This window comes from Crocodylus siamensis, chromosome 7, assembly GCF_052110815.1.
Source record: "Crocodylus siamensis isolate JL-2025a chromosome 7, ASM5211081v1, whole genome shotgun sequence".
Classification (NCBI taxonomy): domain Eukaryota; kingdom Metazoa; phylum Chordata; order Crocodylia; family Crocodylidae; genus Crocodylus; species Crocodylus siamensis.
In genome coordinates this window covers 30944869-31089047 of record NC_143401.1, presented here as the reverse complement: position 1 = coordinate 31089047, position 144179 = coordinate 30944869, and the positions used below count along the sequence as shown (strand labels likewise).

The 144179-nt window shown below is 43.5% G+C and overlaps 2 protein-coding genes and 1 pseudogene across 4 annotated transcripts; 2 read left to right on the top strand and 1 right to left on the bottom strand.

The window, feature by feature from the left end:
• The first annotated feature begins 39202 nt into the window (after positions 1-39202).
• Positions 39203-40591, top strand: LOC149859652 (uncharacterized; annotated as a pseudogene).
• Positions 40592-76368: 35777 nt separating this feature from the next.
• On the bottom strand, positions 76369-84228 carry RPS24 (ribosomal protein S24). Of its 2 annotated transcripts, XM_090057173.1 has the most exons (7): positions 84118-84228; positions 83369-83434; positions 81687-81896; positions 81124-81234; positions 80230-80247; positions 76891-76914; positions 76369-76579 (listed from the first exon to the last, which is right to left on the bottom strand). In XM_090057173.1, exons 1-5 carry the CDS (start codon positions 84118-84120, stop codon positions 80242-80244), a joined length of 396 nt encoding a protein of 131 aa, XP_089913299.1. In that variant the 5' UTR covers positions 84121-84228; the 3' UTR covers positions 76369-76579; positions 76891-76914; positions 80230-80241. The 2 variants fall into 2 exon arrangements, with proteins under 2 accessions (XP_089913299.1, XP_089913300.1); XM_090057174.1 differs by lacking the exon at positions 80230-80247 and having other exon boundaries at positions 84118-84224.
• Positions 84229-86038: 1810 nt separating this feature from the next.
• Positions 86039-143549, top strand: POLR3A (RNA polymerase III subunit A). Of its 2 annotated transcripts, none has more exons than XM_090057341.1 (31): positions 86039-86176; positions 86672-86807; positions 88170-88307; positions 88909-89080; positions 91044-91198; positions 93156-93395; positions 96869-97031; positions 97820-97956; positions 98764-98867; positions 99532-99673; positions 100240-100380; positions 101330-101399; positions 102324-102451; positions 105635-105773; positions 107662-107826; positions 108064-108236; positions 112836-112947; positions 114663-114781; positions 115554-115691; positions 118217-118387; positions 119154-119267; positions 122765-122851; positions 122948-123030; positions 131737-131907; positions 132207-132300; positions 132427-132519; positions 133117-133281; positions 134251-134415; positions 134716-134847; positions 136655-136787; positions 139866-143549. In XM_090057341.1, exons 1-31 carry the CDS (start codon positions 86133-86135, stop codon positions 140012-140014), a joined length of 4173 nt encoding a protein of 1390 aa, XP_089913467.1. In that variant the 5' UTR covers positions 86039-86132; the 3' UTR covers positions 140015-143549. The 2 variants fall into 2 exon arrangements, with proteins under 2 accessions (XP_089913467.1, XP_089913468.1); XM_090057342.1 differs by having other exon boundaries at positions 86057-86195.
• Positions 143550-144179: the final 630 nt, after the last annotated feature.

Genomic DNA, 144179 nt, shown 5'->3' with positions numbered 1-144179 from the left:
ACTAATAGCTAACCTAAATCTGCTCTGTTACAGGTTAAGTCCATTGCTCCTAATCTTATCCCTGGTAGGCATAAACTCATCCCTATCTACTTTATAACAACCTTTTTTGTATTGAAAACAGATTAGTTCCTGCCTCCCTCAGTATTCTCTTCTCCAGACTAAATAATCCTAACTATTCCAACCTTTTCTCATACATCATTCTCTCTGGACCTCTGTTTTTTATTGCTCGTCTTTAGCTTCGCTCCAGTTTTTCCATATTTCTTAGAGTGTAGTGCCCAAAACCGGACACAGTTCTCAAGGTGAGCCTTTACCAGCATCAAATAGAGTTAAATAATGATTTATCTCGGCTTTTATATGACACTCCTGTTAAAACATCCCAAAGTGCCATTAGTCATTTTTGCAATAATGTTACAATGTTGACTCATTCAACAAGAGAAGGAGGAAAATATCAGATAAAAAACATAATATTTAATGGCGGGGAATAAACACTCTCCTTTTTCATAGAGAGACCTTTATAATAAAAGAAACATTAAAAAGCTTTCAAAACCTTTTAAAATCAAGCATGACTGGCTGTCACATTCTCAGCCTGTATGTGGGTATACACTGTTCTCCTACTGAGTTACCTGCAGGCAGATACCAGAACCCTGTACAGAGATGAAAAATTAGTTCTACTGACTACTACTGATGTCAAAGCTGCTGAGTCCTGCAAACTCCAGTGTAAGTAGGGGTCAAGGAAAGTAAGGATATTCTAGATTCTGCTGAACTTTATGTTTTGTAACAAGTTAACATTAAAGCCAAGCCAAGAGTAAATCTAAGTTGTATTCAGTACCTGTTATGTTCAATTCACTATTTAGCAGCAAGGGAAACACAAATAACCACATTTCTAAATGAATATAAAATGTGGTAACATTTTTCTTAAGCCATAACACTTGGAATGAGTATTAATTTTATAGAATAAATGTTAACTTATAATAGAAACACTTTCTAGTTAGTAGCACTTTTCCTTTGCATGACTCATGAAACAAACTAATTATTGCTTTGGAATAACCACATCCCTGTCAGAGGTCTTCTCCTCTTCCTCCTCCTGAACAGCGTTGCATCTTTATCAGCAAATCTTAATGTCTGCTTACTAAATCAATTCAGTGCCAGTCAAATGTTATTAACATCACTTGCATTATTTTCCTAAATTCATATTGAGTCTACCTCAGGATCCTCTGTCCTGCATAGCTTAATAAGCTACAGCCTTGAATACCTAAGTCTAAACCAGGTGTGTGCAAAATGTGGCCCACAAGCCCCATCCAGACAGCCAACCGATTGGATTCAGCCCAGGTGCAGTTGTCCACCAAATTATTGTATCTGGTATTCTGCATGAGGTTGAGCCCAACCTGCTCCTGCCCAGAGCAACTTGCCCCACATTCCTGCCCATGCCCACCCCCAGCCAGCATACACAGTTTCCCGGCTGAGCTGCTTCTAGTGCAGGTGCAGCTGCTGGGGTACTGCTCAGCTCCCCCTACCTCCAGAAGCTCCTCCTTCTCCTGCCCCTGCTGTGCCACTCCAGGCAGCAGGTAGTGCAGGGAAGTGGCAGCAGTCATGGGGATGCATGCCAGGCAACATATGCCCAGCCAGGTGCCAGGTGGCTCCTGCCCCAGTGTGTAGGATTCTAGCCACCCACCAGTGGATGCTTATCATGCCAGGTAGGGCAGAGTGGGTGGAACACAGCTGGGAGCTGGAGCCCTGCACACTGGAGCAGGAGCTGCCCAGCTGCAGCTTCCCCACTGCCCGGCTGGCAGTGTGGTGCCCAGCATGGGTTCCCACACCTTCTACCCTTCCCCACGCTACCAGCTGCCCAGAGCAGTACAGCAGGAGTAGGAGGAAGAGGAGAAGGTGCTGGAGGCAGGGAGAGCTAAGCAGTATTCAGGTAGCTGCAGCCACACTGGGAGCAACCCTTCCAGGAAGCTGTGCATGCTGGCAGGGGCTAAGGCTATTGGCAGGTGCAGACAGAGCTCAGTGCCATGTAGAGCTCTACGGAAGTAGCCATGGACTGGATAGGAGCTGGGAACACATCCCATTCCCCCACACAATGCACAAGAGTAAGACTTTATTTTGAGCTATTGTGCAATTGGCTCTATATACCCTACTCAGAAACATATAAATCAGGACAAAAATTATTTTTTTTAAATAAAACTGAAATATGTTACAGTAATGGTTGATCTTTAATATATGATTTTATTTTTATCTAAAATTTTCTTTAAATGGCATCTTCTGAAATATTGTGTGCAGCCCTCCACAGTTTACCAATACTCATTAAGTGGCACGCCAACCGAAATAATTGCCTACCCCTAGTCTAGACATAAATTCAGGACTGACAACAATAATCATATTGGATATTTGTTGAATTAGTTGTTTTCAGTAACTATCAACACATAATACTGGGGCATAGCAGTATAAATTCTAAGTGACAATGGATCCAGACCATGCCAGGACAAGAAATGCAAAACCTGCCAACACATCTCCACTGATCCCACAATAAGCACATCCCACAACAGAACCATCACCATTCCTAGATCTTACATGTGTACCTCCAGAAATATTATTCATCTCATCCAGTGCACCAAATGTCCTGATGGAAAATATGAATGAGAAACCAAACAATAACTGTGCACCAGAATGAATTCACACTGAAAATCTATCAAAGACAAGAATATCTAACTGCCTGTGGGGGCACAATTCTCACAGGACAATCAGTCCCTCTCCAATCTCTCAGTTCTAATCCTCAAAGGGAATTTACGAAACACCTTCCGTAGACAAGCCTACAAACTTCACTTCATAAATCTACTTGTGACAGAACACACTTTAGGGTCTCTGTCACTTTAAGGGCTGGAGCAGGGAGCTGCCAGGTAACTAATGAAAGCAGCCATTTTGGGAGAGCTCTGTTAAAAAGCAGAGCATTTTTTAAATCAGCTAGCTGGGGATAACATTGCCTGGTGGAGCTCCTACTCCAGGAATATCTCGGAGGTAAAGGTGAGACTATGGGGAAGAAGGAGGCCTCAGTGGTCCAGGGCATGACCTAAAACTGCATCCTGCTGGAGTTGGGTGGCCTGGTGGGGCTCCTGGTGGTGTGGGAACCCCCAGGAAATACCAGGCCAGTTACCACCCATCTCAACCCACGGGCCAGGTAAACTTATTGAGAAGCACCTATGGGGTGTTGGACCCTGGAGGTGGGCCAGGAACACTCAAAGAGGAACACCTGAGCCCAAGGGGGTGCAGGACCCTGGACCCTGAGAGTGGCAGGGCAGAGTAGTGAGCCAGTTAAGCCAGTTAAGCTGAGAGGGGAGTGGATGAGTCCCAAGGGGGTGTTTGACCCTGGGCCCCAGCAGGAGGGGTGGAGTGTTAGCCTAAGGAGACAGGAGTAAGGAATGCCCTGGCAAGGGGCTAGGGCCAGGAGAGCCTGGAGTGGGTGAATCAGTGGTCACTGCCCAGATGAGGGTCACAGAGGACCCAAAAGGCTGGGCCAAGGCTGAATGAAGAGAGTAAGTAGAGGAATCGGCAGTCACCGCCCAGATCAGGGTCATGGGAAGCCCAAATGGCTGGGCCAGGGCTGTCCAAAGTCTGAGTAGACAAGCCTGAGGATCACTTCAGAGTAGAGCAGTGTGAGTATGGCCTGAATAGGCAGCATGTAAGAGGCCCTTGTGAGAGTGGGGTGGAGTGTGTGAAGCCCTTGTAAGAGGTGGGCAGTAAGAGAGAGGCCTTAGTAGGGTGATATGTGAGCAGCCTTACAAGTGACTATGTTCAACCCAGCTGTAAGCTGGAGCTGTTTATGTTTACAGCTTGACATCAATGAGGCATGGGACACATGTAGGGATGGTAGGAGCATGTACTGATTGCCTGTGGTTATTTGGGGCATACAAAGGGAAGCCTCCCACCTATTTGACATCATAATCATTTACAAACAAGGCATGGCAGATGAGTAAGGCAGGCTGGTTGCCCAGGGACAAGGACAGGGCCATAATAGTATCAGTCCTGGAAGGTGCCCTTGTCATACTGCTCGATACAAAAAATCATGGACTCAATATAGACATTGGTTTTATGACCCATTACAACCTGCCTGACATCTGAGTCACCAAATACCTGCCTGACTTGACCTCTTGCATTCTTCATTTCCCCCACCTTTTATCCCCTCCCTTCCTTTTCTTCCACTATCTTACTAATTTCCAGATATTTCCTTTTTTCACAGACAGCCTCTTTTCTACCTTGTATTACTAACACTGTAGTGTCTCCCTTACTCACCTCTGGCTTTCCTTCCTTTTCCCCCCGCCCTCCCCTGCTGTACCTTTTGTTTTCCTAATTTCTACCTATTTATATTCTCAATGACATTCTATCACACTTTTAGCTTCTCCCATTCCTTGGAGTCTAAGAACAGCAGAGACTCCCTATGCCTGAAGAAGGGTGATTGCACCCAAAAGCTTGCTAAGAACTTTTTTCCAGTTTCTCAGTTGGTTTAATAAAAGATATCATATCTACTCAAAGAACCTTGCCTGCCAAGTGATAAGAGAAACTCTCTTCTCTCTTGGCTACTTAGCAGAAAAGATTGCTCCCTGAAACTAGATAAAATATGCCATAGGATCCATTTTAGTTGCTAAGTTTTGTGGGGGGGGGGGGGTTGGTTTTGTGGGGGTTTTGTAATACTTAGTTTGCCTTTTTGTCTTTGTTTTGATCATTTTATTTTATAAAACAAATTCAACATCCTTTACATAGATAAAAATGAAATGAGGAATACATATTTTTAGTCCGGCTCTATTTCTCTCCCCTTGTAGGTTTATTACAGATTTTTTTTTACTTCAACTGTAGTAAGTCTCTCATGGAGATGGGCATTACAGAAAATACAGAAACAGCATTCTAAAAATCTATTTTAAGGGTCTTTTTCTTTTTTTTTCAGTTTTATCTAATTTTGTTCATTCCACCTTACTAGCTTTAAACTGCAATCTGGGACACACTAATAGTAAATGTCAAAAACAGTGACAGAAGAGGCCAGTGGGCAAGACAAATACCACACACCCTGTGATTTTTACAATGTATCCACAACTACTGCTACTCTCTCTAAACTTTAAAGCTATTCATGTTTCTAGCCTTTTCTGTGGCAGACAGCCTTCACAATGTACTTTTTTGACCTGTTAATGTATCAGTAGAATTAATTCCCCAGCAGCACTTCTAAACTAAAAATAAAAAGATGGGAGAAAACCTGTCAGCTCTGCAGTCTCACCCTGGGATCCAAAAGCCAATAAAGATCCTAAAATCGAATTCTGCTTCTTTCCACCTGAGCACACCTTCAGTGACACCTAGATAGCTATACTGGCTGCAATGTGGCTATTCAGGCATGATGGAACTTAGCCAACAATTCTGGGACTGTTCATGAGCAGGAATCTAATCCTGCTCTCTCTCTCCCATTCACCCCTCTCTGCATCTGTTCCACTTTGAAGTCATCCTTCTTGAATGTGGTCTGAGTGCCTGGGAGGCTGGGTGAGCCCAGGGCAAGAGGTGCTGCAAGTATAGGGGCCAATTGAGAGACCAAGTGAACCCCAGAGAGAGATGGGCTGTGTTGGTAGGCTTTATGGGAGGCTCCAGGTGATCCCGGAGAAGGAGAGATCTATACAGGGCCCCGAGAAGGCAGGCAAAAGAGGGCTGACAACATGGAATTTCAACAGAGGACTGGCCCATGGAATTTCAACTGGCCTGTGCGGGGGCAGAGCTTGAGGCCAAAAGGGTGAAATAGACCACAGCTGAGACTGCCAGAGCTGGGAGAGCCTGCAGCTCTCAACTGGTCTGAGGTGGGGCCAGAGCCTAGGAGAAGATGAAGGCACAGGTAGGGCCACAGCCGAGAGAAAGGGGTCAATGAGTGTGTGGCCCAGGATGAAGATGACAGGTGCAAGCCTATCTGAGCAGGAGGACTCAAGGAAAAGCATCCAAGAGAGCTGAGGCCAGGGGGTCTGGAGGGCTAGCTGGGGCCAGATGGCCCAGAGGTCAACAGCTCAGGTAGGGGGAGGGGGAGCTCAAGGGGGGAGCCCAGAGAGGGCCCAGGAGCAAGACAAGGAAAGCCAGAGATTAATCCTGAGTAAGACCTGAAACTGAACCCTACTCATGGGGCTGCCTGTGGTGGGGCAGCCTTCATGAAATGCCATGCAGGGGCCACCCCAAGGAAAGGTGAGTATGGGGTGTCAGAGTCTCAGCTCCCTTTGCCTTGTGGGTTACCCCATGGAGGGGGAAAGCTAGAGAAGCACACCCTAACAGAAAATCACCGGCAAAGGAGGATCAGGATCATGGGGGTCTAGGGACCCAGAGAAGGGCCAAGGAAGACGAAGGCCACATGGGTCCAGAGGCCCAGTGAGGGGCCTAGGAATAGTGTAGTGGGACCAGAAGGGTCCAGCAGCTCAGTGAGGGGCCTGGGAATAGTGATGCTCAGCGAAAGGCCTGAGAATATGGTAGAGGTACCAGAAGTGTCCAGCAGCCTAGCAAGGAGCCAGGAATAGAGTGCAGCCCAGCAAAGAGGCTGGGATTGCAGGACAAGATGGGGTCAAGGGTCTGGAGAGCGGCTGGGAAAGTGGAGGGCCAAAAGGGTCCAGGATGAGACATGAAATGGGCTGGCAGCCCAGAGAGGGGCTGGGAGAGAGACCAAGGGGCCTGGTAGCCCAGGGAGTGATTGTGTGAGACAAGGGATCTGAAGGCCCAGAGAGGAGCAAGTGATAGAAGATCTGTGACGATGCCATCTGCGAGGCATGGGGCATGGTTTAGGGAAGGTATGGAGCCATGCAATTGGCTTCTGAGGCCTTGGCCACAAACCTGTAATAAGACCAGGGCAGCCTCCCGCATTCTTTAAACAACAAACATCAAGGTGTGGCAAGAGAGAGCTGATTATGATCAGACTGCCCATAGACCAGGGTATCCCAAAATTTTGGTGGGGTACACTGTGTCATCTAATATGTCCTAGAATTGCACCTTCCTTTTCTATAGCCACATCACACCAATGGCTCATTGTCATCCTGTGATGGACACCTGGATATTTTTTCCCTCTGTCAGTCCCAAATGATGAACCCCAGCTTGTAGCAGAAATTCTTGCATTAGGCCCTACATGCCTGAACTTACTACTGTCAAACTTCATCCCTATTTTCCCAGTCTCCAGTCATCAAGTTCTTTTTCTAATCCTCTGTATTGGCAATGCCTCCAATTTCACATCATCAGACATTTCAATTGGCGCACACTTAGATTTTGTGCCCATCATTGAATAACATCATTTGCAGGACAAACCTCTAGAGAGATCTAATAATAACTTCCCTTTAGCTTAACAGTTTACCTTTCACTGAAACCTGTTGTCTTCACCCCTTTAGCCAGGTTGGACTTCTCTGGCAGTACCTATTGTACCCACTGTATGAGCAGTACTCATCATGCTATTTAGTTCAAGTAATAATTTTCCAAATTTCTATATGACATGGTTTTCTGAAATCCATATAGAGCTACTGTATTTCTTTGTACAGAAAATCCAAGAAAGCTATCCAGTTATATTGGCACAATCTACCGTGGTAAACCCATGTTGTTTTTTATCCTATTTTCCATTTACTCCAACTCTTCAGTTATTTTTCATGCCATTTTTCCTAGACCCTTCATAGTCAAAGAAGAGGTTATCACCCAAGACACCTTTTCTCCTTTCTTAAATGTAGATACTACACTTGATTTTTTCCATCCATACAATGCCATCCCTAATTTGATAAAATAATTAAAAGTCCTTGATCCTGACTTTCAATTTCAAGTGATAGTTCTTACAGTTTCCCCTCAAATGCAGCTAAGTGACGATACATTATTTTAAATATATATATAAGAGTTAGTTGAGCAACAAGTCAAGAGACTAATGTATCAAGTTTGGCACATAACATATTGCAATATCCCATCAGTGGGTAAATAAATACCCATTTAAAAGAGTAAAATCATGCCATGACTTACATAGTACAATCTCGCTGCTTTCTGCAGGATGCCAAATGGTGTAATTTAGAGCAGAATGGAATCCTGAAGGGTGAACTTACACTGTATTATTGAAGTGAGGGGGAAGTTCAGCAAGATGAGGAGAGATCTCTAGGGACTGACAGGCTCACTGGCTGACAACTTAAAACAATCTCAGGTGCAACTAAAGGAGCTGACTCATTACAATTATTATTATTATTATTATTATTATTATTAGCATGTACTATATTAGCTTCCAAGTTCCTACATCCTGTGTGCATCCAGTTATTTACAAATAAAAGAAATGCAAGATCAGGTCATTAATGTGGTACCCTGTGTACTTTCTTTCTGAAAAAAAAATATGTGAGCTAGACAGAGAGATAGAATCAAAAAGATCAGATAAGGCTTTCTAATGCCAAGAACTAGAACATGTGGTGAGACAGCAAGCAACCTTTGCCCTCTGGCAGCATAGCATTCACATCCTGTGTCTTCCCTAAACCTTCAGAAGCATTGGGAATAAAGTCTATCAAGCTTGTAGAAGGCAGGCAGGGAGATCATAGTTTCTAAATGAACAGCAGGCAATTCTGGGATTTGGCTACATAAATCAATATGAAGTGGATCCCCATGACTAAGCTAGTCAAGCAAGGTACAGACTAAGAAAAGATTAAGTGATTCAGTGCAAAGCTTTTACAAAGTGCTTAATGAAAAGAGCAAGAAGCCGGATTCTTTCTAGCAATTGAAATGTCATTTTAGGTGCTATTTTTTTTCCTTTTTACAACTAATTTATCTTTAAAAATCCTATCATCTTCCAACCTACAAGACAGAGGAACTGTTTTCTGTCAGACAGCACCAGCAGCTCAGAACTCGGTTCCACCAGAATGGCTGAATGATGGCAAGACATGATCAGCTCTAAGATATCTAAGGTTCGGGGACATTTTATGAACATCTGTTTGCCAATTAACTGTCTAATAAAAATATATTACAATGAGCTAATTTCTCTCCTTAGTCACTCCTATTCAAACATTTACTTCAATGGTGCAGTTTTTAATAGGAACATTAATTGGGGATGTCCAGTCCTGAAAGGTGTTAAGAACCAATAGTACTCATTAATTTAAGATCTGAAATAAATAACAAAACTTTCTGAAGTGCCTTAGAAACCGAAGAGTCCATTGATTTTTTTTTTTTCATGGCATTTTAGGCTTGTAAGGGTATGAAAAAGTTACACTGGTAGATCAGGGGTGTGCAACAGCTGTTACACTGTAATTGTTACATGTGTATGATCTTGTAGCCATTCTCTCTCTCTCTCTCTCTCTCTCTCTCTCTCTCTCTCCCCTGGTCTCAGAGGCCAGGCCTCAAGGACCTACTGTTGTTTACACATTTGTGCCTAAATAACTAAAGCTATGAATTACTGTGTGCCTTAACTACAGCCTTCCATCTCCTGTCTTGAGCAATCTCCTTCCATCTTTTCTTCACCTCTCTCTTGCAAATCTGTTTTTATGTTATAGTCCTTTTATTGCCTTTGTCTACCTTGAGCTCTGCTATTCTCTACCAGCTGCCTCACATGTCTAAAATCTGCCTCATGTCTTTTCCCATTGGTTCTTGCAATAGGCCCTGCCCATTTCATTCTCTGCGCTCAAGACATCAGGTCTTTTGCAAAGGTCCACAAGCTCTTGATTATGTCTTCTCCTCCATGCTCTATTTCATTGTACTGCACCAAATTAGTGAGCTTAATTAAGCCACTCACCCCAGCTTTGACCCTGGAGGGAGCAAACTCAAGACTGAAGCAGTTTTACTACATTTTTATCACTACAAGCTCATGGGCAGGGAAGAGTTGTTATAGTAAAATAACTGCTGAGCAGTTCTGGCAGTAGCTTTCTCACCTGCTCTTGAAGCCACTACATGAGTCTGTTGGTCAATATCGGAAGAGTTAGGACTAAAGTCATGTAAGCACTTCTGTAAATTTTGCAAGAGTAAAAAACACAGCTTTTGGAATTGACCAAAAATTATAGTCTGGGTACTGGAGAAATCCAAGGATCTGGCCACGGAGGTTGTTACATCTGAGTCGAAGGAGATTAGGGCAGGTGACCTTATTGTACAGATTCCACACAATAAATAAAGCAATCTGTTTTTGCTCTAATTTAGGTAAATTGATTCACCCCCTTACTGTGGGCTCACAGATATTTTAAATGTCTATCTCTGCTAGCTGGCATGAGGAAATGTAATTAAATTACCACAAAACCTTTATGTAGGCCAGCCACAAATTGGAATGCAAACACATAGTAATTCATAGCTTTAGTTATTTAGGCACAAATGTGTATACAGTGCTGTCTTGGGATTAGGAGTGTCCTACTTCAGATAAAAATAAGTTTTTGTTGCTGTTGTTTTATTATTGACTAACCTTAAACATAAATGGGACATTCCTGGATCCAAGTACAGGCATGCAAACCACATATGTAAATTAAAACAACATTTAGCATTTTTAATGTCAGTATGCATACAGCCCAACCCTACATCCTTTTTGTATCTATCTGAGCATTTGTTAGTAAGATCTCTGGCTCATGTCTGGGTGCTTAATTGAGGGGAAAAGATCAGTTTCACAGTAAATCAATGACAGTTACAATATTTAAAGACAAGTAATTTTGACAAGACTTCATAGGTGATAGCAGAGGACCTTTGTCAGGACCCTCATCTCCTGGCTCCTAACATTATTTGCTTAATATCATCCAACAGTGAGAATTAGGGCCAGCTTTCCAAAAGTCTACTCCTCTCCTGCCTCAGATCAGGATTGTTGTTTTTCTAAGGCATAAAATATCAAATGGCTGATAGTGCAAAATGCATAAATGGTGACAGAGAGACAGTAAGGTGGAACTAGGAGGAAGAAATAAAGTATCTCCCAGGATAGAGATTCCCTAGCTTCTCTGGATAGCCTGTGCCAACACCTAACCATCCTCATAGTGAGAAAGTTCTTCCTAATATCCAATCTAAATTTCCCCTGCTGCAATTTAAGACCACTGCTCCTTACCCTGCCCCTGTGGCCAAAAAGAACAGTCTATCTCCATCCTCCAGATAACCACCCTTCAAGTATTTGACAACTATTATCAAATCATCCCTCAGTTTTCTCTTCTCCAGACTATATAAATCCCAGTTCTTTCAGCCTTTCTTAATAAGTCATGTTTCCCAGACTTCTAATCATTTTCCTGGCTTTCTGCTAGACTCTAATTTGTCCACAACTTGCTTGAAGTGTGGGGCCTAAAACTGGAGACATTACTCCAGGTGAGGCATCATCAGTGCTAAGCAGAGAAGAATTACTTCCCTTGACTTGAAAATAACACTCTTATTAATACAGCCCAGCATGCCATTGGTTTTTTAGCAACAAGAGCTCAGGGCCTTCTTTGCAGTACTGCAGCCTAACCAGTCATTCCATGTTCTGTATTTGAGGATACAATTATTCCATCCCAGGTAAATGATTTTGCACTTGTCCTTATTGAATTTCAGACCATTTCTGCAGTTTATCAAAACTATTCTGAATCCTAAGCCTAGCCTCCAGAGAGCCTGCAGTTCTACCCACCTTGGTATCAACTAAATATTTTTTCATACCATGCTTTCTGTGAGTTTAAGTCAGGGGCGGGCAATTATTTGGGCCCAACAGCTGTTTTGTAAGCTGTCACAGGCCAGATCAGCCCAACTACAACAACTCACCAAAACTCCCTATGTGGGATAGGGCCCCAGACATCAGTATTCAGGAGTGGGAAGGGCAGGTAAAACTGGGATCACAGGGCAGAGTCACAGGGTGGTGACAGCACAGGGTTAAGGCCAGGTCAGAACCATGATCCGCAGTTGACATGCCCCTGCAACGGGCCTGAGTTCTGCAGACAGGGGCATGCAGGGAGCAGATTGCAGCTCTGCCCCTCCCCAACCTGTGCTGTCACCACCCCACAGTCCCAGCCCTGAACCTTGATGCAGCTCCCCACCCTCCCGTGCACCCTGCCCACGTGACTCCTGGAAGGCCATGGGCCAGGATCTTGGGGCAGTGACAGCATGGGGCCAGGGCAGAGCTGGAAGCTGCTGCCAAGCCTCACTGGGGGCTACAGCACCCACGAGGAGGAGGGGAGGGCTTTGAGCCCTACAAAGGAGACTCAGAAGGAACTTAACCTCCCTTCCCCCTCTCCTCACCTGTCCCCTCCTCCAGCCCAGGACACACAGCCCACAGGCAGGGGAGGGACCCAGCGGTGACTCCATGCCCTGCCACTTGCAGCAGCCAGGACTGAGCCAGGGCTGGGAGAGGTGGGCAGTCTTGGGGCAGCCCCCATCCCCACCAGCTTGGCATGGGGTAGAGCAGCACTGGAGCAGTGGCAATGACAGGAGCCCTGGTGAGGGTGCTGGGCCTGGGACCATGGTCCCAGCCCCAGCCTCAGCCCCAGAAGTAGCACTCTCACCAGAGCTCATGCCTCTGCCACTGCCCCCACACCACTCTGTTCTGTGCCACTCCAGCCCATGCTGAGCAAGTGGGGCTGGAGGCTGCTGCCACTGCACAGGCATCCTGGGGCAAGCTGCAGGCTGGCATAGGACAGGGGTGCCCCAGTGCCACCCAGTGGGGCCAACACACTCACAGTGGGCTGGGCAAAATTGCTCAGGGGCTGGATCTGGGCCACAGGCTATATTTTGCCCAGCCCTGGTTTAAACACACCACAGTAAATCTTATATTTAGATTTTCAGCATCTTCATGGAGGCAACTAAAGGTTCCTGCAAGGTATTTTATCTATCTAGGTACTTATAAATCTTTATTACCATATTATTAGGCTATCTCCCTATAATTAATTAACATATTTTCTCGCATCCCCCAAATAAGACATATACCTTGTTTTTGGGAAGGCAGAATGAAGATTTTTTTTCCAGAGTTAAAAGAAAGAATTAGCTGAGCAGGGACAGAGCCTAATCTTCCACTTACTTACCTTCTGCTCATTTTTCTACTTAAACAAAAGCTGAATTCCTAGCTGCTACTAAAAACTGGTCTCCATGGGTAGATCTACAATTATGAAAAAAGCTAAAAGCTGGAATCAAAGCTGGAGCATGAATCAAAGTAGGGTGCTTCTGTTCCAGGCAGAAAGTTAACTTCCCTGCTTTAGATATGAACCCCAATTTTGGAGGACTGATTTTTGGCAAAAAGGTGCATGTGATATGTGAGTATATTTGCTATTTTCATAAAACTCTATGTAACAGGGGAATATTATAATAGGATTTTGCACCACTAGATTAAGAGCCTGAATTTCAGAGATGCTAAGCACTTCTGCAACACAGATTTTGGCAGCACTGGGTATTCTGAGGCTCACATCTTATTAACAACAAAAAAGTGGTTATTAAAATTTAATTTAGAGGCCCATAGAGTGAGTAGGTGCTGTCAAAACTCTGCTCTGGAACATCTTAGTTATTGAAAGTATCAGATGTCTTATGCAAATGTTGTTATAATGGTGGACACATGCAAGGAACAAGGGGTATAAAAGCAGAAGATTTCATGTGAAGGGTATGACACAGACGCTGGCATGCATGAAACTAAGGACCTGAAATAAAAGAAATGTCTATGTTACCTTACATTGCTTTGCTGTTTACTTAAAAATAAACAAAAGTTAGGTGTAGGATCTGGAATTATGCAGTTTCTGTGCTCATTAATGCAGGTCTAAGAACCCCACCTCAGGCTCTTAGTGAATCTGATGATTCACTAAGACCCTGAACTCACAGACCCCAGGTAAATATACTCCAATCTTTCTATTCCCCTTGAAGTTAATTGCAACTCCTGCTGACTTCAGCTGTACAGGAGCACGCCTCACATCCTTACAAGTCATTTACACTGAGAGTTTAGTGGACTATGCGCCACAGTCCATAACTAGCTATCTTAGCCAGAAGAATCAATAATGCAATTAATGATTTAACTCCTAGTTTCTGCTACACTTGATTTTTTGGTTTGGCTTCCATTTCCACTGTACAGCTTGGAAAACACAACAAAATTGTCTAGACATTGGCACAACCACCTCACATTATGTGGTAAGAATTAGAATGACTTCATTGTCAAGCAAATTCATACCTTTGTTAACAAGTGCCTTCTTGTTGAGAGAATGACTGCAACAATCAACAGCCAAGTCACCATCAGTGGGTGTCACTGAAGACTCTAAAGCAGCAAGAAATGAATGCAAATGAAGGGAGATAAGCAAAAATTAAGAGAATCAGGTAGTTCTGCAGCCACCACACAAGATCCTACAGCTCTATCTTGGTATTAATTGTCATTCAATTCCCCATAGCGTTCTAAAACCTAGATGATCAGATAATAAGAGGTTGAGTGGTATGCATAACATCAAGCTGATTAAATTTGTTTACTGATAATTCTTTCAGGTTCCCATGAATATCATGTAATTTTCAAGGTTTATTTCAAACAGATTTTGTGTAATGTATTATTGACAACATCCTCATGGACCATTTCTACAATGTCATTCAGGATAATTATTTCACAACAGATTTTCAGAGTCCCTGATTCCTGTTGGGATTTGCTTTTGCATAAATTACAGAGCAGAATATTTAATCAGTGTCCCCATCAGAACCCTATGGCTTATTTTTAGGAATAAAGAATAAGAAAATGGGAGAGGTGGGGGGAAGAGTACAGAATATTTGTATGATTACAGCATGAATATATCTTTCTCAGCTATGTTTTCTAAAGTGCAACAGAGCTGAATGCTACCCTGCAGCATCTTTTCCTTCTTCTTTCTTTCTTTTTTTCAGAAATAAACAGAGGCATTAATCTTTTGACTGCATTAAATTAAATATTAATGTTAACGGATCACATAATGTCGAGTTAAAAAACGATTAACATTTAAACTGCATTTTCTCTCTGATTGTTCCAGAAATGAGTTAGTACCTTCTAACTAATAATGCCAAAACAATAGTGAATCTGATAATTAGGACTATAGGAAAGATGTTACACACACACACACACACACACACACACAAAGATAAAGCTGCCCAACACCTTGTTCTCTTAACAGAGTCAAATCTTTAGTCTTCATGACATTCATGTGCATTTCCATACAACCCTCCCACCCGCCCAAAAGTCTAAGACTCAGAACTCTGTATTGTACACGCTGTTTACAAAGGATAATTAAGCAGGCAGATCAATATGGTGCAGGGATTTGGCAGTATTAATATATCAAGGGTAAAACCATATGGATTCATTTATTTAATAGATTGCATGTGGCTCACTATTGTCAGCTCAAAAAGTGTAGCATGCCAAGGGTAAAACTACTGATTTGATTAAACTTGGATTTTCTTGAAGAGGACAATATAAAGCATCTATTATACTATATGTATGAGTATACAACTCTTTTGTCAGAGCAAGATCAGAGCTTTAGGTCCCTAAAACGCTGGCCAAAGAAAGAAAAAGAGCTACACAGCTGCAGTCCTTCCAAGAAATATCTATGTCTGGAGCAAGTGCAATGGCCAGATTCTGCTCAGTTAAATCAATACAATTCTGGAGAAATTTCATTAAAGTCAGTGGTATTTCACTGATAAAAAGGAGCATAAACTAAAAGAAAATTCACCCCAAACTATCAGGTGTGCTGCAAGAGTTTATATGGCAACTGTATTATATAGGGGGTATTTAGCAGGCAAGGGTCTTTGAGTAGATGTGATATCTTCTATTAGATCAACTAAGCAGCTGGGGAAAAGTTCATAGCAAGCTTTCAGCTGCAGTCACCCTTCTTAGGGAGTCTCTGCTGTTCTAAGACTCCAAGAAATAGGAGGTATTTTGCACTTGTCTCCAATAACCAAGCTCCGTTTGTTAGCATACCAGACTCTAGACTCCCTGAGCCCATTCCTAAATTTCTGTGTGGAGTTAAATATGGAGCCTTCAGGCCTCATGCTCTTAAGCAACGGTGTGGAAGGCCCAGTACTGCACCCACAAGCCCACCCACTAGGATCAGGTAGACAGAAAACCTGACCCTACAGCTCCAGATGGATAGAACTGAGAGTCCCAGCCTGCCTTCCACTGCAGGAGCTCAATGGGACTGGAGTTAATGAGTTCCAGTGGGACAGGAGATTGGCTCTGGGCCCTCTACCTGCAGCCAATGGCAGTGCTAGAGAGGAGCCAAGTGCTGAGAGCACACACAAGACACAACCACTGGAGAACACAGCAAACATTACAGCACTGACTGCACTGAAGTCCAACCACTGCAAGTAGCAGGAAGGGGCTTGAGCTCCAAAGAATATTTCTTAAGAGTATTTAGACAGCTAACTCCATTAAAAATCAGTAGGAATTAGGCACATAAACCCTTTGACAATCTAGACCTAAGAGACTAGAGCCAAAGGTCAGTGTATCTTATGCAAAGTCAGCATCCAAATATTTAGAACAGTTCTAAGCACTAAAATCTCAGCACACTGTACTAGACCAGAGGCTAAATGCATGCCTTCTTGTAAGAGCATCTGAATAGTCTCTTGTACTACCTGAGGTTTGTCCTTTGCCCAGGTAATGTCATTGATATATTTCCCCACCAGTGGCATTTATGTCTCAGATTAATTCCTGCCTCCCCAAACACTCTGGAAGAGGTTTGCACCTCAGTGTGAAGCCTGGGTTGAAACTTGAGGACCACATCATAAACTGGAATGCCCTCACCTTCCTTGCTGCTAGCGTTAAAGTCCTATGGCACTTCTATGCCAATACCACAATGGCAGGATAGTGCCTGGAATCTGCATCTTTCCTCATCCTTCCCTGCAGTGTAGCGTATGCATATTCTAAATAATGCTTGTCAAAATATCAAGAGGTAGCAATATTCAGTAAGCACTAATAGCAAGTAAAATGCATGGGCTTGCATTCAGCTTTTTCTTTCTCTACAGATAAATAATCATTCAGAAATAGAAACCACCAGCACCGCTGTGGCTTAAGTGAATTTAGCCCTAATGGAAACTGCCAAGAAACCAGAAACCTTTCTGTCTAGAGTCTCTCCAGAAAATAGAGTTTAGCAATCTTTCCAGTAACAGATTCTTGCCTAGTTTGCTTGCTGGAACTCTCTCTTGCATGACCAAAAGAGCCATCCAGAAAACTTGTTTCTGCTATGCGATTTGCTGACAGCCATGATTCTCTTTGGCCTGAACATTGGCTTTATATCCCTAGATCATAAAAAAGCCTCTGAATGGCTCAATCACAACTTCTTATTACAGACTCTAGAAGCCTTTGGCTTTGGTCCCTTCTTCTCTTCAAACATTCAGTTCCTGTACTGGGACTTTCCTAGCTTCCTGAAGGTGAATAGAACACTAGGTGCCCTGTTCTCAGCATGCAGGGGCATCCAGCAGGGGCATCCAGCAGGGCCTCTGGAATGCTTTACACCCTAACCAATGAGCCACTGCTCCATGTATTGTAGCACCACCTGGCATGCCTGGCCCTCCCACGTCCCACAGCCCTCACCAGTGGCCCCACAGTTAAGATGAGAGTGTGCGCTGACGATGTGATTGTTTCTGTGAGCAGTGGCAGTGATGTGGGTTTGGGAACTGAAGGAATATGCTGACAGAACAGAACATGGACAGTATGCCGACAAGAGGAAAAGAAATCAGCAGTACCCAGAAATGAAGAGCAGAAAGAGGAGAAAAAGAATACAAAAAGAGGAATTTCAGAGCAGTAAAGGGTCCCTAAGGGGGGAACCTGAGGCCACCTTGAATAGAGGTCACACCATCAGCCTGTCTCACCCATCAATCTCTTTCCTCCCCTAATAAGATCCAAGTCATGGCAGGAAAGAACCAGAGGAATGGACGGTATCCCACTAACCCAATAACAGTCTGGTTACATACCATCAAACTGATCCACCTCCTTGACTCAGTCTGGTCCAGCTAGCTCTCAGCAAAAGCCCTAACTGATCATCTTGGCCTGCACTCTGTCCTCTTGGTTGAAGTAAAAGCTGCCCTCCCAGTAGATGCTCTTGCTGACTGGAGGACCACCTCTGCACATGACAAGCCCTCCCTGATGGTAGTTTGCAGTTTGTACTTTCCCCATTGCTGCCTATTTCTCCAGCTGTGGGCAAGGATGGCAGTGGTGGGCTCGGTATCCTGCTGCCCCTCCCTATACCCAATGAGAACAGCAGTGGGGTCTGGTTTGCAATCCTGTCTGGAAAGGCACTGTACACAAGATGTGGTGGGACAGTAGGGGGCGCTCCTGCATTGAGCCACCCACCTCACCGCACCCAACCAAAAACCCTGCTTCGAGTGCCTCCCCCATGGTGCCTATGTCTGGCCGATACCCACAAGCCTGAGGTAACTGCTACCACCACCCGGGGTCTGGTCTTTGTCTTGACTGTGTGCCCCCTGGGGTACATAGGCCTTGCAGACCTTGTGGGTGCTCAACCCAACATGGGATTTTGGGGTGCTTCAGTAGCCTGAAGCATCCAAAGATAACATCAGATACTGGAGGAAAATAAAAAGCCTAGCCCCAATTCACTAGCCATTCAAAGGGAGCAAAAGGCCTGCTTCTCTACTCTCTCCCTAGTACCACAGCCAGGTACGCTGTAACTTGATACCTCTATTGATCAGAGGGCAGGGGTAATACGAAAAAATTAGAAATACACTTTGAGCAAACAGAAGTAATTTGAGCCTTTGCCGATATTCAGTTTCATAGTTTCATAGTGGTTATGGCTGGAAGGGACCCAAACAGATCATCAGGTCTGACCCCCTGCCCCAGGCAGGAACAAATGCTGGGGTCATAACACCCCAGTGAAATATCTGTCCAGCCTCCTCTTGAAGACCCTCAAGGTAGGAGAGCGCACCACCTCCCTTGGGAGTCCATTCCAGAGCCTGGTAGGCCTAACTGCCCCCCCCTTTGATTTTCATGGGGATTGTCACACTTTGGGCTTGGAGGATCATCTCCTTAAGGAACAACCACTCTTCTTGGACTCCCAACTCCCCTCCCCTCCAGGACCTCAGTGCCTGTCCCACCTATACAGCCAATAGCCCTTGATGTTTACCACCCAGACGTGTGTTGGATCCCACCAAGTTTCAGTGAGCCACACTATGTCTGGGTTTGCGTTAGCTAGTAGGAGGGAAAGTTCCCCTGCTTGTTTCCCATACTGTAAGCATTAGTGTAGAGGCATTTATGGCCTCTTAGTGTGTATGTGCCTCCCCCACAATCCCTGGATTGTCCAGGCTCCTGTCTCTTACCTGGATATTTCTTGTGCTCATTGCCTGACTTGACTGGGCTATTCTTGAGGGTGTCTCTTGGTTTGGTGTTCTGTGGCTCCCTTGGTCCTCCTCCTCCCCCGACATGCCTAGTTTAAATCCCACAAGAGGAGATCAGCCAACCTGGAAGAGAACACACGCTTACCTTTGGGGGAGAGGTGAAGCCCATCCCACCTGAGCTTGTCTCTCATCCTAAAGTGAGAGTCATGGTCCAGAAAGCCGTAGCCCACAAGGAGACACCATTCCTGAAGCAGCAAGTTGACATCCCAGATGTCAAGGACTTTTGCCTTACTGCTCATTTTCCCCACCCTGCGCTGGATAGTAAATTCCAGCAGGTGATGATCACTGTCACCCAGGTGGTTGAGTACCCTCAGACCCCTCGCCAGGTCATCTGTGGTCCTGTATTCCAGCTAGGAACCTATGTCAGTGGTCAGACCTAGCTGAGTGCTCCTCCCAGGAAATATCTGGGTGGTTTAGGTCACCCATGACAACCACATCCCTTGCCTTCACAGCCTTTATGAGCTGACCCAAGAATTCCAGGTCCAGCCTGTCCCCCTGGTGAGGTAGTCTGTAGTAGATGCCCACTATCAAGTCCCTTTCCCCATGACCCTCTTGCAGTCTTACCCAGAGTAACTCAGTTTGCCCCTCCTCTGACCCCATCTTGACCATTAAGGATGTGTAGTTCTCTTTGACATAGAGCACTACACCCCACCACCCTTTTGCCCTGCTCTGTCTTGCCTTTCCAGCCTGTAGCCCTTGAAGTCGGGAATTGGCCAAGGTCATTGCAGGACCCCTGGCATGGCTTTACGAGCACTCATGGTGCCCTGGTGTGGTGCTGGAGGACTGGAAGAGGGCCAACATGGTTCCCATCTTCAAAAAGGGGAAAAAGGAGGACCCGGGAAACTATAGGCCAGTTAGTCTTACCTCAATCCTAGGCAACCTGTTCAAGAAAATTATTCTGGCACACATCCACAAGGGACCTGCAGGGGACTGCATGCTTAGGGGCAACCAATACGGGTTCATCAGTGGCAGGTCCTGTCAGACCAACCTGGTGGCCTTTTACGATCAGATCACCAAATCATTAGATGCAGGGGTAGCAGTGGACATAGTCTTCCTGGACTTCCAGAAGGCTTTTGACACTGTCTCTCACCCCGTTCTAATTAAGAAACTGGGGGACTGTCATGTCGACGCCCACACAGTCAAATGGGTTGCCAACTGGCTGGAGGGCTGCACCCAGAGAGTGGTAGTGGATGGGTCCTACTCAACCTGAAAGGACGTGGGCAGTGGGGTTCCGCAGGGCTCGGTCCTCAGGCCCGCACTGTTCAACATCTTCATCGGTGATTGGGCGAGGGGGTAAAAAGCACCCTGTTCAAATTTGCTGATGACACTAAGATGTGGGGGGATGTGGGCACACTAGAAGGAAGCAACAGGCTACAATCGGACCTAGACAGGTTACAAGGGTGGGCGGATGAGAATAGGATGGGATTCAACACAGACAAGTACAAAGTGATATACCTGGGGAGGAACAACCGGCACCATACCTACAGGTTGGGGAACTCCACTCTTGTCAGCACAGAGGCGGAAAAGGATCTTGGAGTCATCATTGACTCCAAGATGAACATGGGCCGGCAGTGTGGAGAGGCAGTCAGGAAGGCCAACCATACCTTGTCATGCATCCACAGATGCATCCTGAGCAGGTCCAAAGAGGTGATCCTCCCCCTCTATGCAGCACTGCTCAGGCCGCAGTTGGAGTACTGCGTCCAATTCTGGGTGCTGCACTTCAAGAGGGTTGTGGACAGCACGGAGAGGGTCCAGAGGGGGGCCACTCACATGATCAGGGGACAGCAGGGCAGGCCCTATGAGGAGAGGCTACGGGACCTGAACCTGTTCAGCCTCCAAAAGAGAAGGCTGAGGGGGGATTTAGTGGCCTGTTATAAACTAGTCAGTGGGGATCAGCAGGCACTGGGGGAGTCCCTGTTCCCCCGAACACTGCCAGGAGTGACCAGGAATAACAGTCACAAGCTGGCAGAGGGTAGATTTAGGCTTGATATCAGGAGGCACTACTTTACGGTCAGGGCAGCTAGGATCTGGAACCAACTTCCAAGAGAAGTGGTGCAGGCTCCTACCCTGGGGGTTTTCAAGAGGAGGTTAGACAAACACCTTGCTGGGGTCGTTTGACCCCAGTAGTCTTTCCTGCCATGGCAGGGGGTCGGACTAAATGATCTACCCAGGTCCCTTCTGACCCTAGAAACTATGAAACTATGTCCATTGCCCAGTTGTGGGTAGAATCCCACTAGGTTTCTGTGAGCCCCACTAGGTCTGGGTTTTTGCTAGCTAGCAGGAGGGCAAGTTCCTTCTGCTTATTCCCCATGCTTTGAGCATTTGTGTAGAGGCATTTGAGGCCTCCTGTAAGTGCACATGCTGCCCCCTTGTTCTTAAGCCTGCCTTGGCCCCTGTCACTTACTACCTGCACACATCCCCTGGCTTGATGGCGAAGTGTCCTCATGATCCTCTGTGTCCCCACCTCCTGGCAATATTGGATTCAATGATCCTATTAAACGCAACTGCCTATACATATTTGTAGATTTCTGGCTAGTTTCCAGGTCATTACTTACAGAGAATCATGCAAGCTGGAGCCTAAAGGTGCATTGCTTGTGGCTTTTCAAAAATGCCCACCAGAGGAACAGAGAGCACTCCCCTCCCCCTATGAATTTTACCTGCCTTGGTCACAAAGAAACCCAGGAACTACAGAATAGCAGAGAAAGGGGGAGTTCTCCACACACAGTCAGTCAAAATTACTTTGATGCTTGCCCTGAAACAACTTGGTAGCAACATTTAGTGGCAGCAGCACAAGAGTAAACCCAACCAGCCTAATGCACCCTGTTCAAGCTTCCCATCACCAAGGAAAGTAGCAACCTCCTGTAGTGGCTGCTGCACTTTTGTCTGCCATTTAGACCTGATGGTGCCAACCACCTGCCTTTTCTGCAAGGAGGAAGCAGAGGAGAGATTCTCTTCCATGACTTCCTGGACTTCTCCCAGCTGCTGTCACTCTTTGCTGACCTCAGCACCTTCTTTGGCATACTAGACTTGAACTTCTCTGAGACTGTGTGCATCTTTCTCTCCTGCTGTGAGTGGCCAAGCAGAACATGAACTGCCTGGCCAATTTCCTGCTGGGCCAGGCCAAGACAGTGACTGAAAAGCCATAGAAACTGGCTTACAGGGTCCAACTTCAACGTTGCCTTTCAACAATTCTGCTTCCTGGTCTGGGCACATGTCACATTTAAATTTAGACAGTTCACCTTGCAACAAGATGTGGACCAGTTTGTGTCATGCTGAGCCAGGAAGGGCACTCTGGAAGGTGTAAAACAGACAGCTAATCCTATATGTGTAGCCCTGTGAAGGGTATTGTAAGGGAGGGAGTTCCAGTCTCTGGTGTTATATTGTTTTATTGCTGACTGTAACAAGGAGCCACCATCTCCTCTTACTCTAAGGAGAGATGAAGCTTGCTGTGTGGCCCAACTAGAAAACAGAACATATGGCCAGAAACAACAGGGTAAGAGCTACCACTTGGGGAGGGACTGTTCTGGAGCTAGCCTCCCTGCAGCAAGCAGTCAAGGGGCAGATCTCCAGAACTAAGGTCCATGTTAGAAAGCCTAACTTGGCTGAGGGCTGGGGCAGTAAAAGCAGACTGGCCCAGGGTCAGCAACCCAAAAGACTGGAGGAACTAGGCTGAGACCAGGAGGACTAAGGCCACAGCAGTGAGACTGAAGCCATAACAGGCTTAAGCCAAAAGGGCTAAAGCCTAATAAAGAAGGGACCAAGGGAGAAGAGAGCCTTGCTAAGTTCAGGAGATAGGCAGGCTAGGTGGGTTTGTTAACAGACAGAGTCAGTTGGCCCAGTGGATGGCCTTAAAGGAACATCTGTGAGGCATGGGCATGTCTACAGGGAAAGATGCCAGCCATGAATAGTCCATCAGGTGACTGGTGCTCTGATGCACTGACAGGGCCAGAAGGGCCACAACTTTGTACCTGAGGAGGAGGACTGGGGTCAGCTGGATATGGAAGGGGCTCACTGACCAAAATGAATTGGGACTTGTTCTGGGACCTGGGGGGAGCCTCCCTCTAATACTGAAAATAATTCCATCAAGGCATGGCAGACAAAGGGAAGAAAAGGAGGTACCACAAGGGGCTGGAGTGGGGCAGGAGTCAAGTGGCCACCAGGGAGTGTCATGGCCACCCCTGGGGTCAGGTCCCATCACACTGACAAGCATTTCATGCTTAGCCCCTGAGAAGGCTACACATTTTCGCACTTTATGTTCTTACGGAGGTGGGGGGCAGGGTTAATAATAAAGGTTTAAAGCAGGCTTGTCCAACATACGGCCCGGAGGCTGCCATGCGGCCCTCCAAGCTGTTTTCTGAGGCCCAAGGTGCTGCGACGGGAAACGACGTACTTTTGTTTTGGGGGGTGATATGATACCGCTTCCTATGAGGTCTTTGAATGTGGCTCGCTGGCCCACTGGGTGATAAAAAGTTCATGATCCGGCCCCACATTCAAAAAGGTTGGACACCCCTGGTTTAAAGAGTCAAGATAAAGTGTCTCTCTCTCTCCCTCTCTTTCTCTCTCTCCTTTCTTAATTACAGTGGATTTGAGTTTGCAGCAAATCCATGTATATGGAGTTTTATATATATGGTATGTATATATGGCATTTCAGTATATGGTATGACAGTGGAACTGAGCTGTTTTTTCCTGATGACAGCCTAGTACTAGATCAGTTTCATACCATCTTGCCTAGAAAATAGAAATCATCTTCTAATAGCTGTCCCCCTAAACACATGCAGAAGGCTAAGAAGTGCCAATTGTAATGTAGCCTTAGTATTAGTTTGCTTTGTTTTTATATTTACCCAACTGCTGAAAACAAAGTGTACATGCAAAATTAAAATAAAAAGGTCAGTAGATGCACCCACCAGCATCTAACACATGACACTGGAATTGTTAGGGAAAGGGCATAATATAAGGGTGGGTGGCAGGAGAAGTCCTATTGTGCTTATCAGTGTAAACAGGGATGCTTGTATTGGAACTCTGGAGGTGATTTCACTGCAGTACATTCATTCATTCACCAGATGCAGGCTTAAGCAAAGGAGCCAATGAGAGCCATTTATTCACAACAATTATAAATTCTTATTACATGCTTTGAATGGAGCCACAAGCATTAGAAGTGGTAAAGACTTCTGTACGTATGAAGGAGACAATATGGGTAAGCTACCTCTACAAGTCAGTACTGCTCCTGTCTTTATGCAAAGCTAAGCAAGTGCAAAGTACTAGCTCTCTCTCCCCCACTTAGAAAAAAGCTGCCTGCTTTCTTGGGCAGCTACTCCAGTAATCTAGTTGCACCTGCACCAAGCTTTCTAACTAAGCTGTGCAGAAATTGCTTTTCCCCCAGAGTCACTGTTTTCACTGGTGCCTATCTCAAAGTCTGAGAGAAGTGACTAGAGCTAGTCAAAAGCTGGGGGAGCATACTTTTCCCCAGCAATTTCATTATTCCATGTTTTTTTAACCAGCCTCAGGGGTGCTGTATTAGTAGTTATAATAATAAAAGTCCCCTACATAAAAAGGAAGAAAATATCCAGTTGGCAGGTCAGATCCTCAACTGAAATAAAGTTGTGAATATCTATTGACTTCAGTGGAGTTATGCTTCGATATAGCAGCTGAGGATGTAGCCCAGCAACTCTCATTCTGTCCTGTAAAACAAAACTATCTTTATACTTTCAAGAGAGCTTGGACAGACAAGGCTCTGGTCTAACTACAGAATCACATAAATGGAATAGGTCATCTGATTTTGAACCACACTCCTAGTGAGGGTTTGGTTCTATTAAATGTGTTCCCTTGTGATTTATGCATCTATTGTTAAAAGGACTCTGCCTTTCCAGGCAGGATACAATTCCATAGTCTAGTAATAAACCCCTGAATATGATTTCTTCCCTACTATTCTGATCTGAGTACTGTGAGATGATCTCTGGTTGAGGAATTCAGTAGAATATTTAACCTGGTCCATTCATTTTCATATGCAAACACATACACTGCCTCACATACTTTTCAGTGATTTTAGTGCTCATGAACCTGAGAGGCCAGTATATTGGCTTCATGCTGACAAAGAGCCCCCTCCATTTATATTCTGCAGAAAAGGTAGAAGAACCAAATTCCAGGAAAACAGAGCCATGCAGAGGGAGAAGGCACTTATGCGGTCGGTCCCTCTCACATGCATCACTCTAACACTGTATGAGAGCTCTGCTATTTGTGAGTGGAGCAGACAGAGCCAGGGGAAGGGAAAAAGAGTCAGAAGAGCTGCTTAATGCAGTATGTAATCCCTCTCTGGACAAGGGAATACAGTGTCAAAAACATCATCATCATAATATACTGCAGCCTTGAGCATTGGTATCTTCCCCTTGCACAGCTCTCAGATGCCATCTAGGGCTCCAGTCACAGGACTGTCAGGTACCAGTCAACTGGGATTGGGCCTGGGGCAGCTGAAGGGCTCCATGCATTATCTAAGATCTGCAAGATCTATCTTAGAAAATACAACATCTACACATAATTTACAAGCACTATTTGCAACCCAGCCAAGCTGTGCATCCTAAGGGAGCACTTGCATGGACCAGCAGCTGTAAATAGACCTCTGCCTCTCAATATATGCATCTCATCCACATACTTTTTCATGGTAAAAGGGAGCATACAACTCATAATACAAGCAGAAGCTGGGCAACTTTCCCCTAGGTATACACACACAAACACCCAGACACTGCCAGATGTAGCCACATATGTTTTCTCAAGAGTTTAAACACAAACCAAAGGATGGTGCATAGATAGGGACTTGTGTCCCTATATTTACCAAAAGAAAAAAATGTGCGTGACAAGTAAGTTCTTTGACATGCAAGAGACCATACTACAGTGTCTGTTATATGTGATAAAGCTCATGTGGGGTAAAGGTCATGAGTAAATTAAATGGGAAGTAAGCATTAGTGGATAGAAAGCAGTGATCAATCTTCATCACTTCTCTCCAAAAAGGAGAGACTTTTAAAATCAGAAGCTTTTGATGGTTGGGGCTGGCTGGCTCGTGCGTTTCATTTGTATTGTTAAGAGCTATTAAAACTCATTATTCCATTTTTTCCCCACCCCAGTGGCTAGGACATTGTTTGCTAAGAGCAATGTCATCTTGCTCATCCTTCATTTTAATCAGCAGAGAATAGTTTTACAGTTGTAATTTACAGCGGGTGGAAAGAAGGAGCGAATCAAAGAGCTGAGGAAAATCCTGAGACATTGAAGAAATTCAATAATGGTGCAGCTGCAGATCAATGAACTCAGCTCCTGTCTCTGTCAAATAACAAGGTACATTGTGCATCATGTAACAACACAGTAGCAGAGGGACAGTCAAATCTCTTTAGCACTAGGATGGAGAAGAGAGTGGCATATGGTAATTTTAAAAAGTCATTAGACAAATAAGAATAAATATTTCAAATGCCTTCCAGGAAATTAAACAAAAGTGGCAACTGACATTCAGGTCACTTAAAAAACAAACAAAAAAATAGTAATAGAATAATATTTAATGGTATCCCGAAACAGCTCGGAATTGATCATTTACATTGCAACATTACATGAATAACAAGAACCCCATAATTCCAACTGACCTAAATATAATCTCATCTGCTTATAAACTTGCTTTCCCTTCTGTCTCATGAATAATCACTTGCTTTATCTCAGATTTTGGAATAAAATTTGGGTCTGCTGATTAAAACAGATCCCATTCTGGATGTTAATGATATCAGAGAGAGGGGCACATTATCTGGTGTTAACATCATAGCTTCTTTGAAAACATGACTTTTTACACTGTCTGACGATCTAGGATATTTGTTATGACACTGCAATTAGGGAATCAGGTTGTCTATTAAAAATGTGATTGAACACGTAAGGACCTGATCCAAAGCCTATTGAAGCCAATAACAATGTCCAGATCAGTGGTTGTTAACTTTTTTAGGCTCCAGGCACCCCTTCTTTACTGTTGTGAACTGAGCAGCACCTCATTTCAAAAACTATTTATTACAGTGCTTACCTCCTTGTACAGCAGCCAGGGTATAGGGCATGTCAGGGGAAGAGGGGGATCAAGGATGAGCCTGTATTTACTTCCTCACATAGAACCTGTTCAGTGGTGGGGAGGGAGGAGTAGTGGCTGGACAAGGATGAGCCTGCAATTATCTCTTTGTACCCTATGGCACCCTTCAAAGGATCTCATCACAACCCAGGGTGCCGCAGGACCCCACTTGAGAATTACTGGTTCAGGTGGTGGCTGCAGCTTGCCCTGCCCTGGCCATTCTAGAGCTTGCCCTTTGCACCTGCTCCTGCTTGCACGCTCGAAGCATGGAAACATGCCAGCAAGGCCACTGCTAGGTCATTCCCATTGGCCTCTCTCAAGGACATCTGAGACTAAGGTCTCAAGACGGCTGCAGAGAGCACTCTGAAAGAGCCTCACCAGAGCATTTCCAGATTTGGAACCTGTAGGAGGAAGCAGATGGATGGGGTATGTCCAAGGTTTAGCCAGAAGACAACAAAGTAAAAAAAACAATTGGGAGAACAAAATTGTTAGAACAAATCATGGGTATGAGTGTGTTGTGATGGAGATCTTCATGGAATCAGATCCACTCGAAGTAAGGCCACAGAATAAGCTATCATAATCAAGTGTCTATTTGCTGAAAGCCACATGAACTCCTCTGAAGAAAGTAAGACAGATTTTAGCTTAAAAATCAGGCAATTGTGCCCATATTCACAGGGCCATGAAGTATCTTTCTAAAGGTATTATAAAGCCCCACCCAATATTGCAGCTCTTTATAAATGATCAATAATTATAATAATGCCTCTGACTAGAATATGATAAACAAGAAATTGGAAACAATAGGATAGTAGTTGGCATTAGAAAAGCAATATTTAAGAATTGCTATACACAAGAAAGTCTGTCTCCATAGTGCATTCAAGCCTTGATAATCCCAAAAAGAAAGCAAGAAACAAACAATGCAAATACTTTAGAAATAATATGGAAGGAAAATAATCAGGATCCCCAGTGAGAAGAGTGCAAACTATTGCACTGGTTTTTTCCTCAGAATCCTTGCCTCACTCTGTGGATGGGCAACATTAAAAACACCTATTACGTGTTTTAACATGCTAGACAATGTATCTTGCCCCATAGGAAACAGCTACTTTTAGCAATGGAAATTACCCACCACACCCAAGGTGTAAATTTCTGCTTTTGACACCAGCTCCTTAAGGGTAACATTTTCAAAAGCATCTGAATAACTTCTGACCACATTTTCTAAATACCTCCGATCCTATTTATGTCCCTAAATAGGGGCTGCATTTTCAAAAGTGCTCAGTATCCAACAGTACCTTTTATGAGGCTTACAGGTGGACTTCCAAAGAGTTCAGCACTCAGCATGACCTCAGCATGCTCTAGTCCTCGGGAACTAAAGTCCCTTTCAAACATCAGTCCCTTTCAAACTAGGCTACTCTCCATGGTGATTTTGGCACTTTTCAAACTGTTATTTAGGAAGTCTTGAAAATTTAACATACTCTCCTTCCTCTCATAACTTCATTGGTTAAATGTCAGCTGGAGAAACTTCCTGCTTGAATAAGAGATCACAACATACAAATGCCTAACTGTTATCAGACGGAAAATTCACCATTCACTGAAAAGCAGAATCTCTCTTTCTCCAACCCTGTCATATATATTAAGACAGCATTTCTAAGATCTCAAGGCCAAGCATTTGAAAGTTTGGAAAAGCAAACATTACAGTAGCCCACTTTTACTTATGCATTATGATTCAAGCTGCTTCCCTACTTTCTAAAAAAACATATTTTTTTGTCACAAAATGTTATTTGATCAGAACCAAAAAACTCTCAGTTTCAGTTCACTTACAATGAAACACACAAAGATTTCTACTTGGTTTCCTGTCAGCTTGTTGTGTGGCCTACAGAAGAGCCTGGGCTTTCAGGGGTGACAGCTCCAATGGACCCACACTATGCAGACTGCTATAGTTCCAGCCTCTATACAGTACAGGATCTAGCTACCCAAGATGCCCTGGGACCTTTGAGGCTCTCTGCTCTGCAATGGGAGGCTGCCCCCATTCGGAGCTGGGGGGGTAGCCATTTTGCTTTAGAAGAATTAAGTTATTGGAACTTCTCTCCTGCAGGAATTTTGAAAACCCTAGTTGTTTTTATTCTAAATCCAAGTAAAACTTTTGAAAATTCAGAATTTGCCAAAGAACAGAAATCCCGAGTTTCAACCAGCTTCAATTATGATAGTCTGTAATTACCTAATTGCACACAATTATCCATCCCAGAACACTTGCATCATGCAGTTTCAAAGGTAAATGCTGCACGATGAATGAGTGGCTATTCAGCATTTTGTTTTTTTCTCATTGCTTAATGCAAGGACATAGGAATCATCCATTGCACACCTGGCAAAACCCTACTATGAAGATAGATGATTTCCTTATGGTCTTTTTGTGGCACCCACCATTATAGTATTTGAGTGTTTCACAAACATTAAGTTCCCTTCACGGTACTCATTTGAGGAGACGTGTTATCAATTTACAGATTGGAAACTGAAAAGCAGATAATTGAAGGTTAAAAGTGCACACTAATTTGGGGTCTTATAATGGGCCCCTTAGCATATTATTTCATAGACATTTCATAGACATTAGGGCTGGAAGGGACCTTGGAAGATCATCGAGTCCAGCCCCCCGCCCAAAGGGCAGGAAGGTCATAGGATCCCAGCAAGATAAGCATCCAATTTACTCTTGAAGGTGTTCAATGTAGGTGCTTGAACAACCTCCGATGGCAGGCTGTTCCAGACCTTGGGGGCTCAGACAGTAAAGAAATTCTTCCTTATGTCCAGCCTGAAATGGTCTTGCAGGAGTTTATGAACATTCAACCTCATCATCCCTTGAGGCGCTCTGGTGAACAAACTTTCCCTCAGACACTGGTGGTCACCCTGATAAACTTATAGGTGGCCATCAGATCACTCCTGAGCCTGCGCTTTTCCAGGCTAAAGAGCCCCATGGCTCTCAGCCGCTTATCATAAAGTCTGTTTTCCTGACCTCTGATCATGCACATGGCTCTTCTCTGGACTATCTCAAGCTTCTCCACATCCTTTTTGAATTGTGGAGCCCAAAACTGGATGCAGTACTCCAGCTGCGGCCTCACCAAGGCCGAGTTCAAGGGGAGAATGACGTCCCAGGATTTGCTTGAGAAGCATCTATGGATGCAAGCCAGCGTTCTGGTCACTTTACTAGCCACCGCATTGCATTGCAGGCTCATGTTCATCTTGTGGTCAATGATGACCCCCAAGTCTCTTTCTTCCATAGTGCTCGCCAGCGTAGCACTGCCAAGCCTATAAGGATGCTGCAGGTTTTTCTTCCCAAGGTGGAGACCCTTGCATTTTTCAGTGTTAAACACCATCAGGTTCTTGTCCGCCCTTTTGCCGAGCCTGTCCAGGTCAGCCTGGATCACCCACCTGTCTTCTGGTGTGGATGCTTTGCCCCAAAGTTTGGTGTCATCGGCGAACTTGGCCAGTCCGTTTCTGACTCCAATGTCCACATCATTAATGAAAATGTTGAACAATATGGGTCCAAGGACAAAGCCTTGGGGAACCCCACTGGTCACAGAACACCATGATGAATGACTTCCATCTATTGCTACCCTCTGGGTCCGACCACAGAACCAATTTCCCAGCCAGTGAATCGTGGTGGACCCAAGGCCACAATTGGCCAGTTTCGCCAAGGGGTAATCATGGGATACCAGATTGAAGGCTTTTTTGAAGTCAAGATATATGACATCAATCTCTTCTCCCTTGTCCAGGTGATAGGTCACCTGGTTGTAGAAGGAAATGAGATTGGTCAAGCAAGACCTACCCGCAACACACCCGTGCTGGCTATCCCTTAGGATGTTGGCATCAGCCAGTCCATTAAGGATGGCCTCTTTAATAAACTTTTCTGAAATCTTCCCTGGGTGGATAGGCCTATAGTTAGCAGGATCCACTTTCCTCCCTTTCTTGAAGATCAGCACCACATTGGCCTTCTTCCAGTCTTCAGGCACTACACCAGAGCACCAGGAGTTTTCAAAGATCCTTGCCAGAGGCTGGGCTATGATGCTCACCAGCTCCTTGAGTACCCTGGGGTGTAGATTGTCGGGGCCAGCTGACTTGAAGGTATCCAGCTTCTCAAGGAGTTCCTTCACGAGGTCAGCATTAATGGAGAGCAGGGTATCTCCCTCATCTGGATCTCCCTGTCCTGTAGCAGGCATGGGCATACCATGGGACTGATGAAAGACTGATACAAAGTACCCATTTAATAGGTTGGCTTTTTCCTGGGCGTCAGTTGTCAGTTGCCCCATCTGGTTTAGCAGGGGTCCAATGTTGCCCTTGCCTTTCCTCCAGCTCACCACACATCTGAAAAAGGACTTTTTATTGTCCTTGATAATGGAAGCTAGTTGGAGTTCAGCTGCAGCCTTGGCTGTCCTGGTTTGCTCCCTGCAGGACCGGACCAGTGCAGAATAAAACTCCTTGGAGGTGAATCCCATCCTCCATCCTTTGTAGGCCTTTCTTTTTAGCCTCAGGAGGTCTGCTCGGTCCCTGGAGAGCCAGGGGGGCTGCTGTGTCCTCTTGCTGCCTTTCCCCCAAGATGGAATAGACTTAGCTTGTGCATTGAGGATCGCTCCCTTGAGGAACAACCACTCTTCTTGAACTCCCCTCTCCCTGGGGTCATGGTCCCTTAGTGCCTCACTGACAAGACTCCTGAGCTTGTTAAAAGTTGGCTTTCCTGAAGTCAAGGACTTGCGTGTTGCTGACTGACTTGCCAGCTTTACAGCGGCTTTACAGCAGCTTTACGTTGTAAAGCTGGCAAGCTTTATTGAAGAGGAGAAAGATAAAGAGCCATGGGCAACTGGTGCCACCTTAGTCAGGGGGGGCACATGCCCCCCCAATGACCAGTCAGTGACTGGCGGTGGGGGGAAAGAGTTCCTCCTATGGCCAATCTCACCAACTGGGAGGGGAGCACTGGCAGTTCCGCCTGCCCCCTCTGCCCACCTAAGCGGGGAGCACACCTAAGCAGGGAGCACGGCCTGTCAGGGGGTGCACCAGCACTCTCAGGGGGTGCACATGCACCTCTGTGCACCCCCTATGCATTGCCACTGCAAAGAGCAACCAGCTGTCTCCAGGGCCTGGGATAGACTGTTAGGAACAGAGAGACCTTCAAGAAAAATGGCTGCTGATCCCAGGTATGGAAAGCACAATCAGGGCTGTGACTAACAGGCCTGTGGGGGGAAGTCAGGTGACCCAGGGAAATGTGGCTACAGGCTTCAGAAGGCCATGACCACTGCTTGGACCTCAGACTGGCTATGACCTACCAAGGCAAAGAAACTCCAGATCACAGGAGGACTGAAAGAAGATCAACAGTATGAGGCTCAAAGTTAACTTCCTGTTGCTATATGTTTATTTGTTATCTCTGTGGTGTGATAGACCCAGGTTGGAGGTCAATTTTAGTTTGAAAGCAGCTAGCCTATACCTATGTTTAAGTTTACAGCTGGAGGACTGGAAGCAGCTGTAAGGGAGGCTTAAAGGCCACAGGGAGAGCTTGGAGTGGCACCACCACTGTTTCCAACAGATAAGACTGTAAACTGGAGATCAAAGCCTACTACTAAAAAGACTGAATAAGCAACTTCAGAGCCCAAGAGGGTGAGAAAAGGGATGAGGCGCAGGAGATGAGCCCTTAACACAATTAGGGAAGTGGGGCTGGAGCCCTAATGATAGGGAGACTGTGTGGCCAGAGTAGGAAGACCACTTTGGGCCTCTGAGAGCAGCCTCCCCCACTCTACTGGTACATCAGGGTATGGCAGGTAAGACATCAGGGTAGAGAGGCCAGAGTAGACAGGTTCAAGACAGCCACTATGGGGGACAGCTGCTCTCAGGGCCTGTCCTGCTACAATATTCAATCTTGAGACACCTTGGACCTGATTTTTTCAGGACATTTAGCCTTATATAGTACTTTATATATACACAAGCATAGTGCTTCTGGACTTCATTGACAAATATGAGTTTTGCAATTCAGGCCCTAGGGGAGCAGTTTTCAAACTGCGGGGCATGCCCCCCTAGGGGAAGGCATGAAGGAACATGGGAAGGGTACAGTATAGGAGAGTATGGACAAGATGCTTGCAAGGAGCTGGTGCTGCTGCAACCTCACTGGGGGATGTGGGGGTGGGAAGCCCCAGGCAGGCTCTGCCAGTGGGCTACTGAGCCTCCAGGAGCCCAGTGTGGTGGGCACACAACCTGGAGCCACAATAAAGCTGAGGCAGGAGGTACTAGAGCCACAGCAGGTGGAGCCCACCTTGCCAAACTGAACTGAACCTAGCCAAGCCATGAAGGCCACCAGGATGAGAGGTGCCCTGTGCCTGGCTGCCCTGATCCTCTGGAGTGAGGGGACAGTGGGCCAGGGGTGGCATTGGGGCGGGTGTGTGAACAAAACTGTAGGTCAAAGGGGGTCTCTGCTTAAAAGGTTTGAAAACCGCTGCCCTAGGACTGAGTTTAGGCACCCACAAAAGGATGATCACACAGTTAGTGACCTTAATATGCATAGGCACATGAACACCAAAGAAAGATAGCACAGGCCACCTTAATTCTGTTATTTCTTAACTTTTAATATCATAGCTTTGCAACCCTAATAATGTTTTATTGATCTCAGGTTTGTAAATAAATAAATAAATTATATCATTACCACCCACCACCCACACAGGATGATAGCAGGCCTGAAACATTTATATGCATTGCAGAGTGCCCTGTCACTTGAGCTAATGTTCTCACCCATAAGAGTGCCAGTGAGATGTGCAGATATTTGCTGATTGCAGAAGAATGGCCAGACTCAGGAATCATGGGACACTCTCCAAGACTCTGAAGTGAAATGTACTCCAGGGTACACAGATTCTATGGCCTATTCCCTTATGCTTGACCCTTCTTTTCCAAGGCTCCCAAACTCTACCCTATCCCAGGTTGCTGATGGAAGATCCCTGGCTCCTTGCTATCCACATGTTCTATTCTCCAGACATGATAGGGATTATAGGTGAGATTGGTAAAGCTCCCCTTGCTTCTCAGGATTTAGAGGGGGCTCTCTTCAGGATTTTTTTAGGTTACAGCTGGTGGCTTCCCAGACTACAACAAAGGTTCTAGAGTGGAGGGATGGGGCAAGTAACACTCCAAAAGCTAGGGCTTATTTAAGAGAGATTGGCCTCTCCAAGCAAAGATAATACTTAAGGCTAGTAGGGGTCTGTCACAGAGCACATAGGTGCCCTGCTCCTAGGAAGAGTAGAAACTGCTAGGGAAAGAGCCCTAGCAGTAAGCAAGGCGCCCAGCTGTGGGTTGCCAGGGTAACTGGTCAGGTGACCGGAAGGGGCAGGGCCTGGCTCCTATATAACTCCCAGGCTGAAGCCAGACAGGCAGTTCCCTCCTGGCTGCCAGGGGGGAAGGAGCTCTGCTGCACTGAGCAAAGAGGAGAGGCCAGACTGCAGGTACGCCCTGAGATTGGGGGAAGATGGAGCAACTCTGGTGTGGCAGGAAGAATGATATTGTTGCTGATTGGCAGAGATTTATGTTATAGCCTAAGGGCTTGAGTTTTCTGTTTACAACTGGTGGTTTGGGTGAGGCTATTAGGTGTTGGAGGAGGCCTCATAGGAGACCCACAGTGGTGTGAGAACCCCAGCACCAAAAAGTGGGGCAGTGAGAAGAGCCCCAGAGAAGGGGGCAGTGTGAGAAGACCCCCGAGCAAAAGGGGCAGCAATTGCCAAGCCCCAGAGGGCACAGAGAGAGACAAGATTGCTGCAGAGAGCCTGAGTGCCAGAGGATGCAGAGAGAGAGACAAGGGCTGAGGCTAAGACCAAAGGATGTCTGGTACATCAATGAGGGTTGGGGCATGGTAAAGAGGTGGCTGGAGCCACACATAGCCCATAAGGCTGGGGTACCCAGAGCCCCATTATAGAAACAAGACTTGGGTAGCAGGAGAACTGTGTCCAAGAGGATGAGAGGCAGCGTCCCTTTTTATATACAAAAGATCAAGGCATGGCGGGTGAGAACAAGGGTGCTTTGAGGCAAACGTGGCACGGTAGGGGTCTCTAGGGGAGATCATGACCACCTTTAGGACCCCACTCCATGACAAATGATGCATTGGCCAGGAAGCTGGCCATGCATGGGGAGGAACCTTGTGTCCCTAATTAGGGAGACGAACCTTAGGGCTAGAACAGATACAGTGAAGTGCAAGGCAGTGAGACCAGGACTCTGGGAAATGAGCTGAGAGTAGAGGTTAGGCTGCTGTTAGAAATCATAGAAAGGAAGACGTTGGGTCTGGCCTAGGACAGAAGGAGAACTATGGCAGAAATGATGACTCCAGAGGGCAGGTGGCAAGAAGCCTTCACCTTCGAGGTGAAGACGAGGGTAGAGGAATATCGGACTGCCTGACCAAGCAACACCCACAAGTACAGCCCAGCCTAGACCAACGAGCGAAACATATACACAAGTAAGCGACAGGGGCCAGGGAAATGCTGTGATTAGGAGGTCAGTACACACATCCACAGGAGGCCTCAAATGCCTGTACACAAATGCTCGTAGTATGGGAAACAAGCAGGAGGAACTCACCCTCCTGCTAGCTGACACCAACCCAGACATTGTGGGGATCACGGAAACGTGGTGGGACTCAACCCATGACTGGGCAGTGAATGTTAAGGGCTATAGGCTGTACAGGAGAGAAAGGATAGGAAGGCAAGGTGGGGGCGTGGTACTCTACATTAAGGAGGAATACCCATCCTCATCAATTAACAAAGAATCACAGGAAGGGCACTCTGAAGTGCTTTGGGTTAGAATACAAGGTAGTCAAAGGGAAAGAGACTTAACAGTGGGGGTCTACTACAGACCTCCCAACCAAGGGGAAGAGCTCGACCAGGAATTCTTAGGTCAGTTCACGGAGGTAGTGAAGTCTAAGGATGTGGTAGTCATGGGGGACCTGAACTTCCCGGACATCTGCTGGGAAGAACAGTCAGTCAGAACTGACCGCTCATGTAGGTTCTTAGCCAGAATGCAGGACCTCCATCTAACCCAGGAAGTGTACAGCCCCATCAGGGGAGACCCCTTGTTGGACCTGGTACTGGCCACGGGAGATGACCTGGTGAGGAGGCTGTGGATGCTCAGCCACCTGGGCGACAGTGATCATGACCTCCTAGAATTCACCATCCAGTGCAAGGTGGAAAAGGCCTGCAGTAAGGCAGCAGCCCTAGATTTCAGGAGGGCAAACTTCACTGAGCTAAGGAGAATAGTCAGGGAAGCACTGAGGTCCCAGAGGGGAGGGGAGCCAGGTGTCCAAGGAGAGTGGTCACTCCTTAAGGAGATGATCCTCCAAGCCCAAAGGGAGGTAATCCCAATGCGGATCAAAGGGAGCAGGAGGACACACAAGCCTCCATGGCTCACCGAAAGCGTCCAGGAATGTCTCCTTGTTAAAAGGGAGGCGTACACCCAATGGAAACAAGGGGACATCACCAGGGATGACTATACTGCAGTTGCTCGGGGATGTAGGGGGGCAGTCATGAAGGCCAAGGCAGAGATGGAATTGGGACTAGCTTCCCAGATTAAGGACAATAAGAAGTCCTTCTTTAAATACATAGGGGGTAAAAAGAAGGTTCCGGGTAATGTGAGGCCCCTGCAGGACACATTAGGAAATTTGGTCATCCCACAAGACGACAAAGCCAACATGTTTAAAGATTTCTTTGCCTCCATTTTCCTAGGCAGGGACCGGAACAATCACCTCCCTGCTGGGCCCCCCTCAGGCCCCAGGAGAGGCACACCTAAGCCAAGGTTTAGTGAGGAACTAGTTGGGGAACTTCTGGAGGGACTGGATGTATTCAAGTCAGCCAGTCCAGACAATCTCCACCCTAGAGTACTAAAGGACTTGGCTGAGGTCATTGCAGGACCCCGGCACGACTTTATGAGCACTCGAGGTGCTCTGGTGTGGTGCCAGAGGACTGGAAGAGGGCCAATGTGGTTCCCTTCTTTAAAAAGGGGAATAAGGAGGACCCGGGAAAGTATAGGCCAGTTAGTCTTACCTCGATCCTAGGCAAGCTGTTTGAGAAAATTATTCTGGCACAAATCCACAAGGGGCCTGCAGGAGAGGTCATGCTTAGGGGCAACCAACATGGGTTCATTAGTGGCAGGTCCTGTCAGACCAACCTGGTGGCCTTCTATGATCAGATCACCAAATCATTAGATGCAGGGGTAGCAGTGGACATAGTCTTCCTGGACTTTCAGAAGGCCTTCAACACTGTCTCTCACCCTGTTCCCATTAAGAAACTGGGGGACTGTGGTGTCAACACCCACACAGTCAATTGGGTCGCCAACTGGCTGGAGAGCTGGACCCAGAAAGTGGTGGTGGATGGATTCTTTTCAACCTGGAGGGATGTGGGCTGTGGGTTTCCACAGGGCTCAGTCCTCGGGCCTGCACTGTTCAACATCTTCATCAGTGACTTGGACGAGGGGGTAAAAAGCACCCTGTTCAAATTTGCTGATGACACTAAGATGTGGGGGGGATGTGGGCATGCTAGAAGGGAGGAATAGGCTCCAATTGGACCTAGACAGGCTACAGGGGTTGACAGATGAGAATAGGATGGGATTCAACACCAACAAGTGCAAAGTGATGCACCTGTGGAGGAACAACCAGCACCATACCTACAGACTGGGGAACTCCCTTCTTGTCAGTACAGAGGCGGAAAAGGATCTTGGAGTCATCATTGACTTCAAGATGAACATGGGCCGGCAGTGTGGGGATGCAGTCAGGAAAGCCAACCGCACCTTGTCATGCATCCACAGATGCATCTCGAGCAGGTCCAAGGAGGTGATACTCCCCCTCTATCAGACATTGGTCAGGCCGCAGTTGGAGTACTGTGTCCAGTTCTGGGTGTCGTACTTCAAGAGGGATGTGAGGGTCCAACTTGGAGAGGGTCCAGAGGAGGGCCACTCGCATGATCAGGGGCAGCAGGGCAGACCCTACAAGGAGAGGATAAGGGACCTGAACTTGTTCAGCCTCCAAAAGAGAAGGCTGAGGAGGGATATGGTGGCCTGTTATAAACTAGTCAGGGGGATCAGCAGGCATTGGGGGTGTCCCTGTTCCCTCGAGCACTGCCAGGAGTGACCAGGAATAATGGTCACAAGCTGGCAGAGGGTAGATTTAGGCTTGATATCAGGAGGCACTACTTTACGGTCAGGGTGGCTAGGATCTGGAACCAACTTTCAAGAGAAGTGGTGCAGGCTCCTACCCTGGGGGTTTTCAAGAGGAGGTTAGATGAACACCTTGCTGGGGTCATTTGACCCCAGTACGCTTTCCTGCCATGGCAGGGGGTCGGACTAGATGATCTACCCAGGTCCCTTCCGACCCTAGAAACTATGAAACTATGTCCACTGCCCAGTTGTGGGTAGAATCCCACTAGGTTTATGTGAGCCCCACTAGGTCAGGGCGGCTAGGATCTGGAACCAACTTCCAAGAGAAGTGGTGCTGGCTCCTACCCTGGGGGTCTTTAAGAGGAGGTTAACACCTTGCTGGGGTTGTTTGACCCCAGTACTCTTTCCTGCCATGGCAGGGGGTCAGACTAGATGATCTACTCAGGTCCCTTCTGACCCTAGAAACTATGAAACTATCTGGCAGTTACGGGTCTATGAGGTGGAGGAAAAGGCCGCGCATCTGGAGCTCAGTTGGAAATGATGAAGGGACAAAAGGAGCAAGCTGAGGTGAAAGTGACCACTTTAGAGCTGCGAGTACAATCTGGGAAGAAAGAAGGCGGGTCTAAGAAGATCAAGCACCTGATTGCAGCGGAGGCAGAGAAGATTTGAGCGCTGGAATGGCTCATGGCAGATGAGGCCAAGAAGAGCAGACAGGAGGAAGAGAAGTAGCAAGAGATGCAGAAAGAAATGACCAAATGGAGAAGTAAGTCCCCTGAACCTGGTATGGCCCAGAACGTAGAACAAAAAGAGGTAATGCAAAAGCTGGAAATATCAAAGAGCCTCATAGGGGTCCTGCAGAAAGAAATTCATAGCCAGGTAGACCAGATAGAAGATCTGCAAGAGGACCTGGAGAGCTGGCGAAAGCAATGCTTACGAGCCAAACACTGGGTCAAAGAGCTGTGAGAAGAGCTAAGGGAGAGCTGTACCCAGGCTGAAGAGACAGGGAAAATTGTAGCAAAAGAAATGGGGAAAGTGAAAGAATACATGATGAGTCATGAGGCATTACAAGAGCAGAAGCAGTCCCTCGAAACAGGGGTAAGAACTAGAACCGAGGAGTGTGCAGAATTACGGGCTCAGTGGGAAAAATGGAAGAAGGAAAAGGACCAAATGGGAGAAGAGATACAGTCCCTGAAGACCCAGTTAGAAAAGGGCACAGCTAGGGAAACCACGTTGCAGGCAGAGATCGAGTGACAACTGTTACAGGCCGCTAAACCCCAGAAAGAGAGACTGATCACAATAGGCCTGCAATTGGAGGAATATGCATCCAGGGCTAACGTGGATGGCCAGGAGCATTTTCAAGGGCTGGAAGCCTTGAAAGGGTTTTTGATGGAGACTGGGAGATTGATAGAGAAGGCACGGCTCATATGCCTAAAGGTCCAGGAAGATCAAGAACCACCCAAGAGTACTGGGTTAGGAAGCTCCAGGAATGGGAGGGGAGTAGAGCAGCAGGAAAAGAATACAATGACAGAGAGACCTCCCAAAATAGAGTCTCCAACAATGGGGGAAGAAAGTGTCCCCGCAGTTATCCAGTACCTGGAACAAAAATGGAGTCACTGGCTAAACCAGTATGTAGAAGGGATGAACTGCTTGGGAGAAAAATTAGATAAGTTTGCCAGCAGATATGATGCAGGGATATTAACAATGCCAAAACAGGTACAGCAGAGGGAAGTAGATAAGGGAAATTTGGCAGCTGTGCAGGAAAGTGAAGAGTTCAGGCTGAGCAGCAAGAACAGTGGTCCAAGCTACCAGAGCCACACCCAAAAAGGGCAACATCCCAGACTAAAGGGCCAGAGACCCAAGATGGCCCAAGCCCCGATATGTAGTAGATCAGGTTTCAAAGGGAAGAAAGCAGCAGAAGCCCTAGGTAAAAGAGAGGCCCAAGGTCCCAAAATGCAGAGAAGGGTCCAAACCCCCAGAGAAGCTAGGGGAGAAATAGAAGTATGCTCCAAGCTCCACCCTGAAGACAAGCTACCAAGCCCTGCACAGAAACAAAAGCCATGCCGGATCCAGACAGCAGACAAAGCTAAGGAGACAGGAGGTCCCTCCACACCAAAGGTAATCTGATTGAAGAAAGAACAAATGGGGGGAAGGAGGCCATGTGTATGTTAGCAACCTCCCAGGGCATGTCAGATGGTGGACCCTGAGAAAATTAGTTGAAGCCAGAGTCGGGGGAGTAGCCTTTGTGAAGGTACATACAGGGCCTGGCAGAAGACCCACTGACCAGGGAAAAATAGACTTCTAGAGGGAAGAACATGCCCAGCGAGCACTTAGGGTGCAGTGGGAGCTTTCGGGAAGGCTCAGGGACTGGCTGAAAGCCAGAGGAAGAAGGGACATGTTGCAAGTGCCCCAAAGAAGAGGAGGTCTGGGGCACTTGAGGAGACAAGGGGAAAAGGTACCCCAAGTAGGAGGAAATGCTCCAAGGAAGAGGGAGGAGGCTTCCTCTTCATGTTAAGGGGGTGGTAGAAAGAGAAAAGGGGCCTGGGGTGCATCCTACCAAAGGCTGGCTAATGTGGGGGGACTACCTGTGGCGGGTAACTACCGGTAAATCCCACATGGTGTGCCCTTGGGTAAAAGGCGAGTAGAAGGCTCCTGAAAACCTCCACCTCCTGTATCTGGGTTGCCAGGTGCCTGGAGAAATCCTGAGAGAGAGAGAAGCCCCAGATGGATGCAACACCTGGCAAGAAAGAAGAGTGAGTCTGGATCTTAAGGGGAGGAGGTGTGTCGCAGAGCACATAGGTGCCCTGCTCCTAGGAAGAGTGGAAACTGCTAGGGAAAGAGCCCTAGCAGTAAGCAAGGAGCCCAGCTGTGGGTTGCCAGGGTAACCGGTCAGCTGACCAGAAGGGGCAGGGCCTGGCTCCTATATAACTCCCAGGCTGAAGCCAGACGAGCAGTTCCCTCCTGGCTGCTGGGGGGGAAGGAGCTCTGCTGCACTGAACAAAGAGGAGAGGCCAGACTGAAGGTATGGCCTGGGACTGGGGGAAGATGGAGCAACTCTGGTGTGGCAGGAAGAATGATATTGTTGCTGATTGGCAGAGATTTATGTTATAGTCTAAGGGTTTGAGTTTTCTGTTTACTGTTTACAACTGGTGGTTTGGGTGAGGCTATAAGGAGTTGGAGGAGGCCTCATAGGGGACCCACAGTGGCATGAGAAGCCCTGCCCCTCTGGAGCAGAGGTGGCAGCGTGAGAAGCCCCGCCCCCCCTGAGCAGAAGGGACAGTGATTGCTGAGCACCAGAGGGCGTAGAGAGAGACAAGGGCTTCGGCTAAGACCAAACAACGTCCGGTACATCAGCGAGGCTTGGGGAATGGTAAAGTGGTGGTTGAAGCCACACATAGCCCATAAAGCTGGGGTTCCTGGAACCCCATTATAGAAACAAGACTCAGTAGCAGGAGAACTGTGTCCAAGAGGATGAGAGGCAGCCTTCCCTTTTATATACAAAAGATCAAGACATGGCGGGTCAGAACAAGGGTGCTTAGAGGCAAACGTGGTATGGTAGGGGGTGCTAGGGGAGATCATGGCCACCTCTAGGACCCCACCCCATGACAGGGTCTCCTCATCTAACATTATAGTTAGGTCTATTAGACCCCCTGACAGTTCTGTTCTAGAGCTAGAGCTGGGGCTAAGTGGTTGGGAGTGGGAGGGGGGGACAACAGGAAAGAAACTCCCACACACTAGAGTTAGTGTAACAGAAGTCTGTATTCCTTCAGGCAACATTATAGCTGGTAACCCTCCTGGCTTTGGTTTCATCTGGGAATATTAGAGCTTTCCTGGCAGATTTGCCTTATAGGGTTCTGGCTGGGGTTAATAAGGCATGATATATACAAAGGGTATCGCTGTCCAGGTTACCATTTTAGCTGGGGCCAAGAGGGCTCTTGAGATAGGGTTAGAAGATATATACTGGATTATAATTCAAATTGTGTCCACTCTTAGATCTCACTTCAAGTTCATCTTGTATAAAAGCCTGTTTGATGTGATCCACACCTCTTGCCAATTCATTTTTACTAAGCCTTTTCAACTACACAGCAGTTACTTTGGACAAGAGCTTATGCTGCTTTCTCTTACCACAGGGGCAGGCAAAATACAGCCCAAGGGCCGGATCAAACCTGCCAGGTCATTCTACCTAGCCTGCAGGGCCCCTAAAAAATTTAGAAAATTAATATTAATCTTCTCTTGGCTGCCAGATGACAGGTGCCGGGGCAGTAGGACCCAGCAACCCAGCAGCAAGACCATCCTGGCCCCACCCCCATTTCCCCCAACTGAAAGTCTCTGCCTACCAGAGGCTTCTGGCCTGGGCCCCTGGAACTGTTCCCACCCTCCCTCCATCAGAGGGAAACTCAAATAAGAGTGGTGGGGAGGCAAAGGAGGTGATTGCCCAAGTCCTCAGGGCTGGGCCAGCTCCTGCTGAGTCCTGCAGTCAAGGCCATGCAGCCAGGAGCCATATGATGCAGGAGTAGCAGCAAGTGGCCTTGCAGGAGTGCAGCAGCAGCTAGGCAGGAGTGTGGGGCCCACATGAGTGTCCCAGGGCCAGTGGGGCACAGAGTCAGGTGGCAGGAGTGTGCAACCTGGGCCAACTCTCTCTGGAGCCAAGCTGGGCTCGTCAGCAGGGAGAGGGGGGAGCCAGCCTAGCTCCATAGAGTCCCTGCCAGCCCAGACCCCATGCTCCTGCCACCCCACTTTGGGCACTGCCAGTGCTGGCCCTGGGACCCTGGCACAGGCCCAGTGATCCCACCCAGCTATTCACTCTGGCATGCCTGCTCCCTGCTCCTTCCCCTGCACTTGCTGCTGCTTTTAACCTCTTCCCTGTCACTCGCTGCTATCCAGCACCACGTGGCTCCCAGCTGCATCGCCACACCATGGAAGCACAGGGCCTGCGCCACTACAACAGGGGCCAGGAGCAGATGCGGGTGGGGGAGGGGAGTGTGCATGTGCGCTCATCCATACAATGTTGTAGGGAAGGAGGGAGGAGACAGAAAGAGCAATAAGGGAGGGACTGTGTGTGTGTGTGTGTGTGTGTGTGTGTTCATAGGTCGAGTCCCACATGCACATGCCACCATACACATGTACCCAAACCTCCATGCACACACATGCTCCCTCACCCCACATCCACACCCCCACACCTATCCACCCCCCACAAATCCTCCGCAGACACACCCACACCCTCCCCTACACACTCATAGTCACAGCACCCCACAGACCTTTACCCACCCCACCATACCCCCTCGATATACAAGGATAAGACTTCATTTTAAGCTATTGTGCAATCACCTCTATGTATACTACACAAACGCATGTAAATCAAGACAAAAATATTTTTTGAAATCAAATTAATGGATGTTGTAAATGTTATATTTTTAGAATATAATTTGGTATTTTTCTGGTATCAAGGTGGCAAAACCCCTTGCTGAAAGGAGTACTTCTGGAGGGTAAGGGGAGGGTCTTCTGGTGCCAAAGGTCAGGGATTAGGGGGAGGGACCTATGAAAGGGCAGGGCTACCCATGTGGCCCTCGACAGCTTGCCAAAACTCAGTAAGTGGCCCTCCAACCAAAATAATTGCCTGTGTGGCAGAGCCCCTTTGGTGCCTGCCACTTTAAAAGCTAAGACCAAGCAGCAAAGCAACCTGCAGGTGGCTGCACTACCCAGTCAGGAGTCAAATGGCCAGCAGGGGACTGACTGATTGGGAAAGAGGACTCAACTGCTAGCAATAGGAGCAGGCCTGAGCAGGGGAGCCATCAGTTTGCTGCAAGCAGCTGGAAGGGGAACATAGCCTAGCTGGAGCTGCTGCCCATGTAACATTTTGGAGGTACAGGGCAGAAACTATGGGCAGGAGGTTCCTGGTCCTAGAGCATGACTTAAAACTACACCCTGCTAGGAATGAATGGTGTGGGGGGCTGCCTGTTGTGGGATGGTCCACAGGAAACCAGTTGCCTCCCTGTGAAAGTTGAGTGTAGAGCACCTTATACCCCAGCCCCCACAACCTGGTGGGTAACCCAGTAGTAGGGACAAGCCCGGAGATGTACCTGGCCCGCTTCACCTGAACCTCATGGGGTGTAAGACCCCCAAGGTCCCAGTGAAGGGAGACTGAGTGGTGACCCCAGTGAGAAGGTGGAAGAGTGGCTCCAGTGAAGTTGGGGAGTGTTGGCCCCAGTGAGGGGGCATACAGGGCATGGTAGGCTGCACACAGTAGGGTTTGCAATAGCGGTCTGAAGGGCTGTATGGAAGGGTACATAGCAGGGTCCATGGAGGTGGGCCTGAAGGGTTGCACGGGGTATGCAAAGTAGGGTCTGTGACCTGAAGGGCTGTGCACAGGCCATCCCCATGAGTCAGAGGTCCTAGTGAGAGGGCATCAGTGGGAGGCCCTTATATGTGGGCATGAGTTGAAGCCCCAGGGAGGGGCAAAGTGCCCAAGGTAAGTCTATGGACCCCTGAGGCTAAGTCTCGGCCAGAGGCCAAGTGCAGCTCAGCACTAGAGCCAGGAGCACTGGGCAATAGTTTAATTAGTGGGAAGTTTAATTATTCTGGGTGCCATCTGTGAAGCATAGGACATGTTGTAAGGAAGGCTGGAGCTGTGTATAATGTCCTAGGCACCAGGACATGTAATGGGCAGCCTCCCATATTTGTATATCCATTTCATAACAGCCAGATGTGGCAGAAGAGACAGAGCAGACTGCCCTAGACAGGTGGGCAGGCCAGCTTTGTGCCCGGCCTTGGGACATCCCCCTGTCACAACCTGCCCCTGATTTACCAGGATAACTCGCAAATGACTTAACAAGCAAAGATACAGCTGTCTATAGCCAAGGTGTGCAAGAACGGATTCACCGTCTATGAACATATTACTGTGGTTGCTCTGCTAGCCAAGTACTGGTGGAGGAAGTCTCCTACATCAGGAGGGTCCTATATATAGGAAGGTATAGCTAAGTTTGGGTTTGTTTGGGATTTTTTTTGGCCTTTTTGCATCATCATGGGAAGAATCAAAACCTTGGAATTCAATAGTTCTCCCACTCTGGCCCATGCAGCCCTTAGAACAGGGTGTTGCTGAAAGGATGAAAGTGATTAAGAGGAAATACTTGTATAGCAGACATTCCCTGCCACATGGCAGCCCAGAGGTTCAATACTACCCCACTGAATTTGGAGGGCACAAAGGTGAGTTGGGGAAGGAAGCATAGCCCAGTGGTCAAGGCAATGAAATGACAGGTAGCCTGGATGCTATGCTCACTTGTACCAATAGCTTGTTTTGTCCAAAGCAAATCATTTCTCTGCTTGCTGTCTCCATTTACCCTTCCAAGATTTGTCTAAAAAAATCCAGGAATTCTATCTTTCTTGTTTAGACTGCAACATCACTGGAGCAGGGGCTGTCCCATTACATGTCTGTGTAGTACTTAACACAAGGCAGTCCAAATCACAGTTCTGGAACTGTGCCAGGTAAGAGAAATACCAGTCTGTTGCCTGGGTCTGTATCTCTAGGTCTATGCTGTTCAGAAAGTGTGCTATATATTAGGGCCAGAGTCTTAACTATAAGAACTAGGAGACGCTAGAGTTTTTTGTATGTTGGTGAACTGCAAGTATGCTAATGGGTAAAACATTTCTCATACCTGTATCTTCAAATGAAAATGAAGCACACCAATAAAATGTATCTGATCAATAACCCCCTGCCTTAATTTTATCTTTTTTTATAAGATTTCTTGAGCATTTCCTAATCACTTGTTTGATCTAGTATGTAAAACAAGGAGTCCCTTGTAAGCATTCTGTAGCTGGTTGCTTGCCACTGCCTATTTTCAGGGAGGGCGGTGGGGGGAGGGGAAGGTAGAGGGAGAAAGGGAAATGTTGTACAGGAAAAAAAATACTAGCAAATGAAGGAGCACTAGAAGGTAGGACAGGGATAATACTTATGTCATCCAGATAATAAAAGCAACTCAGCAGGTTCTGCCCTTCTAGTACCACCTCCCGTCACAGGGAACATGATAGATAAATGCAATAATGCAAAATAATAATATAGATGCTGGCTTCCCAGCCCATGGCCAACAGAAAAAAACAAAAAGGGAATGAGCACTGAACGATGGGTTTAAATTCTCTCTTTTATGAGAATTTTTATTGCATCTCCTCATCCTGAAATCTCAGTGCTCTTGAACAGTCCTGCAAGAGATTTTTTGCTTGCTTATCCTTACCGGGTTTTCCCCTGCATTCCTCTTGAAATAATTTATTTTCCTAATGCTCCCACAGGACCTGCTTCTGCAAAGACTCTCTCATGTGAGCAGATTCAGTAGGACTAATATGAATAAAGGTTTGCACAAACAGTCCTTGGCTACTGAAGGAAGGAGAGCCATGTTAGTCTGCAATCAGGCAGAAGGGCAGGGTAGATATGCACCTTATAGACTAACTAAATAAGATATATATGGAGCACAAGCTTTCCTGAATGTGAGTTTACTTGAGGAAGGAGAGAATGTCATGGGGGAGAGCAGGATAAGCTAATTGGCATGGCCTAGCATTAAAGAAATCTCAATTCAAGACCCAGGTTTCTTGCATGACTTGCATTGATTAATTTTCTATGTCTCTTTTTCCCCATCTGTAAAATGGGGATAAATGGTTACTTTCCATGCCTCACTAGATTGTTGTGAAAATAGAAATAAATTCATATTTGTGGTCACTTAATGACTACACTTCAGCCTAACATGAATGACGCATGCCCTCGGCAGCTGGAGGTGTGGTGAGCAGCAACTGCCTGCAGGTACCACCAGCAGTGTTAGCAGCACCTTTTTGTAAGGGAAGCACCACCACACTCAGAGGGTGCATGTGCACCCGCAGGCATTCCCTATGTATTGCCCCTGGGAACAAATATTCAAAAGCCTGAACCTGAATTAATTTAGTCTTTGCAGGTTAGTCTAACCTGCAATGCTTGAACTGATTTGGAGGAGGATAGAGGTTCTCTTTGCATTCCAGAAATGCAGGGATATGCCTGCAGTGGCTTAAGCTAGAAGTTGTTGGGGTGGGGGGGAGTGTAAAGCAGCCTTCCCTTCACTTCATAGTGCTAAGCTGAGGAGGGGCATGGCCAGGCCCCCACAGGATGCTCTGATTAGCCCAGCAGGGAACTGATAACACTGTTTATCACCCCATTAAGAAAACCACAGAGGGACATTACTAGCTACCTGTTGATTTTGCCGTTGTCACAGCATGGACTGGAGCCAGCATGTGGTCTGCTAGCTAATACACAGATACCTCTCAGACAGGCAGAGGGGAGGGGGGAATTCCTGCTTAGCAGGGCGTGGTAAGGGGGAGTGTGAGGAGCAACCTACAAGTCTCTGACAGAGCTGCAGCCAGGGAGCAGAGGGGAGGGGCCAGGCCTGCTGTGGAGCAGAGAGCCCCACCCAGCCGAGCGAGCATGCTGGGATGTCTGGTTTATCTTAAAGCAGCAAAGAGTCTGGGACAGACATTGCATAAACCAGCTTGAGTCAAATCAGTTAAGTCTGATACTACATTCAACCAGGTTTATCTCAAACTGATTTCAGCCATTTTCAAACTGGTTTATGTGCACTGAACACCTGTTCTGTTACAGGTTTAAACCAGCTTCTGAGCACTTAAACTGGTTTATGTGTAATGTCTATCCCTAGCCCCAAAGGCTATATAAATACCCATATAGGATTAGTTAAACATTCCAGTTATACAAGTGTTCTAATTAGTAAGGCTCAAGAATTAACAAGTTTCTTTTGCTAAGAATATGGGGTAATTTAGTGTTATACTTCTCATGTAGGAAGTGAGGAATGGGGAAAGCAGAGAGATTGATAAACACAGCAGCTTTCAAACCTTTTCCCCTCCCCTGATCTCATACTCACAGCAGGGAATGGGAGGCAAAATAGATTCTGCTAGATAAATACAACTGGATTTCAAATTGCTGATGTGGTTCTTTTTCACAGAGTTCACAGAGGCTGTGTTGGTACCACTGGCTGCAGCCATTCAAGCTCAACTGCCCAGTGGGACTAATTACTGCTTTTATAGTAAAACATGCAAGGAAATGTATCTCCCTATCTCCATATAGCCAAGTTTACTGAAGGATAACCTACTACATTACACAGATTAATACTCCAGTGAGTAAATTAATCCTCAGAATTTCACTCACTACTTGTGGCTTATAAATTTTAATTGGCTCTAAACTGCCACATGAATTTATGTGAATGTATATTGATGCAGTGGAAAAGATCAGAAATTACTGTATCAACACTTGAAGCTTCAAGATAAGATAACAGCATATGTTGGGACCAATTTATGTACACACATAAATGTTTGCAAAGTGGAATTCAAACTTGTTTCAAAGTTGAACTACCACAGATTTACATACAATTCAGTAGACAAAAAGGGAAGAAGCAACATGGGGGGGAACAAAAAAAGCAAAACCCTATATAGGGACACTTGCCTGCCTGTACACTAATGCCAGGAGCCTGGGCAACAAGCAGGAGGAGCTCATCCTCCTGCTCAGTGCAAAGAATTATGACGTCATTGGGATAATGGAGACCCAGTGGAACTCCACCCATGACTGGACCACGGGTATAGAGGGCTATACCCTGTACAGGAGGGATCGTGTTGACAAAAGGGGCGGGGTTGTAGCTCTCTATGTGAAGGAAAGCTACATGTCCCTGCAAGCTGATGTTGGCGACCAGCATGGACAGCTAGAGACCCTCTGGGTAAAAATTCGTGGGGAATACGGCACAGGGGACACAATGGTGGGAGTCTACTACAGACATCCCACTCAAAGTCCCGAGCTTAACCAGGAGTTCGCCCAGGAACTGACTGAGGCCGCTTGCTCCAGGACCTTGGTTGTCATGGGTGACTTCAATTACCCGGACATCTCGTGGGAAGATCACTCAGCTAAATCTGAGCGGGCGCAAAGCTTTCTCTCGTGCGTGGATGACCTCTACCTGACTCAAGAAGTCTATGGGCCAACGAGAGGCAAAGCGCTGCTTGACCTGGTACTGGCTACGGGGGACGACCTAATCGGCGACCTAGTGATTGATGGGAAGTTGGGTGACAGCGACCACGAGCTGATCACCTTCACCATCCGCCGTAAAGCTGGCAAGTCAGTCAGCAGCACAGAAGTCCTTGACTTCAGAAAAGCTGACTTTGACAAGCTCAAGAGGCTTGTCGGGCAGGCCCTTGGGGACCATGACCCCAGGGAGATGGGAGTTCAAGAAGAGTGGTTGCTTCTCAAGGAAGCGATCCTCAATGCACAAGCTAAATCTATTCCAACACGGAGGAAAGGCAGCAAGAAGGCACAGCAGCCCTCCTGGCTCTCCAGGGACCTAGTGGACCTCCTGCGGCTAAAAAGGAAAGCCTACAAAGGATGGAGGATGGGATTCGCCTCCAAGGACGATTATTCTGCACTGGTCCGGGCCTGCAGGGAGCAAACCAGGAAAGCCAAGGCTGCAACTGAACTCCAACTAGTTTCAAGCATCAAGGACAACAAAAAGTCCTTTTTCAGATATGTGGGGAGCCAGAGGAAAAGCAAGGGCAACGTTGGACCCCTGCTAAACCAGATGGGGCAACTGACAACTGACGACCAGGAAAAAGCCAACCTATTAAATAGGTATTTTGTGTCAGTCTTTCATCAGTCCCTTGGGACGCCCATGCCTGCTATGGGACAGGGAGATTCAGGTGATGGGGATCGCCTACCCTCCATAAATGCTGACCTCGTGAAGGAACATCTTGAGAAGCTGGATACTTTCAAGTCAGCCGGCCCTGACAATCTGCACCCCAGGGTACTCAAGGAGCTGGTGAGCGTCATAGCCCAGCCCCTGGCATGGATCTTGGAAAACTCCTGGTGCTCTGGTGTAGTGTCCGAAGACTGGAAGAAGGCCAATGTGGTGCCGATCTTCAAGAAAGGGAGGAGAGTGGATCCGGCTAACTACAGGCCCATTAGCCTGACTTCTATCCTGGGGAAGATCTTAGAAAAGTTTATTAAGGAGGCCATCCTTGATGGACTGGCCCAGGCTAACATCCTAAGGGATAGCCAGCACAGGTTTGTTGCGGGTAGGTCTTGTTTGACCAATCTCATTTCCTTCTATGACCAGGTGACCTATCACCTGGACAAGGGGGAAGAGATTGATGTCATATATCCTGACTTCAAAAAAGCTTTTGATCTGGTATCCCATGATCACCTCTTGGCCAAAGTGCCCAGTTGTGGCCTTGGCTCCACCACGATCCGCTGGCTGGGAAATTGGCTCCGTCGTCGGACCCAGAGGGTTGTAATTGATGGCAGTCACTCATCGTGGTGCCCTGTGACCAGTGGGGTCCCTCAAGGCTCTGTCCTTGGACCCATACTGTTCAACATCTTCATTAATGATGTGGACATTGGAGTCAGGAGTGGACTGGCCAAGTTCACCGATGACACCAAACTTTGGGGCAAAGCATCCACGCCAGAAGATAGGCGGGTGATCCAGGCTGACCTGGACAAGCTCAGCAAATGGGCAGACGAGAACCTGATGGTGTTTAACACTGAAAAATGCAAGGGTCTCCACCTTGGGAGGAAAAACCTGCAGCATCTTTATAGGCTCGGCAGTGCTACGTTGGATAGCACTACAGAAGAAAGAGACTTGGGGGTCATCATTGACCACAAGATGAACATGAGCCTGCAATGCGATGCTGCGGCTAATAAAGTGACCAAAACGCTGGCTTGCATCCATAGATGCTTCTCGAGCAAATCCCGGGACGTCATTCTCCCCTTGTACTCGGCCTTGGTGAGGCCGCAGCTGGAGTACTGCGTCCAGTTTTGGGCTCCACAATTCAAAAAGGATGTGGAGAAGCTTGAGAGAGTCCAGAGGAGAGCCACACACATGATCAGAGGTCAGGAAAACAGATCTTACGATGACAGGCTGAGAGACATGGGACACTTTTTAGCCTGGAAAAGCGCAGGCTCAGGGGCGATCTGATGGCCACCTATAAGTTTATCAGGGTGACCACCAGGATCTGGGGGAACGTTTGTTCACCAGAGCGCCCCAAGGGATGACGAGGTCGAACAGTCACAAAGTCCTGCAAGACCGCTTCAGGCTGGACATAAGGAAGAATTTCTTTACTGTCCGAGCCCCCAAGGTCTGGAACAGTCTGCCAGCGGAGGTGGTTCAAGGACCTACATTGAACACCTTCAAGAGTAAATTGGATGCTTCTCTTGCTGGGATCCTATGACCCCAGCTGACTTCCTGCCCTTTGGGCAGGGGGCTGGACTCGATGATCTCCCGAGGTCCCTTCCAGCCCTAATGTCTATGAAATCTATATTTGGAAAACAAAACATTTTCTCTTTGTTAAAAAGACAGCTCCCAAGCTAACGTATGAAGTAGTGTCTCTGCTCAGCTGAACTGTCCTTTTCTTGATCACAACTGACCTATACAATCAACTTATTAATCAAAATCATCTTCTGATATATTGAAGTGTAGGTACAGCATTCCCATTGATAGACAACAGGACTTGCTTGTAACTTACTTTGACAGCTGTCCCCTGTGACATGAGTTTCTTTATGCAGTTTACATAACAATGAGGCATCACATCTGTCAAGGACTTGTTGATTTGATCTTTCCACATTCACAGACTATAAAGCCAAATTTTCAGAGGTATTTGGGGGCTAATGATACAAATAAGAATTTTTTTAAAAATTGTTAGAAGAATGGGAGTATCTAGTCTTTTTGGACACTTCTGGAAATCTCAATAGACACCTATGTGTATCTTTAGACAGCTGAATACATCTTAAAAACTGGCTATCAGTGTCAAGTCCACCCTCTCCTATTAAAAATTGTTTGGAAGGACCTCATTTATTGGAAGTTTAATCTTCCAGTGACAAATCAAGACAAGGCTCTCTCTTTGAAATTAAACACAGGAAAAAAAAACGAGACAATACCCTCAGAATATTTGAACAGCTCCTATTTTTCATAATCAATTGTTAGTATTGAAGCCTATCAATGACTATTGGGAAGTGAACACAAATAACTATTTCATTGTTAACCATTTTAAAGCATCCACCATGGTTTTTAAATACAGTAATGGAAGCCAAGGTAATGGATTAGTTGCTCATGAGAGATCAAGGACCACAAACTCCACCAAGGAAAAAAGCCCCCTGAATCAGGTAATATGAAAGAAGCAATGCATGCCTTCTGTAGTGCTCAGAGACTCAACTTCTTCCTGACAGCTAGGAACCAAAAAGTCTCCTCTGGCTTCTAGGGGTATCAGGAACCAAACTAAATTGTTGTCAAAATAGATAATTTGTGAGTTAGTGGACTTATATGATAAGGTCATGTTTAACAAATACCTCCATTTCCATACTAGAAATTATAGATGAATTTCTAAGCTGCCCAAAAATCACCACGGCTCTAACAGTCAATCTGGGATCACCATCTATCATCACTAGTAGGAGAAGTACTGAAGGCTAAAATTATGCCCCAAGTTGTAGAATCCTGTGTCTTCAATTTATGCCCTCAGTGACAGCCCTACCATTAAGTCAGTTATACGGAGCTCACACACCCCACAATCTAAAGGCCGCTAGGTTTGACGGACATGCATAAAGGTAACATCTGGCCTCCTGAACCTTTATTATTGGAGAAGATATATGAGATGGACAGGATTCAGGGTTATAAAAGAAAGTCTTTGTTTGTGCAGTGGAAATCAGTGTAACATAATGAATAGGGAATCAGAAAAGACCACTTTTATAAAGTCACTTTTTAGGGCAAGATTTCAGTACATTTTTCAGCATATTCCCTTCACCATATGGAAGCACTCATTGCATGTTGTCCTCTGTTTGTGGGTCTCTTATACCACAGCATAGAGACTACTTTTCACCCCCCTTTAACTGGTTATATTTCAGTCAGACATTTTCTTATACTTTACAGACTTTTTGTTTTCCTTCTGTCTATGAATTTCTAGTCTCTGGATAGCAGTTAAGCTGCTGAACCTGAAGAATGTAATTTTTCTCATAAGCATTCCTATATTTCCTACTATATTTTCCTGTATTATATTTATCCATGTTTGACTTGAGGTATCATTTTTCACAAGATTCCCAGTCCAAATTCAGTTATGTCAGTTAAACATTCAAGCCTCTGTTGCCTGATGCAGACTGAACAGAACTTTTAGAGGCTTATCCACTGCCACTGACATTTATGGACTTGTACATTGTTCTGAGACTGAAAGCACCTCTCACACCTGCGCTAGATGCAAAGAGAGCAAAAAATCCCCAATATAAGTGAGCATAGAATATTTCTAATAAACTTCTAAATTTGGTGTCCAATAAATTAGAGCCAGCTGGCTGGGTTTGTATAAGCAGTAGCCACAGCTAGGTTGAGATGGAAAGCCTTGATGTTAGGCTTAATGTAAGCCAAGCTGCCAGAATATGACTCATTGGGGACTTGACACCTGCCAGCAAAAATCTTCCATTTCATTGTGTCCCGTGCATCTGAATACTGAGTAAATGGGTTATTTCAGAAGGAAGTTAAACTACTTGAAATGTAATGACACACACACACATGCACAACTTTATTTACATTAAAGGTGGCAAGTAATGTGCCTTGTACTTAAAGAAGAAGGTGATGAAGTTTATTCTGGTCCTTCATTCCAGTCTTTGACCAGCCCCTGAGGAAGCTTGGTTTCCTACTGAATTATAAGTATTGCTAACAATTGAACAAAGGTAGTAGAGTAAATGTAGTCTGAGCACAGACTGAAACCAGCATTCCACATCACTCTGCGAGCTTGAACAATCTCTTAACCACTCCTTTTCTCCCCATCTCTGAAGCACAGACAGCAATACTCTCTTACTTATGGCACAGGATTATTTTCAATAATTCATATTTATAAAGAGCTTCGTATTTAAGAAAGGCCTTGGAAATTCTTCACTGTGGGCAAGTCTACATGAGACAATTAATGAGGAGTAGGCTAATTGGCTCCACAGTAACCATCTCAGCATCTACCTGTGCTGGGTTATTAGCCTGAAGTAAACTAAAACTCAGCAGCAGGGTAGTACTTGTAAACAGAAGGACTATCCTGTAGCAGAGTTTTGTTCTCCACAACAATGCACATGTAGACCCTGACAGAACTGGCTGGAGCACAAGGGTGCTTCAGTGTGGGGAGCTGCCTGTTGGCTAGCCCCACACTGGAGCACCCTCGTGCCCCAGCCAGCCCCTCCACAGCATGTTAACTGTTGGCTGCCTACAGGAACAGGGAGGCTCAGGAACTGCACCACATAACAGAGAGCCTGGGGCTCCCTGTTACTTCAAGATAAAAGCAGCCCAGCCAGGGAGCTCTGCAGGCTAGGCAGGGGACAGCAGCTGCTAACAAAGCCCAGACAGTCACATGACCAGATGTTGGCAGGGCCCTGGAGTTTAAGCGCCCAAGGCTGAGGCTGGCTTGGAGCGAGTGTTTTCCTGGCCACCACAGGGGAAGGAGGCCTTGCCCAGGGGAGCCACCCAGGGATGCTCAGCAGTTATTGAACCCAGATTGGGAATAGAGAAAATGTGCAGCTACATGGGCCAGGGGCCTGATGACTGGAAGGAACTAATGAAGCTAGTGCCCCAAAGACAGGTCTGATTCAGTGGGCCTAGGCTAGAAGGCCTTGTGAGATTAAAAGGGAAGAGACCAAGGAGGTCAAAGCCCCAACAGAGGGAATGACATAATGGTAACACCTGCAAGGCATGGGGCATGGTGAGGGAAGGATTTGGAGTCACACAATTAACCATTAAGGTTTTGGGTGCCCTGCCAGGCACAGCTGATTACAGAGGCCCAGCCAGGAGCCTGGGACCAGTGGGATTTAGGCCTAGAAAAGGCCTGTGAGCAGCTTCTCTATATATTATAAATATCAAGGCATTGCAGAAAAACAGGAAGGCACCCCAAGACATGGTTGCAGAGCCACCAGGGGGCATCATGGCCACCCCTGGGACCCTAACATGTTACATACCACCATCAATGTCCAGGAGGACATGAGCTGAGATCTGAAGGAGAATAGCTAAGACTTGCACCTAACTGTAATTGCACCAAGAAGTCTGTGGATTTCCCATTGGCGTGTCTGTTAATGTTTGGTGTTACCCACCAAGTCTCTAAATCAGTGGCTTCCAACCTTGGGGCATGACCCAAATCAGGATCACTGGGGGGTGTCCACCCCTTGCTTCACCCCTCCTGCCTGTGGGGCTCTCCTGCACACAGTCTGCACGGCTCTTGCTGCTGCTGCCCCCCACTATCCCAGCCCAGCCCAGGTTCTGCTGGTGCCTCTAGGCATAAGTGAGTCAATGGCAGGGGCAGAGATCATGACCCAGATTTAGGTCACAGCAAAAAAAAGATTGAGAACCACTGCTCTAAATAAACCAGGGGTATCTAACTCATTTGGCTCCATAGGCCAGATGCCAGGCACAGGTCTAGTTCATGGTTTGGATCAAACCCACAGACCAGATAAGTATGTATGTAGTGCATACCTTGGATCAACTCTACCTGTTACACACAGTGTATGTGCCACTGCCAGCCCATGAACCATGTATAGCACATACCAGACCAGCTCAGCACACCACACACACAGTGCAGGGCTGAGACTGGCATGTGTTGCATGAAACAACCAGTGCCAGTCCAGAACCCACAGGCAGCACTATGGGTTGGGTGATAGGGTTCTGGGGGCTGGATCTTTGACAACCCTGCATTAAGCTGATCTTGCTTCTGGTTGGGGGTTGCCATTCTTGGCTGGCATTCACCTCTCTGCAGGGAGGTGACTGGGAAATTACTCTTGTAAAAGGATTCTGGATTTTCTGACTAATAGGATAGAGATAGTGCCCTTTTAGGAAGACCCGCTGGTATGAGGGGCTTTGATAAAGCATAGTAAGGGGCAACCTTTTAAGCAGGCATGCTCCCTGCACTCTCCCTGAGCACCATTCTGATCCCCTTCCTCTGTCTAACCTACTGCTGTGCCTTCTGCTTCCTACCCTATCTGCCACAGAGCTGCCTGTCCCCTCTCTGATCTGTAACATGACACACACAAAGGCTTCCTGGGCAATTTGGGTTATGCATGACACAGCTTTGCCATCCCAATATAGCAGATCCATAGGAGTTTGTCATTTTTCTCCCAGAAACCAGTGGGTCAAAATTTCAAAAACAAAATTTTCTTTAGAACATTATGGACTTGTGATATGGGGTAGTTGGACCTAGCACGTTACATATTGGCACATCAACTAGTTAGCCAGTAAATATTAAAGGACCTATTCATTTATTAAATTAATTGAGGTAATACAGTCCTGACATTAAAATATGAGAAATTAAAGCTGTATGCAAATAAAACAGCTGTAATTACTTTCAGATAAATATTTTCAGGTTGAATAAAGCTAGAGAATTTTACTTGAGAGGGGCAGAAAGATTTCCTTTGCACAGGAGTAATAATCTATATAGCCACAGAGAATTTAAATACATGATTGAGATATGCAGCATACCATGTTCATTACAGAACTGCAGTGGCTGCTGCAGAGTTAAGGCTACAACTGAGTTTCCATTAGAAATCCATGGCCTTAAACCCACAAATAAAGGTAGCTTCTAAACTGGCATGTTAGATCTGGGGGGTTTCAATGGTCATTTTGTACCAAATTTGAAATGTATGCAACAAAGGGTACTCAAGTAAGTGTATCCTTAAAAAGAGAGGAAGGAAGAACTTAGTAGAATTCTGAGCCTATGTTGCTATTTTCTAGCAAACAGGAAAGAAAAACCCGAAGAAGATGATGAAGATAAATTTGAGCATAGGACCTGGAATCACATTTGGTCAAATTTTTAAAAGATTTACCTAAAGAACCTTGTCTGCCTAGTTTTTAAATTGGTGTCAGAGTAGTTTGTTAGCTCCCAACTTAAAATAGGTGTCAGACGCCTGCTGGAGACACCAGTTTTCATTTTGAAAACATTGTGCGACCCTTTTGTTGTAGAAATAAGCCTCAAAAGCTTTATCAATTCCAAAAAAAATTCCCAGAGCTAATAACAGGTTTTTAATATGTGGATATGGATCTGTGCTGAGTATTCTGTTCCATAGTTAACTGATACTTGGGCTAGGTTGAGAGCTGGCATAGACTAGCCCAGTGGTTCCCAATCTTTTTTTGCTACGACCCACTGCTGGGAGCAGAGTGTGGCAGCAGCGGTGGCCCAGGGGTGGGGTCATTTGTGTCACACCTGAGGTTGGGAACCGCTGGACTAGCCTATAGCACTGGGGAACTGTAATTACTCCTAGATACCTTTTTTCCTTCCTTCATTTTACCAGGAAAGAATCTTACCTGTGTGTGTAATCTCTCTGCTTCACAAGGGCACAGACGTGTAAATTATAATATGAGCAGCTAACAATAAATCATGTCCTTGTGGAAATCTAGATTTGGTATCCCTGGCTCTACCTAGAGTCAAAACATTAATATGGGAAATAGGAAAGTGCTTCAGAATTTGTGGAACTATTCCTGTTCTCACTGTGAAGGATATATGGGGTCTGTGGAGGACTGCTGTTCTTTCTAGCAGTATTTTAGCCTTCCCTAACCCTAGTGAAGGAGTCTCCAGGGGCAGAAGCCCTCCATAATGCCCTACTTCTGCATGAAACCACCATATATACTCTCTTTAATAAAGTTATACTGCTAGGCATTTTCTGCCTAGAATCACCAAATGGGGACTCCATTTATCATAATGCTTTTTTCTTTGAATAGTACCGAAGTTACCGAAGAAAATATTTCTTTCATTGTCTTCAAACCACTCAGAAATCATTAAAAATCTGCATTCTCAGTTCAAAAAAAGACCTGAGAGCCATTTTCATGGAGGCTCCATTATAAAAGCAGCAACTTTCCTATGGTGCTAGTTACTTGCACTCTTCCACTAATGTGAATTATGAGACATGAACCCAAGTGATAGAAACCCCATCACTTACTCTTATCTAAGGGATATCTACTAATTTGATATGAAAGTGTAAAAATGTTTTGAAAAATAGATCTCGGCACAATTTACTGCAGATGCCCTTCAAGCCTCTTCCAGTAAAATCATTTATCAAATATGTGAGAACATGTCAGAGTGAGGATTTCTCAGCCTTATCCTAAATTGCATTTTATATATGGATTAATGAATGAAGTAATAAATCAAGAAAGACTGCTCTGCTCTGATTGCTCTCAGTTCATCATATGCAACTTCTTTTTTAATGTCCTACCTGCAAAGCAGGGAGAAAGAGGGCAAGGAGATGATGGAACTAGAGAGAAACAGATTTCCTCTTCTTATTGATTCAGTCTACTATTACTTGCTCTTTTGGATGAACTCACACCAAGCTGTCCATTGGATAGCACTCCTGGGAGAATAAGCTTACCTCTCCTCTGTTTTCATGCAAATCAGTATTGAGAAAAGGCTTCAGGGATGTTCTTGGCATATCCACTAGCTATAGCCTGCCTTTAAGAAGGGGCGAAAGTATTAAATGGCATTGGCCGTGTTTGGCCATAAAGTATAGAAATGCATTTTTAAAACTGAGGTAATTTCTTGCCCCCACTTTAATCAGTTTTTCTAGTAGCTCCAGGAGATAGCTACCATGTCAACAGTCCTGCTCGATATGAGAAAATTGTACGGAGTTAACTATTAGTCAGGCTAAGACAAGTTGTTAAAAGATCCTCTAAAATCAATATGAGGTGTCCATGCTTGAGGGTTGCAACTCTGTAACTAAACTGGTTTCTTACCAGATACATTTAATGGTACAGCTATACTATTTACACCAGACTAGGATGTATGTGTCCTGGAGATGAAAAGGGCAGAATTAGCTTTTCTAGTTTAGAGTAAAGATGAATCTTGGCAGGTGGTAAGTAACCAGACTCTCTATTACAGTCTTTGAGAAGGTTCTTAAAGCAAACCTTGTGAGTATGGCTTGCAGAATCTGTCTGGAGTTATTTTCTTCCAGGTATTACAGTATCTTTGGGAAGGAATGAAATAGCATGGAGGAATCTCTGACTCACAGAAGTAAAGAAATATGTGATTGCTGCAGTAATCGCTAGTGGCCTGAACAAACTTCAGTATTCTGCTTCTAGAAAATCCCCCATGCCCACCCCAAAGCATTGGCTTGCTTTTATTTTCTCTTTATTCCTCATTTGCATTCTCTCTTTTATCCATACAAGTTCAGTGTTTCGACAGGTTGTCATCAGCATCATTCCTATCCTGAGGGCAAGTACCATGATGTACAATTGTTCTCCACAGCCCCTTTCATCTTTCCGATATAGAGTTAAGCAAGGAACAGAAATATTTTACTGTTTTAACATGCAAACCGCTGTAGAGAGGGTATATAGCACATTTTAGCATTCAAAAGGGTGGAGGCCACATTAATATGACAAACATGGAAGAGTCAGGAGAGAGAGGTAGGTTGAGATGACATGAAGTGCAGGAGAGTGGATTTTAAATTGGTCCTGAAACAGTCTCTGTTAGCACTGATGTCATGAATTCAGAGAGTGTTTGCTTACCACAGCAAGTGTTTGTTTTCTCCTTAGGGACAGTTTGTGTTTGTTTGTTATATCTGGCAAAGAGAAAGGTGAGGAAGAAAGAACTTCTGTGTTTTAAAGCACAAGAACAAAATAAAAAACAGCCCTTTTAGAAGTCTTTTTCTCATGTCTGGAGATTAGCTTGCTCTTTATAATTAATATCCAAAGCCAATTATTGCAGTGAAACAGAAAAAATGAAGAGAGAGAAGACAGAGCGAAACAATAGAAATGAGACCCAAATTCTGAAGTCCTAACTCAGTACAAATCCTATCTGAGTAAGGACTTCAAGAAACTGAGGCTGACCCAAAGCATATAAGTCACTGGAAGGACTCCAAGGGACTTCAAAAGGTTTTGGCCTTGATCCACAAATACTTGGAAAAGAGACTCTTGGAAATACATAAGCCTATGATTCCAAACCGTGTATGGCAGCTGAATGGATATAATAAATTTTGCAGCTATTAGTCTACCTATGTATGTTCTTAGGTTCCATAGTGGTACTTACTTGCCTTGTCCATGCTACAATGTCTTATGAGCATTTTGTTTTCATTATATTGGAGGCCACCCATTTTCTTTTTGTAAAATGAATATGTGACATCTGTAAAATCTTACTTCACCAGGCAATTGCTATGGACTACTACCACAAAAGAAAATAATATCTCTATTAGGCATGGAATGAAAAAGGCAAAAATCAAATGGGAAAAAGAAGGTGAAAGCAACAGCAGCAGGTCTTGAGTTACCCACCCAAGTTCTACGTGACAGCAGCCTGAGTGGTATAATGCAGAAGTTTGATAGGCATTGGTGTGGGATGACTCATGAGTAGAACTGGTCAAAATGTTTCAGTAAAACCTTTTAGAAGATAGAAAGCCTTTCTTAAAAAAAGAAGAACCACCTCTACCCCCTCAAAAAGTTTTCCATGGAACACTTTCATTTAAAGACTTGCCTTATGGGAAAAGTCAAACAGATTTTTTTTCTATTTTTCAGTCTTAATCAATAAGTTCACTGCTTTTATGTTAGCTTCACCTGCCCTTTCTTTAGCTCTCCACCCTTTTTATCCTTTTTTTCTCTTTTGCCTTTGAAAAAGGGTATCAGGTACAGATTACATCACAGTATCACCAGTGCAACAGCTGGTTCAATAGATCACTAGATACTTCCCACAAGCCAAGCCACCAAATAAGGTAGGATTGGCAACAACTGGCCCACAGAACTTTCAGTCCGACTGCTCCGGCTGCCACTTCTCTTTACCACCTGCTTGCTGCATGGCGTAGGAAAGCTCTCCACAGCTGCCTGTACCACGCAGCCAAGGGGAGGGGGAAGCTTTACTTGCTCTGGGAAGCTGGTAGAAATGGCAGCAGCAGCAGCAACAAAGTTGGATGCACTTGCCCACTTTGGACCCAAGTCTGGTTGACCCAACCTGCCACTGCAAAACCTTGCTGACTGCTACAATAAGGGACTGTATTTTTCCCAGAGTGATACAGTTGGGCCAAAACCCCTGTGGCCTTTGCTCTCCTTTGTGCTTCTCAACAATATTTGCAACAAGCTACACATTTGACCCACCTCCTTTCAGCTTAATCTATGCAGCACTTGCACCTGTGCTGCCTTCCAAAGCCAACTTGAGAAAGTCTGCATAAGCTTCTTATCCAGAAATGGGTTTGGGAAAAATCCCTAAAACTTTAAGGGGAATTTCATACTTATAGGACTTACTTCCCAAGGATTAGTAGCCAGAAGATGTCAGCCTCAAATAACTACTCACGGTCTATGTCGAGTTCTATATATCACAAAACCAGCATCACTACTAACACTATCTATCACTGTGTCAGCAAGTCAAAAACCAAGAACCTGAGCTAACCTTTGAGGTAGTCTGAGTGCCCTCATAAGTGGGGCAATTTAAGGAAAGTGCGTTACAGCTGACAATTTTGTATTTGTTTTGTAATTAAGTTAACACCTAATGCCTCAGTTGTGAATCTAGCATTGATACTGCACAAAAAGCTCAAAGACAGCTTGATGTTAAAAAGTGACCCCTTTCTTTCTCTTGGTCACATCTGTGTATCTGTGATACTCATTGGGGTTTCACAGCTAAGTGATAGAAGATTACTAAAAAGTTCTGTCAGTGATGGACATTAAGAGACAGTTAATTTTCAACTCCAGGTTATGCAGTAATAATAGCTTTTATGAATAGAAAGAGCTTTTCACTGTGGTAAGCAGGTAGGACACAGAATGCATGCAGAGAATAAAAGAAGTAGAGAATTAGGCTTTCATATTTTCAAAGTAGCTAGGGTCAGGAGGGACCTGAACAGAGCATCTAGCCTGACCTCCTGCCACAGGCAGGAATGAATGCTGGGTTCACAAGACCCCAGACAGGTGATCATCCAACCTCCTCTTGAATTTGCCCAAGGTAGGAGCAAGGACCACTTCCCTGGGAAGTTGATTCCAGATTTTGGCCTCCCTAACTGTAAAATATTGCTTTCTGATCTCTAACCTACACCTATTCTCCGTCAGCTTATTCCCATTGTTTCCTGTCACCCCTGGTGGTGCTGGGGAGAAAAGGGCTCTACCTATTTGCTGTTGATCTCCCCTGATGAGTTTGTAGACAGCCACCATGTCCCCCCTCAGCCTCCTCTTGCTGAGGCTGAACGGGTTCAGGTCCCTCAGCCTCTCCTCATAGGGCCTGTCCTGCTGCCCTCTCACCAAGCGGGTGGCCCTCCTCTGAACCCTCTCCACGCTGGCCACATCCCTTTTGAAGTGTGGCGCCCAGTACTGGACGCAGTACTCCAATTGCAGCCTGACCAAACTCGCATAGAGGAAGAGTATCACCTCTCTGGACTGGCTTGAGATGCACCTTTGGATGTATGACAAGGTATGGCTGGCCTTGCTGGCTGCAGTCTGGCATTGGCAGTTCATATTCATCTTGAAGTCAATAATGACTCCAAGATCCCATTCTGCCTCTGTGCTTTCAAGAGGGGAACTCCCCAGCCTGTATGTATGCTGTAGATTCCTTCTCCCAAGGTGCAGAACCCTGCATTTGTCTACGTTGAACCCCATCCTATTCTCATCTGCCCACTTTTGTAGTCTGTCTAAATCTATTTGCAGCCTCTCTCTCTCTTCAAGTGTGTCCACCTCGCCCCACATCTTAGTGTCATCAGCAAACTTGGACAGCGTGCTTTCCACCCCCACATCCAAGTCGCTGATGAAGATGTTAAACAGTGCATGCCCAAGGACCGAGCCCTGGGGTACCCCACTGCTCACATCTCGCCAGGTTGAGTACAACCCGTCTACCACTACTCTCTGCATGTGCCCCATCAGCCAATTTTTCACCCATCCAACTGTGTAGGCATCAATGCCATAGTCACTTAATTTATTGATGAGGATGGCGTGAGAGACAGTGTCAAAGGCCTTCCTAAATTCTAGAAAGACTACGTCCACAGTGACACCATCATCCAAGGATTTAGGATTTTAGGTCATAAAAGGCAATCAGCTTGGTCAGGCAGGACCTGCCTTTGATGAACCCATGTATTTAAAATGCAATACATCAGTGGTGCTCAACCTTTTGGTCCTGTGGACCAAATGAGTGGCATAAGGTCAGTCTGTGGGCTGGATCAGGCCTTGTGTGCCAGTATCAGGCTCCACACAGCCCTGTGCCTGGCCCCATATGCTGGAACTAAGCTGTGTGCCACCCCATGGGCCAGGCCACGCTATCTAGCCCATAAGGTTCCCCACAGTCTGGAAATCTGGCAGCAGGGAAGCAACAACTAATGCTGCCACCAGTCCCCCACTGCCAAGTTACTGCACCCATAGGGAGCCCATGGGCTGCATAACCTGGATCTGGCAACTGGTTAAGGCTTGTGAGCCAGAGGATTGAGAACCCCTGCAATAAATCTATCTAATACCATACCAACCTAAGTTAGCCATCAATGGACTCATCTACAGCCTTTTACTTGACCCGTGGGAGTGATCATCCTCAACCATGAAAGATTACCCATAATGATAACCAACCTAAGTACCCTTCTCAGATGTAAGGAAGGGTACTATGTGCCTAAAAATTTTGTCTAAAATTTCTCCCCGCTCCGTAGGTAGTCCAATAAAAGATATCACTCCCTCCTCCCCAAACCCTGCTATACTCTTTAAAACATAATAATAATCATCATCCTGACTTTCCATTGCTCAAAAATAATTAAAAAAATAAAAACTTACAGGGCCTTAGTCTTTGTGGGGCTGCTAGACACTATTGTAATACAAATAAATAAAACAAAGGGAAATTAATATTCCAGTGACATGCAGCTTGACTTTCAGCCTCTAGCAGTGTAGGAGGAGTTCAAGCTTAATTCATTCAGGAAATTTACATTATATATGGAGGATGGTTCTGTTAACATGTCTTATTAAATGTACATATTTCTTTCCTCTATGGGGATGCAATTTTCAAGCTTTCTTATAAAGCAAGAGGAACGGTGCAGTCAGCTGACAAATGGTGAATGTCTATGCCCTGTAGACTTGACCATAACACTTGGTCAGATGCTAGCTGTATTCAGATCATACCTCTATGGTAGAAGAATTCTTGCTCCTCATCACTACCAGCTGCATTACAAACTGGCTAAGCAGAGGATTGAACCACTGGGGTCTGAATGGCTTTCATGAACAACAGTTTTTTCAGAATTCCTTTTGGATTGATTCGTTTGTTTGTTTTTCTCTTTTTAATAGTCATGGCTCTCAGATTTTAATGAAAAGGCATAAGGCTGGGGAATGTTTTTAAACATTTTATTCATATATCAGTTATTCACTTAAAGAGGGCTTCACCTTATTTCTACAATAGCATAGCACTTGTGCAGCAAAAACAAGCATCTCAAGAACCCTCATGAAAACATGTGAAAGGCAATCATTGGTGATTTGCATTTACAATACAGCTGTCTTGTAATGAGACTATTTTCATGCTATTTAAACAAAAGAAAAGAGGGTTCATTTCAGGACTTGGGCTCCCCTCCCTTCCTACCCCTCCCATTTGGGAAAAAAAATTAAATACATGCTTAAATTAAGAAGAATAGACAGGAACTTAAGCATATGCTGAAGAGCTTTCGAATCTAAAAGGCCTAGGTAAGGTAACGCTGATAAGGCTGTATTCAGCAGAATGCAACATTGAGGTCCTATTCAAGTCAAAAGTAACCACACAAGCCAGTATTTGGTTCTTGGTGTTGATAACAAAAGGAGTGATTTACCTGTAGGTAACGTGGAGTGGAATGAGTGTGCCGCTACAACATAACCAAAACTCCAGCTGTTGAAACAATAGTGAATGTTCCTGTTCCTTAAGAGAGTGTCATGCATGTCAAACCCTTCTCAGTCTTAATTACAAAACAAAAAATATGATCCCCTTACTGTATGTCTTTATTTATCCTCTCATCTGCTCTAGAGTTTTAATATCCAAATTTTAGTTAGAGACAGATGCCTAGTTTTTAGCACCCTGATGTAATGACTTGATACACTAGGTAAAGAGTGGGGGTGGAAAGGGGGAGAGGGAGAAGGAAAAAGCAGCCACATTGAGCACAACTTTCGAGCAAATGGGCTTGAATATTCATTAAACAACATTTAATTTAAACACCCAAACTCTAAAAGCAGCAACATATGGCCTATTTTATTTTACATAAACTGAATAGGAGGCTCTGCCATTAGTTTCTGCAGACATAATGTTCATTACAAATGAAGTATGCTTTCCTTAAGGGACCGCGCCACCATTTCTATATCAGTGCAGTGTGGTGATTCCCCCAAAGGGTTTAGTATACTTCACATGTGAAGTACTCTTGACAACCCTCTTCAAGATGTAAACAAAATTCCCATAAATCCTCATTGGGGAGGGTGAATTGGGGCAAATTAAACTCTCTAATAAGGAGGAAAACAAAGAGGGTGGATCTTGCTTCTCAGTGTTTTATCATAGTTTACAGAATTTATTCACTACACTATAGTCTGCTGTGTATTCCCCTCCACCCTCTCATTTCTTTGTGATTGGGCATATTTGCAGGAATAACTATGGCATGTGGTTCTACAGTCCTCTGCTGGTTAACTGAGTGCTTTGCATCAGGTCTTTGAGAATCTGATCTGCTTTCTTTTGAGCATCTCCACCAACAAGCAGGCAGTGCTTGCTGCTGCAGATTTTAAAGGTGGATTTGGCTAGAGAAGACATTGTTGGATGCTTTGCAAACTCTGAGGAGAGTACTTTATAGAATCTACTATTTGGTCCCCAAGGCAGCCGGTTAGAAGGCAAAACAAATAAGGAAAGAGGTTACAGGTATTGGTCCACAGAAATGAGCTAACATGAAAATGGGAAAGCAATGCTATAGTGATCATGTAACTGTGATTATCACCATGTATTAGCTGAAGAATAGATGTCAGAGAAACTGGGCTCTGTGGTTGGTACTGAGCAGGAAGGTACCTGCTGTAGCCTCCCCAAATTTCGATTTACAAATGGTGATGAGGACATCAGTGAAAAATTGCCATTGAACTGATTTCTTTAATTAAGAAACTCAGAAGAATTTGTTTTGTATCTTTACAGATAAATATGGATTGATGAAATATAGTAGCTTGACATTACCGGGATTCATCCACAGAACAGACAGTAGAAGCACAAGCATTCCTGTCAGCTTGTTTAAACCAATTCTGGGGGCCATATTCAAGAGAAAAAGCAGAGATCACCTACTTCTCAAACAATGGACTTTTGCCAATAGAGATGCCAATGACAGTAGCACTGATTGCCCACTATGAACAGAATTGAGCTACTAACTAAAGCATTTCAAATGGGCTGCATCTTTATTATTCACCTACAACTTACAGAAAAATCATTCACTAAAAGAATGGATCTAAGATAGGAGATAAAAAAGGTTACAAAACAGAAACCTAATAAATACAAGACCAACAGTAAAGGATATCAATGGAATGAAAGAAAGCAGCATCTTATAAAAGACAAGTGGTAGAAGTCAAGAGGGAACCAAATCCATACTTTATATACAGGAGTGGTGGGTTCTGCAAGCGTTGTGACTTGCCAGGACAAGCCTTACTGCAACAGAGCCAGGCTCTTTATCACTCAAGGCATTAACAAACAGTGCCTCTGTATACTGAGTGCAACCTCAGTGACAAAATACAGTAAAGTATGGGTGGTGGTTGTGGTTGTAATAGGAACAGCTAAAGAAATTTGGGTGCTAACTTGGGGCTATTGCTGCAGTGTTAACAACTTGCAAACCTGGGACAAGAACCCCATTGCAAAGCAGTAACTGAAATATCAGTTGCGCTCTGCAGGTGCAAAGTCTAGAGTTGCTGTGAGGTGGTCATCAAAAGCTAAATAAAAAGCCGTCTGTCCAAATAAAGCTAGTTAATACATAAATAAATAAATATCATCTACCTACTTACCTATCAATCAAACTTTCTCTGCAAGAGGTCATGGTCAAAAGGGCTGTCACAGGTAATTGTTTGCTTCGTCACCTCTAAACAAATCCTTTATGACACAAAGAAGTGAGTCACCCCCTAAACTACTTGTACCAGCACAGCAGTTATTCTTCTTAGAGGTAGCTGCAATGAACTGAGCTGGCAGCACTATTCAAGGTATCACTGAGGTATGAACTGACAATACAGGGGAGAGTTATTTACCAATACAGTTCAGTGCTGTATTTGTAGAGGCAATCATTCCAAAAGGCCACATATATATTTAACAACCTCAACCCTGGCACTTGATATGAGCGTTGGGACTAGCAGAACTTTAATAAGGATCTAAAGCCAAAAAAGGACTACTATAACTCCACAGAAATATACTTGTTTGAATGTTCCTCAAGGAAATGTGTAAAAATCTAAGGGTTAGAGAAGAAAAGGGTCAACTGAAGCTTGTTTGCAGTTAAGACTACCACACATGTCTTACGTGACCTTGGTCAAGTCAGTGAGCCAAGGATTTTCAAAATGACTTAGAAACCTGATGTTCATTGAATTGCAATCTATTTTATAGTTTTAAAATGCTCTCCTCTTAGCCTTTCTGTGCACTGTCTGTGAAATGGATATATAAAAAAAAAAAATTCTTACCTGTTACAAGGTGTTCAGATGCAATCATACAACCACAATAGAGATCATCAGCATATAGCTTTTCCAAATGGACACTGTTCTAATTGGTTCCATACAGCAGTGAGCACATTATTATGGCTTCAACAACAATCGGGTTGAACAATCTAATTCCACTGTAAGTTTCCCTTTTTATAGTGTTTATTTTCTTGCTTCTCATGTATTAGCATAGTGCCTCAGAGCTGTGGAAAACAAATACTAGCATGGAATATTCCATGCTGGACAAAACCTTCTTCTTTACGAGAGGAAATTTATTTAGCGTATGCAATTTCAACATATTGTTTCAGCCATCTTAAGGCAATGTCATCACCAGTGTGAAGAGCTTATAGGCCACGAGGTAGCATAGTAAATGGATGTGGGACATAGTCAACAATGTGGTATATTGAACTTGTCCACAAGGGCATTTGTTGTCATTGCAAAGGTCCTATTTGTATAAGTTCGAGACAGTGACTCGATAGGATTCGGAAACGGTTGAGAACTGCCCAATAATGGTTGAGAATTGCCCAATAATGGCATAGCTAGTTAAATCCTGGTTGCCTAACTATAGGGTCAGACAATGTTGTGAATGATTGGTGCTTATGCTGACCCTCCATGCCATGAAATGAGATGAAAGGAAAAGGAGAGGAAATGAAAAATGTGCTATAAATTTCTAGTTTTGAAGTAGATCAGTTTATGAGAGGGATTATATGAAATCGGTTGCCTGCAGAAGTAGGAAACTAGACTTGATTTAGGACAGCAGTGGGGAAAATACAGGCCAAAGGCCAGATGCAGCCCACCAGATGATTTCACATGGCCCGTGGGTGCCCACCAATTAATTGTACCCTGCCCAGCCCATGCGCTGCACTCCCATCCTCCACCCCCCCCCCCCACACCTTCTACACACTCCATCACATGGGGCTTCCCCAGTGGTGTGTGCCAGGAGCTGCAAGTGAGCCCTGTGCGAGAGGTAGGCCAACCTAGCTCTGCTTCTTGCTACCACACCCTACACCCTCCCTCACACCATACAAGCCCTACACACACCCACACCTCCCAGCATACCCTGTACCCAGAGATGACCCAAGCAGGATGCAGGACCCAGGGCAGTTCCAAAATGGCAATTCTCCTCCCCTCCCCCACCCCAGAGTACTTCTGGGAGCAAGGTGGGGGACTTTGTGAAGGACAGGGGTTAAGGGATGGAATTTCTGGTCCCAAGATGGTGACTGGGATGGAGTCCATGCCAAGGGGTGGGACTACCATTGCAGCCCTTGACAGCTCATCAAAACTCATTAAGTGGCCCTCCAGCCAAAATAATTGTTCACCCCTGACCTAGGAATTTGCTTTTAGTGCTATGTTCCTGTTTTTTGAAAAATGGTAGGTTTTTTTTGTTTTGGGGGTTTTTTTTAAGATTTTGAAGCCAAGCACAGATCAGCCTTTTTATCCAATATTCAGCCAGACAGCCAAGCCAAGATCTAATCAAGTGAAATAGGTAATTAGTGGTTTGAGCAACTGTACCTGCCCAAGATGATAACATTAGGACATCATGTTCCTAGTCTTTAAGAATACTGTTTTTCTTCTGCTATATAGACGTTCCCCACAAGCTACAGAGAAAACAATGATGGCAACTACCTAGAAAGCGTGGTCAAATTAACACACATACAGACACGCAGTCATTCCCTCCCCTCCCCTGCCATGTATTATAATATTAAGAAAAGATTGACTTTTATTAGTAAATGTTTAGGATTGGGAATCCAGAAAAAAGATGACAAAGCTGATATGAAAATACAGATCGCCTGAGCGAGGGACTAACAATAGAGTGATGGAGGTGATGAGGGGACCGCAACTAGGTTACAAAAGATACAATGTTAGCCAACTAAGCCTGGGGGAGGGAGGGGGTTCGTGACGCTAAGAAAGAAAGTAGATACACACAAACCTATTACAATGGTCTGCAATGGTGGGCCTCTTTGTCAGTGATGATTATGTCAGGTTGCATCTGGCTCTCGCAGCCTGGGACGGTGCGGTTCACGGAGATCTCCCCCGCCGCTCCCTCCCCCCCGGGATGGCGCTCACCAGTCGGTCCTGGACAGCATTGTGGCGGATTTGCCAGGCTCTGGCATGCGGCTTGCAGCTGCACAGCACATGGGGGAGAGTCTCTGCCGCATAGCTGCACCATCGGCACATCTTGTCCCAGTGGCCAAAGCGCACGGCCCCGTTCAGAAGCAGGCAGTCGAGGCGGGCACAGTGGAGGAAGCACCAGTCCACAAAGTGCATGAAGCTCCCGCTGGGCATGACTAAACTAGTGGAGACTTAAGAACTTTGAGTACCACGCTCTATTTGATATTACTATATTTACTTGAATAATCCACACCCCTCCCCCCACCTCCCTAAAACCGGATTAGCAACCCCGCACCCATCACATACTAATCTGGAATAGGCAGCAGCTTAGGTCTGGTTTCAGTCCCAAGTTTGGGATTGAAACTGGAGCTAAGCCACTACCTGCCCTGGGCCAGAATGGCTTGTCTGGTGGGGCAGGGGCTCACACCTAGGACTGTATGGGGGAAGACAGTGGGGGTGGGAAACCAGGGAAGATTTGGCTTGTAGCTTGGCGGGGCGGGGGTGGGGTGTGTGGAAAAAAAACAAACAAAAAAACATAACTTTACACTTGATCTGAGCCTTATTACATTGGCAGTTAAACCAATCAGCAAATGGTAGAGTAAGAACATGTACATCCATGTTTTACCTGCAGGCAACACTACGCAGGAGCCAGAATTTTCATAGTTTCTAGGGTTGGAAGGGACCCGAGCATTGAGTCCGACCCTGCCATGGCAGGAAAGAGTACTGGGGTCAAACAACCCCAGCAAGGTGTTTGTCTAACCTCCTCTTAAAGACCCCCAGGGTAGGAGCCAGCACCACTTCGCTTGAAAGTTGGTTCCAGATCCTAGTCTCCCTGACCGTGAAGTAGCGCCTCCTGATGTCTAGTCTGAATCTACTCTCTGCCAGCTTGTGACTGTTATTCCTGGTCACTCCTGGCAGTGCTTGGGGAAACAGGGACTTCCCCAGTTCCTGCTGATCCCCCCTGACTAGTTTGTAACAGGCCATCAGATCTCCCTTTAACCTTCTCTTGTGTAGGCTGAACAGGTTCAGGTCCCTTAGCCTCTCCTTGTAGGGTCTGCCCTGCTGCCCCCTGATCATGTGAGTAATAAGACTTGCTTCTTGTTATCTCACTCACCCCAGCTGGGACTTGAACCCAAATCTCCCACATGGTAGGCAGGAACGCTGCCACACAGCCACCACTAGAGCTAATAACAAGGAATATAGGGCCCAGGTATATGGAAGGAGAGAACACAATGACCCATTCCCACTGCCACAAAGATTTTTTCCCTGTTACTTCACTCACCCCAGATAGGGCATGAACTTGGGTCTCCCATGTGGTAAGCGGAAACTCTACCACACAGCCACCAGTATTGTCACCTATTGAACAGAGTTATATTATTGGCCATTATAGCCCATTATTGGATCAACAAAATGGTGCTTGGGCCCAACTCAAAGAGGATAACAAAAAATTGACAGAAAATGATAGCAAGGTGGGGGGTCCAATATAATTAAATCAGATAATCATGAAGGTCAGTAAAGTATGTCTCTCTCAGCCCAGGCCAGCTTAAAATCTAGGAAGCCTCAATAGATAACAAGCTGAATCTTAACCCAACAATCACAAGTATAAATGTTCCTCATCTGCCTCTAGTCAAGCACTGCATTTCCCCCCAGAATGTACAATATCTACCACATTAAGTCACAGATGTGAAAATTGTATTTCTGCCTTACTCACTACTTGACCCTACTTATGATCTCTGTGTGTATGAATAGCAATAACTGAAAGAAAGACTGTGTTTTCTTCTTATTATAGTACTTGTTGCCCATGGCCAACTCTTCGAAAAAATACAATTATCTTCCAGGGCTCAGGATGCCTTTTAGCCACTTGCATAGCTGTTTCATTAGCCACATCCCTTATGGAGAGTGAAGGCTAAAATTAAAAGGGAACTTATTGAATTCCAAATGAAGATAAAAATCCATGGGGAAATGTGAATTTCAGGCTCTTTTTCCTTTTAAAGACAAATGCAACTTCACGGCATTCTTGCAGCTTGAGCTTATTAGCTACTGAAACCCAATCTGGAATGGGTTTCAAGTTCAAAATCCAAGTATTCATTCTCTCTCTAATATGAACTGTAGACATCAACAGCTGTTATAGCATGAAGTTCTGTATTCCACCCCAATTCTAAAAGTCTATTAGTGCTCTTCAGACAAATACTGTACAGCTATTTAGAGAAATCCAGAATGAGCAGCAGAAGCAAATGTAAACTGGAGTGTCCGTTAGGTTTTGCTCATGAATTACTACAAAATTGTAAAGAAAGGGACTATGTTCCCCCTTGTCTCCCACTCAGGGTTGCTCCCCATGGCATACTTCCTCTTGCATTCTCACTTAAGGGCACCACTAAATTTGGCCTCCATTTTCTTCCCTCATTTCTGCCTTGATACTGTTTTCCATACTGCTTCCTAGGCAGACTGTAGTCCTGACTGACTAGAATCCTACCCTGCCTTCATTCAACAACCTTGGACATGTGTACATGAGACTTGCTGCAAAAGTTGCCTAACTAGCTCTGCAGTAAGCATCTCAGCATCTATGTGCAGTGCTATTAAGACAGGGTAAACTAGTTAACTCCAGTGAAGCTTAATAATTGTTAACAAAAGTACTGCCCTGCAGTTTGTTTGTTTTTTTTAAAGCACTGCAGCAACATGTGGGGTCTCCATGTCAGCTAGCTCTGCATTGGAGAACCCAAATGCCTCAGCAAACCCCTTTTCATGCAGCATGTTGAGCTGGGTAGGAACAGCACCAGGGTGGCAGGAAGACACCCCCCCAGACCTGCTGCCAGCCAGGGCTAGAGCCAACTTGGCATGCTGCAGTCCATGTGTAAACATGGCACCCAGCAGCAATAGACTCTGGCACATGCACCAGAATTTATTGCTGTGCATTAGTAGCACCCCTCAAGGCTGATTTTTCCCCACAAGACCCATAAATATTTAACCCCTTCTTACATGCCAAGAGAGCATGTATAAAGAAAGGAACTAGTTTCTGCATTTCCAGTTTTGCTCTACTTGTTGACTACAAGCTCACCAAGCAGAGACCACCCATACCTGTATCTTATCCCTGTTACATTAAATGGTGCTTGATTTATCCAATTTAGTCAGATTCAACCTTGAGGCTTCCTCATAGAAATAGCTTTCTAGGGGCTAGGAACTTTCCTTAGTTTCATTTTATTAGTAGTAAAAGTTGCATCCCTCCCCAAACTCCAAGATAAACATGCTTTTTGAAAAAAGTATTTATACTTTTCTAATACCTTCAAGGTCATGTCATTATGAGTCTGCTAAGTCCTCTTTTTGACAGAAGCCAGGGTTGGGCTTTAAAGTGGCAAAGAACACTCCAAAACGTTGACAATAGATTCAGGAAATAATATGTTGAGCATTCAACTAATCTCAAAATTTCAAACCACTTAATTTTGGGATGCTAAGTTCACCCAGCATCCCAAAATTAAGGCCAGTAGAAATTTCTAGCATGAGTATCCAAATAGCAAGCAAAAGGGATGTAGTTTGCAAATACAAAGTTAAAGTTGGTTTTTCCTTCCAGATGCTCAGTTGCCTATTAATTTACAAACACGGGATAAATTGTACTGGAATATCACAAACTCACTCAAGATATGATGGAGGAACATTGCTGAAGCTGAAGAAATTATGGAGGATGTGTATATATTCACAGTGTTCTGCTTTGGTAAAATTTTGAACTTTTTTTGGATTTCAGCTTTATTTGATAAATTCATCTCTAAATACATATAAAATTCAAAGTCTGCCAGCACAGTAAAACAGGCCGAGTAACACTCTGGAAATAAATTATCTATTGAACTATAGATACCTTTTTCTCCAAGTTTTGTTCTTTAGATAAGGCTGCAGTCAGAGGGGTTGGGCAACAGTTGCACCAGGACAAGGTTCTTAAACCACAAAAGCATGGTTTATCAAAAAACCTCTCTCACTAACAGTTAAAAATAAGATTCCAAAACAGGAAAAGTATGTACATATTTCATTGCAGATAAAAAACAAATACATAATACTGTTTATAACAAACAATAAATGCTGAAGTCATTTAATATTTTGTTTTTTGTGTTTTTCTCCTGAAATTTATAAACAGATGAAGTTATTTTTGTTTACTTTCGTTGTTTATTACCTTTAACCATCCAAAGAAAAAGAAAAAAAAAGCCCCTTTCATGTCTGTTTTAAGAGGAAGGCTTCAATAGCACACATTCAGGCATCTGTATTGCTGTGTGCACACTACCCCCTAGCGATTGTTTTGCTATATTTAATAACAAAGCTGCTTTCTGGTTAATAGTAGTAAACAGTATATACTGGGAGACTTAAAGGAGCCTGGCATCTTAGGAATAACATTTAAGACCCAATTCAAGGTCAAAATAAATCAGAGAGTCTTTTCAAGCAAGGTTCTTTGGGTGAATCTGATATTTTTTATTAGATCAACTTAAATAGTTGCGGGGGAGGGGGAATTGTAACAAGCTTTCAGGTTTAAAAAGCTTTTGTCAGACCAAAGAAGTCTCTGCATTTAGCATGTGCCCTTTCATCAGGGATTCCTCAGCTCTGATCTGCTTGCCTAGCATAAGATTAATTTGGATGGGGTGGCATTTAAAATTTGAGTTGGAAATAAATCTACTATGAAAGTATGGGAAAATAACCCATGAATCTCTCTGCAGTGCAGTTGCATCTAAAATACTGAATTCATACAAAAGCTTCACTGACATAAAAATGCAATTAAAAAAACAAAACAAAACCCCATACAACAGACATCTGAAGACCACTATCTTAGAATTCACAAGTGATGAGCTCATACCTATCCTTTAGGTGTTTTAAAGTATTGTATTTGTCTGTTATAGTCCTGTAGACTTCACTTAAAAAGCAAAAACCAAACCCACATGAGGTGGGAAACAAGCAACTAATATTCAGTACCTAGTTAAAACTACTGGAGACCTAAGAACTTTTGAGTACCACACTATTTGATATTACCATATTTACTTGAATAATCCACACCCCTCCCCCCACCACCCCAAAACAGGATTAACCATCCCACACTCATCACATACTAGTCTGGAATAGGCAGCAGCCAAGATCTGGTTTCAGTTCCAGGTTTGGGATTGAAGCTGGAGCTAAGCCACTGTCTGCCCTGGGCCAAAATGGCTCGTTTGGTGGGGCAGGGGCTCACACCTAGGACAGTATGGGGGAAGACAGTGGGGGTGGGAAACCAGGGAAGATTTGGCTTGTAGCTTGGCGGGGCGGGAGTGGGGTGTATGGAAAACAAACAAACAAACAAACAAGACTTCGTGGGGGGGGGGGGCAGCAGTGGAAAAACAGTGCAGGGGAATGAGGGAGTCTGGCACCTTGGACCTAGCATCCTTCCACCCAACCCACTTTTTGTGTCATATCAGTAGCAGGACAATTTAAAGTCCCCCTGGCAGTACTTGCTATTCTACATATCAGAGAAAAGGTGTCATCTTAAAATCAAAAGAAGTCATCTTGGATTGGGTGAATATGGTACAAGCAAGAACACTAACTTCAAGCCCCTCCTCACTGAGATTTCATCAAGCCCCAGGGCTTAGTCTTCATTTTGATGTTTGCAAGGTATTTGTCTTTCAAAAGACAGAAATGAGAACCCTATTTTTTTTTGGTACCTCAAGAAGTATAAATTTTACTCTAAGTATCTTCCTCAAACTATTTTTTTGATGTGCATATTTTACCCCAAGCATTAAGGATTGTCAAAATGTAGTTGGGTAGTGGATTATTCTGCTAGTCACTACAGACCATGGTCTTCCCTACATCATTATTTGTCATCACATTTACCAGAGTTTCAATTTACTCTTCTTGGGCAAGATGTGGAAGAGGTTACATTTAGAAATCTACATGGTCCACTATCAAAGCCAAATCAGTATAGTGGTAAGTGAAGTAGCCAGTTGTCAGAGTGCTCAAGTTTAACAGTTCTAAGCCTTATTTGATTTCTATGGGGTAAGTCAATTTACAGCATTTTACTGCACACAGATTGCCTGAATACTGTATACGAAGTTTTCTAGTGAGCTTCAAATGAGCAACTGTCACAGATATAAAAATGTAAAGCAGTTCAGTGGCCCTTGCATTCCATTTTACATAGTTAGGAAAAAACCAAAACAAAAAAAAGAAAAACGCAAGAACTTCAGTATGAAAACAAACACCAAGAGAAAGGTTCATACTAAAACATTTAGTTATAAAAACATTTTAATGCAGTACAAACACTGCAACAGATCTAAACAATTCTGCATCTCTCCATTTGCTTATGATATTGAATAGCAGATGTTGAACTCTATGAAAAACAAGAAAGAACTCTTCATTTTCTATGTAGTTTATTAAACAGGTTAGAGCCAGATCAACACCATCTCCACCTAGGTCTTCCCAGAATAATTTAGTCTCTCTGTAGGAAGAGAAAACAAAAGTCAGTCCCAAAAATTATCCAAGAAACAGGATATAGTCATTCACACTTTACACTGGGTAAGCGACAGAGAACCTATCCTCCATGTAAAAGTTAAGGTGCAGTTTATCAACATCATTATATACAGTTTAAGCTGTAACGTGTGCCAATGTAGAACACAGGAGATAGCATAATTATCCAGGGTATAAAGCATCACAAAGCAGTTCATGACACACACACAGTCAGAACACCAGACATTCAGCATAGTCAAACGCTTAAAAAACAAACAAACAAACAAAAACAAAAAAAGTTACCTGTAAGATCTATTTATCAGCTCACTGAAACAGGAAATGGAAAAAAAAAAAGTCAGTAATCCTTTAAATAATAGACTTGAGCAAAATTTTTCAGGTCATGATGCCCTATAAAGTCTGCATGGATTTGCATTTGCTAAATAAATAATAAAATCAGCTAGAATTTTGAGGACTCCTCATCCACTATAAAGGGCACTGCTGGGCTTCATGCTTGTTTTAAGTTGTGCTCTTAAAAAAAGAAAGAGGACTGTTTGCCTGGAAGCTTAAAGCCAACTACAAGCTTCTTAAGAAATCTGCAGCAATTAACAAGACTTTTGATCCTTTGGTTACCTATGAATTTTTACAAGGGAATTACTATGTCCCCCCCCCAGTTTCTCAAACTTTATGTTACCACAACCCCAAGTGCTGGATAGTGGCAGCAGGGGATGGGGAGCTCACATGGCAGCCGCCACCATCCACCACTCTGTGCCACTGCTGCCTCGCACTTCTGCAGTACCCCCTGGGAAGTCTGCAGCCTCCTTTTAAGCCGCTTACAACCCCCACCAGGGTTGCAACCCAGTTTGAGCAACGCTGACATACACAGTTGAGTACTGCCAGCAGCCTATTTGCACATGTAATTATAAAAATAAAACCCAGACATTTTTCAACACACAGAATTCTCTCTCAGATGCAAGCTTTGGGTGTAGTTGGATTTAAATTTAATTTTGGCAGAGACACAGGTATACACCTAAAGCAAAGGAGTACTCATGGAACATTGTTCCATGAATAGATGCTATTACCACTTTGGCTTAATAGAAAACATACTATACTAAGCTGACTGTTCATGAATAACTCTAGTTCTTCAGAAACTGTTCACCACCCACTTAGTTCAGTGCATTGCTGAAATAAAACACAAACAAGCAGATCAGCTGTTTATTGCAACTTTTGCTTTAAAAGGTCACTTTTCCAGTCAAATGAAGACACGGAAGTAGCCTTGCACAGTTAATTAGAAAAAGCTTTGCCCTTTGTAATAAAATCTAGAACACTTCAACTATATAACCCCGACCAGTTGACAAACTTTCACAAGGAACCTGCAGAGTGGCTGTAACATTTGTACAAAGCTAAAAACAATTTTATAATGAAGCCATTTTGTGTAGAGAGAGTGACAATAAGCAGCAGTAAGGAACACTGATGGAGGCACTATGCAACACAGCTTCTCTATATAGCCATAAACAGTGGCTAAGTGGTCCAGTAAGCAAAATGATCTTTGTACATGAAATTAAATTTGTTTACAAGCTTACCCTCTAACACACCCTCAGATTATGTGGGAAGCAAAGACTCAAAAAGAGAAGATTGTCCTAAACAAACTAACTATATCCATCACTGACCAACTATCAGCACATCTTAAGCTTTCATAGGCAACAATCCACTCCATCAGCCCAATTTGTTCAGAAAGGTCTGTCAGGCAGAAAGCACCGTGGAGTGCCACCTTGGAGAATAACATGAATACTAAACTTCTCTAGGTTCACCACAGCAACAGCAAGGATTCAATGTGCACCAGTTAAAAGAATAAATGCTGCTTGTATACACACACTTGTTGGAGTCTACACCAGCACAACTATAGGAAACAAAGGTCTAATATACAGATTCTTAGTGAATACAAGGCATTACAGTGGCAAAAAATAGAAAATCAACCTCTTGTTTACAGTTCAAGCAACTGATAGTACAATGAAATGGTTCAGACCACAAAATTAGGCAATTAGGGAAGGTAAAATTAAGGCACCTGAAATTATTTAAGCTCCAATAGAACACATTTTCAGGACTAATGAACCTCAATTCTTTTTGCATTAAAGAAAGCGATGGAACTTAGTTGAGTGTCAGGTATTAAATGGTAAGCAAAACTTAAATCCAAGGTAGTTTTTCTTAATGAACAGTATACCCTAGATTCATTTTTTTTGTAGGTGAGCAATCTGATTTGCCTCTTCCTACTCCCATCTATCCAAAAAAAAAAGAAAATCACCACACTTACTTATGCAACAAACCTTCTTCAAAGTTATTCTTTGAATCATAACCTCCCAAGTGTAAGCAGTTAATAATACTCCCAGACACCCATTTCAAACAGAAGTTTAAGTTCAGGCTTGAAAGGCTTTCTACAGGGATAAGAAAGTAGCAATAACCCAACTGGAAGCATCAAGTAAAGAGGCATCATCATGCATCATGTACTTTAGACAGAAGTCTCTCCTCCCATAGCGGGTACATAATAACAGCAGAGATTGGGATCAGGTCATTACATACCATAAATAACACCAAAAAGTTCTGTGCCTTTATTTTAATAAAAGCAATCCATGTAGATTTTCACTGTTCCAGGAAACAAGAGAAAAGTTTTCAAGCACTGCCACCAGTTAATTTAGAGTTTTTTAAAAACAACTTCAAATGGGATAAGAGTCAAGAGAATACTTGCTTCCCTTTCAAAATTACATTGCTTATAGTTAAGGCTTGGTCAGCTGTCAAAAATCCTTCCCTTGTACTGTGGTTTCCATCTCATTTACACTGAGATCTCAAAATGCAAGTAAAATACCCGCCTCATTTTTTAAAAATAAAATTAATAAATAACACAGCAATATCAAAAATATCCAAACATTAATAATGAAGAGTAAGAAATGATGCAAAAAACAGCTTAGCTTTAAAATGGAAGCATCGTATATGTAAATTGTTTTTAGTTAACTGCCTCCATTTATGGAAAATAAACTGTTTATATGATGAAGCTGTTAGCAATGGAACAAAAAAAGGTGGCTTCTGCTTAACTGCTGACAAGGCGTACACAACAGTACATTGTATTTTAGGATTTTACAGGATTAAAAAAAAAAAGAAAAAGTAAGTTAAGGATTATTTTGTGTCAGTATCCTATACTATTCCAGGTCCATCTCATATGCATGACACCACCTGAGTTTTCCTGAAAATACAGTATGCTCATAACAAAATGCAAGTTACACATGCATCTGCACTTTGGGTCCCTACTTCTGAACTCATGCCTCCAAAAAAGTGCATTTTAAAAAAGTCCTGACCTCTTCCACACTGGTTATTTTATTTCTACACAACAATTTAGCAGGTAGATCTCCAAAAGACTTGTATTTTTATGGTAAAGAGAGCCGAGATCTTACTTAGAGCAAAATTTAAACCAGTCTCCCTCAGGTTTCATGGAACAGTTTTGTACATGTAGCAGAATGCAGTACAATAAAGTGGCAAAAAGAGAGAGTTCAGAGCAAGAACAGAGGCATGCAAAGCAAGTGTTTCTATTAAAGGCATCTCCAGTGTTTAAGTGATACATAGCTCAGTCACCACATTCATGCTCATTCTCAGTACCTGCTAGACACTTCATTTCTGATGAAGAATTCCAAGAAAGTAGGAAAGAAAAAGGTGAAAGTAAAGGTTACTAGGATTCAAGAGGTATTAGATCATTTAAGACATGAGCAACTACAAAGCTGTTAAATTCGAACACTTGCACCCACAGTATTATGCAGTACTGAAGAATTGTTGATCTTTTTTGGACCTCCAAAAAAAAAAAAAAAAAAAAAAAAAAAAAAATCCCTTAACCATGGCATTTTTTATTTATATATATAAAAAATCTAAGGAAGAACAGTTTCTTTGTTCCTGAGATTGTCTCAGCCCCTTTCCATCTGAGGAGTTAACCCTATTCTTGTTGAACTGTACTATCACTTCTTTCACTCAACAGCATGGAAACATCTTGCCTTCCTTCAGCATTCACTTTTAGAGTGCACTACACTGTGGCACCCCAACTCCAAGCTTAGAATTCCAAATTCCAAAAAGCTACATTTTTGACCATTCAGGTGTAAAGAACAAGTCTAAAGTTGAAAAGAACAAAGGTTATCCTCTAGTTAACCAAGAATTTCAGTGATGCAAAATGACACCTCAGTTACTCTGGATTGCAGCAAAACAAAACAATTTTAAAATTTCAAAATCCATAGAATGAGAAACTGAAGCAAAACTGAACATGCTGTCAGTTAAAACTTCACTTCATACTAGATAAGGAGCAGTCAAAGGTGAGCAAACTACACTACTGCAGAGCTAAAAACTATACAGCACCATGTCTATTACCTTCTATTATCCAGTAGAAAAAGGTAAAAGATAAAAGGAAAAAAAAAAAAAAAAAAGGAGATTACTTAGACAAAAGAGACTTCAAACAAATTTTAAAGCCACTATCTAGTCTCTGGTCCCTGGAAAAAACTTTCATCCTACCTTCTTGCCAGCACCAACATTTGCTTTGGCCGTGCCCCTGACTTTCTTCATTCTGTTTTTACGCTCCTTTCGCTGTTTCCTGGAAGTCTTCTTCTTTTCATACAAGCCATGCTAGTAAAAGAATTAATAAAAATTATTTAAGTATACTTAATATCAAGTACTTTTAGTGCTATTTATAAATTTCTGGATCTGTAATATTTATAACAATATTACTTAGAACTTACAAAATTTAACTTTAACTTCCCTATTAAAAAATTGCTACCTGAAATGAAAACTCCAGGGATTAAAGGAAAAAAAGTTCTGGCTTTGAGCCAAACTACTCAAGTCAAATGCATATTCTTGTGGCCCTAATAATAGACCAAAATGATCAGTTATTACTAAAATGTACTGCTCAGTGACAGGACATTAAGACCTTTGTACACCCTGTACTTGTAATTTTACTGTTGACAGAATGTTAAAAGACCCACATAACTTAAGTCTTGCATTATAATTGCACACGATCTGTTTAACATCAAGAGCAAGTGTCACAGCACTATGCATTCTAATAAAAAAGGGAAACCTACCCTGGCCAATCTGTGCTTTGGCTCATTCTTCTTTGCATAGTCCAGGGAATCATATATCATGCCAAAGCCTGTTGTCTTGCCACCACCAAAATGTGTTCTGAAGCCAAAGACAAATATTACATCTGGGGTTGTCTTATACATTTTTGCCAGTTTCTCCCTGATTTCTGTTTTGGGGACAGTAGCCTTCCCAGGATGAAGAACATCAATAACCTAAGGAAAAATTGTATTAAGTAGTATTCAGATACTGAAAACATCACAAACTTATCTTACCCAGTACAATCTTGTCAGATTTTAGAGAAGAATCATTGTATTTGATGTACCACAGCTGGAAGCCAAAAGTTTTAATGAAGATGAGAAGCCTTTCTGAAAAAGCTCAACAGAAAAGCTCTTGATTGAAATTGGATAGAACAACATTTTTATTCATTGAAGAGAATGGCTTAAAGGGACCTCAAGAGGTCATCTAGTCCAAATACCTGCTCAAGGTAGGGTCATCTCCATTTAAAACAGGGGTAGCCAACATGTGGCAGGGGAAACATGTAGCATGTGGCAGATCATGGAGGGGAGAAGCAGCAGAGTCAAATATATGGCAGGAAACAGGTGAACAGAAGAGTGGGCAGTGGATGGGAACTGGAGTGTTACTTGAAGTGAGTGCAGGACTCATCTGTAGCCATGCCTGCCAAAAAGTTTGGCCCCCACTTATCTAAGCCACCCTGAACAGTGTGTAATATATTCCTAAAAACTCCAGGAACAGCCCTCAGACATAACCATGAGGCACAATGCCCAAAACATTAAATACAGCCTTTAACTTGCCACAGAAAAAGGAGAGATTAAGGGCACTGTCAGTGTCCTGTTCATGAGAGAACAAGTAGTTTGTTGAAACTATACTCAAGAGATCCAATTGTACCACTAAATGGATATAACCTTAAAACTGTCTAATGGAAGCCTTCTGTTTAAAAATAAGATACCACCAACTTTAACTGAGGCAGAACCCAATTCATTTCAACTTTGGATACATCCATTAATAAAGGTATTTTAATACCATGCAGAAATCTGTTCCTGACAAGTTAATTGATCTTATTATGGTCAAGAGTTTGTGAACTTTCAGGAGCAATTACCTTCCTGGCTAGTATACAAGCACCTAGATCAAGTTTACCAGTATTCCTGAAGAAATGGCCGAGTGGACAAATACTTAAGTAGGTAGCAAAGTGCCATTCATCTTCTTGAGCCCCCTTACCAAGATATTCAAACTCAAGCATCATCTACTCCAGTGAGAACCAATGAGTGTCCTTTCCTTCCCCAAGCCCTCACAGAAACACCACTCCATGTTTTCTTTCCATATCACTTGTAGCACCTGCCCACCTCAAAGTACAAAGGATTAGGTGTCTCCTTAAGGGAAATGTGTATACGCCTGCGCTTAGGGCTGACTGGTCTTTAAGATGCTCTTTTTAATAACAACATATTGCTAAGAATCAAGATAAAAACTTTTCAAGATTAATGCTGCAGCAAGTAAGAAGAAAGCTACTCCACATGTTAGCCAAGAAGATTGATAATCTTATCCCTAGCTTTCCTGCCTTCAGCCATCCTAAAAGGTGACAACTTTTCAGCAGAGAAGAAGTCAATGATGGCAATCACAAAATAAGTAATTCAGCATTTTAAAACAGATGAAGGCAGCATATCCTTACCATCTGCTTACGCTGAAGCAGTCTGTTCGTCATGAACTTCCTGGTTCTGATGGTCACTGTGTCGTTCTATGTAAGTGCAAAACACACACACATTAATGCACATTAGCTTACAGGTCATATGAAGCAGCCTTAACATGCTTAAGAGTTCATATGCCACTTTGAATAAATTTGAGAGCCAAGCTGCAAAAGCTACAAGTTGGTCCTGCAGTCACAGCCAGACAAAGCAACACTCCCCCTTACCCACCCCAGTCAATAGGAAAGAAAAAGAGCCCCGACTTTTTTGCATAGCTGCAGCACTGGAAACAAGCTTGACCCCTACCCTGGGAAGCCAATGCCCAAGCGAGATTTGCTAGAGGCAGCTTAGAGACTCATTTGCTTCTAAACCACGTAAGTCGCTGGGGATTGAAGCCCGCCCCCCCCAACCCCGGCCAGGCGCAGCCACGGCCTGCACTGCTCGGGCTCCCGGCCAAAGGAGCGAGCGGCCAGCCCGAGCGGGGCGGCTGGAGCCGCAGAACGCGCCGCACAGCGCGGGCTCCCGGCCCGACCCAGGGAAGCCACCCGGGGAACTGCAGTGCGAGCTGGGCTGGGCCCGGGACGCAGCGCGTCGGGCAGCGGGGCCCGGGCTCCCCAATGCCGGTGCAGGCGGCACCGGAGGGCGAGCGCGGGGCCGATGCGCAAGCGGAGCCGCTGGGTTGGGCGGGATGGCGCCGGCCCGGGGCGGATGGAGCTGCGGCCTCGCGAGCGCTCACCATAGCAGCGGTCTGCACTCCTGGCAGTCGAGAAAGAAGGAAAGGTTGCAGCGCAGCCAATCATAAGCCGGCGCGTGGGGCTTTGCGGGGCCGGGGCTTCGCCCGGGGTGTCTACTATACTGCCTGAGTGAAAGCGCCGCAGGGAGGCGACCGTGTTAGTGCCTGACTGAAAATACTGGGGCTGGAGCAGAGCGGGAGGTGGGGGTGCCGTTGGTGTTTGCACTGCCCATGGTGTGAGGGAGGTGGGGGTCCGCTTCGTGTTTGTCTCTATAACTGGCCTGTCCCACTTGTCGTGAGGCTTCTCATTTCCCTCTAGGCAACATCATGCTCACCAGCGGGGAGAAGCCGAAGCAGTGCAGGGTGCACAAGCCGAGGCTGGGGAGCAGTGGGAGCTGTGCTCAGGCCCCGCGTGAAGGGGCTGCTCCTCAAATCTCTAGTTCTTGGCTTGGGCCTGGAAGCAGGATGCCTGCTTAAGGTTTTGGAAACATCTGAAGCCCCAGGTGGGGGTGGAGGATGTTTGTGGGTGGTAGGGCCACTTATGGGTCTGGACTGACTGTTGGATTTGGAATTTGTTTTGGCTCTTTTGGCTTCAAACACAGAACATTAAAAAATAAAATAGAAAAATCTCTTCTTCCTGGGCACATTAAGATTTTACTTCAAAAGACACCCACAGTTTCAATAGGTGGGCAGGTCTGGTCCCCAGGCCTCCAGGAGGGTGTTGTGGAATTAGACAAGGGCAGCCAAAATGAACAGCAATTGCCAGGCAGACCAGAAAAGACTAACAGGGCTCTTCAGCAAGGGAGGGAGGGGGCTGAGGAGGTCTCTGAAATCCAGAAGGGTCTGCACCAAGGGAATAGGGAACTGCTGGTCCCCACATCCCAGAGCACTAGAACTGGGGGCACCCACTGACAGGAGCAGGTGGCAGGTTTAAAACTAACAGGAGCAAGTACTTTTATTTTGCAACATACACTTGACTGATGGGATTCGTTGCTATGGGACGGGGCGGAGGCAGGGATCACATCCAGGTTCAGAAAGGGACTGCATCGATTCCCATGTGAAATCTGTTAGTGGCTATGGAGTGGATGCACGATGGATGCAGGGAGGGTACCAAGTCAGGGACATATCTGGTTCAGATCACTCCCTCTATAGCAGCATTTCTCAATCTGTGGGTTGCGAATACATATGACAGGATTGTGAAGAAACTTAAAAAATGGATCAACAAACTTTAAAAACATATTCTTTGGTAAAGGAGAAAACTGGGAAACGATGGCTTTTCTCTCACAGGCTAGCTATTGGGGTTTACAGATAGGTCCTGGTACAAATACAGTTGAGAACCGCTGCAATATAGCATCCACTTCTGCCACTGTCCCAGATGGGCTACTGGGCTAGATGGGCAGCTGGTCTGCCCCCAAATGGCAGGCGGGCTGGTAAAGACATGGGCTGCATTTCCCTGTCTACAGTCGTGTGTTCCCTGGACCAATTCCAACAGGCATGGCCACCGAGGAAGTGTGCTTCTGGCTCAAAACCTTGTACTCTGTATAGATATAGGTATACGGAGATACAGAAGTATAGATGTAGATGCCCAAACATCTCTCGTTTTGGGTGAATCTATAAAGTGCAAATCCGCCCCCGCCCCCGCCCCCACCCAGCAGCGGCCGCGGTGCCTGGCGCTGAGGGCAGAAGGGGTGCTCCCTGCTGGCAGGCTGACTCGAGCGCGCTGCCCGGACGCTACCCCGGCCCGAGGCCCCGCCGCACCTCCAGCACAAGCCGGGCTGGCCCGCGGGAGCGGGGCTCCGGCCTGCGCGCGTTGCCCGTCGCGGCCGGCAGGTGTCGCCGCGGCGGGAGCCGGCAGTGCTGCCTCTGGGCTCCTTCTTCAGCTGCCGCTCTGCACTTGTCGGAGGCGGAAGAGGTGGGGTTGGGACTGGCTGCAGTGCGGCGTGGGTGGGGCTGTGCTCCGTGTTCTTCTCTAATACCACTCGGTCCGGTCTCGCCTCGCTTCCTTGCCTCCCGCCACCATGGTGAAGGAGCAGTTCAGGGAGACGGATGTGGCCAAGAAGATGTGAGTGACCCACAGCGGGGTGTGTGTGTGTCGTGTCCCACGCGCGTCCCTGCCCCAGCGTGGCGGTACCAGGGACACGTCTGGTTGCCCAGGGGTTCCTTCCTATCCCTGCGGGTGGAAGAGCTGGGCGATTTGGTCCCTGGCACTTCACTGCAGAGCCCCCGTGCCCGAGCGCTGCAGATCTGGTCTCTCAGTGACCAGCCAGGGTGTCCTTGCACTTCTGGCAGCCTCTTTGGGATTTGAGCCCTGCCCAGGGCAACTGCAGGCAGGGAAAGCCACTGTTGGGCACCTGTTTGTAGCCTGTGCTTCTAGGCCACCCGCTTGGAGAACCCAAGGCTGGGCTTTAGTTTTTTGACTTGGCAAACATCAAAAAGCTCATTCACAGATGGTGTCTGGTATTGCGGGGGTGGAGCTTGCTGTGCCCACGTTGTTGCTGTGGCTGCCTCTGCCCGACTGCTCTAAAATTAAGGTTTGTGACGACTTCTCGCATTTTAGAAGCCACATCTGCTTTGGGATGAAGTCTCCTGAGGAGATGCGCCAGCAGGCCCACATCCAAGTGGTTAGCAAGAACTTGTACAGCCAGGACAACCACCATGCCCCGCTGCAGTATGGGGTTCTGGACCACCGCATGGTAAGAACTTCTGATGCTTGTTTGCTTCTACCTAGCACCTGTTGTTGAATAACTTATGCACCATGTTGAAATGGAAACTGAACTTTGCTGCACAGCCACAGAGCAGGTGTCCTATGCAAGCATCTCTTTATGCTGCTGGTGCAGGAGGGAGCTAATTCTACCTCCTCGGCTTCTCTGAGTTAGTGACTTGCTGAGGCCCTTCATGTTGTAAACACTTCGTCCCTTAAAAATTGATGCATGCTATCAACTTGATGGACATTGAATAGCTTAGGGGTAGGAAACATTTTTTGGCCGGAGTGCTGAAGAAATCCACAATGTCTACCTTGGAAGGTGCCAGGGTGCTGGCATGCCAGAAAAACAAAACAAGGGCAGGAGGTACATGGAAGGATGCCCTGCTTGTGCTCTGTGGCTCAGCAGCTACCCAGAACCTGGGCCAGGTGCTGCCTCCATGGCCGCCTCCCGGCCCTAAACTCCCAGGAGGCAGCAAGTGCCGGTGATACTCCCTTCTGTGCTGCCCTCACCACTGCTTCTGCAGGGCAGCTTTGGAACCTGGCACAGTAGCTGCCTGCTGCTCTTAGCTCCCCACTGCCTTGGCCACACTTCCACTGTAGGCAGGGGCAGCAGTGAGGGGCACCACCCTATGTGCTGCCCGCGCTGCTCCTGTGCACACAGGGGAAGTGTGACCTGGAAGTACGGAACTTGCAGCAGCAGGCAGCTTCCCTGTGTGACCCCTCTGTGCACTGCTTCTCTGGGTCACATGCTGTACTCCAGAGGATGCAGGGGAGGGCAGCAGGGCCAGGAGCTCAGGCCCCGGCCCCGGCCCTGGGAAGGCAGCAGGTGCCAGCACGGTGCCATTTGGGGTCAGAGCTGGGGCAGGGAGGCAGCAGCTGTTTGCAGCTTCCCAGCTGCAGCTGGCCCCAGCTCTGGGTAGCTGGTGATAGCCACAGAGCTCAGGCTGCTCCCAGCAGGGCTCCCAGCTGTCAGCAGCTACCCAGAGCCGGGGCCGGCTGCAGCCAGGAGGCTGCAGACAGCTGCTGCCTCATCTCCCCAGCCCCAACGCATGCCAAGGAAAATGGCCCTGCATGCTGTGCTCCACATGTGTGCCAGGGGTTGCTGGCTTAGGCAAACATCTCATGCCATGTCACTGCTATAGCTTTTCAAGCTGAAAAAGGCATAGGTGTAATACTCCTTATGTGCAGTTTGGTCATCAGGGGAGTTGTATAGGAGTGCTTCCTATTCCTGCTGACTGGAGAGTTCTTCAGAGTCAAAATAACTTCCCAGAGGTCTTTCAAATGGTAGCTGTCATGTTTTGTCCCCCTAGTTTAGCCACAACTAAAAAGTTCCTGTATGCTTTTTCCGAAGGGTACCAGTGAAAAGGACCGTCCATGTGAAACGTGTGGGAAGAATCTTGCTGACTGTTTGGGGCATTATGGCTACATTGACTTGGAACTGCCATGTTTCCATGTTGGCTACTTTAAAGCTGTGATAGGTATCTTACAGGTAAAAATAGTCCTGTTGGTTCTGAGGGCAGTGACTGTGATCATGACAACTTTAGAGAAAGGGAGAAGATGAGAATTACTTTTCATTTGGTTTATTTGATGAAAGATTACGAAATATTTGGTGGTAGTGTATGCCAGCTATTTTCTTCAGTGTTTATTGTATTACGTATTGAAAACATTAACCTATTAAAACAGAAGGCTTTGTTTTCCTAACAGAAAGCTTATGATGCATGTGGAATCTGCCTATTTGACTTAATCCTTCATCCTTTTGAGACAGTCAGATTAAATTGCATGGTACAAAGTTTTTTGTGTGGGGCCAGTAAACCTAAGACGCATCTGATTTGCACTGATATTCTTGCTCTTAAGTAGTTTTGCAAAAACTTCAATTCATCCTCATAAACACGATTTTCTTGTATTCATTGTTTGGACTGTGTGCTGCATACTAATTGGATTCCCACATGTAGGCAGTGGAATTTCATTTGTGAAATGCCATGTATAACAGGTGGTAAAGGACTGTAGCAGCTCCCTTCATCCAGAGACTCTAACGGTTTGTTCTAGTTACAGTTGTGCAATCTCCGCTTTCTTGTGCTTACCTTTTTAAGATGATTTGCAAAACCTGTTGCCGCATTATGCTGACCTCAGAGGAAAAAAAACAGTTTTTGGATTATTTGAAGAGACCTGGCTTGACATACCTCCAGAAACGAGGACTGAAAAAGAAAGTCTCTGAAAAGTGCAGAAAGAAAAGTATCTGTCCTTACTGTGGGGCTTTTAATGGTGAGTGTGAATGCTGGTGTGTGGTGATGACTTATTCATTGTAAACATATTTGCACTAAAACCCATGAAGGTCATTGAATTCCAGAATGACATCTTATTCCGTAAATATGGCTTTTTTTTAAGGGATACCATACAATTAACTGAGAGGCAGGTCAAAGGGGAATGGGTACAGTGGTGTAGTTGAACCCCCTTCCTACTGTGTAGGATACTTAACTAAGAATACTTAAATAGGGGCACCAGCCCTGAGTGCAGATTTAGGGGAGGTGGCATTAGCAACCCTTGGGCATGTTGGTCTGGTGTATACTGGGAAATATAATGTGGACTCTCCCCTTGTCTCTTGCGATTTTGCTGCCTGGGTTGAGTGACACTCCAAACAGCCAATCAAGTGCACATTCTCATGAGGGCAAGGTGAGGGTTTTCTGAGTGAAGCAGGACTCGGAGGCATGGGAGGGAATGCCAGCCTGGATTGAGTGAGGTGGCTGTTGCCTTCTGATGTAAAGGTGTCAGGAGACAGGGAGCCCTGGGGATGTTAGGGTAGTCAATGATGGTGCAGGCAGGGAGCATCTCATAAAGAGGGGCCAGGCAGCCCAGAATCAGGTTCCCTCAGCTGATTGGTTCCTCTTCCAGAGTTTGGCTTGATCTTAACCATACGCTCCCTTTTCAGAATTCTAGGTCTGCCCCTGAATTCACTGGGCTCAATTTTATGCCAAGTGATGAGATCATCTACACACAATGTGTAGAAATTGCCAGAATAGAACAGATCTCTCCATCATGTTATCAGCTACAGGTCATTACCTGAGAAAGATGCTTGCAGAAAACAAAGAAACAAACTAAAAACCAAATCCTGTCTCTCTAGAGTGGGTTGGAAACGTTGACACTGCCACTCTCTCCCTGGTGATCATTATCACAAAACTGAAGTAATCTGATTCCTTGTCCTATTATTTGTAATGGTACTTAATCAGACTTTTAGGGAATACTAAACTACTAACCATTTCTTTCAGCAACAAAGTGCACAGACCACAAATATATATAGTAAGAACTCTATTTCTGAGATTTATTAACCCTAAAAATTATTTGAACTATGCTTGTTAATATATGCTCTTTGTGAGGGCAATATCAAGCTTCAGCAACTAAAACATTTTCCCCTCACCCCTCCAAACTCCTTTTAAAAATTAATGTAATCTAGAGTGGAACAAATTGCTATTTGCCTCCCAATAGCTATTGCTTTTACACAGCTGTACAGTGACAGTTTCTATAAAGACTAAACTCTCATCATCTAAGAATCTCAGTCTGTTGTACATGCAAAAATAAATAACTAAACTATACTTTATTGCAAACCTCTGGAGATGTCAGCTTTGGGCCTGAGTCAATATCCTTTCCTTTCTAGAGCCAAATGTTAAAACTAATTAGAAACAAAAATTGATATTTAATCTTCTGCTTGTTCTTTATGTGCATCTAAGCCAAGGTATAAACGTAACTATGAGTTAGCAGAGTTTTGTTTTGTTTTGATTTTGATGATCAGTTTATCTTTATTTGAATCACGTATATTTGAGGGAACTGAGTTGCTCAAGGGACAGGTAATCAAGGCCCAACTCTTTAAACCTTGTATTTGAATTCAGAAGAAATCAGAAGTGTCCATTTGGATGATCTATGTTAATTGAGTTTTTCAATTAAAGGAGCACCACATCACAAAATTCCTGTCTGATAAAGAAGGCGGTTGAATCAGCAGAGGAACTGATGCACCCTCCTCCATCCTTAAAAGCAATCGGGGTTATGACTGAGGTGAACTGGAAAGACAGTATTAAAAGGCAACAGCAATGGCAAACTTGCATTTTCTTCTGTAAATAAATAAAATATATCTATGTTGTAAACCTGGAAAGCCACTAGTCCACTCAGAATTGTTTTGTTGCAAAATAAAGAAGTAAATATTGTAGTCTCATTCCTAACAAAGTTCTTTTTACAGGTACTGTGAAGAAATGTGGTTTATTGAAGATAATCCATGAGAAGTACAAGACCAATAAGAAAGTGGTGGATCCAGTTGTATCCAATTTCCTTCAGTCTTTCGAAGCTGCCATAGAAAATAACAAAGAAATAGAATCCTTGCTAGGGAGAGCTCAGGTGAGCGAGTGAATCTTCTGTGCTGAGGGATTGAAATATCTGCTAGTTTTGAATTTTCTGAAGCGGCTAGTGTAGGGGGTAAAAGTTTGGTCTTATGCTGGTTCAGACTAACAGGACTGTGAAGCAGTGGGAAAGATCATTCTTCAATGTTTCCTCCCTATATAGAGAGGGAAACATGGTCTATGCAAAGAGCAGGGCCTTGTTTCAATCAGTGAAGTTACCAGAGAAGCACAGGATGGCTGTGTACAAAGTGCAGGGATGCTGCTTCTGCAGGACTACCAGTGTTTTATGTTCTGCAGAGTGAGTCTTAGTGGAGTGTGTTATGACAGAATGTGGTCCTGTTATTACGGAAAGAGAAGAGATAATGTAGGTTCATCTTCTGTGGATAGGTACCTTGAGTCTTGGATAATACATTTTTCAGAAACCCAGCATGTAGAAATAATCTGACAACTGTGCAGGTTGCACTGACCAGAGTATTATATGCCAATATGTGAGTTTTTGTGTATTAAACCAGTTTGACATTTATACAAGGGTTTTTTCCCCTCCCTCCAGGTTTTTATAAACTTGGTAGTTCTAAGATATCTAAATAATAGAGACTAAAAACACCAGTAAAAAAAAGTGTGAATCACTCTCTCGAATTGCAATTTGGGGGGTGCGGGGGTTGGTATAATTAGTGAATGGAAAACGTGTACAATATTCTCCTTGTACAACAATGCCACTGTAAAGCTTCCTAAAATGAATTACATTAAATCGGGCAGTAGTGCTGAATTACATTAAATCAGGTAATGGCTCTGTAATTCACAAACAGTAGTAATCAAAATTAGTAGCAATTATACTTAACTTCAAGCATATTGTTAAAAATTGGTTATATTGCTTTGGCAAGTAGCAATTAAATATTTGAATAATTTTGCAAATAGACAAGTAGCAGAGGGGGAGAGAAAATTCGTACAAAAGGAAAAGCTGAAAAGGAAAGGATCAATAATTAGTATGGAAAATGTATCTTTTAACGAATTCAAAAGGAGAGGAGGAATCATGGTAAAGAACGTGCATCAGCTCTTGCAATATAGTTTACATCTGTGTAATCCTGTGGTAATATAATTTTGCTAAATAGCCCTAAGTCTGAGCTTAAGATACTCCTGTAGCACCACAGATTTAGCCTAACAATTTATAATTTTGATAGGCATCCAGTTGTTGTTTGTGTCCATTCCCAAGTCAGAATTGGAGGCTCTTAGTTGGCTTATTTTAAATAAGAGAAATCAGAAAAACATGCTTGTTTGCTTGCATAGCAGTAACTTTCATTTTGCTATCGGGGCTCATAGTAGAGATAATTGGTGGCAGGCACTGGTCTTTTATTAGACCAACAAGATTTTTGCAAAAAAATTCTTTAATGGCAAGCTTTCGGGCACAAACATTTTTCATCAGCCATTGGAGAAAAGATTGTACAAGTTCTCCTGGGTAGAAATGAAAGTTAATATTTCATAGGATTTCACAGTAGATAGAAAACTCCTCTGGGCAAGGGAGTTCATAGCTGGTATGAAGTCTCTTGCCTCTTGTGAGGTTTTGTAATGGTGCAAATTACCTTGAAATAAAGGCAGGAGCAGTATCTCAGATTTCAGACAGTCAGAGTTGCTTCCTCATTGAGAAAATATAAAGGTTTCATTTTTAAAAACTGGCTAAAATTCAATTTAGTCCATGTGTCGGGTATCCAGGATGTAGTCATATTGGTTTAGAGGAAAAAGTAATCAGGGCTTTAGTAGAGGTGATATCTTTTATTAGACCAACAAGATGTTTGGAAAAAAATTCTTTAATTGCAAGCTTTTTCCAGGTGCTTTTATTCATATTTAAACTTTTTTTCCAGATACATGGAAGGTAGAAAAGCAGAAAATGTTAGTTTTGTCAGAAAAAAAAAATGATCATGAAGGTTACTTTGTGATTGTTCTTTCTTTGAATTCTGCAGGAGAACTTGAACCCTTTAATAGTGCTAAACCGCTTTAAAAGGATCCCAGCAGAAGATATCCCTCTGCTTCTGATGAACCCAGAGACAGGAAAGCCTTCAGACTTGATTCTGACACGACTCTTGGTGCCACCCTTGTGTATCCGACCATCTGTAGTGAGTGACTTGAAGTCTGGCACCAATGAAGATGACTTGACAATGAAACTGACAGAAATTATTTTCCTTAATGATGTAATAAAAAAGGTGAGCTGTTCTTTATGTAGTTTAATTATTATATGGTTTGATTTGAACTGGAGGTTGTAAATGGCTTTATTTTTCTCTTTTGGGCCCAGTCTAGCAATCAGTTGATGTGGCTGTTATGAAGTGTAATATGAAAGACAGTTTTTTGATCCAACCCTTTGAAATATATATAAACAGGATGCTAATATGAACAGGATGCGTTTCAGTACTGACAAGTGCAGGGTGCTGCACTTAGGCAGTAGAAACCAGCAGCACACTTATAGAATGGGAAACTCCCTTGAGAGCACAGAGGCAGAAAGGGATCTTGGAGTCATTACTGACTCCGAGATGAACATGGGCCAACAGTGCGAGGTCGCGATTGGTACGGCTAACCGGACCTTGTTGTGCATCCACAAGTGCATCTGTAGCAGGACCAAGGACATGAGCCTCCCCCTCTATGCAACACTGGTCAGGCCACAGCTGGACTACTGTGTCCAGTTCTGTGCGCCCCAGTTCAGGAGGGATGTGGACAACATTGAAAGGGTCCAGAGGAGGGCCACCCGCATGATCCAGGGACAACGGGGCAGACCCTACAATGAAAGACTGCGGGACCTAAACCTGTTCAGCCTTCACAAGAGAAGGCTGAGGGGGGACCTGGTGACGGTCTATAAACTCACTAGGGGGGACCAGAAGGGTTTGGGGGAGACACTGTTTCCCCTAGTGCCCCCTGGCATGACAAGGAACAATGGACACAAATTATTGGAGAGTAGGTTTAGATTAGACATCCGCAAGAACTACTTCACAGTTAGGGTGGCTAGGAGCTGGAACCAACTTCCAAGGGAAGTGGTGCTGGCTCCTACCCTGGGGGTCTTTAAGAAGAGTCTTGATGCCTACCTGGCTAGACTCATTTGAGCCCAGTTTTTGGTTTGTTTTTTTTCTCCCGCCCAGGTGGGGGGTCGGACTTGAAGATCTACAAGGTCCCTTCCGACCCTACTTCTATGATTCTATGAAATAGCAAAGGCTGTTTCAAGTGATACTTTCTGCTTGGCTATTAGTGACATACTGGTAAAATTCCAAGAGCTGTTAAATGTGCTGGATTGATTATATGTATGAATTTCAATCCAAAGTCCAGTATGGCCTTCACACTTTTTGGTTACTTCCCAACTTGATAGATGATTTTGAGATGCATCTGTGGTTCAGGTAATAGAAATGTATACACTCTCCTCCTGTGGCAGTAGGGTCTCTCTCACTTCTGGGCCTTCTCCAACACACCAGCTGCTTATAGGTGTTCATTTCCAGCAGTGAAATTTCCATTGCTATAAATGATTCTAGGATAGGGAGCAATACAGGCACTCATCCTGAAACCTTCCTCCTTGTGCCTTCCTGAGACGGGAGTGATCCTGGTCTGGGTAAAGCATGGGGAGCAGCAACTGCTCCTATGTGCTTGTTTCCATTCAGGGAGACTGGAACAGCGAATCAAAGCCACTGCCTGCTCCTCACACTGGAGTGCCCAGTGTAGGCAGGAGTCTTGCAGCACTGTTTTGTCCACTCAGCTTCTGGGCACTGGAAGGGGGCTTGCATCAGCTGAGTGGATGGAGCAGCATGTCAGAGCCCTTGCCTGCCTCTCACACTGGGGACTCTGGGTTAGAAGCCAGGAAGGTGTAGCTGGTGTCTGTTTATCCCCTCCTCTTTCAGTCTACAGGAGGGATAGGAGCAGCTGTCCCCCAGGCCTTGTTATGCTGGAGTGACCCCATTCTCTGGAGAACACAGGAGCCTTCCCCCCGTTTCAACTACTGTTGGAAGTGTACACACATTTGTTCTCCTGAGAGAAACTCCCAAGAGTAACTTCTTCCTGATTGGACTTCAGTTATTTTCCTTTTGTAACTGCCATTTTCGGTCTGGCAGAAATGGCTTGAATGTTTGTATGCTTGCTGTTTCTACCAGGGGAGTTGCAATTCTCCTGGTAGAAAGATAACACTTGTACGTAGTCTCTCTTTTTTTTTCTTTTAATACTTTGCTGTTTAAGCTTTCCTTTCCTTTACCTCATCCTGTCCCTCCTCTGGAAGGGAAGGAGCTGTATATATCAACTTTTTGCCAACGTCAGTGCTTTCCAGATTCTAGGAAACTCATCTCCTTTTTCAAAAAATGATAGCATCCTAGAATTTCTTTTCAGCTCTGTCAAGGACTGTATGAGACATGCAGCTGCTTGGGGTTTATTAAAAACAATTAGAGTTTTGGAGGGGGGTTCTTAAATACTGATTTGAAATTAAACAGGTGGGAAGGGTTGTAGCAATTCTTATTTTAGGTTTTACCAGGCTTGCTTTGGTTTAATTTAAATTGGTCAAGAACCTGAACAGAAACAAGCAGCAATCTAAAATCAGTGTAGTCACATCTGTACAGATGACTGAGCACTCCTTAAAGTGACTGAAACGCTTCATACCTCAGAACCCTCGTATCAGCCCTCTGGAGACCGAGACAGATCCAGGTTGTGAGATTTGTCAAAACTAGCTTTGGGGTTATAACTTGATTCTCTGAAAGACGTTGCATAGTCTGTATGCATTATTCTTTGGGCTTTGTTTGCTTTTAGTTCTGCCACAGAGGTGCATGCTGCACCTCTTACGTCAGTGGGGGCTACCTGTTTTGGCGGGTGTTACAAACTAGTCCCACACCCTCCCCAAGTGCCATTCCAATCTTCTCTTCCTGCCTGATCAGCTGTTGTGCTTTCTGCTCCCTGCCCTGTCTTACCTGCCTGATCTGCAACTCTGCTTTGTGCTCTATCTGCTGACATGCTGTCTGTCCCTTCCTTGATCATCTGCATGACATACAAGCTGCCTGTGCCACTTACAGTTGGCCACTCCACCACCTCAATGTGATTATCAAGTTGGCAGCCCCTGCCATACGTGATGTTCTTTAGCCAGGAAAGGGATAAGTACAGTCAAAATTGTATCCTACAAGGATGAGAAATTCATCAAAAGCAGTAAAATTTTCCCCAGTCGTTACTAGGCCAGTATCATAGTATTGACTATCAGTGTTGTACTTGTATTAAGTGTAGTGTTTTGGAAATATATTTTTCTTACAAATCTCATTTTCAAAATAGTACCCTTCTCTAAACTAGTTTTAACTGTCTGGTTTTATTAGATCAGTTTGGAGCCTTCCTATGTTATGTATACAAGGGCCGTTGTCAGAGGAACATGTATATCTTTAACTTTTGCTGCTGGTAAAAGCTGACCTTGCCAAAAAGAAAATGATTGTGTGGTTACATGCCTGTGGGCTTGAGCATGAAGAGTTTGTAGTATAAGTTTAGTTATGGTGAAGGTTCCAGTGCTGTGCTTCCTTCACAATTTTAAAGTGATATGAAGTTGTTTGGAATGTTTCTTCATGAGCATCAAGCTTTTCTTCATGCACTTATGAATTTAGGAAGTTCTTGAAAAAACATGTTCCTTGTGAATTTTGTCTATCCCATTTATTTTCTGAACTGGGTAATTTATCTTTATTAGCATAGGATATCGGGAGCCAAAACACAGATGATAATGGAAGACTGGGACTTCCTACAGCTGCAGTGTGCTCTCTACATTAACAGCGAGCTCTCTGGAATTCCCCTTAACATGGCACCTAAGAAATGGACCAGAGGATTTGTCCAAAGGCTGAAGGGGAAGCAGGGTATGACAAATTTTTACACTTGGAAAATGAGTTGCCTCAGTAGATTTTGACCCAACATATTTAATAATTTTACATGGTTATTACTGGTTCAGTTGGGCATTGTTTACTCTAGATCAGTGGTGCCTAGCCTTTTTTGCCCTGTGGGATGCGTTGGGCCTGTGGGGCTTTGACCTGAGCATGATCCAGTCATATTTGTGGTGGGGAAGAGGGACCAGGCCCCAGGCTAGCCACATGGGGCTTGGGAATTTTGGCAGTGGAGGAGGAATGTTGTTGGTATTAATTGCCACTGTTCCTCTGCTGCAAATTTTCCAACCTGTGGGAAACCTCATGAGCTGAATGTCATGGCTTCATGGGCTAGATTTGATCCACGGACCAGGCACTGAGCACCCCTACTCTAGGTCAGTAACTCTCAAGCAGAGTGCAATGGCAGCCTAGGGTTGGGTTCCTTAAGATTATTACAGGGGAGATGTGGGTTGTCATGCACTGTTAAGGCTGTTATGTATGTAGAAAAAAGATTCACAAGATAAACCAGGACATCTGAAATAAGAATCTGTAGTATTAAGATCATTCTAATCTGTTGTGGTCTCTCTCTAGTAATCTTCTGTGATCAAAAAATGAGCAAAAATGAAGAGATGGCATTTTGTGAGGGGGTGCCTTGAGTCTAAAGAGATTTAAGAACTACTTTTCTACACGATGGGCTTGTATTGATAATCCTGTATTGTTCCATAAGTGCCAGTCTCAAAGCTTTCCCTGTTCTAAACTGGGTTTTAACTGGCTCATTCTTTTAGGTCGGTTTAGAGGCAACCTGTCTGGAAAGCGAGTGGACTTCTCAGGCAGAACAGTTATCTCCCCTGATCCTAACTTACGAATAGACGAGGTGGCAGTACCTGTTCATGTTGCCAAAATATTAACATTTCCTGAAAAAGTAAGTATTATAAACCCAAGCTATCTTTGCCTGCATTTTTTTCATCAGAAACATGTATTACCTATTGTCTGTAATATTCTGATCACTGGATGAAATAAGTAAATAGGATGTGGATACAATCAGTGGAGAACAACAGAATGTCAGTCCTGGGGCTCTATGCCCGCTATCAGTGGCATGAGAAAGTCTTAGGGGCATAGGTTGATTATCTGTTGTTGGCTCTGAGGAAGCAAGTCAGCTTTACAGTGGCAACATTGAACCCAGACTGTGGCCCAGTATAATATTTTTTTATGGTGGTACGTGTTAGCTGTCACAGTAAACAACTCACGGGTGTTTAAAAACCACACATTTCACATATTTATCATTCTGCAAGCCTTTCTGTAGTAATTGTACTAGCTAATTGCGTGCCCTAAAATACATACAAGATGGGTAAAGAGGTTTGGTCAGTTTTTGCTTATAGGATCCATATTTCCTTTTCCAAGTTCTAATCTTACAGCTTTACTTGCTTGTTACATTTTTTTAACATTTTAATGTTGATCCTCGTGTCTTGAGAGATGCTTTTCAAGTTTCTTCCTGGTCAGTTTGATCAACAAGCCATTAATTAATTCAGTCACCTGTCTTACTCCAAAAGATCAAGGCGGGTTAGATGTTCTTGTTTTTTCTTTTTCTTCCAGCCCCTGCAGCAGATCAAAGTTGGTTGCTTCAAACTATTTTAAAGTTGGCAATTGAACCTAAGAATCTAAAATGACTTATTTCTTGGGGCGGGGGAGGGGTTAATACACATTTCTAAACAATAACTTTATGTTGAAGGTGAACAAAGCAAACATAGATTTCTTGAGGAAACTTGTTCGCAATGGTCCTGAGGTTCACCCTGGAGCCAACTTCATTCAGCAAAGGCATACACAGATGAAAAGGTATAACATTTATCTATAATGGTTCACTTCCCATTTGCTATTATTTTTATCTTCTTAAGTGATTTTGGTTGTTTATTCTGTAGATAAGGACTTTCTGGCTGTATTTCTATAGATACAGATATAGATGTATATAGATGTCATTCCTAAAGGGTATAACATCTAAAATCTTATGTGACCTAAAAGTAAATCGTGCAAGCAAACCTAAACACTAATGGAGGATTCTTTCTACAGACCTGTAGTAAAGTTAGCACAGACTCAGTTTTGTTGATTTATATATAGATGATAGACCCCTGTTACTTTTATAAAACAAATTGGTCCTACTTCTCTTTTTCATAAACATGATTTCTGTGGGTATGCTGTTTTCCAAAGATAACAAGTCAGTCAGAGCATAATGTATCTGTTAATTAGAAACATCACTCTACTAGTCTATGATGTTAAACTGACATCACTCATTTTTGCAGGCACTTCCAGGTGTAGTTTCACTCAGTGAATAAAATAGTTTCTTTCCTGAAGGATTATTACATGTTCAAAAAGTATGTTGCAAAATGGTTGTCCCAGCACACTTTTCAAGAAACTAACACCAATAAAGGCATGATCTTTACTTATTGTCTTCTCTGCATTTCTGTTTCTCTAAGATTTTGACTCAACTTTTTTTTATTTCAAGATTTTTGAAATATGGCAACCGAGAGAAGATGGCTCAGGAACTAAAGTTTGGGGACATTGTGGAACGACATCTTATAGATGGGGATATAGTATTGTTCAACCGACAGCCCTCTCTCCACAAGCTGAGCATCATGGCTCACATAGTAAGCACATGCTCAGCCTAGTACTGGGTTCACAAGTCAGCAACCTTAACCTTCAATGGTTTTCAGTTAATTTGCTTAATATTTCACTCAAACCATATCTATTTCTATCTAAAATGTAACAGCACTTGGGAGTTAACCCAGACACAAGAGTATGATGCTTGTGCAAGAGAATGGGGAAACATAATCCAAGTCTCTTGTTCAGATAGTACTACTGCATGCCACAGTTTTCAGATGCCTTTGGTTTAGGTCTCTTGGTATTTCGTTTTTGTTGTTAGTCGGACACCTGGTATGGACTGTATCTAATGTTTTGCAAGTAAATAAAAATATTAATTAGTAAATAAATTCACTTAACTTTATTGTACCTTTGCTAAGCTTCTGCTAGTTGATGTTCAGATTAAGCATGTAATTAAGTGAGACTTGCATCTTTTTATTTATGAGGTAGGAGCATATAATCTACAAGAACATAACTTGGGAGCCTTTTTAAGTTTTCCATAACTCTGTATGCTGCATCACTTTTATATTTTTACCCCTCTTTCCCCTCCCGCTTTTTTTTTTTTTTTTTGCAGGCTAGAGTCAAACCACACAGGACTTTCAGGTTTAATGAATGTGTCTGTACACCATACAATGCAGATTTTGATGGAGATGAGATGAACCTTCATCTTCCCCAAACAGAAGAGGCCAAAGCAGAAGCACTTGTTCTGATGGGGGTAAGTGGATCATCTTATTTTTGGGTAGTGGGTATTCTTCAGTACTCCTATATTTCCATATGACAAGGGTCTTTATTTCATATTGAATTTAAGATCTGCATTGATCAACAAGGGGTTCTTGTACTGATAGACAGTAGAGCTAAAGTCCTTAGCTGACTGGAAAGTCTCTGTTAATGATATGGAAAATCTTAACAAGAAAGCTGTTAAGGCAGCAAAGAGTTGCTTATTACTTAATATCCTTGAAAATCAAAGTCAGTTTGTTCCCATGTCTTTGGGATCTGGCTGCCAACCTTTGATTAGTTAAATGCTTCAGAAATAAGGGACCGTCTTCTGTACAGTGAGGGATCTGTCTCTTTCTGGTCACCACAACAGTTGAGAGGGGTGATGAGGTAGGAACAGTAATACAAAAAAAGGGACAGGGTATACAAGAAGGAAGGGATATGTTAAATGGATGAACAAAAAAAGAAGAAATGATGTGATAGTTGAGAGAGATTAAGAAGGGAGGCTGTAGACAAGTTTTCAAAAGCAGTCGAGTCCCCTTTATGACAATTGGGCTCCTGCTTCCTATTGACTCTCGGTTAAAGGAGCACCTTTGAAGCATTTATTTGGTTCTCCTTCCATTCCCTTTGCCCTGCTTTGGCAAAACTGTGTTGGGAAAGTAACCTCCAAAATGCATCAGGTTTGGCTGTTTTCTTTTCTTGTATGAAAAAATGTGGAGAGAATACTCTTCTGGTTTACAAGTGTTAGTTTTAGTTCTAACTCATATAAACATTAGTTATGATAGTTCTCAAGTGCTAAATTTCCTCCATCTTCAAAATTTATCCTGCACACTTGAGTAAACTATGTTTAATGCTTCAGTGCTCAAACAAAGTGGGTAATGGACTTGAAGTCATTTTTATCTTCAGAATCTTTATAAATTTCACCCTTTTTCTATTCTTGTGCTATACAGACCAAAGCAAACTTAGTAACTCCAAGAAATGGAGAGCCTCTCATTGCTGCTATACAAGATTTTCTTACAGGTCTGTATGTGAAGTGCTTCTTTTGTTTGTTTGGTTTTTTTTGCATTCCTGTATAAGTTGATGTACCTATGATGTTTTAGGATGCAGCCAGTCTGGCATGTAAACATTGTCTCTCTGACTGAGAAGAAATGAAACAGACTAGACATAGTGCTGTCAAATGTGTTAAGCAAATAAATGGAGTACAAAATGTTTTTCTAATCTTCCGCTCATAATCTTGGTTGATTAGGGTGAATTGTAATAAAAATTGGTTAACAAATATCACCAACCCTAGAAATTACACATTTAAGTATCTGTTAAGAATATACTTATTGAGTATATTAGTAGGTCAGCAATCTCTTTTGGAAGGGGCTACTAAATAGTTCTTGGATATACTTTTTTGGCTGCAGACAGATATGGTGGGGGAGGAAACCCAGCACTTTACCAAAAAAGTCATCACATCAGTTAGGCCTGACTTGCCCTGTGTCTTTATAGATCACACACTTCAGCAGGGCTTTTTGGTGCTTTTATCTAATACCTGATTAGTACCAAAAAGCCCTGCTGAAGTGCATGGTCTATATAGACATTGGGTCAGTCAGGTCAAATTGATATGATGCCTTTTTTTGAGCAGCACCAAGTTGAAAGTAAAACACTGGGGTTTTTTGGGTCGAGTATTTTCATTTTTTGTTTTCTTTTCTGTAAGCAGCCTTCATTTTTAAAGTATTGTAGGGGAACATTTATCTTGGTGTTGAGAATTTCTGGAACAAAAATCCTTTTCAGAAAAATGAAGTGCTGAGAAACATTGTTAACTCTAAGCTGTCTAAGCATTGCTGTCATCTCATGCATTAAATGGGTAACTAGTATCAGTTATACTTAATGTGCAATAACTTTTTAAAATTTAATACCACTTCAGTCTGTCAGATTTAACTTTCTTTTTTTGCATTCTAGGTGCCTATCTGCTTACACTAAAAGACACCTTTTTTGATAGAGCCAAAGCCTGTCAAATTATTGCTTCTATCCTGGTTGGCAAGGATGAGAAGATTAAAGTTCACCTTCCACCCCCAGCAATCCTAAAGGTGCATCATACTCTTTTTAACTGTCACAATTGGCCTTCTCTATATGCTGTGCAGTCTTGACTCATTTTTGTAGCTGCATGAGACTGAATTTTAATGATACTGTTCTTACTGTAGTTTTCTTGTTGTAAGTGTTTCACGTAGTGATGAGGGAGAGAAGCATTATGTAGTTCTGTGTCATATGCAGCCTTGGGAAGCCCTGAAAGCTAAACGATATAGCCTCAGGCACTGGATCATGCCAGTGCGTAAGGTTGTTCCACATTCCGCATGCAGGGCTGGGCTGGTGCTCCAAAGCATGCACAGGCTTGTTCTCCTGTTAGAAAAACTTACCTGGAGATGCCTGAAGAGGCATTTTGCATGATGGGCCCCAAGGACAGAGAACTTGCAGCGCTGATGCTATGCATCCAGGGAGCCCTTGCGCATGCATGTTGGAGAGCTCTGCAGGTTCCCTTGGTCTGTCCAAAGACAGATAGCATCTGCACACCCTGACTGGCTGACCCAGACTGTTCAGAGTCTGCCTGTGTCTCCTCAGGCCCCCTCTGCACATGTAGGTAAAGGCGTGATTGGATCTAATGCATGATCCACAGAATCATACCACCTGCCATGCTGCACGTACGTGGCAAGAGGGATGATTGTGGGATCGCACATTAGATCCCATCATGCTTTATCGTCAGTTCAGGGCCCCTGCGTTTACAAGAGGTGGGCTCCCATGCTCTATGCTGAGGGGGCTCCCAGCCATGGGGGCCACACACAGCCAGGGCCATGAACCGCAATTGCAGGGTTTTCAGTTTCAGCTGTGTGCGAGGTGCACCTAGGGCTGAGAGCCCCAGGTGAATTGGTGGTTTCATGCACCCCTGAGCCTTGGGGTCACAGTAGCCATGATCCCCAGGGCTTGAGAGCCCTGTCAGCTGATGAGGCTCCTAACTACAGGGACGACCCTACTGCGTGTGCAAATTAAAGCTCAATAACAACCAGGTATACATTTAGTATACATTTTTACGGCCTGCCTTTATAGCGGGTTAGAGCTTTTTGTTGTTTGATAACTGCTTTTTACCTGTTAATTGTGTAATACCTGTAACATAGGGATTTTCAACCTTTTTAAACAAGTGTACCACTTCTGGTGGCAGCAGCTAGATGTGGGAGCACACCTTCACAGCATCCAGCCAGCTGGGTGGTGCCTGTGGCCTGCAGAGGGGTGCCAGTGCCCTTGCCCGTCCCCCGGCCCTGCTTCTGGAGGGCTGTGGTGTGGGATAATGGGTGGTCCCAGCAACCGCTGCGTGCGAGCCCCACTATCCCACATCCATCTGCAGTGGATGGTCTCCTTTCCCTTGGCTATTGGCTGAGGGTGGTGGCCTGGTGGCTAATCAGGAGAGCGAATTGGGGTGGGGAGGACCATGATTGCTCACGTCAGACCAACCTGATTGCCTTTTAAGATCAGGTCACAAAAGCATTGGCTGTAGGTGTCGCCGTGGATGTAGTCTTTCTGGACTTCAGCAAGGCCTTTGACACCATTTCCCACCCCATCCTCATTAAAAAATTGGGCGACTGTGGCATTGATGCCTACACAGTCAGATGGATTGCAGATTGGCTGAAGGGTCGTACTCAGATGGTGATGGTGGACGGGTCATATTCGACCTGGGGGGAAGTGGGCAGCGGAGTGCCCCAGGGCTCGGTCCTTGGGCCCATGCTGTTCGATTTCTTTATCAGCGATTTGGACAACGGGGTGAAAAGTAACCTGTTTAAATTCGCTGATGATACCGAAATTTGGGGTGAGGTGAGTATGCTAGTAGGGAGGGAAAGATTGCAGCAAGACCTGAATAGGTTACAGGGGTGTGCTAACAAAAACAGGATGTGTTTCAATACTGACAAGTGCAGGGTGCTGCACTTGGACAGTAATAACCAGCAGCACACTTATAAGATGGGGAAACTCCCTTCTTGAGATCACAGAGGCAGAAAGGGATCTTGGAGTCATTACTGACTCCAAGATGAACATGGGCCAACAATGCAAGGTCAGGGTTGGCAGGGCTAACCGGACCTTGTGCCCACAGGTGCATCTCAGGTAGGGCCAAGGAGGTGATCCTCCCCCTCTATGCGACACTGGTCAGGCCACAGCTGGAGCACTGTGTCCAGTTCTGTGCGCCCCACTTCAGGAGGGATGTGGACATCATTGAGAGGGTCCAGAGGAGGGCCACCCACATGATCTGGAGACAACAGGGCAGACCCTACAATGAGAGACTGCGGGACCTGAACCTGTTCAGCCTTCACAAGAGAAGGCTGAGGGGGGACCAGAAGGGTTTGGGAGAGACCTTGTTTCCCTTAGCGCCACTTGGCATAACAAGGAATAATGGCCGCAAGTTGTTGGAGAGTAGGTTTAAATTAGACATCCGTAAGAACTACTTCACAGTCAGGTTGGCTAGGATCAGGAACCAACTTCCAAGGGAAGTGGTGCTGGTTCCTACCCTGGGGGTCTTTAAGGGGAGGCTTGATGCCTACCTTGATGCCTACCTTGATGGCTGGAATCATTTGAGCCCAGTTTTTTCTCCTGCCCAGGCAGGGGGTTGGACTTGAAGATCTACAAGGACCCTTCTGACCCTACTTCTATGATTTTATAAGGCACTGTGGTGTCCCATAAAGGGCTGGTGGTGCCTAGCACAGCCTTTCCTCTTCCCTGGGTAAGAGGCGATGTGTGGGAACCTGCCAGGGGAGACGCCACCATGCCTCGGGGCACGCTCCGACCCCACCCACCCACACATACCCCTGTGACCTTTCCAATTACCTCTAGGGCAGGGGTAGGCAATTATTTCAGGCAGAGGGCCACTTACTGAGTTTTGGTGAGCCATCAAGGGCCACATGACAGGCAGCCAGGGGCAGATAAATATTAATTTTCTCAATGTTTTTAGGGGCCCCACAGGCTAGATAAAATGGTTTGGCAGGCCCAATCTGGCCCACAGGCCGCATTTTGCCCACCCCTGCCCTAGGGGTATGCGTACTCCCAGTTGACAACCCTTGCTATAACATGTAGAGGGGACCTCTGCTGCACAATGTGAGAATTATGAAGGAGGTGTGTTCTGCTCTCTGCAGTGACTTCCAGCGGACACTGAATGTCTATATGTATGGAAGAACTTGGTTGCTTTACTACTGTATGAATAACAAAGTTTTCCCTGTTTCTCTTTGTTTGTCCTTCAGCCTGTAACCCTCTGGACAGGAAAGCAGGTCTTCAGCCTCATTCTCAAACCTAGTGATGACTGTCCTGTAAAAGCCAACCTCCGGACCAAGGGCAAACAGTATTGTGGCAAAGGGGAAGACTTGTGTAGTAATGATTCTTGTGAGTTACTCTGATATCTTTGCCTTCAGTTCTGATCTCTTACTTGTTCATTGCTACTGATATTGCAGCATAAAACACAATGAAAAAAATTCAATTAAATGCTTTTTTTTCATGGTTAGAATTGGAAAATGAGAGCACTAAGGAATTCTGAGGAGTTGATTGTTTTACTGTCTTTCTCAAAAATATTGTTACTTTCTGTAAAGACTCATGAAATACTATATTCACTCTCTGTTTGTATGCAGTAATTAAGGAACCTCAACAACTCCTATCTGTGATTCATCAAACAGATGTGCTATATTCTAGTTAAAAATACTGAATATGATATACTTTTTGAGCAGGAAGTGTTCTACAGAGAGATAATAAGCTGAGGCCTATCTGTTTCCAAACACTTTTTTTTTTTTTTTTTAGGGAAAATACTGAAGTTGTTGAAATAGGTAGATGAGCTAGCTATCCTGAATCTTTTTTAGGAACCATCTCTGTCCCCAAGAACTTGCAGAAACAGAATCTGGTCCTAGAGCTTCTCAGTCAGACCTAGTGTTTACAAACCAGGAAATGGCATGGGGATCCAAGATGCATGGGGATCCCTGGTGCATTAGCAGCTTTGAAACCAGTTAGCTGCAATCTGTTGCAGAATTTGCTGTTCCTCTCGCTGTCTAATTGGGGAAAAAATAGTTGCCTAGTACCAAACCTGTGCATGGATCCCTAAAATTAAATCTAGTCTTAGTGCAGCTGCTAAGAGGATGGAGCATTATGCTGCCTTGCAGCATGAGTCAGGAGGTAGCTGTGGGCTATCTTCAGAACCTGAGGCAGTGTAGGGTTATTCAAACAGCAGCATGCTTAGGACAGTTAGTTGGTTTGTATCTTCCAGTGATACAGCTCCAGAGGTGTTTGGAGCCTTTGGGAGCATGGCCAGAATGTTGCCTTCTGAACACTGATTGCTTTACACATTGACAAAGGAAAAGAGTGTAGTAAAATTTGGTTGAAGATCATGTTCAGAAGAGGCACAGTCCCTGTCTGAAGGGAAAAGTTCACAAGCACTATGTAGTAGCTGCAATAACAGTGTTTCCTGTTGAAGCGAAAACAAGTCACCTGAATGAGTGCACCATTTAAAGGCCAAAGATGAAAAACGTCTTAAACTTTTTTTTTACTTGGAGATTGTAGCCCAGCATGTCTTAATTAGAGATGTCTCTCCTAATACATGCAATATAATTGTATTTCAAAAACTTCAGTAGAGTGAAACAGGAAGAATGGAACTTTTGGGGAGGAATTATAATTCTTAATTCCCAAAATCAAGCACTGAATTTCTCTAGTTCAGTTAAATCCCTGATTTTTTGAGTTACTACAAGGAAAAAAAGAACAGTTTGTTCTCTAATTCTTTGTGCAATAGAGTCACTTAACATTTTTATCTAAGCTTAAGTGACTCACCAGTGCCTTGCTCTAATAGGCCCTAGAGAATTTTAGATTGGTAATAAAAATGACTAAATAAAAGTCTCAGAATACTTACAGTTTCTGTCATGTAATAATACTTCTTTATTGCAAGTTTTGAAACTGTTGATGTTTAAAGTTGCATTTTAGTTACAGGATGCTACAGTTATTTTAAAAGAGAATGTAAAAAAGCATCTAACTGAGGGAAGAGATGCATAATGCTAACTTGTGTGTATGTATATATGTGTATATGTATATATATGTATGATATTTATGGCAGAGGGATCATATTGGATAAACTCCATCAATAATCAGTGTTATTTCTATGAGCATGGCAAATACTAGATTCTGGTTTTTGTCATCAACATAGGTGAAACACTACTAAATTACTGTTAAGCCAACATTTGAAGTTATGGAGGTGTTAAAGTTATCAGATTTTCAGTTTTTTAATTTGTGTTTCCAGATGTTACAATCCACAATAGTGAGCTGATGAGTGGCAGCATGGACAAAGGAACTTTAGGATCTGGATCCAAGAACAATATCTTTTACATTTTGCTGAGGGACTGGGGTCAGGTAGAAGCTGCAGATGCTATGTCACGATTAGCCAGGCTTGCACCTGTCTATCTCTGTAAGTAATTTGAAAAGTGCTGCTTTTTTTTTAAACATCCTTTTTAGAACAAAATATGCATCATAACACAGCACATTTTCTATTGAAAATGCCAGCTGAGGAAATAGAACTCAATGAGATTAACTTAATGAATTCGCAGTTTCCATATAATAATAAAGTTTTCTTATAAGGTGTTCTGCATGGGACTCTGAGCTGAACTCTTGCACATCAATCTCTCTCTCTGCAATTTTACTGTAGCTAATCGTGGATTCTCAATTGGGATTGGTGATGTCACCCCAGGCCAGGGACTGCTAAAAGCCAAGTATGAACTTCTGAATGCTGGCTATAAGAAATGTGATGAATATATTGAAGCTTTGAACACTGGCAAACTGCAGCAGCAGCCTGGCTGTACTGCAGAAGAAACCTTAGAGGTAAGAGTTATGCTTTATCCTTTAATGCAGATGGTTCCTGAGAGTTAGCCATGAACAGATTCTTGTAAAAGACTCCTACACTCTGATGGGATTGGAAGACTGGAGTAGATCCAGATAACTAAGCATGTGCTTAAACCCAGTAGTATTCAGATACAGGCTTCACTGTGTCTCTGTACATAGATTTCATGGACATTAGGCTGGAAGGGACCTCGGAAGATCAAGTCCAGCCCCCTGCCTGAGGGCCGGGGCGTCAGCTGGGGTCATAGGATCCCAGCAAGATAAGCATCCAAATTTCTCTCGGAGGCATTCAATGTGGGTGCTTGAACCACCTCCGATGGCAAGCTATTCCAGGCCTTGGGGGCTCGGACAGTAAAGAAACTCTTCCTTATGTCCAGCCTGAAATGGTCTTGCAGTAGTTTATAACCGTTCAACCTCATCATCCAATGGGGTGCCCTGGTGAACAAACGTTCCCTCAGACACTGGTGGTCACCCCTGATAAACTTATAAGTGGCCATCAGATCACTCCTGAGCCTGAGCTTTTCCAGGCTAAAGAGCTCCATGGCTCTCAGCCTGTTGTCATAAGGTCTGTTTTCCTGACCTCTGATCGTGTGTGGCTCTCCTCTGCACCATCTCAAGCTTCTCCACATCCTTTTTGAATTGTTGAGCCCAAAACTGGACACAGTACTCCAGCTGCGGCCTCACCAAGGCCGAGTACAAGGGGAGAATGACGTCCCTGGATTTGCTTGAGAAGCATCTATGGATGCAAGCCAGGGTTCTGGTCGCTTTACTAGCCACAGCATCGCATTGCAGGCTCATGTTCATCTTGTTGTCAGTGATGACCCCCAAGTCTCTTCCAGTGCTAGCCAGCGTAGCACTGCCGAGCCTATAAGGATGCTGCAGGTTTTTCCTTCCAAGGTTGAGAAGCTTGCATTTTCAGCATTAAACACCATCAGGTTCTCATCCGCCCATTTGCTGAGCCTGTCCAGGTCAGCCTGGATCACCCTCCTGTCCTCAGGTATGGATGCTTTACCCCAGAGTTTTGGTGTCGTTGGTAAAATTGGCTATTCCACTTCTGACTCCAATGTCCACATCATTAATGAAGATGTTGAACTACAGGGGAAAGCAAGTGTGCCTGAGCCAACTCAGATCACTGTCTCAAATCAATTCAGCTGAATCAGCTTCAGAAGATTCAGTGCTGATTCAGAGAGATTTGCAGATTCGGCCATAGACTATAATGGGGAATCACTGACATACCTATAACTGTGACATTTTTTGCCTGATTCAGATAAAAATTGCAGGGATGGTAGCCCTTTCTGAGGGCATGAAGCCCTTTCAAGGAAATAGGTGCAGGGGTTTCTGGGAAGCTGCACCTCAAGCTGCTGAAAGCTAAACTCATGTCACATGTGTTTGTTAAGGCACAGTGGGGTGAAAACTGCAGGCATGCTAGGCCCTGCTGAGGCCTTGGAGCCTGCCAGGTTTCAAGGAGATAGGTGAAGGGGTTTCTGGAAAACTGCAGCTTAGGCTGCTGACAAGCAAAACGCATGACATGGGTGATGCTGTGTGTGTTAAGGCGTGCCCTCACGGGCACTGGGGCCTCTACACAACACAGTAGCGTTCCCCAATGAGGCTGCGTCCTCCTCCCCTACAGCCTCCTATCCACCACTTTAAATAACAACAGGTAAGCACTACAGTGCACTGCAACACAGTAGCATTAGGATCTCAGGCCACCAAACTGTCACAGAGCCTTTCTTTCCTTTGCTGCAGGAGCAGCTTCTCCAGCAGCTGCCAGAGAATTCTCCCTGGCAGCCCCAGCCCTGGGGGTAAAGATGCATCTAGGGCCCTGGATACCAGTCAGCTGACCGGGGACAGGTGGTAGGGGTGTTGGTCTAAGGACACAGCACTGGCAGACTGTTATTTGGGTCAATCTGGTATCTTTTAGTAAACCAGCTGAATAGTAAAGAAATACATCTTAGTAAGCTTTTGAGTTGAAAAACCCTCCATCAGGCTGAGGAAGCACCTGCAGTTGAAATGGGAATAGTAAAGCAGCCAGAGGCTGGCATGCAATGCAGGTAAGAAAGCCAGTCAGTGAAAATGGAAATGGAGATGTCAGAGGGTGAGGGACAAGCTGGGGTGGAGGGGGAAAGGGGATGTAGCAGGTAAAAGTGGAGAGATACCTGGGGCGTCAGATGTCCAGCAGGTTGTAGTGTCAGAATTCCAATGTCTCTATTGAGCCCATGAGTTTCTGTACATAGGAGGCTGAAGTGTGTTGCACCTCGTAACCGGTGTACCCTTGACCTGTGAGCCTGGGTCAGCACCACCGGCTTGGCGCAGAAGGGATAGATGACCGGACAGGTGGGGAGTAGCGGCGAGTAGGAGTCAGGTGGCTTGAAGCGTATTGGTTGTATGAAAGGTTTATTGTACTTACGCTACCGATGGTACAGGATAGCTGACTTGTTCAGTTACAGTGCATAAAACAGAACGGTCTAAAGGGGTCTGTTGGTTCACGGGGCTCCTGAGCCAAGCCCTTGCTTTCTAACCTGGAGGCTAGGTGCGGCTGCCCAACTCAGTAGTCCCAGAACTGGTCAACAGCTCATATACAGGGAAACTATAACGCACTTTCGATCAGCAAACTTCCGAGAGCTCTTTGACGAGAAGAACAGACGAACCGGTGAGAAACGAATACGCCAAAATGAAGGTCGGTGGCGGGGAGATGTCTACAGGTGGCCAATCTGCTGTGTCTCCTTGGTGTGCTCGGAGTTCTCCACTTAATGGTGGGAATCTGCTCTTAGTTATAGTCAGCAGTGACCAATCACTTCATGCCAATTGTGAATATTTACTGACTGCCAATTACGTTCTTACACAGTGACCTAGATACCTATTCATTTGACCTAGATACATTATTCATCTGGCTGCCCTCAGTGGGTTCAAAAGGTCAATCTTATGATTGGCACCTGCAATACTTATCATTGCAGACAACTAGCTCCTTAAGTGTGGAGAACAAACTGTTAACAAACTCCAACTGCAATGCTTCTTTTAGCAAAGAAATAAAGGCTACTAGTGCTGAGAGGGGTCTTTATGGCCTGCGTCCATAAGTTATTATGGTCCTTTGCTTTGCTGGCATCGGCACTCTAACCGACAGGTAAAACTCAGACATGACATGCCCCCTTGGCGATGGCAGCAAAACAAAACTGATAAATCTTGTCTTCCTTCTCATCAAAGTCATGAACAATTGGCAAGCGTGTATATACAAAAGCAAAAAGAGTGGTTATACGTTTTTTGATTACGTAAAACAGACAAGAAAAAATACATAATACTACTGTACTAGAAGGTGAAGTTCATAGGCCCAGCTGTGAAAAGTGGTTTGTAAATTCAAACAAGCACTGAACCTTGCTAACCTCATCACCAGCAGCCAACTTCCTACATCTCAAAACACAAAACCTGCCAATATATCTCCAGTACCCCGGCAAACTGCACACTAGACTATATCAAAGACAAGAATACCCAACTACCTGTGGGGGCACATTTCTCACAAAAGAAAATGCTCTGTCTTCAGTCTCTCAGGCCTGATTCTGAAAGGGAATTTACAACCCACTTTTCACAGCCAGGCCTATGAACTTCACTTCGGCCTCCTAGGTACAGAAACTCATGGTTCCCCGGGTCCTCTGCACTCGGGTCCCCTGGTTCCAGATCCAGCTCCTCCTTTGGCAGTGGGAGGCTCATGGTGGAGATGAACTTGGGGTGGAGGAGACTGTCATTCTGCTGCTGGTGCCTATTTCTGGTGTTAGGGAAGGTGGTGCAGGTTCATGGACAGGTACTGCTCCTGGAACTTCAAAATAATTTTTATTGTCAAAACTTGCCAATTATCAATGGATCTTGCATTCTGTTGTCTCTGTTATGTAAATTCTATTGTATTAACTCAAACCCAAGATGAGGTTTTTCCTCATTCAACAGGTGGCAGAGGGCAAGAGGCAGGGGTCATATCACTTGACTCTCTCACTGCCTGCCCCCTTGCCACTGCTTACCTCCCTGCTATTCCTTTCCCAACTTGTAGCAGTGATGGGAGTATGAATTGTAAGATTATCCTCTAGTTTGTTATAAACATAGAAGACTAATAAATTTATCAATTTTCCATGTCTAGGATCTAATTATTGGGGAGGTTGTATTAAATTCAAAGTTGCCTTGGGCTCAGATAAATACCATACTACCTTAAAGTCATAGTTGTTTTAGTCATAGTTGTTTTATTCATAGAATCAGTCAAAGGAAACAGGGCTGGAAGGGGCTTTGACATGTCCTTCATTGCATTTCCCTGTCCCAAGGCTAGATGTTTGTAGACTATTTATTGTCATATAGGTTACTGACAGAAGTGAAGTGGGGAGGGGGAGGAGCACAATGCTTTACTGGAAGAGGAAGCACATTAGTTTGACCTAGCTCCCCAGTATTTGTATAGATTGGATGCTTCAGTGGACCATTTTGGTGCCTTTATATAATAGCTTAGTTAGTTTTAAGGTCTTACCCTATCCTGCCTTCTCCCTGAGTACTGTGAAGCTTTTGGTCATAGTGTTTCTGTATCTATTAAATGTATAAATTCTTTGATCCTAGGCTTTAATTCTTAAAGAGCTCTCTGTTATCAGAGACCATGCTGGCAGTGCCTGTCTCAGAGAATTGGACAAGAGTAACAGTCCACTTATCATGGCTCTCTGTGGTTCTAAAGGTAAGATTAGTTAAGTTCTGGAATACAGTGAAACTGCTGCCTACATCAGTGCTCTTTAAAATCAGTGGTCAGCACAAGTGAAATGACTACTCATTACCCCACCTCTCAAACTATATGCAGTTGTGTAAAAAGGTTTATAGCATGCTGCAGTAAAAAGATAAGTTAGCTGCATATGTTTCAATTGACTAACACTAAGCACAAGACTTAATGTAACCATTCATGTTTAGATTTTTGCTACCATAAGATAAGACTTTCCTTCCAGCTTTGCTGCCTTTGAGATGCTTGCAGAAATACACCATGAAAAAGATCTTATAGTATCAACAGGATCAAGTAACCTGTGGAAAAAAATGGCAATAAATAAATAAAATCCCTTTTTATAGAAGCCCAACTGAAGTCCATATGTCCCCATATCAAGCTGTCGTGGTAATCCATCTTCCTAGTCATTACTGTTTTGCAAGATCAATTGAATAAAATTATTCTTCTCTTTCGCACACCATCTGGATCCATTTCTGAATCTGCTAACAAAATGTAGTAATTCATCATTGGGTGAATTGTATTCTATTTAGATCTGTAACAGACTTTGAGATCCTAAAAACAAAGATGTAGCAGGCATGGTTGGTTGGTTTGTTTGTTTGTTTGTTTTTCTGGTTGTCTTGTCAGGATGAAATAAAGAAAACTGTTGAGGGAATGACTCTTAGTGCCCTGTGGTTTAAGGCAGTTTGTATTGTACTTGTCACCAGCAAAATATTACAATTTTAGTGATAAACAAAACAAATTGCACTTAAAGAACTAGATCACAATCTGTACAATAATGAATAATGCAAGGCCAGCTAACCTAAGAGCTGTAATCAAGGAAGAACATAGTATCACAGAAAAACATAATAATAGAAGGTACTTGAATTGTATGGATAATAGGGGTGTGTGAAACCAGGCCGTACTTGATTCAGACTCGGCACGAATCGGGGACAGTGATTTGATTCATTGATTTAGATTACTGTCTCTGATTTGATTCGGCTGAATCTGAATCTGAAGAGTTGATGATTCAGGCATAGACACAGCTAATTTTTCACTTACAGCTTGTGAACATTGCGATGGTGGGGCAGGTGGAGTGTCCCACAGAAGTGTGGAGCGGCCCCCTGGTTCACTTCTGGTTCACTTCTGGATCCACCGGGAGCACGCAGAGGGTTCCCCCTCCCTTCCCCCCCCCCCCCCAGGTGCACCCCAGTGGACCCAGCAGTGGACTGGAAGCGCTTCTGGTCCACTTCCAGGTCTGCTGCCAAGTGTGCTGGGGAGCCCCCCGTACTCCTGTAGGACACTCCATGCGCCCAAGCATCGCAGCATTCACAAGCCGCCTGATACCGTGAGGTATGTAGAAAAAAAATTTAAAGCTGTGTCTATATCCAAATCGCCAAATCTTTCTGATTTCAATTCGGAGAGATTAAAGGGTCTCCTGATTCCATTTGGATTTGGAGATTCAGCCACCAAATCGGGCTCAATCTCCACTGAATTGAGTCTGGGACCGAAGATTCACACAGCCCTAATGGATAACTGGCTTGTGTGTGGTGTGATTGAATGGAACAAGTAACAGAACTGTTCAGTTAACTGATGCCTATTTAAAAGAAAAAGAAAAAAGATATTGAGGAAGTGGTGTGGCCTATTTCTGTTTTGAATATGCAATGGATATTGTTGATTGGGTTGTTTGTTTTACCCTAAAGGTTCCTTTATTAATATATCCCAGATGATTGCCTGTGTAGGGCAGCAGGCTATCAGTGGGTCACGAGTGCCTGATGGATTTGAAAATCGGTCTCTACCTCACTTTGAGAAGCATTCCAAGGTGAGTAGCCTTGCATTTGCTAAAATTTTTAATGAAATCTGTATAGTGGAAATGAGCTCAGTTGAGTAGCCACTGGAGTCTTTCACCAATATGTTTCTAAAAAGACCACTTCTAAGGATAAATAATCAGATAAAACATTTCATATATAATTTTGTGCCTGGACTAGTTTTTTAAAAAGTTTCATTAACCTGAACTTTAACAACTCAGGTCTCTGTTTGTTTTCTGTTTTCTCAGAAATGGTCCTTTCACTGAAATACTTGTATATTAAAATAAATCCAGGAATAAGAATATTCATCATTCTTATTACTTTAGGAAAATTCATTAATCCATTCAATTTTTTTTACATACTGGCTTTTTACAAAGTGGAACATTGCTGTATGGTTTCCTAACTATCCTGTGCAGTAGTGTATTTCAAGAATTCTAGTGCATGTGAAAGATGCCCAAGCCCAGAACTATGGCAGTTAACCATGCCATTGCTTCCTTGCCACCAAAATTCAGGACTTTTGGGAATCCAGTTTTGTTGCATTTAATTTTCACCAGCTGCTTTTGGTTTAAAAAGGTACAGGCTATAGCAAAGAAACTACTGTATTTTTTTGCATATACATAGCCAAATGAGTGTTCTTACTGTCCTTCAACTGTGTTGCAGATTGGAATGTACACAGAGTGCTCATGGACTTAATATTGGTTATATACAAGAAATATCTTTCTGTCCTGGATGTATAAAAATGCACCGTCTCAAGTTTTATTTTTTCCTTCTCTCACTTCTCTATAGCTTCCAGCCGCAAAAGGTTTTGTTGCCAATAGTTTCTATTCTGGCCTGACTCCTACAGAGTTTTTCTTCCACACCATGGCTGGTCGGGAAGGTCTTGTTGATACAGCTGTAAAAACAGCCGAAACTGGATATATGCAGGTAACTGACAAGTATGTAGGCATGGATACAGTCTCCTTCTAACTAGGGGGATTATGATTGTAAGTTATACCTTGAAGTAAACTGACATATTTATCTAATGTTTGGTGATAAAAGTACAGTAATGAGGCTTCTAACTTGGGCCTTTACTAAATGGTACTTACTGTATCATGCTTATACACTGTTTTTATTTATCGGTGGAGTATGTCTGAGAATCCTTGCTCATGGGTCCTGATCTAATTGAGTGCCTGTGTTGAAGTGGTGCATGCCCAGAAATTCTGTTGAAACCAGTGGAGATCTGAGGGTGTGGAACATTGATCCAGTATGGTAACTAACTTACTAGTTCAGTAAGAAACAAAGATGTTAGTAGTAGTCACCCTGGTTCTGACATTTAATTGAATGACAGTTACTTATCTAGATGAAAATGTAACTTTGTTACAAGTCCCCCTCAGAAGATGCAAGTTGTGAGAACTTGGCTTTTCACCCTGACGTACTAGCTTTTGGCTGTGTATATCCCTAGTTCGCTCCTAGGTAGCAGCTGTGATGTAACACAAACTTTTCTGGAACAAACTAGTTTACTCTGCTCCCATGAACAGCCTAGCCTCATTTATCTCCATGAAACTACTCAAGTTAGGCATGCAATTCTTACTCAGAATTGTTTTTTTCCCTGCCCCCAGAAAAAGCCAAAACTAAACCTACTTCCTTAAATAAAAAGGAATTCCACCACTAACATAAATGGGAGTAGTGTTACAGACTAGTCTGCACACTGATGAAACTGACTAGTTAAAATCCATAAGTTAGTGTGCAGTTCTTAATGGGAGGGAATTCTTCCACGTGTTTTGTATGATGTGACTCCTGCATAGAAAATTGTACATTAGTGACTTAAAATGTAGTTACTTATTATAAAAGATAACGAGGCATTTAATGTTGCTGCTCTCACCTTTTTTCTCCCTGTGTCTACTTGAAAGACTTGTGGAAATGCCTATATGATGTAACAAGTAAGGAAGTTGCATTTTTCTTTTATCTTTCAGGAAATATAAAATTCAGTCTGAATCAAAATGTAACACTCAGAGGCTCTTCCCTAAAACTCCTTAAGTGTTAGACTCCTCCTTATACCTTCCACATTTCTTTCCCTCCAGTAGGGATATGGTTCTTGGCCTAGTGTCTATTCCTCCTAATATTATCGAGTGCTGGTCAGGGCTGTCCCTAGTGGGGTGCGAATTGGAGCAACTGCCTCAGGCCCCATGCTTTAGGGGGCACCGCGGAGCTGGGCTGACTTCATGCCCAGCTGCTCACCACCTCCCCTACCACCACAGGCTGATTTGCCTTGGGCCCCGCACCTTGCTACAGTTCTCTCTGATGCTGGTACATCACAAAAAGAAGAAAAATAATGTGGTGTCTGTGACCAAACCACTTAAGTCCCAATAGAATTCCCTTTATAGAGGTCTTGAAAGATCAGACCGATAAATTGTGACATATAAAGTAATTCAGGGCACTTTCGTGGAACAATTTATGGGGATTTTGGACTAAATTACCTAGATTCTTTTTTATGTGACTTAAAAATTTGTGACATACTGGGTTTTGAAATAGAAGTTGTCTGCAAGTGTTGCAAAGTGTTGACCATTTCTGTGCATTTATTTGGAATTCCGGGTGTTCTCACTTCGTAGGATCATACTCTGTCTTAAATCTTGCAGTTAGATAAGAGATAAGAAAAATAGCAAGAAACATCAATTTAAGTCATGCTATGGCCTGCATAGATGTATTTTGGAGTCTGAAATATAGTGATTGATTTCTTAAAATAGTATTTTTGCATTTCTTCTCATTCCAAAATATGAACTGCAGGGTCTGTCTTTCAAGTAGAATGGACCTAAATACTAACGTTTTTTAATACCTACAAGGGAAGGTAGTATAATTCCCCCAGCGTGGTGTGCCAATAAAAAAGATGTTGCTTCTACATAAACTAATGCTAAATAAGTTATCGCCAAATAACCTTGACTCTAACTCCATAAATTATTAGACTGTTGTTTAAAACAACAAATTTGGGAGTAAGATAACTTAGTCATGACTGTGCATGTTTGTTTTTCCCTCTCCACAACAAGAGGATGATATATCTGTTAAGGCTCACTTATGCATTTTAAGAAAAAGGTCAAAAATCATCAAAGCTGCTTTAAAAAAATATGTCATTTGAAAAGACTGTTGTAAAACTTGTTTTGATTTATCTAAATGGCTGCATCAAGTGCTAAAGGTGGTAGCTCTTCATTTCTGCATTTACAAAGATGAGAGGTGATGGAGGAGAAGCGTGCAAACTTTTACTTTGACCTTTTCTTATCATTGCTGTGTTTGGTGTCTTGTCAGTGCCTCACCCCCCCTCCCCCAAGTATAGAATTAAAATTGTCTGTGAACTAAGCAGATAAAGATACTTGCTTCTCGCTGTTACCCAATTATTTCCTTGACCCAGATTTGTTTAGGTTTTTTGTTACGCAAATGTATGGATATTCCCAGGAAGCATCTTCCTTTCCTTTTCTTAGAGGCGGCTGGTGAAATCACTTGAAGATCTTTGCTCTCAATATGACTTGACTGTTAGAAGTTCTACTGGTGACATTGTTCAGTTCATTTACGGAGGAGATGGTTTAGATCCAGCAGCCATGGAAGGGAAGGACGAACCCTTGGAGTTCAAACGGGTTCTGGACAATATCAGAGTAAGCTTTAATATTTAGGCTTTTTAGCTTTCAGTGATATGGAGCAATGCTTGAGCATCCAGGAGAAAAAATCAATATGATGAATCACTTTAAGGATCTCTTTAAAAGTTTCTGTTTTAATTATTTTCCGGATCAGGGTTTATTAATGTACCTGTGTCTGTAAGAGGCCTGTCTAATTATTTTGCTTTAAATATGAGCAACTAGACCAATGTATCAACTATGAAGGATATTTTGGGTATTTAAAAAAGATTAGACATCCTCTTATGGCTTGATCCAAAGCTCATTAAAGTCAGTGCTTAACTCTTATTCTGATTAATTGGGCATTGGATTGGATACTTTCAGCATAAATCATTTGATGCAATAACTTTGTCTTTTTTCTTGGGACTACTGGATTTCTCAACTCTCAAGACTGTCTAGGTAGGCATAGCATGTCATTTTGTGTAATGTTCAAATAACAGTGTAGTTAATATCTCTTCATTGTTGCAGTATTCATATGTTTTACTCTTGGCTAAGACAAAGGATTTTTTTCATGGAAAAAGACTTTCAGACTTTGGTGGCTGAGGCATGGTGATTTGTGTAACCAGAAATGCATGGCATGGTAACTTCCCAGTCACACAAATCTGTAATGCTCTTCAGCCAAGCATTGTACATCTTTCTAATCCACTTGGTCTATAGAATTCAAGAAGAATAAATGTATTTCTAAACTATTAAATGTCCTTGTGTATCTGTATAAGTAGAAGTAAAACGTGTGTTGTTTTTGCTTAAGGCAGTTTATCCATGTCAGAGTGAACCAGCTCTTAGTAAAAATGAATTGGTATTAACTGCTGAGTCCATCATGAAAAAGAATGAATTCCTCTGCTGCCAAGACAGTTTTTTACAGGTAATGTCTTCTTCTTTATCTGTTTGCTACATCATTAGTTAATCCCCCTCTCAGGAATTTGGAATAATCCAACTTTCTTAGGATTGATCCAGAGCTCTTTATTAATTTTTTTTAGAAGGCCATTTGCACCAGCAGCTTCTATACTAATCTGTCTTTTAAGAGATTTCTTGATACCTTGTTCATGAGTGGTTAACCCCAGCAATTCGATGCAAGTCATTTACTACTTTTGTGTTCCTCTATGAATTTTTTATATTTGAAAAAATATTTAAAGAAAACAGGGTATGTCTCTGAGCAGGGGCTGAGATACTTGCATCTCATGTCTTGGAATGTATTAGACCTAATTCTGGCTCTCTGCAAAATGAATTTATGGTAATTATCTACATTGGAAGGATATCGGGGATAGCATAGTACTAATATATACAGATCATTCATTGTGCTGCCTGGAACAAATTTGTACATGGTTTCCAGTAAAGCATTCTGACACATTAGTGTACTAAAGTTCATAGTAAGTCTCTTAATTTCAGATGTGCACATCAGAAGAAACTAAATTATACTTCTAATAAGAAAATTCAAATTAAGATTCTTAGATATGGTTACATTATTTTAACAGCATCCAGATTTCTCTCTCTGATTTGTAAATTCCAATATTATTGCTTTTTTTTTCCATTTCATTTTACTGATCCTTGAAGGCCTTAACTGAGACAGGTTATAAAAAGTATAATGAGGTAATTGTATAAGTGTGTGCATTGTGTGAGCCTTAATGTTAGTGCTGTGTAACCAAAAGTGTTTGTGCAAGAGCTTAAGATAATAAACTGGCATTACTGTGGTGCAAATTCTAATCAAGATTTTCCTTAAGTAACCTCAAGTCCCCATTTTTGGGGTCTAACGTGAGACATGATGAGAGAGTCCCTTCCAGCTGAATTTCAAGATCTAGTTGCTTGAGGCTTTATTTTAGCACACTATATTCCCTTCTCGTCCTCCCCCTCCCTTCTCTAAAATCTGTCCTTTTCAATAGGTAAAATTCTAAACTCAAATTTACTGACAGTTTAAAACTCAGTGTGCTTCAGTACAGGAACTGAAGGATGCTTCTTTATTCTTCATTTCTCATTGAAATGGGGAAGATCTTAAGAGCTCCTGTGAACTTTAAAAATCTTAGTTATTTATTTCCCCCTCCAATCCTTCTCCTTTGCTTGCAGAAGACACTTGAGAATAAAGAATAACTATCTTTGGAAATCTGCCTTGTATTCCACAACTTCATTTCTTTTTTCTGATGTATGAAACAAGCATTTAAGTTGATCACCTAACATTTCTGGCTAGGAGTCTGTATAAAAGGGAACTCTGATAATTTGTACTGAAAAATTCCCAGGTATAGAGGTACAACTGAAGTAGTAGGATTCATTTGAAGAATGAGTTATGAAAGCATCTGGTTGGAAATTGAGTTATCCAGGTCTAAGTCCTGGCTCTGTCACAAACTTTCAGGTTGCTATTTCTTGTGATTATATTTTTATCGCAAGGATCTTGGTATATGGTTTAATTTTGTAAAATCCCAACTTCCTGGAGGCATGTGGTCAGGTGAAACATCTTTGCTTAAAAAAATATAGATAGATATAGAGATATTGATATCGAGATATATCTGCATCAATATCTAGATATTTCTCCTAGCTGTGGAGAAAAAGGTTGGTAAATTCTCAATGATTGCTTTTTAACACTTCATGATTTTTTGATATCTTGCAGACTTCTTACAGAAATTGTGCAATCTCTGTCCTTTACCCCTGTTTTGTAGTAGGGAGACAAAGGCTTTGCTACCCCACTGTTTTGCATCATTTAAGCTTAAAGAGGAATTGATACACTTTGAGTTCTTCTGATGGAAAGGTTCTGTAGCAGTGCTGAAGGGTGTAGTACTTGGGATGCATGATTTAGAAAACAGGATATTGCAAACAAAAAATAAGTGTGTGAATATATTAAGGCTTCTAAATGCATATAAGCTAAAAAACACCCTTTTGTTTCTCCTCTTCCATTTTGTCCCCATGTTCCAACTCAGATTTACAGTAATAGACAATATCTGAAAATGCCTTGAATGATGAGCAGAGAACACCAACATGTTAGGACCCTGCAGACTCTTGTCATGAACACCGCTAATACTAGTTGTGTTACTTGCAGGAAAAATAGATCTATTAGAAAAGGCAGCTACTTCTGGTATTTACTCAATAGATGGAATAGTATTATTATGTTCCCAACTACAGTAGAGATTTCATACAGTACTGAAGAGTTTTCATACTCAGAACAGTTTGGATGAACTGTGTGGAATCAGTCCAGTATCCAGTGGATAAGCATCTGCATAAGTTTCCAGTCCAGTTAGCAGTTTCTGTAAACGGATAAAGAATTTGAATGAACTGCGAAAAATGAACTGTCTTTTGTTTTTCAAAACTGGTACCCTTGGATCATTTTTGACATTTTTTTTAAATTATGTATTTGCTCCTCAACCAACTTGCATTGTAATATTGGGCATTGTTTAACATCTTGACAAAAATGAAATGTAAACCCATTTCTTGGCCATTTCAGTTTCACTGACTTCTAAAATACAGAAATATATCAAAAAAGTTTGTTTCAGAGTGGCAGTTTTTTAAAGGAAGAAGTCAATATTTACCTCAGCCACTTAGTTCATTAAATTTTGAAATAATGTTTATTTTACGAACCCCACTTCAGGCTGGTTTTGCATAATTGGCTTGCACTGGGGGTTTTTTGGTTTTTGTTATGTCAAATGCATAATTTTAAAGGTTTGCTTCGGTTTCTGCTTCACACAGCTTGCACAAAAACACCAGTTGTATGAGCAGAGTAGTGCAGAAGTTACCAGTTGACAAGGGCTAGGCAGAGATTGCTGACTTCTATTAAATTATGAGTTTTAAACAAATCCATAACTAACATTTTGAATCCAAAAAAACAGGTGTCCTTATCACATCCCTCCCTCTCCCACTCCCATGCCATCTGCTATGTGCTGCTTGTAACTTAGGTTGTATGTCTTTAAATATTGACTGGAGGAGGAATATAGTAAAGCATTTGTCGTGGCAGGCAGCAAAGCTTATTCATGAATCCAGAAAACTATGGAGATTGAGACATTTGGGCATAATCCTTATTCATATATTTTCACAATGATTTATTTTAAGTTGGACAGTAGAAGTTTTCAATGAGGAGGTGATGGTGGCAAGAGAAGGGCTAAGTCCAACTCAGCTTTCAAGAAATTTACTGATGAAGGATGACTTGTGCATCTTGGTCCCAATTCCTGATTTATTCCACCTGACATGCATTTACACCAAAGCTGAGCTTGATTTGCTGTACCTGTGAGTCTTATTAGGTTTGGAGGACTCTCTTTCATGCCTTGTCAATTTACTTCTGTAAAAGAGTTCTTCACAAGATCTAATCACATAGTTTCCTGTGGTCAGGCTGTGATACAAAATGGATTATATTGCTCCTTTATCTATCTCTCTCTCAACTTTCAGGAAATTAAAAAATTCCTCAAAAGTATTTCTGAAAAGATCAAGAAAACCAGGGACAAGTATGGTATTAATGACAATGGCACAACAGAGGTAACAGACTTTCCAAGAGTAACAGAAATCTTATATTAAGTTCTATAATCTCCTGGGCTTCAAACTCACTGTGTTCCTGTTTTGTCATTTCTTCAGCCACGTGTCTTGTACCAATTGGATCGAATTACCCCAACGCAACTAGAAAAGTTTCTAGAGACTTGTAGAGACAAATATATGAGGTAGGAGATCATGATTTTTTTTCTTCCTAATAGTGATGTCAATTGTATATTTGCCACTTACTGCATGGCCTAAGCAGAGGGCCTGTAATTGAAGATATTACTATTTTTACACTAGTGTTTCAGGGCCGCCTTGTGCTAAGTGAGTAAAAAATATAGAAAGACATTGATGTTGGCCCAAAGTAAAATAAACATGAAAAATAAAGATTAGGAATTCTAGGAGTTGTTTCCATGTCCCCAGCTATAAAATGGACACGCTAATATTAAATAACTTGCCTATAGCAACCAGATACTACTGGCGGAACCAGAATTTCAAATTGTATTTTTTAAGTCACAATCAAATGCCAGAATTCAAATCTGTCCTTCTATATTCTGTATGTGTGTGTGCATGTATATCGTTTCATGGTTTCGAGGGTCAGAAGGGACCTGAGTAGATCATCTAGTCCGACCCCCTGCCATGGCAGGAAAGAGTACTGGGGTCAAATGACCCCAGCAAGGTGTTCATCTAACTTCCTCTTAAAAACCCCCAGGGCAGGAGCCTGCACCACTTCTCTTGGAAGTTGGTTCCAGATTCTAGCCGCCCTGACCATGAAGTAGCGCTTCCTGATACTTAGCCTAAACCTACCATCTGCCAGCTTGTGACCATTATTCCTGGTCACTCCTGGCAGTGCTCGGGGGAACAGGGACTCCCCCAATGCCTGCTGATCCCCCCTGACTAGTTTGTGACAAGCCACTAAATCCCCCCTCAGCCTTCTCTTTTGGAGGCTGAACAGGTTCAGGTCCCATAGCCTCTCCTCATAGGGCCTGCCCTGCTGTCCCCTGATCATGTGAGTGGCCCTCCTCTGGACCCTCTCCGTGCTGTCCACAACCCTCTTGAAGTGCAGCACCCAGAACTGGACGCAGTACTCCAACTGCAGCCTGACCAGTGCCGCATAGAGGGGGAGGATCGCCTGTTTGGACCTGCTCGAGATGCATCTGTGGATGCATGACAAGGTACGGTTGGCCTTCCTGACTGCCTCCCCACACTGCTGGCCCATGTTCATCTTGGAGTCAATGATGACTCCAAGATTGTTTTCCACCTCTGTGCTGACAAGAGTGGAGTTCCCAACCTGTAGGTATGGTGCGGGTTGTTCCTCCCCAGGTGCATCACTTTGCACTTGTTGGTGTTGAATCCCATCCTATTCTCGTCCGCCCACCCTTGTAACCTGTCTAGGTCTGATTGTAGCCTGTTGCTTCCTTCTAGTGTGCCCACATCCCCCCACATCTTAGTGTCATCAGCAAATTTGAACAGGGTGTTTTTTACCCCCTCATCCAAGTCACTGATGAAGATGTTGAACAGTGCGGGCCCAAGGACCGAGCCCTGCGGAACCCCACTGCCCACGTCCTTCCAGGTTGAGTAGGACCCATCCACTACCACCCTCTGGGTGCAGCCCTCTAGCCAGTTGGCGACCCAGTTGACTCTGTGGGTGTCGACATGACAGTCCCCCAGTTTCTTAATGAGAACGGGGTGAGAGACAGTGTTGAAGGTCTTCTGAAAGTCCAGGAAGACTATGTCCACTGCTACCCCTGCATCTAATGTTCTGGTGATCTGATCATAAAAGGCCACCAGGTTGGTCTGACAGGACCTGCCACTGATGAACCCGTGTTGGTTGCCCCTAAGCAGGCAGTCCCCTGCTGGCCCCTCATGGATGCGTGCCAGAATAATTTTCTCAAACAGCTTGCCTAGGATCGAGGTAAAACTAATTGGCCTACAGTTTCCCAGGTCCTCCTTCTTCCCCTTTTTGAAGATGGGGACCACGTTGGCTCTCTTCCAGTCCTCCGGCACCACATCAGAGCACCACAAGTGCTCATAAAGCCATGTCAGGGGTCCTGCAATGACCTCGGCCAACTGCTTTAGAACTCTAGGGTGGAGATTATCCGGACCGGCTGACTTGAATACATCCAGCCCCTCCAGAAGCTCCCTAACTAGTTCCTCACTAACCCTTGGCCCAGGTGTGCCTCCCCCGGGGCCCGAGGGGGGCCCAGCAGGGAGGTGGCTGTTCTGGTCCCTACTTAGGAAGACGGAGGCAAAGAAATCATTAAACATGTTAGCTTTGTCGTCTGGTGTGACGACCAAATTTCCCAACGCGTCCTGCAGGGGCCCCACATTACCTGGGACCTTCTTTTAACCCCCTTTGTATTTAAAGAAGGACTTCTTATTGTCCTTAGCCTGGGAAGCTAGTCCTAATTCCATCTCTGCCTTGGCCTTCCTGACTGCCCCCCTACATCCCTGAGTGACTGCAGTATAGTCGTCCCTGATGATGGCCCCTCCTTTAAATTGGGTGTACGCCTCCCTTTTAGCAAGGAGACATTCCTGGACGCTTTCGGTGAGCCATGGAGGCTTGTGTGCCCTCCTGTTCCCTTTGATCCTTGTTGGGATTACCTTCCTTTGGGCTTGGAGGATCGTCTCCTTAAGGAGCGACCACTCTCCTTGGACGCCTGGCTCCCCTCCCCTCTGGGACCTCAGCGCTTCCCCGGCTATTCTCCTTAGCTTGTTGAAGTTTGCCCTCCTGAAATCTGGGGCTGCTGCCTTACTGCAGGCCTTTGCCACCTTGTGCTGGATGGTGAATTCCAGCAGGCGATGATCACTGTTGCCCAGGTGGTTGAGCACTTGCAGCCCCCTCACCAGGTCATGACCCATGGCCAGCACTAGGTTCAACAAGGCATCTCCCTTGGTGGGGCTGTGCACCTCCTGGGTTAGATGGAGGTCCTGCACTCTACGAACCTGTGTGAGCGGTTAGACCTGTCTGACTTTTCTTCCCAGCAGATGTCTAGGAAGTTCAGGTCACCCATGACTACCACATCCTTAGACTTCACTGCCTCTGTGAGCTGACTTAAGAATTACTGGTTAAGCTCTTCTCTCTGGTTGGGAGGTCTGTAGTAGACCCCCACCGTTAAGTCTCTTCCCCCTCAACTGCCTTGTGCTCTAACCCAAAGCACTTCAGAGTGCCCCTCCTCTGACTCGTTGCTAATTGACGAGGATGTGTATTCCTCGTTAATATAGAGTGCCATGCCCCCACCTCTCCTTCATATCCTGTCCCTCCTGTACAGCCTATAGGCCACAACATTCACCGCCCAGTCATGCGCTGAGTCCCACCACGTTTCAGTGATCCCCACTATGTCCGGGCTAGCAGGAGGGTGAGTTCCTCCTGCTTGTTTCCCATACTACGAACATTTGTGTAGAGGCATTTGAGGCCTCCTGTACACACACTCCATCTGTCTGTGTGTTCATAATGCTCTGGGGGAGCGTGGCTGAAGCCAGTGCTGTATCAAGAATGCCCATCAAGAATGATGGGCAGGGTGGGGCTCCAGCGGAGCAGACCAGGCAGATGCGGAGCTGGGGGAAAGAAAGGGGGGTGGGCAGGGTAGCATGCATGGGACTGGATGCAGAGCAGCAGCATTGCAGGGCCGAGTTGGGGGTGGGGGGAGGGTAGTGCGCAGCCAGATGCAAAGCAGCGGCAGCATGGGGCGGTGGATGATTTTAATATTTTGCTTCTACTGGATCAGACTTGAAGATTAATCTTTCTGTATTTTCTCTCTAAAAGGCCATCTCCTTAAAATACAGATTGTTTGTTTAGGCTGTTGTATTCCTAGAAATGTAACATTTCCGGAAATTTTGAAGCCATGGAAAAAACTTTTTTTTTCTGTTTTTTTCCAGAAAAAAACAAACTTCGGGCAAAATTTAAATATATGCAATACTTATTTCCTTAGCACCATTTACAGATATAAATTCACTCTGCTACTTTAAGAACATACAGTGTATTATGTGTAACTTGGTTTGCTCATAAAATTATCATGTTTGGTATACATGTGTGGAACAGAGGCTAGACATTCACTTGGCTGAGATCATCTAACCCCAGCGCTCTTTCCTGCCCGGGGAGGATTTTGGACTGTATGATCTACTGAGGTCCTTTCCAACCCAAACCTCTATGAATTTATTAAATTTAAAAGTATAGTTTAGTCAGACAATTACAAATTTACTAATTGAATTTACTTTAAAAATGTTTTTAATTTTTGTTACAAATGGAGCTACAAGCTGCTGAACTCTAAGGAACCCTAGCATCCCTTAGTTTTTGCCAGTTGAGGAGAAGCAGGAAAACATTAAAGTTGAAAATAGAAGAAACCATCAACATTATAATAAAACAAAGAAAGTTATTATGTATTCTGGTCTTAATCTCCTCCACAGTGTCAAGCAGCTTCAGAAAGCACTTATTTTTGGAAAAAAAGTTGAGGAAAAAAAGGAAAAAAAAACAACCAAGACTCCTTGAATGCACATTTTGCTAAGTGAAACTTTGTCTAATGATTCTCATTTTCTGCACTATCACTATCAGCAGTTCCATCCTTCATTTTTATCATCTTCATGGAGTCCTGAAAATTGAAGGCTTGCCCAGATTGAGACAAGCTTCTCTACTCTTTCACATGTTAGTTTATTACTTGTTTGGTATGAGTAGTTCCAAACATGGATGAGTTTCTGTTACATGCTGCAGAAGATGAAGGAATCTGAAATGACAAAATAAAAAAGCAAGAGGAGTCAGAGGCTGTGTTGTGCAAAGGCCTTGCCACCATGTTGCAGGAGGGATATGCTTGGCAGAGTCCCAGACTGCATTCCTAGACCAAATACCTAAAGATGTACCTTTCCAACATCAAGTCCTAAGTGTGTTGCTTGTTTTGTAATCCAGTCAAATGCAGTAGCAGTGCTATCATCACTAACATTTTTATCTTTGAATCTTGGATCCAGAAGATTTGTAGCAGCATGAATTGATTGGCAACAAAATTCTTCCCATCTGTTAATAAAGTCTTTCACTTTTCTTTCTTCTGTACTTGTAAGTGGAGATGCACTTAAAATCAACTGTTTTTGAGAAGCTATCTGGGCCATTTGGTAAGGAATGTCTGACAAAAGTGCATGGTCTGATTCAGATGCAATGAGTGCTGAAGAAATTTGCTTTAGAATCTTCAGGGAGTTCTGCAGCTGAACCCAGAAGACATCCTCATCAGGGACAGTGTTCCTTACATTTCTGGGTACTTTAAGATCCTCAGTTATTACTGTTTCTTGAACAGCTTCTTTGTTTTTTAGTAAAGTTTCAAATGAGATCGCCACTCTACCACATCTAGTTTTACTACAGAGTTTGAGTCTTACTATTTTATTCTTTGCGTTCTTTTCTTCCTGTTTCTTCTTAAAGGGTGCAGCTACAACACAAGTAGCTTTTACATGTTTTGTAACTTATTTTGCTCTTCTATAGATCTTTTGCGGTGTCCAACTTCATGATGCCATTAAAGAGCATGTTGAGCCCATGGGATGCACATCCTATTGCAGTAATATGTGAATATTTATCCATTGTGATCTCCCATGCTGCTTTCATGTTACTTGCATTGTCAGTCAGCAAAGCAAATATTTTACCACTCCCAATCTTGTGTAGGACTTCACTTATTTTACTACTGATAGTACAGTACGCCTGTTCTCTGCTGTTTCAACACTTCTGTAATGCTACCTGCACTTTCATCATCATGATCTACCTCCTCCTCACTTACACCCATGAAGGAATTTTTTAATGTCTGCAAGACAGTTCTTACATACAAGAATGTGTTTGGTCATCCTAGTAGCATTTGGAAAATGCATATTTCATTTGACAGTATTTGCAAATTGCATTTTTTTTTCAGAATAACTTGCAGTGTGGAAATGCTTCCATATGCTAGAAATTGGTTGCACCATTTTGCTGAGGTAGAAGGAAGAAAAGTGTAATTTAGTGGCAAGCTTGCATATATGAACACTAAGCTACAGCATGCACAAATTTAGTAATGAATGGAAGAGAAGCCTACTCATAGTTAACTGTGAACAACTTCCCTGCCCTGCAGGCCTTGCCTCACTGCTAAGGTTGGGTGATTTGTCACAAAAAATCAGATTGGTAGGAATTCAATTATGAATTACATAGGTTATGAAAATATACTAACAAAGGTAAAATATAGTTGAATATACTGAATTCAGAGAAAGTTAACCTCTTACCTTGCAATAAAGAGGTATACTTTCTTACAGCTCCTTTGTGCTGCTTTTGCACTTCTGTGGATCTCAAGATGATGGGACCAGGAGGAGACAGGATCCTTCTAACTCCAAAACCTTTAGATTTGCTGTGTCGTCTCTGAGGGTTTTGAACAAGCAAGGCAATAAGCTCCTTGTTTCTAATCTCTACAGGAACAAATGGATGCTGCTGCCAGTGTCTGCCCCCAGTCCTTTAAGGCCTAGTCAGAAGGACAGGAGCAGATCCACCAACCTCTAGATCGAAAGTCAACAATGGAGGAAGTCCACAAGCAAAGAGGGCATTGAATCCTCCTTCCTTCTCTTGTGAAAATGGCAGTGCCCCCTGGGGGCAGAAATGCATCTTGCTCTTGTGTTTGAGAGTTGTACTGTACTGCTTGTCCTCAGTGTACAGGAATTGTAATGATCTGATACTGAAGATAGTCTTGCATGAAAGTCTTCCTATTACATACTTATTAGAAAACAGTTTTGGGGAGTACAGGGTAGATATATGAACACCTTGTTGTAAACATTTTATTCATCATACTAAAAGAAAATATTTCATAAGAGGTTTTTTTTACATCTTTCCAAAAACTTTAAACTTTTCCAATTTTTTGGAAAAAAAAACAAAAAAAAGTCCTCAGAAAAAAATGGGTATTTTTCCAGGCCTTCACATCTCTGCGTATTCCTGTAAGATTATGGAATTAAGTCATATTTCTAAGGTGGCGACATCACAATTTTCTTCCTTGGCTGCCATTTTTTTATCATGTTAATGGTTTTGTGCTTGGAAGAAGGTTCAAATCAAAGAAGGAGGTGCCAGGCTCCAAGGCGGGAGGAGCTGCTGTTCCCAGATAATATAAAACAATGGAAAAATAAATATTCTCCCCCCGCCAAGACTATTCTAGAACAAGTTCCTTTCCAATCTTCGAAGTTTTAGTGTGGAATGTTGTACAGACTAGATGATACATTTCAAAGCCATAGCAACCTTGATTTATTAATTTCAATTCATATGTGCATGATAAAGAATATTATCTCTTGGTTTTTTTCCACCATTGGTCATAATCTGATGTTCAGTTACAGGATGTATTCCTACTCTTTCATTGCAGCAGTTATTTAATTATGGTCATTTTGCTGTGGCTTAATACTTCTGTAAATATGAGATTTTATCTTGAAGGCATTAGTTTTCATTGCTGAGATTACATAGCTTATCTTCACTTAGGGTAATGTTCTTCAGTGATAAGTACATATTAGCATATTTGCTCACATCCAAGGCAAGGTGTCCTGTTCTCCCTCCCCGCAGCCCCCATTCAGTTTGGCCCAAGGGAAGCCCCTCATGTTGGATTTGAGTACAAGGCAGAGGGAAAAGCAGGCAGCTGCTGCACTGTTATTTCCCAAACTAGCCATCCAAAATTGAGGTGATGTGTTTTAAATGAGAACTGATTTCCACACCAGGATTGGCGGTGCTGTAATGGCTGCCAGGAGCTGTGCTGCTTTCCCTTTCTGGCCACATAGGAGGGCAAGATCCTGCTGTTCAGGTCATTCACTCTCTCCATCCAAGCTCCAGCTCAGGCTTTAACCCTGTTGTTGCTATGAGTGAACTGACAGCAGCTTTTGGCTGCTCAGCTGAAAGGCAAGGCAGTGATGCCAAAGAGTAAACTGTCTCTGTTCCATGCAGCCTCATTCAGCCATGACTCTAGAAATGTTTTTTTCTTCATTCTGCCTTCCCTTTTAAAATCAAGTTATGTGTCTTATTTTAGGATGTGTGGTATGCAAGAAAATACAGTGCTTAAAGTGTAGCTTATACATAAATAATAATGCCTGTAGTCCTACTACCAGGATAACTGGCTGCACAGCACTGACTGCAAGCAAACAGCTCTAGGCTTGTTTTGCACTAGATTTGGTGATTCTTCATGGATAACCTAGAGCAGGGTTGTTGAAGTCTGTACTGGTGATTTAGTTAAATGGCACTTTTTCTTAACTCTGATGTCAGGAAGCCCTAAGATCCAGGACCACTAATCCCAGTTTGCCCTTTGCAGATGCATGTTAAGTCATCTGTCCTTGCAATATTACAGCTTGGAATGTAATGTTCTGTCTAGAATTTTCTCTTAATATTTTCAGTTTGTATGTGGTCCCTGGCCTGCTGCTGCTACCGTCTGCTGGAGGAGATGATGCAGTTTAATAGTGGGTTAATTCCATTATGTCTAAACTGCTTGAATAGAACCATAATGTTAAGCAAGGGACATGCGTGCATTTAGCATAGTACAATAAAAGTTTCTGACTTCACGCACATAACTGAAAGAGGATAATCTTTCTAATATGTGGCCTGCTAATGCAGAACTTTCTCTCTCTCTCTCTCTCTCATGCAAAAAGGGGGTTGCAGCAATGTGATACAGCATCATAGCTTTTTTGGCCTGTCGAGAATAATTCTATAATTCTGTATCGCAAGATTTTGTTGCATCTAGACTAGACTATGCTAGATCATGGTGGTCCGTCTCATGAAGAATCCTGAATCTGATTTTAAAAAATCATCTTTTCTGATAACATCACTCCTAAAATAACGTTTGACTTTGCTTACTGTCGATGTAGAACCTTATGCAGTTTATCTTTGTTTTATCCTCCCTTTATATCTGAGTTTTTTCGCTCATGATTTTTCATTTCAGGGCACAGATGGAGCCTGGGTCTGCAGTTGGAGCACTGTGTGCTCAGAGTATTGGTGAGCCTGGCACACAGATGACCCTGAAGACTTTCCACTTTGCTGGTGTTGCTTCCATGAACATCACTCTGGGTGTACCACGAATCAAAGAAATTATTAATGCCTCCAAAGCAATTAGGTATGGGGCTATATTTAAGTAAAACTAAACTGAGCACTAGAAATATTCATCATAGAGTCTTTCTGACTGCATTTACTGTTTGATTATAGATCCCAATGTTTATACTATTCTTAGAAGCCTTAAAGAATATTTTTTTTAAGAATTAACTGTCAATTTTGGGGGTTGAATGCTTTCTTAAGAGAAGTACTTGTATCTTTGACTTCATATCCTAGCATGTGAAACAAACTGCTGTCTGCTTTAGGTAGAAAGTGATTTATCTTTGTGTTTTGTTTATTTTTTTATTTTTTTATTTTGTATAGCACACCTATTATCACAGCACAGTTGGATATAGATGATGATTCAGATTTTGCCCGTCTGGTTAAGGGAAGAATTGAAAAAACCTTATTAGGAGAGGTAGGCAACACCTTATTGTTGGTAATGTGCTAAATTTAAAATCTTTAGTGTGCTTCAGACTTTGGTGTAATGGACAGTTGTTCTTCTTGGATGCTAAGTATTCCATATGGATCTCTTAATTTGCAGATATCAGAGTACATCGAAGAAGTGTTTCTTCCAGATGACTGCTTTATTCTGGTCAAGCTCTCTTTGGAGCGGATCAGACTGCTGAGACTAGAGGTGAGTGTGCCACTTCTGGTCCAGTAAAAATAAAAAAATAGACATATATTTAAAGTAAAAAATCAGTGGCCATGAAATATATATAGCCCCATTCAGTACTTATAATAGGAGTTTTCAGTATTTCTTTGTACAATGAAAGTAGTGTGCAAGTTTCCCACCTCTTTTAGTATTCTCAATTTACTGAATAAAGAACAAATTGCACAAAAGTATGGTAGTCTTGTAATTAAGCTATGGCTAAAATTATTTTCTCTTAAGGCTGCTGTGCCACATGGCCTCCAAAACATAAAATTGGTCCTTTTTCACTAAAAGTACATTTAAAAGTGTATGTCACCTCTTTATAGCACTTTTATAAGACTTCATTTGGATTTTAAGGACATGGACCTGTATTGGCTCTTCACATAGGGGTGGACTTCACCTAAATATTAAATTGAGTTTGCACTGCTTTGCAAGATTTCCATTTGTTACATACATCCAGGTGAGGTAATATTCTGATTGACTAGTGGAATAGAAATATGATTTCTGCAGAACTTAAAGTGGGTTTAGAGATATTAAGTGAAAAGATAGTCTAGTAATCAAGTGACTTTTATTTTGCCACAGGTGAACGCAGAGACTGTACGATACTCTATTTGCATATCGAAGCTAAGAGTAAAGCCAGGAGATGTTGCTGTTCATGGAGAGGCAGTTGTGTGTGTGACGCCTCGTGAGAACAGCAAGAGTTCAATGTATTATGTCTTGCAGTCCCTGAAAGAAGAGCTGCCAAAGGCAAGTGAGCTGTTGTGTCATATCAGGCAATTAGTAATGTTTCAGTTTCATGAGGAAAATAAGAATGTTCCTATATAATATTGAGGTCAATTTTTGATCTAGTTGTCTGAACCCAGAACTCTTGGGGGTGCCTGTACATGAGTGCATTGGCTGCCCTGATGCACTGGAATTCCAGCATGTCAAAGCAGACTCCATCAAGTCTATTGGAGCATGGCAATTGCTGCGCTCCAGCAGCCTCTTGCCTCTGATGTAACAGTGTCCTTGCTCTTAAAAATGGTGGCAGGGGCTCATTGAACGAGCTTTAGTTCAAGTGTCACCGCTCCCATTTTTAAATGTGGGGATGGTAATACAGGAGATACAGTGGTGTTTTAATTAGAGCAGCTCTCGGAGCCACCCTAATTAAAGCACTGCCTTCCCCACCCCCAGAGCATGTGTAAAAGTGCCCTTTCGTTCTAATTCCATTGATGCTGCTGATTTCATTAAAAATGGAAATTGTACTGTTTTCTTTAAAATATTTGCATAAATTTGCTTTAGTCGTAACACATTCTGCAGGTGCAAAGTGTTATGTAAGCATGAAATACTTTTTCTAGCTAAAGATAGACCAGGTTTCAAAAGGATCATGAGACCCAAATCAAACAAACTGTAAGGATCATGTCCAGTTGTTCTTAATACTCCTCCTCAGTTAATATGTTTTAAAGGAAAGAGGCAGATAACTGTGGTACTGCCTTTCTAGAGAGAAGATAAAATATATTAGTGTGGCGAAGGTTGATCTTTCTGTGGCTGTAGACAGTATTCATTACTCAGTAATAGTGTTTGATTTGTGTATCAATTTGTTAGTCCACTAGAGGAAGTAGGGTTTGTAAATATATTTGGTAGGGGCTGTTAATTCTTAGATGGAAGCTTTCTCATGTTGTCTGTTTAATATTGCACGAATGGCTTCAAGCTCATACAACCTCTTCTTTCATAAAGATTGTAGTGCAGGGTATCCCAGAGGTGTCTCGAGCTGTCATTCACATTGATGAACAGAGTGGGAAGCAGAAATACAAGCTTCTGGTGGAAGGTGATAACCTACGAGCTGTCATGGCCACCCATGGGGTCAAAGGAACTAAGACAACATCTAATAATACTTATGAGGTAATACGCAAGTGCACCTTCAGGTGTTGGTTTTGGACAGTTACAGAAATTTACAGGCAGTCAAGTCTTCCTTCACAGGTAGCTGTCTGGATGTACTGATATAAGTAATTCAGCTGGCATCTTCAGTCATTTTTAATAAGCAAATATTTCTTGTTTTGTGTTTAATTTAAACAATCCTTCAAAAAGTAGAATTATGAAATTATGATATGAGGTGTTCCAGGTGGATCTGGTAAAATCATTGATCCCATATGCCTTCAGCACATCACAACTTCATTTACCCAATATTATCACTTTATATAGGTTGAAAAAACACTGGGCATTGAAGCTGCTCGATCTACTATTATCAATGAGATTCAGTACACTATGGTAAACCATGGTATGAGCATTGATAGGAGGCATGTTATGCTGCTCTCGGATCTGATGACATACAAGGTTGGTACTGTGCTTTTTTGGCTTTCCATTAGCCAGTTTGTTCCAAAGTAACGTTAATAATGTCAATAGGAGAACTCTCAGCCATATAAAGGATTATTAGGTTATAGGCTGAAAAAAGCAATCTCAGTGTTAATGAGTTGGTATGTTGAACTCGATGTACAACTTGGTCAAAGCAGACTGCTGTTCTCAAACCTCATATAGTGAACACTGGAATATTTGTTTAATTTTGAAGTTCAGCAAGTCAGCTATAAAGATCATAGAGTTAAGGTTGACTGCATGGGCTCCCAACCTGCAGTATGTCACACCACTGTTTATAGGTCTCAGCGGTAGTATACTGCATGCCAAAGGGTAGAATTGTGACAAATAGAGCTAGTTTTATTTAATGGAGTATGGGCAGCACTGTTTGCTGTGATGCATTATCTATTCTTTGAAGGGGAGGAAAAAACTCTTCACTTAGTAGGGGAAATGATTTACTCTGTGCCAGATTGGGGGAAGGATAAGCCAAGGAAATGAGCTGAAGAATTTGAACTTTTTCCCTGAAAGCTGTAGGGCAGTAATTGTTGTAGCATTTTGGCTGCACTAGTCTCCTGTGTTACCTGAACTGTGCACCTAAATTGTTACCTTCCAGAGAAGGGAAAGAGGTCTCAGAGTACAGGGTGTACACATTGGCTAGGCAATGGAATTCAGTGGAAAGACAGATACCCAACGTTAGTGTCCTCCTACAAGCAAACAACACGAGCATCGAGGTGATGATCATCCAACATCAACTTGGTTGGGCCAGCCATGTCATCCAGATGTCCAACTCCAGACTCCCAAAGCAAGTTTTATTCTCCCATCTTAGCCAAACCAAATACTCAAGAGGAGGGCAGAGAAAGCACTTGAAGGATGTACTCAAAGCTAACCTTAAAAAAATGCAATATCAATGTCAGCTCATGGGGGAATATTGTCCAGAACTGCCCCACATGGAGGAAGAGTCTGCTTCAGGGATCTCCATACTTTGAAACCTCATGACAACAGGAGATGTGGGAAACAGCATGTCACGGACAAAATCAAGAATCCAGCGCCACACATCCCACACAAAAATAAGTGTCTGAGCTGCAATAGGGCCCGCTGATCCCAGATAGGCCTCATCAGCCATCTTCAAACACACAGATAAAACAGTCATGAAAGACAGTAATCCTTGCCCACAAGGGATTGCCAAAGAAGCATTTTTTCTTTCATTGCTCCCAACCTCAGAACCAGTGTATTTCATTTGGGATTGAGGTGTTCAATGGGAGCAGAGACAGAATTAGACCCAATATATTTACAAGCCAGTGGATTTTTTAGGGGTGTTTAAATGGGGAACTTGTATCATTCTGTCATCTACTGATACCTGAAGTCAAATTAATCTACTAACAGTAACTGACAAGCTCAAGGAAGTTTTTGTTGTAGCCAGCTCAAACTCAGTAAAAGTTGGGTTTTTGTAATGGCTGATTTATAATCAAATACTTTTTGTTTTTGTTGTTTTATTCATAACCTTGCCAATTCCCTGGAGTCCATAAAATCTCTAGTAGTTTATGACTGATCCTGAAACTGAGAAATACATTTTTGGATTATATAAATTTCAGTTACTGTCAAAACCTTAACTTTTAAAAGGCATAACTGAGAGGCAACCAAACGGAAACTGTTGTGTGCATTTCTGTTCAGTATTTTGTTACCCATTTCAAAAACGTATTATTTTTTTGTTTCATCCACTTGGCTTGATTTTTGCAGTGAGTGAAACCAAAGCCTGCAAATGATGACTGTCTTTCTCTGCCCATTAATGTAGGGTGAAGTCCTGGGCATTACTAGGTTTGGGTTAGCAAAGATGAAGGAAAGCGTGCTAATGCTGGCATCTTTTGAAAAGACTGCAGACCATCTCTTTGACGCTGCCTACTTTGGACAGAAAGATTCTGTGTGTGGTAAGTATTGTAAGCTACACTGTTCTGTGTAGTCTTTGCTTAGCATCTTCAAAACTCTTTAAAGGAGTGTGTACGCATATGGCTTTTATGCCAATGCTGTCTGTGTGCCTCTTGGAAAACAAATCTAAGTCACGTGCTAGCAGCTGCAGAAGTAGAACTGGTTAAAAGATCTTGATCCCAGAAAGTCTAACAAGCACTAGCTTGGCCAATACCATTCAGTGGTGAGAATCAATGGGAGCCCTGTCTGCTGCTTAGGATAGGATTTGGCGCATTGAATTTTTTTCCCCCTTTAGCTGAATGAAATAGTTGGAAATTTATTCCCTCTCTTTAGTTACCTGCCAATATCAGTGTTCCTATGTTTGCCCTGTGAGGTTTGTTGATTTTTAACACCCGATGCGGGTTAAATAATGGAGTTACCTGTTTAGTTTTTTAGATTCCCTTTTTGCTAGAACTTAAAAATAGGATAAATTTATAACTGTCAACTGCAGTCCACACATGTACCATGCATAATGGACTTCATTAACTTCAGCAAAAAATGCTTAGAGGCCAAGGGCCTTCAACTCTTAGGTATTTGAGTGCCAAAGTGATGAGAGGGGGGGGGGAAAAACCCTTGATAGTACTCTACTCCAAACAGATAAATTCACTTTTGTATTTCTATACCATCCAGGAACCCCAGGTGTATGTGAACCACAGCTCATTTGTACATATTATACAAATACAGAGCAAAATGAAAATCCTGTGCAAAGAGCTTATGGTCTCCAATTCATCTTCAAATGCATTTCTTTACTTATTTAAAAATGACTAAAGTAATATCAATTGCAGTTTCTTCAGTTTCTTCATGGAGCATAGGCAAGAATTAAAAAGTAAAAAGAAGCCAACTGTTTTCTGGGGCAGCTGTGCCTAGATAGTTACATAAATATTAGAATTTTGTCACTTGAGAAGCTGAAAGGTTTTGCAATTAATTTTATATTCTCCCGCATACTTTACAAATTGTTTGGTCTCTCAACCCTTCCCTTCAAGATTTGTTGGTTTTATTTTATTTCCTCATTTAAGTTTTAGGAAGTGAGGCAGCAGGCAGATTTTACTCCTTATTTGTAGTGAGCCTAGCCTAATGGATACTCTGTGCTAATAAAGTATATAATGCTAATATAACATAGGTTTCTCTCTCCTTATGGCTTAGGGTAAGTGAAAAGAAGTGAATCCCATTGAGTGCTTTGTGAATAGGATATATTCTAAATGGCTGGAAATGGATTAGAAAGCTTAGAATGACTATAAACCATACTTGAAGAGCTGTCTCTTTCTGGTCCTCTATTCCTCCCTCATCAGTTAGTGTTCATTAAGGTTTTCACTGCTCTGACTGTGGTTAAACCAAAGGTCCTAGAGTTGACTTGCTCCATCCTCATCAATATGAAAAAGAAAATGTTTACTCAGAGTCCCCTCTGACTTTGTAAATCTCAGCTGAAGGACATGGAAACCAAAGGCCTTTTCATGCTAAGCTCTTTCTATGATGTTTTCATTCAAATAAGGAAATGGACTGGACAAAACACAAAATTGTTGTCTTGGTTCCAGAAGTAAAGAGATGGTCCTAGTAGCTTTGATTAAAATCAGGCTGTGCATCTGGCTGACCTAACAGCTTTCTGCCACACAAGGAGCCTTGATTAGATTCACAGAGGAAAATGGTTGTATCACTAGAGCAGGACCCTAGTGATTCCAAGATCAACCTAGGTGCTGAGATGAAAGGAGTCCCATTCAGCACTTCACTATAGGCAGTGGCTGTGACTTAAAAGACTTAATAAAAGAGGACAAAGGATGTTGACCTTAAGAACAAGTTATGTAACCACTTTAATCCTGTATCAGCTCCATGTTACAAAAGCTGTGTAATGTGTTACTAGAAATGTAAGGGCGGGCGGAGGGGAACCTATTTAATGCATGCTTAAGCATAAGGTCTTGAATTTAATTCAATTAGGAAATGTGTGTAACATGTAACTTTAAATTTTCTTATTCCATATGTTTATTTCATACGGTCCCATTTGTAGAAAAGTGTGAAATAAAGGCAAATAGTAATTTTGATCATAAGCATGCATAGCGAAGAAAGAATTGTTCTCGGGCTGTTTTTCATGTGTATGTGATTGAAGCTTTTGAAAAAATAGCAAGCTGATTCCTGAAAAGGCTAAAATAATAGCATGTTGCATATATGCAGTAAGCATTGCGAGTAGCTGTGATTTGCTTCCAAGTCAGATATGATTTAACCCAGTGATTCATCATCAGGGTATTGCAAGATCCTTTTAAGAGTGCCATGAAATGTAATCACGGTTAGGTATGCAAATACCTACAAGTGATTCTCAAGATAGGAGTTGACACCTAGGAATCCATATTGTCAAAAACATTCTGACCTTTGTGGTCTTTCTGAGTTCTTTGCCACAGAAGAATTTTGTTTTGGTTTTTGCTTTTTTGTTTTGGTTTTTGTTTTGTTGTTTTCCATGGTCAAGAAAAAAGTGAAAGCTAAGAGCTGGCATTTTCCAGGGAGTGTCCTGTGTCTAGTGAGAAGGGCCTTGAACCTAAAAAGGTTGAGAACTGCTGATATTACGATGTGAGGATGAAATTTGTGTATTTTAAGTCATCAACATGCAAAAACAGTGCTAAACTGCAAAAACTAAACTAAGAATATACTTCTATCTGGAAATCACACATTGCCAAATTAAACTTGACTTGACTTCATAGAAGCCTTTTGGTTTGAACTTTAGAAAGAACGCAAGATATTTTACCCTCAGAAAGTTATCAGGTACTGACCAAAAAGATAGCATCTCCCTCAGAAAAATAAAACTGTAAGTCATGTGGTTTGAGTTTGTCTTTCTTCTTGCTAAACTTTTAGCAAATAAAATAACATTTGCCATTTTAATATACTGGCTGTCGTAGTTATCTGGTTTAACTGCATCTGATAGGGAGAGAGCACTTCTAGTTTGCTAAGATTTCCTTATGAGGTTTGAACAAGACTTTGCTTTGAGGCATGTACAGTGAAGTAAGAGAAAGTAGTTTGGAAACTTTTTAGACAATTCAATCTGCATTTGTTTCTTCCAGGTGTTTCAGAGTGCATCATCATGGGGATTCCAATGAATATTGGAACTGGACTTTTCAAACTGCTGCACAAAGCAGACAAAGAATCAACTCCTCCCACCAGGCCTCTGATCTTTGATAGCAATGAATTCCATATTCCCATTATCACATAGCACCGGGGCACAGCCCAGAATAATAAGCTGGGATATCTTTTAAGCCAAAGTGTATGAATCTCAACTCTGTATCCGAAATAAGTTTAAGACCTGCAACATGGTACATGGAAGATCACAAGAGTTGGCTGAGTTTTTCCTCACCAGTTGCAATACAGACTTTTTTTTAAGGAGTTATTTCTGTATACTACAGAGAAGTAAATACTGATCTGAAATGATTTTCAGTTTGACTGTACTTTGTTCTTAACAAGCAAGAATTTTCCATGCTACAAAAATAATACAAGTTGTATACTACAAAAAAAATAAAAGTAGTAATACATGGGCTGGAAGACCATAGGAATTGTTAATCCCTGATATAAATAACAAGGCAGTGCAGTAGGCAGTTGTTTTCCTGTTTTCTGCACCATGACAGGTAAAACATCCACCTTCTTATACTTTCTCAGCTTCTTGATACAGGGAAGTGAAGCATTTGCAATACAGGTGCAGTATCATTGGTTTATTTTTATAGCTGTAAGCTGTTGGACTGCTGCCACTACAGGATCATTGGCAAAATTAGTTAACTAATTTCAGAAGGCTACTAAGTAGTAGAAGGCTATCAAAAGCTGTCTCACCATCTTCTATCATGCTTTTTCATGAAGGATCCCTATGGTTGCTGAGTTTTACAAGACTTCCTAGTTCATGTGATATGGGAAGTGAGGGGAAAGGTAGCATTAGCAATTTGTCTGCTAAAAAAAAGGGAGAGTTTGGCTCAAGGATGCAAATGTGCCCTTTGTGCCGAATTTGCTTATTGAGATTGATGCTGAAGTACCAAGGTAAATGGTGACAGAAGTATGCTGGTTATTTTTGCCTGAACATTTTTTTTTTCTTTAGTCTCTCATTTCCTTAAGGTTATATCTTTTGTTATTCAGCCTGATAGGAGAAGTGAAGTAATTCTGCTTCCAGAATCCTGATGTTAGGACTGAAGGGAAACTACATGTAAAACATTTTTTTTTAGGGAAGGGAATGCTGTATTTGGGAGATATTTGACTTTGATTGAACCAAGGGATAATAGGACAGCTATTAATCAATATTTTGGTACGGACAAGATAATTACCACTATACTTTCTCTTTGGTCCTTTACGGCTCCTATACATGTGCAGGGTGCTTGCTGTGACTCCAGTGCATCAGTACAGACTCAAGTAATCTAGTGTGCTGGAGTGTGGAAATTAACATCCTCAAGCACCCTCCAGCATCACTTGCATCAGCATCCCCATGCTGAAAAATGGCAACAGGGCGCTTTTAAACTAAACTGAAGCTCATTCAGTGTGCTATAGTTCAAAGCTCCCTGGTGCTGTTTTTCAGCACAGGGGTGTTGATACACATCATGCTCCCAATGCTTTTAATTAGCACAGCCCTTGGAGTTGTGCCGATTAAAGCCCTCCTCCCCCCCACCCCAGCATCTCCCAGAGCATACATTTTCAGTTGGAAGAGTGGATAAATACCCTTAGACCATGAAGCTTCCCTTAAGCATCCATAATTGGAAAATCCTGGTAACACTACTGACTAGTCAGAAGAATGAGATTCCAAAATGTAACGTTTTGTGTTTTGAATTTACATGATAGTCAGCTATTTCACTTTCCAAACTGTATATCATGAGGAAAGGGTACGTACCTAACTCATGCACTGTCCCTGAGATACTAGATCTGGATGAAGATAAATGTTGAACACTGAATATCTGAAAGACAGACCTGTGGTATAACAAGCTACTTTACCTTTTTATGCTCTCTCACTATTGTCTAGAATTTTAAGTTGCTGCTCGTTGCATCTTAGCTATTTTCTAGGCTCAGATTTGGTTAAGACATTCAAAGCAATCATTTGTGAATGGAGGCAAGATATATTTAGAAATAGCTTTGAAAGGAAGTTGCAATAGTCAATATATGATTAATAGGAATGATGAATGAGCTCTAGAAGGTTTATCATAAATCCCTAAAGCATTTATCCATGGTATTAGCTCAAATACAGGGGTATATATTAATAGAAGCATAAAGATAAATTAACCTTTTGGCAGTTTATTCCAGAAAACCAACTTATGTCTGTTCATATATGATGTTCTTGTATATAATAGAAAATAGTATTTTACTGGAATTAAGTATCCTGATAGTACACTATGCTGGTGTTTTGGTCATCACCATTAGCTCTTCTTATCTTTAAGTGCTATTTATTGCTATATTCTCTTAAGAGTTCTGGTACAATGAGGATTTTTTTGGAAGCTACAGAGTGGAAAGTAGAGCTGGCACGTCTCTTTGAGAGAAAACTATATGCATAAAAATGTTTTTAAAATGTTTCTTTTTTGTGGTATAACAGTTGTTATACTGCTGAATTGCTTAACATGTGTCAGTTTTATTTCTCCAAATGGCTGGTAGATTACTAAAAGTTATTTGAGGCTTTTACTTTTTTATGAATAAAGTAGAAGTAACAAGCTTCTTTTCATGCATGGACATGAAAGAAATTAACTAAGATGGTATTAGAACAGTGGTTTATCTTTAACCTGCTGAAATTAACATAACTTTCCTCCCTTCCAACCTATCGGAGTCCTCTTGAGACTGAAAATGCATTAAAACCATTTTGCACTAATGCAGTTTATGCAAATTTAGCCTGGTACATTTAGGGAATGAGTGTAAAAGCTATTGTTTTTGTGGTTAGCAATGTTGCTTGGATAGCAAGAGGTTTTCAGATGCCTTTTTAAAACTTGAGGTGCTATGGAGAACAGGCCAAAGAGAGTACTCTGAAATGTAATGGCTATGGATAAGACTGCAGTCATAAACCCTGAGAAGAATTTTGGGACTGACACAGACTGTGTGCACCTTTAGGGGTGACTCAGCCTCTGGGAAAGGATGCATGTGTGCTGTTATTTTTTGTATAGCATCTGATAGAAAGATGCAGAGTAGTGTTTAGAGGCCAGCTTTATTGTCTCCAGAGTATGAGTTGCAGCTGTGATGACTTCTGTTTTTGATTAATCATCCTCCATCTTCACAAAAAGACCTACATGAAAGTCAACATAGCTACCCTAAAATGTGAGCAACCTTGGATGAATTGTTGTGACAGATAGCTATATAGATTCAGTCTGGTGGCTAAAATCAGTATGGTAGGATCTGGCACTAAACACACTGCAAATACATCTTTTTTTTAGAAACAACAAAAAACAAACCTGCAGAGTAAGTTTGTTCATCAGTGTTTTTGTGCTGCCTGCTAGTAGATAGCCTTTTGCAGACTGGTAGACCTGTATCAAAGTTGTGCTGTCTTTTTCTTTTTTCTTTTCTTTTCTTTTTTAAATATATGAAAATATGACAGTGGAAGACAATTGAGAAGAAACCCTAATGAATTCCATTATGTAGATTAATATTTGATTGTAGCATGGAAGATTCTTGTGATTCTGTTTTGTGTTGTGTTGCAGCAAATAAAGATTTTTTTTTAAGGATGTTTGAGCCTTGTATTGGAACAAATGGCTGCCTCCAGTTTTATGTAAATATACATAATAAAATTGTCTATTTAAACTACTGAGTTCTGCTGTGTGTGGGTGTGCCTTCTCCCTGACCTCAGACGGACACGGCTAACTACCTGTCTGTTTTGTGATAATAAATTAAGCCATTAGATTTTCTGGCCCTGATGATACAACAAGATGTAATGAGGAAAGGTTTAATGTCAGGTTTGCTAGCTGATAAATGTTAGTGTTGCAAACATATAGGATTGGGAACAAGATTGCTGCTATTACTTCTGCCTCCATTTATTTAAAGTAATTCATAAAGTTCAGCATCATTCAAAATATCAATTACATTCCAATAACTAGAAAGCATCATGTTGGACATAGGGTTGCAGTACTTGAATTTTTTTGCTGACACAGTCTATTTATATTGTAGTGTTTCTTATATTGAAGACATTAATAAAATCTTTGAAATTTGACTTGAAGTTTAACAAAAAAAAGATGTGGTGGATCTCGATATTTGACTTCAGTGTGCACTAGTAGTAGTACACTACTATGGCTCATCTTTACCATCCTTGCATCTTTCTTTTGGCAGGCACCACTGAATCATCTAATCGATTATATTTGTGATTTTCTCAGCTGGTTATGTGCTAATTAAAGGCAGACATTTGTGAAAATAATGGTGTTTTCCCCAAGACTTATCAGGAG

What these genes read in the sequence shown, in the direction of transcription:
- RPS24 (XM_090057173.1), bottom strand. An exon ending in TGCTTCAGCGTAAGCAGATG is followed by an intron (nt 81,897 to 83,368) that starts GTAAGGATATGC and finishes ATTTTTCCTTAG; the next exon opens with GTTATTGATGTTCTTCATCC. An exon ending in CAAAGCACAGATTGGCCAGG is followed by an intron (nt 81,235 to 81,686) that starts GTAGGTTTCCCT and finishes TTCTTTTACTAG; the next exon opens with CATGGCTTGTATGAAAAGAA.
- POLR3A (XM_090057341.1), top strand. Translation starts at nt 86,133, where the DNA reads ATGGTGAAGGAGCAGTTCAGGGAGACGGATGTGGCCAAGAAGAT. An exon ending in AAGCACTTGTTCTGATGGGG is followed by an intron (nt 100,381 to 101,329) that starts GTAAGTGGATCA and finishes TGTGCTATACAG; the next exon opens with ACCAAAGCAAACTTAGTAAC. An exon ending in CGGATCTGATGACATACAAG is followed by an intron (nt 134,848 to 136,654) that starts GTTGGTACTGTG and finishes CCATTAATGTAG; the next exon opens with GGTGAAGTCCTGGGCATTAC.